Source organism: Manis pentadactyla, chromosome 15 (genome assembly GCF_030020395.1).
Source record: "Manis pentadactyla isolate mManPen7 chromosome 15, mManPen7.hap1, whole genome shotgun sequence".
Taxonomy (NCBI): Eukaryota; Metazoa; Chordata; class Mammalia; order Pholidota; family Manidae; genus Manis; species Manis pentadactyla.
The window spans coordinates 81,778,937-81,919,170 of NC_080033.1; the positions used below are offsets into that span (position 1 = coordinate 81,778,937).

General features: G+C 53.1%; 3 protein-coding genes and 1 long non-coding RNA gene across 7 annotated transcripts; 1 reads left to right on the plus strand and 3 right to left on the minus strand.

The window, feature by feature from the left end:
* Positions 1 to 5,605: 5,605 nt before the first annotated feature.
* KLHDC4 (kelch domain containing 4) lies at positions 5,606 to 72,359 on the minus strand. Of its 3 annotated transcripts, none has more exons than XM_036924200.2 (12): positions 72,187 to 72,359; positions 69,883 to 69,974; positions 68,049 to 68,127; positions 67,256 to 67,354; positions 43,741 to 43,877; positions 18,678 to 18,770; positions 14,962 to 15,121; positions 9,503 to 9,578; positions 7,959 to 8,167; positions 6,993 to 7,395; positions 6,244 to 6,339; positions 5,606 to 5,876 (listed from the first exon to the last, which is right to left on the minus strand). In XM_036924200.2, the coding sequence occupies exons 1-12, from the start codon at positions 72,283 to 72,285 to the stop codon at positions 5,701 to 5,703; spliced, it is 1,719 nt and encodes a 572-aa protein (XP_036780095.2). In that variant the 5' UTR covers positions 72,286 to 72,359; the 3' UTR covers positions 5,606 to 5,700. The 3 variants fall into 3 exon arrangements, with proteins under 3 accessions (XP_036780095.2, XP_036780096.2, XP_036780098.2); XM_036924201.2 differs by having other exon boundaries at positions 5,606 to 5,871; positions 72,187 to 72,358; XM_036924203.2 differs by lacking the exon at positions 72,187 to 72,359 and having other exon boundaries at positions 68,072 to 68,127; positions 69,883 to 69,965.
* Positions 53,444 to 54,890, plus strand: LOC130681123 (guanine nucleotide-binding protein subunit beta-4-like). The gene has a single exon (XM_057493368.1). The coding sequence runs from the start codon at positions 53,482 to 53,484 to the stop codon at positions 54,502 to 54,504; it is 1,023 nt and encodes a 340-aa protein (XP_057349351.1). The 5' UTR covers positions 53,444 to 53,481; the 3' UTR covers positions 54,505 to 54,890.
* A 13,684-nt stretch (positions 72,360 to 86,043) lies between the features above and the next one.
* Positions 86,044 to 91,676, minus strand: LOC130680951 (uncharacterized). The gene is made up of 2 exons (XR_008994021.1): positions 91,093 to 91,676; positions 86,044 to 88,700 (listed from the first exon to the last, which is right to left on the minus strand). It is a non-coding gene; the product is annotated as an uncharacterized LOC130680951 (long non-coding RNA).
* A 12,060-nt stretch (positions 91,677 to 103,736) lies between these two features.
* Positions 103,737 to 134,051, minus strand: SLC7A5 (solute carrier family 7 member 5). 2 transcript variants are annotated; one of them, XM_036924204.2, is made up of 10 exons: positions 133,425 to 134,051; positions 120,045 to 120,170; positions 112,896 to 113,001; positions 112,020 to 112,064; positions 111,473 to 111,596; positions 110,422 to 110,525; positions 109,941 to 110,037; positions 109,530 to 109,679; positions 107,366 to 107,543; positions 103,737 to 106,334 (listed from the first exon to the last, which is right to left on the minus strand). In XM_036924204.2, exons 1-10 carry the CDS (start codon positions 133,963 to 133,965, stop codon positions 106,279 to 106,281), a joined length of 1,527 nt encoding a protein of 508 aa, XP_036780099.2. In that variant the 5' UTR covers positions 133,966 to 134,051; the 3' UTR covers positions 103,737 to 106,278. The 2 variants fall into 2 exon arrangements, with proteins under 2 accessions (XP_036780099.2, XP_036780101.2); XM_036924206.2 differs by lacking the exon at positions 120,045 to 120,170.
* Between the last annotated feature and the right edge of the window lie 6,183 nt (positions 134,052 to 140,234).

A 140,234-nucleotide genomic window follows, 5' to 3' on the forward strand; every position in this document is an offset into this window, starting at 1 on the left:
CTCCTGCTCCTACAGCTTGTCTTCCAGTTTTCTGGACTTTGGTCTCAGAAACAGCACAAAGGCACCTCCTGGGCTTGTGGCATCTCTTTCCACAGCTGACCTGCTGCCCGACCCCACGGTCACTGGCCGTGCTGGTATGGCTGACGGTCACCTCTGTCCTCCAGTCCTGAGTCACGCCATGGCATTTTTCAACTTGCCTGGGACAAGGTGTGCCTCCCACACAGGCCCGAGGTTCCAGATCAGAAGGGGTGTGGCGATGCTCGGCTCTGCTGCCAAGTGCAGATGTCTTGTGGGTTTTGATCTGCTCAGGCCAGGCCAGGTGCCAGGCGATACTGTTGGCAAAGCCTGGAGCAGTGATGTGTCCCAGGTGCCAACAAGTGTCACAACCTCAGCCTTACAGGAAAAAGCACAGCTGCCTTTGTTTTACAACAAAACGAAGCTGTGTTCTTACAGTGTGTCCAGAGGCCTGGACAGTGTGAGCCATGGGGCTAGGGGAGCACGCAGCCATGGCCACTGCGGCTGTCGGGGCCAGCCCTTCCTGGGCCGGTGGGGCGGGGGGTACAGGTGGGAGCCGCTCAGAGCGCAGGCAGGCAGGTGGGAGCAGGGAGGGCGCCGGGAGCGGCTCCTGGGGAGCGGCCCCGGCCAGTGTACCTGCAGCCCACGTGTTAGGGACAAACACTGTTCTTGGAGTTTGCTTCTGCGTGAGAGCCCAACGTGAAGGCGCCTGAAATACAGAAGGGCAGCCCTTCTGCTCCAGCTCGCCCCTAAACCTCAGAGGAGCAGGCAGCTGGCCAGGGGCACGTCAGTGTGGATGCGACCAGCTGGCCCTGGCGAGTCTGGGGCACAGTGGGCCCGGGCCTGGAGGTCGTGGGGGAGGGCAGAGCAGGGCTGGGCAGGGAGCAGCAAACCGAGCATGGGCACACACCATACCCGCTCCCCTTCTCGCCCCTCTGTGCCACGCGTGGGCACAGGCCCCAGCTGCACCACACTGCTTGGTGACACGATAACAACAGAAGTCCAAGCCCATGGGGGGGGGGGGACACCCCCCAGGAATGGCCAAGAAGGGACTTGGCTAGAGCCCTGCTGCCCCCACCTTGCTGGCAGCACCCACCTAATTCTCTGCATGCCTGCTGTGAAGGACAGACAGGCGCCCAGGCTGCCTCTTTAGAGGTCAGTGCCTGACACACCAAGGCAGGTGTGGGGGTTCTGGTCCCCTAAGATCAGAGGCCTCGCCCTCCAGCTTCCCACATGCTGATCATGAACAGGTGAGGGTCTCCCTCGGGACTGCTCGGCCCCCAGCACCCCAGAACTTGTGCAGCCCCGCCTGAACAGTAGCGATTACAAACAGCAGGCACGTTGTGCAGCTGGCCCTTTGTGGGCAATGCCTGCACCCTACCCCTTGCCCACAGTGGGCTTCGGACGATGGGCCAGGTTCCAGGAGAGTGGGAAGGAGGCAGGAAAGGAAGGGACTCGGCTCTGGGAACGGCGCCCACGGCACACCTCCTCCAGGCTGCTGCATGCAGGGCCCGGGGCCCCCTGCCCTTGCCCCTGCCGACAGAGCCCTGCTGCTCAGGGGCCAGTGCCACCATCAGAGCGGGGATGCCTGGCACCAGACCCTGCCACGCGGTAGCTGGGGCACTGGCCCAGTGCCTCCATGCACCGAGCTGACAAGCCGACACCTCTCCAGCAGGACCCCGCTTGTCTGCACCACTCGCCATGTCCAAAGAGCCACCCCCAAGGCCACCTGACCGGACGTCCCTGCCGCTGTGTGCCACGGGAAAGCCCGCCCTCGCGCCAGACATGAGACCACTGGCCCGACGCAGATGCCTTTTTGTGAATAAACCGATCTCAGGTCTCAGTCTGCATTTCCGTTTCTCCATCACTTTCCTGGTACATGTGCACTGCTAACACGGTGCCACCATCCTGTGCATTGACAAAGGGAATGTTGACTATGTTGGTATTTCTTACTGATGAAGTGGCTAAAACCATTACCTCAGCCTTTTTTTCTTTTAGCTGGAAAAATAGCTTGGTTACTTATAAAATGAAAATAAAATAATTTTCTTTAATGAATGTACCTGTTTAAATCACATCATTACTATGTATTTCACTATCCGAAAGCAAGGGGCATTGTTGAAATTAAAGAACAATTTTGCTCCTTGTAGTAATAAAAGTTATTTCAGACTCGGACAACTTGCACCACCCGGTTATAGACCAGTGTTTAAGTTCCTCCCACTGCCCGCATCTCCTGATGAATAACCAGGAATTCCTAAGTACGGGATTGAGCTTATGCTCCCCGACAACGTCCTCCGGTCCCATCTGGAGGGTCTGGGGCTTTCTGAGACCCAAGAACAAGCATCTGGAACGTGCCCCCCACCTCCAGTGCCTACGATCCACTGTCTCAGGGCCCAGGTTTCCCACTGTGAACAGGGTGCCCGAGGCCACCCTGTCCCACCGGTTGTGGTGCTCTCTCCTCTGCCAGCTGCTGGAGGGCACAGGTGGCCCAGCGCTGGGCTCTGCCAGGGCCTCCCAGCATCCATTCTTCAAAGCTGACTTTCTTAGGACTTCCACACCCACATTTCTCATGGGGCGGCTCCTCGGCACCTTGCTCTCCGTGTAGCTTCCCCGCCTCGGGACCCTCCGGACACCCAGGGTCTTCCCAGGCCACAGGGGCAAGAACCCCTCCCGGGCCATCCTGGCTCACCGGCGCTCGGTCCAGCCCAGAGCCCAGCCCAGCCCCAGCCCCGCACAGGCAGCAGACCAGGCCCAGCCCTGGCTATGCCCGGTGCTCCTCGCACCCAGATGGCTCCTGCCCAGCACGAGGGTGGGGGCGGGCCAAGGGCCTGTCAGGACTGGGGCCAGGGGAACGCTGGGCTTGCGCCAGGCTCAGAGGAGGCTGGGTAACCCCAGTGCCAGCACCTGGTGGCCGCCAGCCACACAGCTTGGTGCCTCAGCCTCCTGCCGGACACCACGCTGAGACCCCGAGCGGCCGGGCCCAGCCTGGACTCGGCGCCGTCAAAGCTCTCCCGCATGACAGATGCAGACGGCCGTGGTCCATGCTCCGGTGCCAGCTGGCTGTGAGGAGGCTGGTGTCTGGGGACCAACAGCCTACAAAGCTGGCTTCCCCACTTAAAATGCCTAGGAAACAGTAACTAGAAAGTTCTTTCAGTGCTCAGAGAACTAAGCAGTAGACAGTAGGCAGATTTCATGCCCCACCCTGAGCTGACTGGACTTATCTTTGTGCTACAGAACAAGAGCCCCTCCCGGCCGGCCACTTCCCCCCCGTCGACATGCGTCATCTCCCAACACTTCCAGGCGAGAACCCCACTCGGCTCCCTGTCCTTCGCCAGAGCTCATCCCTGGCCTCACGTGGGGTGGTCCCTTCGGCTCCCTCCAACCCCACAACGGCAGCAGGCCTCCTGAGCACCTGGCCCCTCCGCGTGCTGCTGGCACCTAGCCACCGGCTTCCTGCTAGGACCAACTTGGCAAAGAGACGTCAAGCTGGAATAACCGCCACTGCACACCTTACAATACAAACTGATCCGTGTCAGACGATGACGATTTTGGAGCTGAACTGATGGCTCCCTTTTACCCAATCCGACCCCAAGAAACCCGCCCCCTCACACCAGCCTTTCGCGTTGCTTCTGCAGCCCAGCCCAGCCTGCGGGTGCCCCCCGGGAAGCAGGCAGAACGGACAGCTGTTCATACTCTGACCCCACGAAACCCCCGGGAGCTCTGGCCTGGTCCCGCGGGGGTGATGTGGCCGGCTGGCAGCACCAGAAAAAGGGGCAGAAGCCGCTAAATGGGAAAGTGGGTGAGGAGGGCTGGCTTACCAAGAGCTCAGCAAACCACGGTGCAGGCAAGACGGCCCTCCCCAGACGTGAGCACAGCCGGCTCCCAGCTGTTCTGGCTCCAGCAACGCAGGAGCAGAGGCGTCAGAACCTCACAGGGGCCAACTCGCGGCTGCGGCGGCATCAGGCGTCACGAACATCCAGTTCAGCTGGCCAGCCAGGCAGAGGCAGGTGCGGCCTGCACCCGGGGCGCCCTCCTGGCTGCACGCTGCACGCACAGCCCTCTCTGTTGTCTCGGGCACAGCAGCTGAACAGCAGCGAAGCTCCTCTCCTGGAAGCCTGTGCAAACCTCGTGCTTCTCATCAGCCTCTGCAGCTCAGCTGGACTCAGCAATGACCCCGTGCGCATGACAGCAAAACGGACATGTTTGCAACACGTTTCTTCTTCATTTTTCTTTGGAAATGGGCTTGTTATTTTTCTTTCAACTTGATGGAGTCAAGACCGTCTTCTTCCTCCAAATCTCATCTAGTTTACAGAATGAAGGAGAATGGCCTCTGCTAACAGACACCGCCCTGCAGCCACCAAGACCTTCCAGCTGCCTCCCCAAGAGTGGCAGCAAAGCCAGCAGTGGCGCCCCTGGGGCCTGCAGGGCCCCCACAGGGCGGGTGGAGCCGGCGCCCAGAACCCTTGCCCACGGGCCTTCCTGCTGGATCCTGCCCACCAGTCGGAACAAGGCTCAGGCTGCCCCAGTGCCCAAGGATAGTGCCTCCAGCCAGATGCCAGACCAGGGTGCCCGACACCCAGCCTGGCCTCTCCAGGACTGGGGGTCCCGGGGGCCCCATACCCACTGGGAGCCCCCTGCAGGCAGACGTGGCAGGCAGGCTACTGCCAAGGATCTTCCGGGTTCTGACTGGCCTGGGGCCCACGAGCCCACAGAGCAGCACACACGTCAGGCTAGAGAAGCATGACCAGTGAGGTGGTGCAGGAAGAGTTTGAGGGCCGGGCACCATGAACATAAAGGCCAGGCTGGGTGAGGGGCTGTGTCTGGGCCAAGGTGGCCCTCGTCCCCCCGTCACCGCCTTCCTGGGGCCAAGCCCTGATCTGCCCACGGTAGGCATTCCTACTCTTTTTCAAATTTGTGATAATGACTAGGATGTTTGCCCATTACTAAAACTCAAAATTCTACTACATCCTCAGTGCTGAAGATATTTAAGTTAAAAAATGAACCTAGTATAAGTTCAAAGCCTAGCTTTTGATCCCAAATGAGAAGTAGTCTCCTTCCACTAACCTTGGAGCAAGGGTCAGGCGGTGTGTCTGCGTACTGGACCCCCACCGCCAAGACCCCTGCTCCCGAGCGAGGAGCCAGATGGCAGCGCTGCGGGGGCCCTCTGCCCTCGGGTTTCCCTTCCTTCCTCCTGTCACTCGGCAAAGGACAATGTGGAGCCCACCAGTTTGCCACCTCCAGCCCTACAAGGCTTAAGGGGTGGTTCTGAGGAGCCGGGTCTGTTGCTCACAAGAGCCTGAGTGAAGCCCACAGCAGAAGGGGAGATAGTAACGCCCAGCCGGCAGGCACTTGACCTCAAGATGGGCAGGTCACCCAAGTGCCCACCGGAAGTCGAGGCTGCTGCTGGCACTTGGCGACCGCAGGGGCTCCAGCTGGTGACGTGTGGAGGACACCGGGCTCCCAGTCCGTGTTAGAGAACCCTCCACCCCAACCCAGCACAACAGGATCCGCTTCCCATTTACGGTGCCGCCCACCGTGGGCCGACCTCACCCGCAGCTGGCGCAGCCCCACAGAAGACCACCCGTGCTGCGGCCTCGGTCCAGATCCACTTTATTTTCATCGCACCCAGTGACGTGGAGGGACAGCGAGAACACCTGACTCGGGCCGACTTCCACCCTGTGTGGTGGCTCACGTCGAGTCATGGAAGAAGGCTCTGGCCGAGGCACGGGCTGTTCCCAGCACCCTCTCCTCCTCGGCGTTGGGCCTGGCATCATCCGGGCGGGCTGGCTTTACCCAGTACTGCTCGCTCCTGAGCAGGGAGTCTGCAAACTGCTCAGCAGCTGTCACCCAGGGGTGCTGCTGCTCTTCCGTGGGGGTGGAGAGGAGTAAGAAAGAGACACATTCAGCCGAGGAAGGCGGCTCGGGGCAGGCAGGGCCAGAGCCACATGCCCAGAGCCCGAGGGAGTGCACGCATGAGCACCGCACTGACACCACAGGGCCGCTCTCCCCTCCCAGGGGAGCCGTGGCACTGCTCACGCGGCCCACATGCAAATACTCTGCACACACCTGAGCCTGCCTCAAGAGCGCAGGTACAAGGCAAAGTCAGATTTCAATAAAAATTCAGTGACACATGAACGTTTCTCACTGGCAGTGACAAGGCCTTTGGGAGCGAGCCGAGGGCCCCGCCTGGGCTGCCCCCGCCCCTGGGGGGCACCAAGCCAGCACACTCACCTCTGCCCTCGTCCTCCTCGTCGCCTCCGCCCTCCGCACCCTCAGCCTCCTCGCTGTCCTCTTCCGAGTCAGTCTCCTCCAGCCACTCCTGAGTCTCTTTAGAGCAAAATGGACATTCGGGGTGTCAGTGCAGCCGGAGCCCGTGCTCCCGAGGACGCTGCCCTCCCACCACAGCAACTGCTGGGAGTGAGCCCTGGAGAGCCTGCCTGTGCCTCGGAGCACAGGGGGGTGACGGTGGGGTGAGCAGAAGCACTGGCTGCCTACGGCTGCCCCAATGCCCCGGCTCCACCTGGCTTGCTGGGAGACGGAGGAGGCCTGTGCCAGCTGCCTGGCACCTCCCCGGTGCATGCATCTTCACTTCGTACTCTCAGACCTTAGAGAGATGAGCAAGCGGTTTGTGCCAAGAGGCCCTGGGTACAGCATGCAAGTGAGGGCTGGAGGGACTTGCCATTTGGATCAGAGAGCAAATGAGGCCCGAGGGTCAACTAGAAGGTCGTGCGCAGCACAGATGGCCCAGCTGGGCGACTGTGTGCACACAGCAGGCCGCCGACCACCAGAGCCAACGCGGCTGAAATACGCTTTGCAAGAGCGCACGGCAAGCAGTGCCCAGGTGGGTCCGAGACTCCTCTGGGTGTGTCTAGGGCTCCCTCAGCCCCCAAGTAGGTGCCTAGGCAGGCCTGCCCTCACGGGAACAGCCGCAAAGCCAGAGCACACGGGACATCGGGAAGGCGCCTCCCCAGCCGGCTCACCTGGATCCGTCTCTACCAAGGCCGTCCACTCCTCCATCTTGTGGAGGTCGAGGCAGTACAAGTCGCTGAGGGTGACCTGGCGGTCGCCGGCCTCAAACATGCCTCCATAGAGGTAGAGCTGCCCGTGCTTCACGGCCAGCATGGCGTTGGAGCGGGGACTCGGCCCCACCGCAGGGCTGCCGGCTTCATCGGCGCTGTCTTCCCCGGGGGTCGGTGGCCGTGCCACCGGGCCAGGGGCCGCGAGCACCTGTTTAATTGTGACCACAGTCCCATCGTCTGCGACCACTTCTCTGACCACCTGCAGGGGTTCCTGGGCACCGGCCCCCTCACACTCCTGCTCGTCTGCACCCTCAGGCTCCGCCTTTCTGCCCCGCCTGCGCCTCCTCCTCTCCGACCTAGGTCCCTGGTGATAAGCACAAGGCAGCAGACAGGGTGTAAGCATGGGGCGCCCCAGGCACCTGAACCCAGGCAAATTAAGAAGCCGCTTGTGAACACCACCCACCAGGGGTGGGGCCCAAGAGCTGGAGGACGGCACCCCGATCCTCCTGCTGGGCTTGCCCTGAGACCCCCGGCTTCTGCCTGGCATAGTCCCTCAGAGGAAGAGGGCAGTGAGTCCAGAGAGGAGCCCAGCCAAGGTGCCGCAGCACCTGGACAGGAGCGGAGTCTGCCACCTGAGGGCACTGCCATCCTTCAGCCTGGGGCCCAGTTTCTGAAGTCACTGACCTGACCACTCATCTAGACCAGAAGCCCCTGGGGGAGCCCCCTGTGTGGACACCATCAACGATGCCACCTGTCTGGGCTGGTGCCACACAGGGCCAGGCGGGGTCCCTGCTTACGACAGCACAGATGGTGAGGCTCCAGAGCCTCGCAGACAGGGGCTGGGGTGGGGGGCCTCACCTGGAAGGAGGCGGTGGGGGCACTGACGCCAGGAGCAGGCGCGGCCCTGCCCTCCGAGCCCGACCCTACCTTCAGCTGTCCCGCAAACCAGCGGTTCTTGGCGGCGTCATAGAAGTACAGGTCGTTGAGGAAGTCGCCCTCCAAGCTCTCCTCCTCTTCCTTGTCACAGACGCCCCCGAAGAGCAGCGTCTGATGGTTTGGAGTCACAGCCACCGAAAAGCCAGAGCGTGGGGTGGGCTTGGCTCCCGAAGGGCTGATCCGAGTCCACATCCACCTGCCTGTCACAGAGCAGGATGTGGGGTGAGGGAGAGTCCCCAAGGCCACACCGGGGGTCCCCCAGCGACCAGGACACAGAGGCAGCGAGGGCCTGGGGCACAATGTGCGCCCAGCCCGCACCAAGGGGCCGGTGCTGGGGCAGGACCCCCATGGCGCTCCGCAGGCAGGGGCAGCAAGCTGTGGTGGCCTGTGGCACTGCCCTCCGGGGGACCCGTCCAGGAGCGCCGCTCCCGTGTGGGCGTGTAAGCTCGGAGCCGCAGGTGCTACCAGCCCTCCAGCAGCTGCCCCTGCCTCATGCTCCTCCTCAGCACAGGCCTCATTCATGGAACCCCGGAATGTAACCCCGTGTGAGCCATGGGGGACATCCTTCCACCATGTCCAGGAAGAAGGACTGAGACTTTTCCTTTAATGAACATTAAAAAAGCTTAATGGAAGCAGCAGACGGGAAACTCCTGAGTCACGCTGTCTCCTGGGCACACGTCAGCCCCCCCGCGAGCTTCTCACTCGTGAGGCTTTACGGGCACAGGGAGGGGGAAAGCCAGCCACCCCTGTGGTCAGGGCCAGACGCTTGCTGGCAGCTCCTGCAGCCCAGCGTTCTCCTGGGGCCAAAGGCTACAGGCTGGGATGCGGGGCTTGAGCCCTGCTGGAACGCAGGCCGGCTTCCAAGGTCAAGTTCATCGGTGTACACTGGCCAAGCTAATCCCTGGCTCCAGCTGTGGCCCCCAGAGGGAGGGCACGTGTCTGTGCCCGTCACCACAGTGCAGTGTGGCCAGCTGCCTTCGGAAGCCCTGGTTTGAGGAATTTACAAGGTGTCCTGCACGACCATCCTCTCATTTACAGTAACAGCCCCAAGTGGAGGACAAAGGGCCTGCTGCAGGTCACAAAGGAGAGCCAGGATCAGCCCAGACCCCTGGTCCCCTGCGGTCCTCTCCCCAAACTGCGGCACACGACGAACCACAGCCTTATGGTCTGAGCTCTAAACAATGCACGCTAGGAGATCAACCCCACAAGTGTCCCAAACCCCACACCTGATGGCAGTCACTTACTCCTGGGCAAGAACCAGGGAAAGGCTATGAAGCAGCATCCCTGCTCGCCCCCAAGGGGACCACCCCATCAGCACCACCCTGTCTGCAAGGCAGCTCACCCCAGCACCCCCAAGAGGAGCACCGCACAGCCCTGTGCACCCAGGGGGCTATTTACAGAGGGTCTGGCCCGGCCCACAGCTCCTGCAAACCAGCCCCACATTCACAAGGGCAGCTGGGCTTCTGTGCCCCGGCCCTGCCTGGCAGTGACACACAGACCGCCCGCGTGGCCCACCCTCCGCACAGTTCCAGTACCTTCTCGCCCCTCCTCAAACTTCAGCAGGAACATGTCTGAATGCTGGATACCTTTGTCCACATCTTTCTTGACTCTCTGCAAGGAAAGGAGAGTCCGGTGTGTGAGAACTAGTCGGGTACCATCCGGGGACCCGGCAGACCCTCAAGCCGGGCTCTACTTTCACATGGAGGTGACCTGGGAGTCTTGCCTCTAGACCAGCCTTGAAGAAAAATCTGAAATACCACAGGTCCACACGACCTCACCTGAACAGATTTAACAAATTCTGGTGTGACTTGTTAACTAAGAACAGGTTGTGGTTTCACCGCCTGCCGCTCTGACGCCCACACTCCTGCACAGCACAGTGCTCACTGGAGCGCCCCCTGGATGCCACAGCGATGCCCTTCAGGTGCAGGGGGCTCCGCCAGGGCCCTGGGGGCCTCAACAGGCCCGTGGCACAGCTCCCTCATCTCCAGTTCCTGGGTGGCCCCAACCCCATCACCTTTCAAATAATGTGACTCAGGCCAGTGCCCATTTACAAAATTTCTCTGAGCTTCTTGAACAGTAAAGCCAGGTTTCTTAACCCTGTCTTCAGCTCAAACTAGTTTAATCAGCCCGGCCAGACTGGACACTCCTCTCTCCACAGCAGGACCCTACAGTCCTCAAGACATATCTAGAAAGCTGCTCAGCAAAATGGCTTTCCTGGGTGGAGAGTTTCAGTAAATTTTAATTTTTTCTTGGTATCAGTCCTTCAAATTACCAGTTTTTAAATAAACTTTTAGCTTCAGAATAGTTTTACATTTACAGTAAAACTGAGAAGCTCACCCGCATGTCCCCAGTCCCGCTGTCACCCTCGTCCACAGGGGGGCACGTCCCTGACGACGACGGGCCAGAACTGGCACGCCAGGGTCACCCCAGCCCACAATTCACTCAGACGGCCCTGGTCTTCCAAACGCCCCTGTCCCAGGACACCACGCTATGCCTGCCATGTGTCCTTAGCGCCTCTGGGCTGTGACGGGCGCTCAGCCTCGCCTGGTCTTCGTTGCCCTCGGCAACGTGAGGGGGGCTGGGCAGGTGACTTGCTGATCACCCCTCTACTGGGATCCATCTGAGGTTTTCTCAAGACTGGACGGGGCTGTGGGTTTTGGGCGGCAGGTCCCAGAGGAAAAGCGCCTCCCTCACCCATCGCATCGGGGTGCCCGCCGCCGCCGTGCTCTGTCACGGCAGGTGCTGGCCGGGGCCGCCTGGCTGAGGTATGTGTTAGGCTTCTCCTCATTCCGCCTTTCCACACTGTCCTCTCGGAAGGCTGGCCCACCGAAGGAGAGGGGAGCCTGCTCCATCTCCCGGACGGTCAGGGTCTGCATCATCTCTGTGGAACTCTGCACAGGCATATGTCTGTCCCCGACGTACTCAATCATTTGTTTCTAATTGCATGGACTCATATGCATTTATGCTGCCCTCTGGACATAATCCAATACTACTTTACTTATCAGCTTTGGTCCCAAGGAGCAATTTCAGGCAGCTCCTGGGTCCCTCTGGCACTCCATCACCTGGGATTCTCAGAAGCACTTCCTTAGGCTTGGGCACAACCAGACGCTCTCCTTGGACACTTCCTGCCCAAGTCCTAGGATCACCAGCCCTGCTTCCTTTCCTTGGAGATGGTGTTAGAAACCAAGATTTGGGCACTACATGCACTCAGTGCTGCTGGGTGCTACTGTTCTAGGCCCTCTCAGCCAGCAGACCTGGGAAGTACACAGGCACTGTGTCTACTGCAAGGGGGAGAGAAGCGAGTTCCCTCTAAGAAAACAAAACAACCCATTGTCCATGGATTGGACAGTCTGAATGTCCTATAACCAAGGAAGTCCAACATCGGTCACCTATGGGGAGCAGATGGGCCTCCGGAAATGATAATGGGGTGTGCACCCCCTTTGTTTTCCCTCCAGAAACATTCATGCAATTCAATTGACACCCTTTCTGCATATTACAGACAGGTATTAAGACTTGGCATTCTCTTTTTCTAGCAGGTTAACACAGAAGAAATGACTCACATCCATGCCTAACCCTCTACATCAAAAGGTCCAGCACTTGCAGGAGCTGAATTCACATGCAGAGGCCCCCCCGCCCACTGAGGGGACACTGAAGGAATTCAGGGACACCTCTGTGTTGCTAGAAACTCAAGAGAACAGCTGAGCGCCAGCCACTCTGTCACAGATTCCTAGTCAACATGCACCTGCTGCAGTCCAAGGTGCCATTTTGCTGACAGCAGTGACTTGTCCTTAGAACCAACAAGCCGAGGGGGGACCCTTCACGCCGCATCACATACATACGTCCCCTCAGGGCCCTGTGAGCTGGACTCCTTTCCGAGAGCTGATCCTCTCATGCACAGAGCAGGAGGAGCCCTGGACGGCCGGGAGCTGAGGTCTCCCTGCCACCCCCACCTGGGGCAGACCAGCCAAGGGGATACACACCCGAACAGCTTCTCACTCCTCCTGTCAGATCCGTTTCTTCTCTTGCAGTGGAAGGACCTCCCCCCAAACCCAACCTCCCTTTCCTCAAAGGCAACCACAGTGAGCAGCAAGCTGCCTCTGTCACCCTTTGTTCTGGATTACCTGTTCCACAAACTCCTATCTATGCGTATCATACTGGCTTTAACCCAGTCTTCACTGATTCAACTGTGCTAGAAGAGGCAACAGCTTCTGCATGAATTTTTGGAGATGTCAACCTTCTGTCTAGGGCTGCAAAGCTCTGCAAAGGGTCTCACAGCTTTTCTCTAAGGATGAGCCCTTGAGGCTCACGAGAGCTGACATTCATGCCACACTGCGTTAACTTGGGAGCGTGCTTCAGAGAGGATTTACCTCTCCACTCATGTCTAATACAGTATTAGCGGAATCTAAAGACATTCAAGAGAAATGTAAGTGTTGTAAGGTCAGTTGAAAAACAACCCATTCTCTCTGAAAATCACAAGACTCCAGGGTCAGGCACCAGGCTGTGCACACCGCCCTCCTCGGCAGCACGGAGTCTCTCCTCACGCCCATATGGGCGCTCGGTGCTCCAGCTCCCTCAGCCTTAACACTCAGAGATGGACTCAGTCCACTGCCAGGGCATAGACAGCCCCAGCCACCCCAGACCCCCGGTTTTAGTGGCATCCAGTCCCTGAAAGGGGCAGTGACGGCTCTGAGGCGAGCCCAGACCCTGCACTGCAGCAGATTTGCCCCCCCACACACTCTCCATCTCACGTCTGCTCTCTGGGGCCTTCCCAAGTTCACCCCCAAAGGGTGGGGAAGGTTCCACACAAAGCAGCTGCAACCGGGTCAAGGTGAAAGAAAATGAAAAGGACTGAACAGGGGACTATCTTCAGGAAACCAGCTTTTCCAGGGCCACTTAGAGCAGCCTCACCAACGCATCAAAACGCGGGGCTGCTGTGCCAGGCAGGACTCCACCAGCAAGCAAGTGCTCTGTAGCTTCCAGAGAAATGCCGGGTGTGGGCAGGGGGCGGCAGGGGGACAGAGCTCCAGCAGCCCTGCTGTCCGCCACAGGTCCCCCGGCGCTCTAGTCCTGGGAGCCAAAACATGGCAACACACTGACCGCCAGAGCAGGGGGCCTGCTGGCCACACCGCAGGGGCAGTGGGGGAGGAGGTGGCTCTGCTGCGCTGTACTGTGGTCTGACAGAAACGCCTTGACCTGAGTGCGCCAGACATGCCCTCCAGACTGGCGGGGTGAGCCCCTTTAAATCACGCCTACAGTTCCTGGCTCCCGTGTCCGGAGCAGAGGAGAGGGCACGCTGCCTCCTCCCCCAGCTTGCCAACTCTGCTGACGGCTTCCAGACACCCTCAGCATCTCGGCCAGCAGGAGGTCTGTTTCATAAAGTTATCAGAATTTTGCCCTGGTTGCCCTGGATTTACATGGTGACGGCCACGATCCCCGGCTGGACCTCCTGTAAAGTACAAAAGAGGCGGTACTTCTCAGCCGGCCTGAGTTAAGGCTCTGCTCCACAGGCTGCCCCAGCCAGGTCTAAGGGCACTGCTCCTGGCCCGCCGCCCTGCAGGCCACCAGACAGCCCCTGGCAGTGGTGACGCCGGGCCCGGGAGGGCGTTCGGTTGGGGCCAAGCAAAACCATCTCTGTTACTCTGTGCCGCCTACTGAGTCTGACACTTTTCAATACCCACAGCATCCACAACTCAGCTCTTCCCCAGTTCTGGTAAGTCCCCAGTGTTCCAAACAGATAAGCTTTTCGCTGAAATTCAGACGCCAAAAGTGTTTGGACTCACTCACCCACAGGGGTTGGTGTGTCCAGCTGGAAAATAGCAGCTGTTGAGAACTAGGCAATACTTTGATTCGAGTGGCATCAGCTTAATAAGCTTTCACTGTTCACATCCCATTTGACTCAGCAAAGCATCTGCTGTGATAAAGCATTAGATCCGGGCACTCCGCACAGCCTTCGCCACACCAGCTGTTTTTCATGCCCTCCTGACTATCAGCTAGGTGAGGCCTGGGCAGTTCACAACTGCAGAAAACAAGTCGGTTCCGCCTTTCCTGGGCTGCAGGGCCTCGTGCTCCCTGGGATGGGAGGGGTGTGGAAGGAGGAGGTCGCGGGACACTTCCCAGCTACAGGGCACCTTCCCAGCCCTAGTCGTCCTGACCACACACAGGTGACCAGCTCAGCCACAGAGTCAGATGTCCTGTTTCACCCCAGGGAACTGAGAATTAAAACCACACTGAGATGCTACATATCCACTAGAGAGGCTGAAAATAAGCAGACTGACACCACCAAGTATTGGCAAGGATGTGGGACAACCACTGCTCTGGACGCTCGGTGTGACAGCTTTGGGAAGAGGCGGACAGCTCCCATGAATCGAGCTGACGACGCTCACTCTGTGACCCAGCAAGTCTGCTCCTCCATGTCTCCCCAGGAGAAATCAAAATGTGCAGCCACATAATGACCTGCACAAGAATGCTCAGAGCAGCTTATCATGACAGTCAAAACAAGGTGCCCACCAGGGACAAATGGAAGCAAACTGGCCTGTATGTTTGAGGAGTGCCTGTGCGTGCAGTGGGCACACTGCGGGGAGAAGCATGCCATAAACTTACAGGCCTCCAGGGCACATGCACCAAGGAATGCATATGCAAAACCATTCACAGCCTCAGGCCTGCACTGCATGTCGACAAAAAGAGAAAGAGTAAGCTGTGTATATTCTATACGGGAGCACTACACACTAGCTAGTATCCACTGCTTAGGAATCAAGACCCCCAGAATATGGACTTATTCACACTGCAGCATTTTCGGGGATGTGGATTAGAATATAACATGGCTGTAAAACTCTTAATATGTTCATAAAAGAGTAGATCAACACTAACTCCGTGCATTTCTAAACCAGAAGAAAGAACTGTTTATATTAAACTCACGTGCAATCTGATTTGAAAGTTCTCACTATCAGTGAGACTGGAAGGAAAGAGACAGAAGTCTAGTCCCTACTCTTCTTACCTGTTTTGAGTAGCCCCCATAGATGATGATGCTGCCCTGGGGGGTGACAGACATCTGGCAGCCCGATCTGGGTGTGGGCCCGGTCCCCGACGGGCACAGCTTGCCCCACGTGAACGTGTCCAGGTTAAAGGCATATAGGTCGTTGTAATAGATGTAATCTCTGGTCACAATGAAGTAACACAAACAGAAAGGCAATGACATTAAAAAGCGAACCTGACTTAAACTAAAGGCAAACATGCTATCATTTGTTCTGTTACTGGTTTATTTAAGGTGAAGATTCCTATGAAGGGACTGCAAACACATGAGTTTGCTTTTGAAAACTAGAAATATTGCCAGCCCGCAGAAGTATGGAGATTTGACTGGATCTGGAAGTCTTTAATCTGAGAGTTACACCATTTTGCCTTACACAGCTTACAAAATCTCAACCTTGTAAATAATTGTATCAGGTCACTACGAGTGTAATTTCAAACTTAACAATGAACCTACAAGAATACTCAGAACAGAGATATTTACAGCTTGGCAAGGGCTGTGAGGAGAAACTGGGCTGGGGGGGTGGGGGTACCCCTTAAACTGTAAGATCCCAGAGACAAATCCTCTGGGTCTCCAAGGCCAGACGACAGCCAAGAGGCCGCGGCCGAGGCGTTCCAGGGGCACAGCCTGCTTCGTGCGGCTGGGACTTGAATAGCAAAGGACTCGAGACACAGACGGGCCCTTCGGAGCGCGGCCCCAAGTGCACAGACAAGGCCATGTCCCGACGGGGTCTCTAACAGACCACTGTGGGCGAAGCCAAGGGTCGGAACTACACCCCATGAACAGAGGTTGTTAAGTCCAGGGAGAGGAAATCCTGGGGCAAAATACCTCTGAAAAATGAAATCAGTCAAAGGGAGAAATAAAGTTTAAAATCCATTTATTGCTCATAAGCTGCGGTTGAGGGCCGTCTTTCCTCTCTGCTCTGGAAGAAGCCAGTAGAAGCAAAAGCCGGCCCTCCCCCTCACGTCTCGGGTACAGATAAGCCCCACTTGCCCAGGTAATTACCCACTAATATGGAGACGAACTCTCCGCCCGAGGAATGATGCAAATGCACTAAAGCTGTACTCGTCTCCACCCTCGGGTGCCGGACGATACGCAGATACACCAAAGCAGGTGAGATACTCTGGAGATATTACAATTTCACCCACAGAGGTGCTCTCCAGGTATTCAAGTAGAGAGCTAGAACTGATTTTTTTAAAGAAGAAAACACAGAGGAGGTGAGAAGCACCATCACAAGTCTGGGCGACTTTGATCTCACACTGCATTCGGTGACCCAAGCAGGGCTCTCTACAGCACAGCCAGAAGGGTCACCTCGGAAGGGAGCTGGCGCAAGGCTAGTTCGCTCTGCTAGGCCCTAGACTGCTGGGCAAGGCAGGGCACTGTTGAGACAGAGACTGCAGACTGAGGCAGAGTAGGGTGAAGCTCTCCAGAGAAAAAGCAGAGCAAGATAATTAGTCAGGACAATGTAGCAAGGTGCGACGAAGTCCCTATCAAAACTCTGTGTTAAGCATTACACACAGTCAGAGTCACACTAATTCTCTAGGGTAAAGATACCAAACTAGGAATATAGACATCTTCAGTGGGATCAGTTAAAGCTCAAAAGGCCAGGAGCAACTTGGCCTGGAATGCTGAGTGTTCTGCAGATAAAGAGAAGTGTCTCAGCATAACCCGTGACTTCACTGGATCAATTAGATCATGACACTGTAAAATTTACCTTTGCCTGCTAAAAGGCCCAGCTTAGTTTAATCGTACCTATGTGCTGTATTTCCTTCTCTGATCCTCACCAAGTAATCTGCAACCCAGGAAAAAGACTAATTTAGTAATAAGCAAGCCCAACTATAAACGGCCCAAGAAGTTAAGAAGTAAGATTCTTAACACACTTCAGCAAACAGGCAACAACCCAGCCCACCTTGGTTGGACAGGGCAGGTGGTCTTAACTGACATACTCCCAGAGGGAAACTGCTATCCTGAGAAAGAATCAGAGTAGCAAATTTCTTCTGTTACTCATCAAAAATGAGCATTGTGGGACCACTCAACAAGTCTGCAGCCCTAGCCCTTTACCCCCATTCCTGAAAATCCTCAACCACGCATAAAACCCCTAGACGACGAGCCAACCACAGCCTTTCCTGTCCCCTCCTGGCGTGAGCCGGGAGCTCTGTTCTCTCACTTTATCTCCAAATAAAAGCCTGTGCCTTGCTCTCCTGCCTTGAGTGTTTGCTAAGCTCATTCTGCGGCTCCGTGCAGAACCCCGGCACCAGTGGGACAGGACGCGTCCCCAGCCGGAAGACAAGGGAACCACATGAATTTCAGGGCGGGGGCATTTAACACATCCTGAGGGGTACATGGGCTGGTGGTTGTTAAAAGGCTTCTCCCTGTTCTACTGTTTTTTCAGATTTCACAGTGCAGATTTTCAGCAAAAATTCCATCCTGCACATAAGATAAGCAGCAACTGTTACTCAGTGTTTTAAAGTCAAACTAATTTGTTTAATTTGCATGTTCACTACACAGGTATCTGTTCTAGTATTTTCATTTATTCTCTAAGTTTGAAATAGTTCATAAGCAATACATTTAAACATGGTAACAGGATGACAAGGGTTTTGAAAAATTCTGATTCTGAAATGGTTTCAAGTTACAACCACTATAGCAAGGAACTCATTTTATAACCTGAGTCCGGGGAGGAGGGGTTGTGTGGCTCACTCACCCACACAGTAGGTGCTGAATTAACACACTCACAAACTCACGAATCCCCATGTCTGCGAGTGAAAGTTACTTGTTTTAACAGAAAGTGTCAAGAATAAATATAAACAATGCTCCCTTAGGTATAAATCCTTACAACAGCTCAGGCTGTCCTCCCCATGGTGAGGACCACAGGGCTCAGCCTCAGGTGGGGCTGTCAAGAAACTGGGACCCATACTCCTAACTCACCCAAACCTCCTTCTTCACATTCATGCAAGACTTAGGTTCACGAGCCAGAAATTACCAGAAAAACGTGCAACTGGATCCATAATGTGATGAAAAGGCTACAGCGACTGGTGAGCTGGCAAGCAAGCTGTTTCACAGGCCCAGAGAGGCCCACGCCCAGGCTGCACCACGGTCCAGGCGCTTCACCCACAGCATGGCTGCACCACAAGGGTGACGGGCATGCTAACCTGTTCACTGTGTCTTGTTTCCCTGGACTGAGCTACAGGCATGTGGGAGGGCATCTGTGCAGGCGACAGGCTCAAAACAGAGCCACTGGCCTGGCCAGGAACACACCCTGGCTTGCAGCCACAAAGGACAACAGAGGCCCCGCTCTGACACCACGACGGAATGCAGGCTACCGCTTGCGTGCCCAACATGGAGGCGTTCTAAACTCTTTTAGCCCAGTCGCTCTCAAAGGGGGGCCCTGGCCAGTACCATCAGCACCTGCCTGCTTGCAGATAGGCAGACTCTTGGGCCGCATGCCAGGCCTGCTGAGCCGGAAACTGGAGGGTGGGGCCCAGCACCCAGACTTACCAAGCACTCCATTAAACCAGGCTCAGGGTGCTACTGAGCCAAGGCCCGTGCAGCTGCCCAAGCTGCACGCCCGTCACCTGGCCGTGGTTTTCAGGGGTGGGCAGCATTTCCACACATACTTAGAACAGGTCTCCCCATAAAACGCCCACTCCTTTCTGCTCCAGAAAGAAAGATCGTGCTTTTGTACCGACCTTGTGCTCTCATGGAAGCCGCCAAAGAGGACCAGCTGTCTCTTCCAGGCTACCATCCGATGCCCACTCCGACCTGAAGGACCTCCTGTTGATCTAAAATGGGAAAAAAGAAAGAAAAGACCACTTCTTACACAAGATCTGTTTCACAGTACCGCGCACCATCCGACCTGACCGTAAGCTACCCCAACCTCCCCGAGCCCAGCTGGCCGCGGGAAGCACCCAGGATGAGCAGGAACCTCAGGGACATAGGATTTCTCAGGCTGAACATCACTAACGGGCCTCCAGCAAAATAAAAACAGTGGCTCTTCAAAATACACCAGAAAACATAAAGTGGCAAATGACAGACTTGGACAAATATTTTTGCAAAGTATCTGACATATTTGTATGTGACAAATGCCTGACATCTAGAACATATATAGAATTCTTACTAAGCTACTATTAATAAGATAAACACCCCAATAAAATTATAGGCCAAAGATCTGAGCAGAAAGTTCACAAAAGAGATAATGGGAAAAAAACACAAAAATGGCCTATAAAATCATGCAAAGATGCTCAACATCATTTGTTGTCAGTTTTTTAGTTAAATCCAACCCACGATGCACTCCAACCATACACCAGCACAGTGCCCCAAACACAAAACAGGACCAAGTGTCAAGGTAGCCAGGCAGCACCTGGTGTGCGCTCACCCCCGGTGCACTGGGGAGGGCCTGACACAGAGCAACTGTGGTAACAATTTCTTACAACATGAAACACAGACTTCACATACACCCCAGCAACATGACATCAGATATTTACTGCGATGTGAAAACACATGTGCGTACAAAGTCCCCCCTCACCCGCACATTGAGAGAAGCCTTATTCGGAACTGAACAAACTGGAGGAACCGTCTGTGCCCACACTACAGTATGGACAGGCCTCCGGCCTTGACTCAGCGGCTGCAGGAAGACGCTGTGCTGTGTGACTCCACTTCTATGAGATTCCCAAAAACTCCAGTTAATCTACGGTGACAACAGCTGCCTGGAGTCAGAGGTTAGGAGAAGCGGACGGCACGGGTACTGCAGCAGGCAGGGAACTTTCTGCGGTGGAAGCGTCTGGCTAGAGTACGGTGGTGGATATCTACCAGCTGACACTCATCTACCTGTACACCTAAAAGGTACAGATTTTATTAAATATAATTATGTCTTAATAAAACTGATACACACAGCAATAAAAAACCATAAGAGGGACTTCCAATTTCTGGTTCAGCACACAAAGAGCTTTGAAGTCACCAACCTGTTCTAACAAGTAAAAGACTGAACAGACTGAAAATCCAACAACTCTCTGTGGACCCACAAGAGAGCGCAGGACACAGGTCAAACTGCTGCCCTGCAAATCAGAAACAGACGGGGGAACAAGGATCACAGTTCCGCAGCAGAGACTCACCAGCAGAAACTGCCAGGGGAACCAGTGCCAGGCGGAAGGCACAGAACTGTGGGTTAACTGCTAGATCCCATGAGGACAAGGCAGTGAGAAAGTCCAGGGTGCCCCTCAATGCTGTGAGATTCACCTCCAGGAGATGGCCAGATTCCCACAGCAAACACCAAAAAGAAGCCCCACCTGCTTCCAGCAGCGGGAGAGGACCAGGGGCCATTCAGAAACACCCCAGAGCACTCTGCTCTCAACAAAGCTGCCCCCCAGGGAAACCAGTTACCAGAGCCTGACCCCCACAGGGAAGAGGAATGCCTGCGGCCAGCTGGCTCCAGCCATCCAGTCCCTCAGGGGAGGAAAGGACTGAGAAGCCCTCGTGAAGATCACAGTGGAGAGGCACAGGCTTCCCGAGGACGGGCACTCACCTCGGGACTGCGGACTGCCTCCCTCCGCCGCCCCACCTCCTCCCCTCCCTCTAGGGGCCAGTTCACCACAGCTCCTCTGAATGGGTACATCATGCCCTGCTACTGGGAAAAAACTACAAGGCATACTGAAGGGCAAAAACACGATTTGAAGAGAGAGAGCAAGCCCCAAACCCAGACACGCAAGGATGCTGGGACTATCAGACCAGGAATTCAGAACTGTTACTAACATCTGCTGAGGGCTCTAATGGATCAAGTGTACACCACACGAGAACACACGACAATGTGACCAGACGGAGACTCTACTGACGAACCCGAGGAAAACACGAGAGATTAAGGACACTGGAACAGAAGTGAAGAACGCCTCGGAGGGGCTCACTAGCACACTAGACAGGCTGTGGGAAAAAGCTCTGAGCACAGGACGTCTCAAAGACCAACACCAAGGAGAACGAACACTGGGAGAAAGAACCTTCAAGGTCTGTAAGACAAGTACAGACAGTGTCCCTGCACATGGTGGGGACGCCAGGAGAAGAAAGAGAAAGAACAGGAGAAACACCTGAGCCATTAAAGACTGAGGACTTCCCCCAGATGGACACCAAGCTACAGAGGAAGGAAGCTCAGAGAACACCAAGCAGGACGCGTGCCAAGAAAGCTCCCTGCAGACGCACCATTTCCAAACTCCTGAGAATCACAGACATGGAGAGGCCTTGAGAGGGGCCGCGGGGCACCTGGGACCTGTGCAGGGGGAGAGGTCAGGCTCACACCTGAGCTCCCCAGGGCCGCACAAGAAGAGAACAGAGGGAAACTGTTAAGGGAGACACCACCAGCCTAGAATTCTGTCCTCTGCAAAAGCATCCTCCCAAAGCGAGGGCAGAGCACTGTCTCAGACAAACAAAAATCACGGAATTTGTTGCCAGGAGACCTGCCTTAAAAGAAAGGTCAAAAATTCTTTAGACAAAATAAAAATAATGAAGGTCAGGAACTTGGATCTACATAAAGAAAGGAAGCACATGGAAGAAGGAATAGAACTTTTCTTCTTAATTGATCTAACAGACAATAGTTCATTCAAAATAATTGCAACAATGTATTAGATAATGTGTGTTTTAAACACACACAGTTATGTACATTTATATATAAGTGAAATGAATGAAGGCAATGCTACAAAGAAATTAGGATTATTTTGCTATTGTAAGAACATTACTAATTAAGTGGCATAGCATTATTTGAAAGTGGGCTTGGATTAGTTGTAAATGTATATTGCAAACTGTAGGCAACCACCTAAAAAAGTAAAAACTGTAAGTATAATTGATATGCTAAGAAAGGAGAGAAAATGGAATCATATAAATGCTCAATTAAAGCCACAAAAGAAAAAAAAAAGAGTGAAAGATAAACACAGAAACAAACAACAAGAGCAAAGATAAATATAAGAACAAAGAACAAGAGCAACGCTAAGAACAAGTGCTGACACTAATCAAAGCAAGAACAGAAAAATTAACCTCGGACAAATCAGACTTCAAAACAAGGAACGTTATCAGGGATTAAAAAGGGCATTACAAAATTAAATCATAAAGGGGTCAATTATCTAAAAAGACATAATTCTTAACATGTATGCACCTAAGAACAGAGTGTCAAAGTAGGTGAGGCAAAAACTACTAACACTGGAAGGAGAGATAGATGAATCGATTATCATACAGCGAACCCTTGACAACACGGGTTTGGACTGCAAGGATCCACTTAGACATAGATCTTTTTTTTCAATAAATATATTGGAAAACTTTTGGAGATTTGTGACAATTTGAAAAACATTTTTCCTGTAACTTATTAAAGAATATAGCATATAATATGTATAGCATATAGAATATGTGTTAATTAGCTGTTTCATCAGTAAGGCTTCTGGCCAACAGTAAGCTATTAGTGGTTAGCCAAGTTATAAATGGGATCTTTGATTGCAGGAGGGGTTGGCACCTCTAACTCCTGCATTTTGCAAGGATCAACTGTAGGTGGAGAATTCAGTGGCCCCTCTCAAAAACGGACAGACAGAGCAAGCAGAAATCAGTAAGGATATAGCTGAACTCAACACCACCAGTCAACCGATATAACTGACATCCACAGACCCTTCATCCAGCAGGAACAGAATGCACATTCTCTTCCAGCTCACATAGAACATTTACCAAGATAGAGCACATGCTGGGCAGATCACACACCATAACAAATTTAAAGGAACAAAAATGAGTACCAGAAAGAGAACTGGAAACCCCCCCAATATGTGGAGATTAAAGAACACACTTATAAATAACACATGGTCAAAGAAGAAATATCAAGAGGAATTTTAAAATATTTTGAACTAAATGAAAATGAAAACACAACTTATCAGATTTGTGGGATTCAGCAAAAGCAGTGCTCAGAGGGAGATTTATAGGACTTAATGCACATACTAGAAAAAAGATCTAAAATTAGTAATCTAGGTTTCCAACTCAGGAAGCTGGAGAAAGAGGAGGAAATTAAACTCAAAGTAAGTAGAAGAAAGAAATAAGAATTAGAGCAGAAATTAATGAAACTGAAAACAGGAAATCGATAGAGAAAATCAATAAAACCAAAAGCTGATTCTTTGAAAAGGTGTATAAAGCCAACAAGCCTCTAGCCAAGCTAACAAAGAAGAGGACACAAATAGCTACTACCAGAAATGAGGGAGGGCTATCACTACAGATCCCATGGAAATCAAAAGGATAGTAAAGGACTGCCCACAGACTGGATAACCTAGATGAAATGGACCAATTCCTTGAGAGACAATTTGCCAACACACGTAGGAGAAGAAATAAAACAATCTGAACAGACCTCTATCTATTAAGGAAATTGACTCAATATTTAATTACCTTCCAAAACAGAAAGCACAAGGCCCAGATGGGCTCAATGGTGAATTCTACCAAACACTTAAGGAAGAAATTACACTGCCACACTCTCTTTCAGAGGATAGAAGCAGAGGGAACACTTCCTAACTCATCCTAAGGGGCCAGTATCACCTTAATACCAAAACCAGACAAAAACACCACAAGAAGACTAAAGACCAATCTCTCATGAAGATAGATGCAAAAATCCTCAAGAGAATCTTAATAAATTGAATCCCCAAAAAAGGATAAATGAATCATACACTATGGGATGAAGTGGGATTCATCCCAGGATTTGCAAGGCTGGTCCAACATTTGAAAACCAATTAATATAACCCATCACATCAACCAACTAAAAAAGAAAAACTACATGATCATATCAACAGATGCAGAAAAAGCATCTGACAAAATCTAATACCCATTCATGATAAAAACTCTCCATAAACTAGGAATAGAGGGGAACTTTTTGAACTTGATAAAGACTATAAAAACCTTACAGCTAATATAATTAATAATAAGAAACTTGGGGGGGGCGGAAGATGGCGGCGTGAGTAGAGCAGCGGAAATCTCCTCCCAAAACAACATATATCTATGAAAATATAACAAAGACAACCCTTCCTAGAATAAAGACCAGAGGACACAGGACAATATCCAGACCACATCCGCACCTGAGAGAACCCAGCGCCTCGCGAAGGGGGTAAGATACAAGCCCCGGCCCCGCGGGAGCCGAGCGCCCCTCCCCCCAGCTCCCGGCGGGAGAAGAGCAGGCAGAGCGGGAGGGAGACGGAGCCCAGGGCTGCCGAACACCCAGCCCCAGCCATCCGGGCCAGAGTGCAGGGCCCTCGATACTGGGAAAACAGGGCAGCAAGAACAGTGAGCAGGCACTGGAGGCTGGGCGACAGAGGACATAAGAAAAGCGCGCGACCATTTTTTTTTTTTTGCTTTTTTGCTGCTTTGTTTTGGCGAGCGCTGTTTGGAAGTCTTAAAGGGACAGGGACCCCAATATTAGGGAAACAGGGCAGAAAGACCGGTGAGCAGAGGCCTGAGGCTGGCACCGGAGAATAAAGAAAAACGAACGACCACCTTTTTTTTTTTTTTTTTAATAAAAATTTTTTTTTTTTAATTAAAAAAATTTTTTTTTTCTTGTTTTTTTTTGTGGTCGTTGTTTTGTTTTGGCGGGTGCTTTTTGGAAGTCTTAAAGGGGCAGGGCGGGCCACTTAATCCAGAGGTAGGGAATCCGGGACCTCTGGGCACCCTAACCCCTGGGCTGCAGGGAGCAGGGAGGCCCCTTACGGAGATAAATAGCCTCCCAGCAGCTCCTGCTCCAACGCGACTCCACCATTTTGGAGTAGCTGCCCGAGCCAGGCCACGCCCACAGCAACAGCGGAGATTAACTCCATAGCAGCCGGGCAGGAAGCAGAAACCCTGTCTGCGCGCAGCTGCGCAGCACAAGCCACTAGAGGCCGCTGTTCTCCCAGGAGAGGAGGGCCACAAACCAACAAGAAAGGAAGTCCTTCCAGCCGTCACTCGTCCCAGTTCTGCAGACTATTCCTATCACCATGAAAAGGCAAAGCTACAGGCAGACAAAGATCACAGAGACAACACCAGAGAAGGAGACAGACCTAACCAGTCTTCCTGACAAAGAATTCAAAATAAGAATCATAAACATGCTGACAGAGATGCAGAGAAATACGCAAGAAAAATGGGATGAAGTCCGGAAAGAGATCACAGATGCCAGAAAGGAGATCGCAGAAATGAAACAAACTCTGGAAGGGTTTATAAGCAGAATGGATAGAATGCAAGAGGCCATTGATGGAATTGAAATCAGAGAACAGGAACGCATGGAAGCTGACATAGAGAGAGACAAAAGGATCTCCAGGAATGAAACAATATTAAGAGAACTGTGTGACCAATCTAAAAGGAGCAATATCCGTATTATAGGGGTCCCAGAAGAAGAAGAGAGAGGCAAAGAGATGGAAAGTATCTTAGAAGAAATAATTGCTGAAAACTTCCCCACACTGGGGGAGGAAGTAATCAAACAGACCACGGAAATACACAGAACCCCCAACAGAAAGGATCCAAGAAGGGCAACACCAAGACACATAATAATTAAAATGGCAAAGATCAAGGACAAGGAAAGAGTGTTAAAGGCAGCTAGAGAGAAAAAGGTCACCTATAAAGGGAAACCCATCAGGCTAACGTCAGATTTCTCAACAGAAACCCTACAGGCCAGAAGAGAATGGCATGATATATTTAATACAATGAAACAGAAGGGCCTTGAACCAAGGATACTGTATCCAGCACGACTATCATTCAAATATGACGGTGGGATTAAACAATTCCCAGACAAACAAAAGCTGAGGGAATTTGCTTTCCACAAACCACCTCTACAGAACATCTTACAGGGACTGCTCTAGATGGGAGCACTCCTAGAAAGAGCACAGCACAAAACACCCAACATATGAAGAATCGAGGAGGAGGAACAAGAAGGGAGAGAAGAAAAGAATCTCCAGACAGTGTATATAACAGCTCAATAAGCGAGCTAAGTTAGGCAGTAAGATACTAAAGAGGCTAACCTTGAACCTTTGGTAACCACGAATTTAAAGCCTGCAATGGCAATAAGTACATATCTTTCAATAGCCACCCTAAATGTTAATGGGTTGAATGCACCAATCAAAAGACACAGAGTAACAGAATGGATAAAAAAGCAAGACCCATCTATATGCTGCTTACAAGAAACTCACCTCAAACCCAAAGACACGTACAGACTAAAAGTCAAGGGATGGAAAAACATATTTCAAGCAAACAACAGTGAGAAGAAAGCAGGGGTTGCAGTACTAATATCAGACAAAATAGACTTCAAAACAAAGAAAGTAACAAAAGATAAAGAAGGACACTACATAATGATAAAGGGCTCAGTCAAACAAGAGGATATAACCATTCTAAATATATATGCACCCAACACAGGAGCACCAGCATATGTGAAACAAATACTAACAGAACTAAAGGGGGATATAGACTGCAATGCATTCATTCTAGGAGACTTCAACACACCACTCACCCCAAAGGATAGATCCACTGGGCAGAAAATAAGTAAGGACACGGAAGCACTGAACAACACAGTAGAGCAGATGGACCTAATAGACATCTATAGAACTCTACATCCAAAAGCAGCGGGATATACATTCTTCTCAAGTGCACATGGAACATTCTCCAGAATAGACCACATACTAGGCCACAAAAAGAGCCTCAGAAAATTCCAAAAGATTGAAATCCTACCAACCAACTTTTCAGACCACAAAGGCATAAAACTAGAAATAAACTGTACAAAGAAAGCAAAGAGGCTCACGAACACATGGAGGCTTAACAACATGCTCCTAAATAATCAATGGATCAATGACCAAATCAAAATGGAGATCCAGCAATATATGGAAACAAATGACAACAACAACACTAAGCCCCAACTTCTGTGGGACACAGCAAAAGCAGTCTTAAGAGGAAAGTATATAGCAATCCAAGCATATTTAAAAAAGGAAGAGCAATCCCAAATGAATGGTCTAATGTCACAATTATCGAAATTGGAAAAAGAAGAACAGATGAGGCCTAAGGTCAGCAGAAGGAGGGACATAATAAAGATCAGAGAAGAAATAAATAAAATTGAGAAGAATAAAACAATAGCAAAAATCAATGAAACCAAGAGCTGGTTCTTCGAGAAAATAAACAAAATAGATAAGCCTCTAGCCAGACTTATTAAGAAGAAAAGAGAGTCAACACAAATCAACAGTATCAGAAACGAGAAAGGAAAAATCACGACGGACCCCACGGAAATGCAAAGAATTATTGGAGAATACTATGAAAACCTATATGCTAACAAGCTGGGAAACCTAGGAGAAATGGACAACTTCCTAGAAAAATATAACCTTCCAAGATTGACCCAGGAAGAAACAGAAAATCTAAACAGACCAATTACCAGCAATGAAATTGAAGAGGTAATCAAAAAACTACCAAAGAACAAAACCCCCGGGCCAGATGGATTTACCTCGGAATTTTATCAGACATACAGGGAAGACATAATACCCATTCTCCTTAAAGTCTTCCAAAAAATAGAGGAGGAGGGGATACTCCCAAACTCATTCTATGAAGCTAACATCACCCTAATACCAAAACCAGGCAAAGACCCCACCAAAAAAGAAAACTACAGACCAATATCCCTGATGAACGTAGATGCAAAAATACTCAACAAAATATTAGCAAACCGAATTCAAAAATACATCAAAAGGATCATACACCATGACCAAGTGGGATTCATCCCAGGGATGCAAGGATGGTACAACATTCGAAAGTCCATCAACATCATCCACCACATCAACAAAAAGAAAGACAAAAACCACATGATCATCTCCATAGATGCTGAAAAAGCATTTGACAAAGTTCAACATCCATTCATGTTAAAAACTCTCAGCAAAATGGGAATAGAGGGCAAGTACCTCAACATAATAAAGGCCATCTATGATAAACCCACAGCCAACATTATATTGAACAGCGAGAAGCTGAAAGCATTTCCTCTGAGATCGGGAACTAGACAGGGATGCCCACTCTCCCCACTGTTATTTAACATAGTTCTGGAGGTCCTAGCCACGGCAATCAGACAAAATAAAGAAATACAAGGAATCCAGATTGGTAAAGAAGAAGTTAAACTGTCACTATTTGCAGATGACATGATACTGTACATAAAAAACCCTAAAGACTCCACCCCAAAACTACTAGAACTGATATCGGAATACAGCAAAGTTGCAGGATACAAAATCAACACACAGAAATCTGTGGCTTTCCTATATACTAACAATGAACCAACAGAGAGAGAAATCAGGAAAACAACTCCATTCACAATTGCATCAAAAAAAATAAAATACCTAGGAATAAACCTAACCAAAGAAGTGAAAGACTTATACTCTGAAAACTACAAGTCACTCTTAAGAGAAATTAAAGGGGACACTAACAGATGGAAACTCATCCCATGCTCGTGGCTAGGAAGAATTAATATCGTCAAAATGGCCATCCTGCCCAAAGCAATATACAGATTTGATGCAATCCCTATGAGACTACCAGCAACATTCTTCAATGAACTGGAACAAATAATTCAAAAATTCATATGGAAACACCAAAGACCCCGAATAGCCAAAGCAATCCTGAGAAAGAAGAATAAAGTAGGGGGGATCTCACTCCCCAACTTCAAGCTCTACTATAAAGCCATAGTAATCAAGACAATTTGGTACTGGCACAAGAGCAGAGCCACAGACCAATGGAACAGACTAGAGAATCCAGACATTAACCCAGACATATATGGTCAATTAATATTTGATAAAGGAGCCATGGACATACAATGGCGAAATGACAGTCTCTTCAACAGGTGGTGCTGGCAAAACTGGACAGCTACATGTAGGAGAATGAAACTGGACAATTGTCTGACCCCATATACAAAAGTAAACTCAAAATGGATCAAAGACCTGAATGTAAGCCATGAAACCATTAAACTCCTGGAAGAAAACATAGGCGAAAACCTCTTAGACATAAACATGAGTGACCTCTTCTTGAACATATCTCCCCGGGCAAGGAAAACAACAGCAAAAATGAGTAAGTGGGACTATATTAAGCTGAAAAGCTTCTGTACAGCAAAAGACACCATCAATAGAACAAGAAGGATCCCTACAGTATGGGAGAATATATTTGAAAATGACACATCCGATAAAGGCTTGACGTCCAGAATATATAAGGAGCTCTCACGCCTCAACAAACAAAAAACAAATAACCCAATTAAAAAATGGGCAGAGGAACTGAACAGACAGTTCTCCAAAAGAGAAATACAGATGGCCAACAGACACATGAAAAGATGCTCCACATCGCTAATTATCAGAGAAATGCAAATTAAAACTACAATGAGGTATCACCTCACACCAGTAAGGATGGCTGCCATCCAAAAGACAAACAACAACAAATGTTGGCGAGGCTGTGGAGAAAGGGGAACCCTCCTACACTGCTGGTGGGAATGTAAGTTAGTTCAACCATTGTGGAAAGCAGTATGGAGGTACATCAAAATGCTCAAAACAGACTTACCATTTGACCCAGGAATTGCACTCCTAGGAATTTACCCTAAGAATGCAGCAATCAAGTTTGAGAAAGACAGATGCACCCCTATGTTTATTGCAGCACTATTTACAATAGCCAAGAATTGGAAGCAACCTAAATGTCCATCAATAGATGAATGGATAAAGAAGATGTGGTACATATACACAATGGAATACTACTCAGCTATAAGAAAAGGGCAAATCCAATCATTTGCAGCAACATGGATGGAGCTGGAGGGTATTATGCTCAGTGAAACAAGCCAAGCGGAGAAAGAGAAATACCAAATGATTTCACTTATCTGTGGAATATAAGAACAAAGGAAAAACTGAAGGAACAAAACAGCAGCAGAATCACAGAACTCAAGAATGGACTAACAGGTACCAAAGGGAAAGGGACTGGGGAAGATGGGTGGGTAGGGAGGGATAAGGGGGGGAGAAGTAGGGGGGTATTAAGATTAACATGCATGGGGGGGTAGGAGAAAAGGGAGGGCTGTACAACACAGAGAAGGCAAGTAGTGATTCTACAACATTTTGCTATGCTGATGGACAGTGACTGTAAAGGGGTTTATAGGGGAGACCTGGTATAGGGGAGAGCCTAGTAAACATAATATTCGTCATGTAAGTGTAGATTAGTGATAGCAAAAAAAAAAAAAAAAAAAGGGCAGTTCCTGTGTGGTAACCTCCAACGAGTTCTACACAAGGGTATAAAGGGCATATAAAAGTGTAGGCAAAGGGTCTGTTTGTGTTTATACAGAGGATCAAAGCCTAATTGGGCTACCCCGAAAATGAACTAAGATATGATATGAAAAAGAACTTCCAACATCTGCACCCTCTGGAAGACTCATGCCAGAAGATGATCATCAAAAAACCCCAACAAAGATCCACGCACTGCTACAGCTGTGGATGCACTCGTCCCACCGGTTCCTGGACCTGCCATGGGAATGAGGACGGAGATATCTAAGCTGGCCTGTGCATACAGTAAAACAACAAAATTGGACTGGATCTATACTGTTGGAACTCAACCAAGAATTTGGAGAAGTGCAAATTGTAGCGCTCCAAAGTCTTACAACTACAAACTATTTATTGTTAAAAGAACATATGGCATGTGAACAGTCCCCAGGAATGGGTTGTTTTAATTTGTCTGATTTCTCTCAGACTGTTCAAGTTCATTTGGACAATATCCACCATATCATAGATAAGTTTTCACAAATGCCTAAGGTGCCTAACTGGTTTTCTTGGTTTCACTGCAGATGGCTGGTAATTACAGATATGCTTTGGTTATGTAACTATACTCCTATTATGTTAATGTGTGTGTGCAATTTAAGTAGTAGCTTAAAACCTATACATGCTGAAGTTACTCTACAAGAAGATATATCAAAGAAATAATCAATCTTCCCATGTTTTCTTCCGCCTGCTACTTCTATAGCTTTTCTTCTTCCTTCCTAATTACAACCCTTAAATAGAATTCGTGCCTCATATCAAATTTACCGAGTATCATAATTCTTCCAAGTGGTAAAGATACCTCAAGACAAATGCTGGGCATAGAAGCCACAGGGCATAAATATGCAAAGAACTAAAAAGCTAACTTTTTCAAACAATAAGGCTTCTCTCTCACTTACCAACTTCACATTTCCCTGTATGGCCCCGGAAGATGACTGGTTAGCCAGAGACGGGTAAGATTCCTCAAGGGAGGAACAACCTAAGACAGGCACAGTCGCAGGGGGGCCATCAGGTGAGAAATTGGGGATCAACAGAGGTGAGGCTTAGAACCTCACCCCCCCGTTCTGAGAGAAATCTTCTGCATACGTGGATGTTTTATTGCCCTGGTCTAGCTTGGATTAACACATAGTCTACAGGCACACACCTGATCATCTACATGTGCTCTCTTACAACACTAAACTATGTTTTCTACCTTTATCTTGTATCTACCTACCACTTCAGCATTTTATTAAAAATAATAATAATAAAGAGAGAAATGTGGTATCCACATATAAATCAAGTATAAAAACCAAATGAGTATTCATATTTGAACTGACTGTTTATAGTTCATAATGCATGAGCAAAACCGAAAGTTTCTGTGATGACTGCCCTTGTACTGTTCACTATGTAACTTATTCATTATGTAAGAATTTGTTCTACATGTAAAAACTTGTTTGTTATGCCTCAGAAGATTGGAGACTGACAAAAATTAGGCTTGGGGTGGAATAATGATTGTGCATTGAGCATTGACTCCCCTATACAGAATTTTATTGTCGTTAACAACCATTTGATCAATAAATATGAGAGATGCCCTCACAAAAAAAAAAAAAAAAAAAGGACAGACTTCCAATGGTAAAATAAATTAGTAACCGGGATGTAATGTATAGCATAAGGAATATAGTCAAGATATTGTAACAGCCTGGTAGGGTGATAGCTGGAACCTAGAATTATGTATATAAATGTTCTACCACTGTGTTGTACACTTGAAACTCATGTAATGTAATACTGTGTGTCAACTACCCTTCAATAAAAAATAATTATTAATAAAAAAAAAAAAAAAAAAAAAAAAAAGAAACTTGAAGCTTTCCCACTAAAATAAGATGCAGGACAAGGATGTCCCTTCTCACCATTCCTTTTCAACACTGTACTGAAAGTCCTTGTTAGTGTAATTAGGCAAGAAAAGGAAATGAAAGGTATACATATTGGTAAGGAAGATATAAAGCTGTCTTTGTTGCAAATGACATGACTACCTATGCAGAAACTCTGAAAGAACTGACAAGAAAACTGGAATTAATAAGCAATTATAGCAAAGTTGTAGGCAACAAGGTCAACACACAAAAGCCAATTGTTTCCCTACATGCCAACAATGACCAAATTTACATTTAGCACCTCAAATATGAAATACTTACATATAATCCAACAAAACATGCACAAGATCTATATGGGGAAAACTACAAAACTCTGATGAATAAATAAAACGGAGGGACATTCCAATGTTCATGGATAGAAACAGTATTGTCAAGTTGTCAATTATTTCCAACTTGATTTACAGATTCAGTGCAATCCCAATCACAATCCCAGAAAGTTATTTTATGGATCTAAACATAGTGATTCTAAAGTCTATATGGAGAGTCAGAAGACCCAGAGTAACCAACACAATAATGAAGGAGAAGAACAAAGTCAGAGGACTGATGCTACCTGACTTACTGTAAGGCTGGGGTGATCAAGAGAGTAGTGCTAGCAAAGAATAAGTAGGGAGCCCAGAAACAGACCCCCACAAATACAGGCAACCCCCCTTTGACAAAGAAGCAAAGGTAACACAAGGGAGCAAAGGCAGTCTCCTCAACAAACGGTGCTGAAACAGCAGGGTGTCCACATGCAAAAGAATGATCCCCAACAGACCTCATACTCCTATAAAAATTAACTCAAAATGGATCAAAGACCTACTGCAAAGTAACTGATAAAACTAGACTTTATTAAAATCTAAAACTTCTGCTCTGCAAAAAACATTTTCAAGAGAATTAGAAGAGAAGCCATAGCATGGGAGAAAATATTTGCAGAAGACATATCTGATGAAGACTGTTATCCAAAATAAAAAACCTTTTAAAAATCAACAATATGAACACAAACAACCTGATTAAAAAAGGTCACCCGGGCACATTCCCTAGATTCTCAAGGATTACAAGCCCCAACTGCTATGCAGGCATCAGATCGCCCCAGGCACCTCTGCTCACTGCATTTTGTGCTGGTCGCTCTCTGGGCCTGGCTCTCCTACCTGCAGAATCCAATCATCAAGTCCAGCTTCCCCAAAAAGACCTCAGCAATTCCAGGCTGCAAAAGATGGTCATAACCTGCACCGCATAGTCCAGCACCTACTTGTATAACGTATTATTCTCCATTTATTTTTGTGCGTTCTGTACAGCTTCCCCCAAAGCCCTAAAAGATGCATCAATACACAGAACCTCAAGTGAGCAGGAAGCTCAAGTTGCCCAACCCAAATGCCTCCCCGTTAGCAAATTTCAGATGGGCAGCTCATCACAGGTCACTAGGAGGATCCCCAGGATCGTCCCTTATTCCAATCCTGAACGAATTCCGTTCCTCTCACCTTTCTTCTTCATCACACCAGTCTCCCTCTCCTAATGCCCTCATTAGGCGCATTAACAGACACAAAAGCTGGGCATCTCTGCCTCCACACTGGATTCGTCTCCTTTGCTGCTGTGCCCTTTGGGCCAGAAATAAAGAGCTTCTGCTCATCCCCGCACATAGGCTTGTTAATCATCAAAAGGAATTGCTCATAGGTCTCAAGATTAAACATGAAAACAGCCCCTTAACCTAAACTCACATGCCACAAAGAGATAAGGAAGTATGTGCGAAAATAACACTGTCCTGCCAAAGATTTATAGGAACACTGTGACCAAACTTATGTCCACCAGTCAACTAACCAAGGTCAAGGAATTTCACAACTTTCCTTGGACCCTCACTGGCTCCCAGATGTCGGCAGTTGTCTGTCACCTCCTAGCCTCAGCCCCCTTCTGTTCCCCTTTCCCAGCAAAAAAGCAGTTTGAAATCAACCCTGAGTTAAGATGGTTCTTTAGGACATCAGTCCACCACCTTGTCAGTCGGCCAGCTTTCCAAATAAAGTCACCTTCCTTGCCCCAACACTTGTCTCTCAACTTACTGGCTTGTCAAGCAGTGAGTGTATGAGCTCGGACTTGGTTACAAGTTTATTAATGTCCCTTTTAACGTGTCACTCAAAGTGACCACTGTATTCGCCCACAGTAAGTCAACCAAAAAGAACAGCACCTCTCCTCACGTGCCATGCCCTGTCAGTCCGGCTGTTCAGCGCTGACCATGGGGAGCCTCATCACATGCAGATGCCTACCACAATGAAAAATTCCTAAATCCCTCTTTCCTCCTGGCAAGGGAGCCTTGTAGCCATCTCTCTTAATCCTGCATTTATATGCAACCTCCAAGGAAAACTTAGCCCACTCCACTTTGGTTTGGTCCACGGAGATAACTGTGGACACTGACTTTGTTAACCAACTTGCTCTCCCTCCTACAAATTTAGCGAACAGTTTCTTATCCAAGTTCAAGATAAAAATACCAACTGTACAAGGCTCAGAAGGAGGGTCTGGACATGCCCTGACCCCACTACCTGCGGGCCCGCACAGTCAGCGGATAAGGACCTCACCGGCCCTCTGCACAGTGGGGCAGTGCCCTCCTCGGAGCCACCTCTGCTCCGCAGAGGGCAGCACAGGGCCCGACACCCCTACGGCCTGTGCTGGGGTGGGCGCCACGCCGCACACCGCAGCTCAGCGCAGCTCATGGGGAAGGAAACATCCTGCCTGCTGGGCAAGGGGAAAACTCCCCTTTGGAGAGATTTTCTGACAGAATACCAAAAGCACAACCCGAGGAACAGGTTTCCATTCTACACCGAGCTAGCACGGTCACTTCCAATTCTACTATAAAGAAGTTACTCAGGAAAACCCGAAACCCGCTACCAATGTCAGTCCAGAGTCCATGAATCCTAAGGGCCTGTGACCTACAGCACACTTTAAACAACTCCCCACAACCAAGATGCACGTGGTTGAGGGCCTCCCGTTGGCTCCCCGCCCACAAACCTTCCGATGTTTTGTTCTCCGGTGAGCCAGGCACAAAGGACTCAATTCACTTTTTGTGGCAGCAGAAAAGTACCACTGTGTTTTGTAACCAAAAAGGAAGAAGTTTTCCATAAAAAGACTCTACATAGCTCCTTAGAAAAATAAAGCCATCAAAAAAAGCCTGTTTATATTTGAATCTCCAAAAGGTACTTTCCAACTGCCATCACTCCTAAATATGGAGTCTTAAAAAATTAACATGTCCTACTCAGCCTGCTCTATATGTGGCACAAAGACGCATGTGTAAGGTTGTGGGAGTGAGAGCTGTTAGTGCATCCGAGCCGTGCACCCACCAGCCTCCGACAGGGCAAGCTCTGCTCAGGCCGACAGAAAACGCACATGTGCCCACTACCACCAGGGCCTTAGGGCACAGTGTTACACATTCGGTGCACAAATGCTTCCCTGAGTTATTTTAAAGTTCACACCTTACAAAATGATACACTACAGTGCCAGGCCATGCCAGGCAGCCCCAAGACACTCACTGGCACAAGAACCCTCTCATAATCCCTGACATTCAAGGTCACACAGGCTGACCTGACAGGGAATTTAGTCTAACAGCTTTTTCTCAGAAAAAGCCCCTCTTCTTCCAGAATGGTGACAACATGACCGAAGCAGGGAACGTGTGCAAGAGCATCTCCCTTCACAAGTCAGGACATCTTTGGAATCCAGCCCCCTTTCAAAGGATCAAATCAACCAACAAAGTCTAGGCTTAGTTACAAGGCACAAGATCACACTGACGGGGATGATTGGGAGCAGTCTCTGGAATCCAGGCCACCTATCAAACTGAGTCCCTGCTTTATTTGTATTTGAACTATTACTATTAATAATAGAGCAACCACTTGTGAGGTGTTTGTTCTAAGCTATTATTTTGTGTGCGTTTATTTCTCATGGCAACCACATGTGCAAATACTATCTTCGATCCCATTTTACAGATGAGAAAATCTAGACTTAGGAGTTCAGAACCACACTAAGCTGGCTGACAGGCAGAGCCAGAATTTAACCCAAGGCAGTCTGGCCCCAGAACACACACACACACACCCAGTTAACAACTGAACTATACCAAATGAAGCCCAAGTCTCAGGCCTAAGGAAACCTATGGATCACTTAGCCTAATGCCAGGTTCCACATTCACACCTCCTTGGCTTCACCCCTTAGTTTTTCTAAAAGTCAGTCACCCTCTCTGAGAGTAGTCCTCCTGCTCCACTATGCACACACACACCAAGAGTGACTGCCGACCCACAGTGAGCGAGCAGGGCCTGCGCACTGCTGTGTGGCTGCCAATCATCTAGCCTTGCCGCGGAGTCCTGATAGTCCTCAGCACGTTCGCCCAGAGCTCACTGTCGAGGCCGGGCAGCAGTTCTACACACACGCATCACACGTACTCATATATTTATGTGTGTATTTCTCCTTCGGCCACTTTTTGCCAGTCATCTAAGTGCTTCAGTGCATGCACAAATGTGCTAGCTATGCACGGATGTTCACAGCAGCATCAGTCAGAAGAGTAGAGAGGTGGGAGCCACCCCGTGCTCATCACGGATGAAGGGACGAACAAAATGTGCTCTAGCCACACAAGGCAGTATTGTTTGGCCATAAAAAGGGATTAAATACTGGCCATGCTGCAGAATGGGTGAGCCCTGAGACGCCAAGGGCCAGGCACAGGGGAGCAGACACTGCAGGATTCCAGGTAGATGAAGTGCCCAGAACAAACAAGTCCACAGGACAGAGCACAGCAGAAGCCACAGGGGCTGGGGAAGGGGATGCGGGGGAGGGGGTGCAGGAGCGGTGTTTCTTTTTGGGGTGATGGAAATGCTCTAAACTGAGACACCAGAGTTGGTTACATGACTCTGACTATGCTAAGAACCACTGAATTACCACTCTGAAAGGTTGATGTTACGGCACATGAGCAACATCTGGAAAAAGCTGAATTCTGTAAGTGACTGTCTCCCTCTGGTTTGTAGTCACAGGTGATGAGCTGAGCTGGCACCAGATTCAGGAATAAGGGAAGGAAGAAGAGACTCTAAAATCTTTCTCTCCTTGCCCGGCTGCATCTCCTCCAGCAGTCAGGGAGCAAAGTGGGGTCTGACTTCAGAAATGCTGGCTTTGAAGTGAGGCAGGCTGACGTCACCGAGCTTTAACAGGCCAGCTGCACTGGCTGGGCGGGCGGGCGGGCTGAGGTGGAGGAGATAAAGGCACCTCGGCACAGTCCTGTCACACATGCAGTTCCCGTCCCAGGGGCCCCCAGCTCTCTGCTCGTTGTCACAGAGAGGTGCCACCAGAGTGAGAAGTACCAGTGAGGGAGAGGTGGTGTGGGCAAGAGGAGGGAGCCCTTGCCTTGGCCCCTGCTCAGGAGCTGGGCATTTCCTCCAACTGCAGAGGCCCCTGGCTGGCAGCCTAGCCCTGGCGTGGGGCCGCTCACTGTGTGGGAGTCCCTGCTTGTGCCCCTGGCTTGGGGTTCTCCACCACAGGTGTGATCAGGTTCCTTCATGTTTGCCCGATACACTGATCTCTGTCAAAGGAAAGAACTTTGCAAACACCAGATGCTCGCTGCTATGGGCTGAATGTTTGGGTCCCCCGAATTCCTATGCTGAAGCCCTAACCTCCAAGGTGGTGGGATTTGGAGGTGCCGCCTTTGGAGGGGATTGGGTTAGATGACGTCACTGGGACCACTGTCCTTATAAGAGGAGACAGAGAGAACTCCTCTGTGAGCCACTTCAGGACACAGCCAGAGGCAGCCCTCCCCAGAAACCAAATCTGGCAGCACCCTGACCTTGTACTTCCAGCCTCCAAGCTGTGAGAAGCAATGCTGCTCAGGAGCCGTGGTCTGCGGGGCTCTGCCACAGCCGCCGAGGGGACAGCACACTAGCCTTCCCGGGGCCTCTGCTTCCCGTTGGCTTTCGCGGGTCATCACAGACACACCTTTACTTCTAGCCCCTGCATGTCACGGTGGGGGAAAAGGAGATTCCTTTGACCCCCTTCCTCTTCCCAGCCCCTCCTCTGGTAAACGCCCTGCAGCCGCTGCGCCATGAGCGATGAGCAGGCAGCACACGCCGCCTGTGGGGTCTCACTTCCCGCAAACTCACAGAGGGTGCATACACTTAGAACAAATGCCCACTTTCCACCCAAGCCCTGGAGGAGAGGTGGCTGGCCAGGGGTGGGGGGTGGGGGTTACCGACAGAGTGGGCAGCAGGTACTGTGTGGGAAAGAGTTGAGGGCTTCTAAGGGAGCTTTGGGAAGGCAGCTGCTCACCTGCCGGCCCACTCAGGGGGTCACCCAGCAGCGCGTGGTCAGAAAGCTGCCCGGTTAAGGACCACAAACCGCAGCAAGGCACTCTCCCCAGCTCAGGCACACGTACACCAAACCTGACTTCAAGCAGCCCTAAGCCTCATTACACGCTCAGCATCTCACGTCCAAGCATGGAAGTTCATGACTCTAATGAGGACAGATTGGATCGTGGGAAGGAGCACGTGCAATGGGGGAACCAGGGATGCGAGAGTGGGAGGGTGGACAGGCGTGACTGGGAAGGTATGGCGGTCCGTGCCCCGTTACAGGGGCCAAAGTGCGAGAGGCCTGCTCCCGGCTGCCTTGCTCCCCTGGTCTATCTGGGGCCGTATCCACCTGCCCACGAACTGCTGCTGCTCACTGCGACCTCCTGCCCCATCTCACCCGCCACGGTGGCGTGGGAGAATCATGTCCACCACCAACAGAATGGAGGGCCGGGGTCAGCCTCTGCCTGTGGAGTGAAACACTGCTAGGACACAGAATCTAAGTTGCCAAACCAGGCCTCCTTTACAATCAGGACAGTTTCGCAAGCATCCCCACCACAGAGACTGGAGGAAGCCTCGGGTATCTGGGGGAGCCGCCTGTGCACACCTAGCCTGGGATGGGGGGGCCCGATGCCGAAGTTTTGCTTCCGTTTCAGTCTCCTTGGCTGCAGTAACCCTACTATCATCCCCATTCTCCCACTGCTATGATGTCTGTCGCTAGAAGGGAGCATGTGCCTAAGTGAGCACAGTAACAGACTGCGCATGGTCTATTTGTTGACTGCCCCCAAAACACCACCAGAGTGGCCGGTGTGCAGGTGAGAACACGCAGCACTGGTCCAGAGGGCACAGCAGGACGCCCCACAGCACGCATGTGGAAAAGTGCCCGCCAGTGTCTGCCACAGCTGAGTGTAGCCACTAATGACCCCATCGGCTTATTCGACTCTCAGACTCCACTTAATGGAGATACGTGTGTACATGTACTGTAAGGTGTGTCCAAGGTGGACGGCAGCCCCTGAAACTGGTTAGAGCAGCAGTTAGATAGACATGAGCAGGAGGGCAGAAAGGAGGGCAGTGGACCACCCTGTCTCCCTCAGACCAGCCTCTTTTGTGGTTCAGCACAAACTGGCAGTGAAAGACCTCCCCAACTTTGTAGCAGCAGCCATTACAATGTCATTACAGTATCACCTACATTGCAGTTTGGGCCCACCCTCAATTTCACCTTGGCACTCAGGGGAAAAACTAGGAACACCGACTTGCACAAAGAGGCTGAAGGGGGAAACCAAGGTGGACCCGAAGATGATGTAAGAAGGACAAATGGGGGGAGGAAACCAAATAGGCCTCCATAAAAGACAGCCGGGGTCAGCCTGCTGTTCTGTATTTGAAGCATACTTTCCTTTCACTTCGCTAAATGAAAAACCCTTCGTGGTTTTAACTCTCTATCGGGTCTCATGTCTGAATTCTTTCCTTCGAGAAGACAAGAACTGAGGCACTGCGGACACCACCGCCCGGCAGCAGTAACCTTCCTGCGCCCACTGGTATCACGGCACCGTGGCACACCGCTGCAGCCCAGTGTCACACAGCACCGAACAGCACCAATCACACACGGCTCAGGTAATTGGCACACAGTGACGCGCAGCGAACAAAGCCACACGAGCTGTCCAGGTGATGCCCCAGCCAAGCCAACCTACTCTGTGCTTGGGGGCGGGTGCTGCAGAGGGACGCCGGGGCTCCTGGGGGACGAGATCATCTTTTCTGGACCTAGCGCACAGATGTTCACTCTTGTCAAGTTCACAAAGCTGTATATGACTATGTAAATTTGTTTTTTTTTTTAATTTTATTAACGTTTGCTTTTTAAAAAAGCACTTCTCCAAAAACCAAATCGGCATCTGATCCCTTTGGGCCATCAGCACCCCCTGAAGAGGCCTGGGCGCCAGCTTATGGCTGCACTAGGTCCCTGTCGCACCCACACACGGGGGGGGACCGTGGCGAACTGCTTCAGTCACTGGCCTCCTGTGGCAGGACAAGGTGTGTGGCTGATGTGACTCCAAGCCTGCGCCCTTTGCCCACACTGAGCCCCTGGCCCAGCACTGGCTCCAGCAGGGACACCGGATGCCAGTCTTGAGCAGCCTGACCTCAGCGCAGCGCTTCTCACCCAAGTGCTCTGGGGAGGCCAGCCTGTGGCTGATGACTTCAAATCTCACACCAGCCCATGCAAGAATGGGCAGGACGCATTTGTTCTATCAGAGACCTAACCTAACTCAGAACCTTGGCATCAAAAATACTATCATATAAATGAGAAGTGTCCAACTGGTGAGAGGGAGTCTCTCTTAAGCTAGCCTGCCCAGAGGTGGCCTCACTGCATAATCTTCCCACGAGGTCTCCCCACCAGGAAACTGCCCTTGGGGTAAGGAACATACTAATAAAGGAATGCAGGGTGCTGGGCCGAATCCCAGTAAGAGGTGAAGTCAGCTCGTAGTAGCCTTGCTTGTACTTTTCAAGAGATGCGCGCACAGCACAGGGCCTCTCCCCCAGCAACGGTAAAATGGGTGGCCCTCCTCCCTTTCCTGCTGGAGCAGAAAGGCTCTCGGGAGATAAGCCACCGCGGCGGTCCTCTGACGGGGCCACAGGTCAGCGCGGTGATGAGCACGTCCGATTCCGAGCAGCAGCAGCTCTAACTGCCCCCTGTTGTAGCCTCGCCCAAGGACTCCACAGACAGCCTCTCACACTCAGTGTGGCTGCACCTTCCGCTGTCATACTGGGCCACGGGTGAACGCTTTCACTGTGGGACACACAGCCCAGCACAAAAGCACTACCTACACCATTTTAATTGTTAAAGATCTAAGAGGCATCTGACATGAGCTTTCCTTCTTCCTAAAGGGCAGCAGACATTTTCACATCAGTGATCAACACTGAGAGTGAGCCTGAGACCCCAAGTAATCGGGGCCCCTGGCTGGGGGTCACCGTCAGGGTGGAGAGGGGCTGACATAACAGGCAGATTCCTGGGCCCCATGTAAAACTGCCCTGAATCAGACCTGATGTTTGCCTGGGGTGAGGAGGGCAGGAATGTGCATTTTAAAAGCTCCTTCGGTGCTCCCTGGGGCACCCATGTCTAAGACCCACTAGCTGACACCTCAAACGTAAGGCACCTCGTAACCATGAGCAGTACAGCGGCCCCTGAGCCCTGCTGAGCAGGAGAGACACAAACATCAGGCCGGGCACTGGAAACCTGGCAGACAAAGTAAGAGGCAAGGCAGGGCACAGGCGCTCCACCTCCGGACTTCCAGATCTGCATGCAAAAGGCTGCACCGGTCCCCTCGGACGGACACCCCCGCACGGCCCTCACGTGCTCCGCTGAAACACACCCACTGCCCCGGCCGCCAAAGGAACATGACAGCAACATTCTGTCGGTCTCTGCTCATCCTCCCAGGGAAGAGCCAGGGATCATCACCCACAAGGAAGGCGTGGAAAATGGCAATTAAGATAAAAAGACAAAAAACGAAGCACAGAAGCCTCCTCCTGCCCCACCACCCCATCTAGACTGAAATAGAAGGTTAAGGACGCCAACTGCACTTCCGCTCTGCAGCTTCACGTTGATTCCCATGGGCTCTCAGACACGGAGCTCCCAGCGAGGAGCCCTGGGCCGGGCGGCGTGCTGGGAGGGCTGGGTCAGCAGGGCCGACAGCACCGGGCACTGCGAGACAGTGGCCACAGCAAGCCCCTCAAAGGCACTTCCCCAAGTGACCGAGCAGCAAGGGAGCCACCTTGCCTCCTTGGCACAAACACCCACGTTACCGAACCAGGAAAGTCGGGAGGCCCCGAGAAAGCAGACGGTGTCACAAAATAGCTCGAACGTCACTGTAGGAAGACACCTCAGAAGCGCGACTGTGGACGCCGGGCCCCGCCCAACAGCTAAGAGACCGCAGCAGCATTCGCTCACGGAGCCCATAAATTACAGTCACAACATTATGGAAACTGATAGGAATGCTATGAAAATACCAGGAATAAATTTGCCAAAAATGAACAAGCAAATAAACATCAGTTGGTTTTTGAAAAGAAGAACTAAAGCACAGCAAGGACAACAGAGATCACGTGCTCTGGGCCCAAAGACGAACTCGCGGGGGAACTGAGGACGTTTCAACAGGTGCTTAACAAAACCAACTTTTAATAAAAACAGTTTCTTCACTACTGTGCCTACTAAGAATGAACCGTCCCCAAAGCAAGCAGAGGAAATGAGCCGGTAACTGGCAACGCACAGCTAGGCTTCCCGGTCCCAATCTTACTGAGACTGCCACTGAGTCGCCTAGCAGGCTGGCTGAGCCTGGGGAGCCCACTTACACTTTCCATGTGCACAACAGACTCTGCTTTGTCAACTGAACACTCCGGGCTTAAGCCCACAGAGAGGCCTGGACAGCCCTGCCTTAGCCTAAAAGGTGCACCACTCACCTGAGCACATCCTGAGGGGAGCTCTGCTTCCTGCCCGTGACAGTCCTAAGGCTGACGGCCGCCTGCACCACTACTGAACCTCGCCGACGAGGAAACTTTGGCTGCTTTAAGGGCAGAGGTGGCCCTGCGATGGCGGTGTGCACAGCCCCAGCTGGGGGTCACACGCACCCCAGGAGAACAAAACCAGCCAGCTCTGCTTCCACTCTGTGCTCCACTGGGTTTCTGCCCACAAACAGCCTCTGTGCAGACGTGCGTCTGTCTGCAGCCAGGGGCGCGGCTCCGACCGCTGTGACACCAGTGGTGGATGTTCTGCGGGGAATGTGCCCACCACAGCACCACTGTCACCTCTCGCTGCAGAAATCGAGCACTGACGCAGCTGAGCCTGTTCACTGAAGGGCCAAGGATGGCTTCCCCGTGCTTCCCCGTCCCGGCTCCACTGTGTCCCCATGGGCTGCAGGGCGGGAGGGCGCTCCCCGCTAGGAGCCACCTCAGGCTCGGTCCCCACAAGCTGAAACCCAGGGCCGCCTCCCAGGGTAAACAGACAGCCGGGGAGGAGAGCAGAGTCGCAACGTGGTGAACGGCGATGCTGACGAGGGAAGGAGGGGGAAACGAGCCCAGAGGCGGCACTGCTCCCGCGATCCTGGCGGCACCTTCCAGAACCCAGAGCCGGCAGCCGTCGCCAGGCTGGCTTCCCTGTGAGGGGTCCCGAGAACACGTGAGCCCTTACGCCAGGTCAGCAAGGCTGGTCCCTCAGGGCTCTGCAGGCCGTGTTCCTTGGGGCCCTGGAAGGCTTTGGGATTTGACTGTGTCACTGCGAACTCAGAATGCTGGCGGGGCACAGGAGCAGGGCGCAGGGGGCAGACTTGCCACCCCGCATCTCACCTGATCTGCTCCCAGGTCCTCGTGGCCAGGTGCAGGACCCAGAGGTCCCTGTAGTGGTAGAACTGCTCTCCGTCGGGAGAGGCGAACTCTCCTCCAAAGACCCACAGCTGTCCGCCGCCCTGAGGCACCACCACCGCCTGTTAAAAGGAAGGTGACGGTCAGGATGCAGCCACACAGCTCTCGGCCAGCTCCAAGGGCGCAGGACCCCTGTGGGCTGGGCGGGAACTAGCAACTGCACTGGGTGCCAGACCACTGCACACAGGCTCAGCCAGCGCACACACCCAGCGATCGTCTACTCCTGCCTTTGACGGGAAAATCCCTGAAAAATCCCTCAAAGGGTAATTTCTCCTAAGTCAAAAATCTAATGAACTTGGATGCATTCCTGGATTGCAAAATAAACATCCACTTGTATTCATACAACCCCACATCCTATTAAAACGGGCACAATTATGTCGAAAGTTAACATCAGTTGTAACACAAACTAAGGATACTTTCTTGTTATTAAACATCTATTTTTTCTTATTTTTTTTATTTTTATTAAACATCTATTATAAAGCTGTTTGCTGCCCTCACTGATCCCTTTCCCAGCTATTCAGCACGGGATACCTAAAGCTACCCTAATAGATAGAACTGACTGCAACAGGTCCCATCTACACAACCTTACTAGTTCTTCATTTTAAAAGGTTTAAGCAGGGGGCGGAAGATGGCGGCGTGAGTAGAGCAGCGGAAATCTCCTCCCAAAACAACATATATCTATGAAAATATAACAAAGACAACCCTTCCTAGAATAAAGACCAGAGGACACAGGACAATATCCAGACCACATCCACACCTGAGAGAACCCAGCGCCTCGCGAAGGGGGTAAGATACAAGCCCCGGCCCCGCGGGAGCCGGGCGCCCCTCCCCCCAGCTCCCGGCGGGAGAAGAGCAGGCAGAGCGGGAGGGAGACGGAGCCCAGGACTGCCGAACACCCAGCCCCAGCCATCCGGGCCAGAGTGTAGGGCCTTCGATACTGGGAAAACAGGGCAGCAAGAACAGTGAGCAGGCACTGGAGGCTGGGCGACAGAGGACATAAGAAAAGCGCGCGACCATTTTTTTTTTTTTTTTTTTTTTGCTTTTTTGCTGCTTTGTTTTGGCGAGCGCTTTTTGGAAGTCTTAAAGGGACAGGGACCCCAATATTAGGGAAACAGGGCAGAAAGACCGGTGAGCAGAGGCCTGAGGCTGGCACCGGAGAATAAAGAAAAACGAACGACCACCTTTTCTTTTTTTAATTAAAAAAAATTTTTTTTTTTTTAATTAAAAAAATTTTTTTTTCTTGTTTTTTTTTGTGGTCGTTGTTTTGTTTTGGCGGGTGCTTTTTGGAAGTCTTAAAGGGGCAGGGCGGGTCACTTAATCCAGAGGTAGGGAATCCGGGATCGCTGGGCACCCTAACCCCTGGGCTGCAGGGAGCAGGGAGGCCCCTCACGGAGATAAATAGCCTCCCAGCCGCTCCCCCTCCAACGCGACTCCACCATCTTGGAGTAGCTGCCCGAGCCAGGCCACGCCCACAGCAACAGCGGAGATTAACTCCATAGCAGCCGGGCAGGAAGCAGAAGCCCTGTCTGCGCGCAGCTGCGCAGCACAAGCCACTAGAGGCCGCTGTTCTCCCAGGAGAGGAGGGCCACAAACCAACAAGAAGGGAAGTCCTTCCAGCCGTCACTCGTCCCAGCTCTGCAGACTATTTCTATCACCATGAAAAGGCAAAGCTACAGGCAGACAAAGATCACAGAGACAACACCAGAGAAGGAGACAGACCTAACCAGTCTTCCTGACAAGGAATTCAAAATAAGAATCATAAACATGCTGACAGAGATGCAGAGAAATACGCAAGAAAAATGGGATGAAGTCCGGAAAGAGATCACAGATGCCAGAAAGGAGATCGCAGAAATGAAACAAACTCTGGAAGGGTTTATAAGCAGAATGGATAGAATGCAAGAGGCCATTGATGGAATTGAAATCAGAGAACAGGAACGCATGGAAGCTGACATAGAGAGAGACAAAAGGATCTCCAGGAATGAAACAATATTAAGAGAACTGTGTGACCAATCTAAAAGGAGCAATATCCGTATTATAGGGGTCCCAGAAGAAGAAGAGAGAGGCAAAGAGATGGAAAGTATCTTAGAAGAAATAATTGCTGAAAACTTCCCCACACTGGGGGAGGAAGTAATCAAACAGACCACGGAAATACACAGAACCCCCAACAGAAAGGATCCAAGAAGGGCAACACCAAGACACATAATAATTAAAATGGCAAAGATCAAGGACAAGGAAAGAGTGTTAAAGGCAGCTAGAGAGAAAAAGGTCACCTATAAAGGGAAACCCATCAGGCTAACGTCAGATTTCTCAACAGAAACCCTACAGGCCAGAAGAGAATGGCATGATATATTTAATACAATGAAACAGAAGGGCCTTGAACCAAGGATACTGTATCCAGCACGACTATCATTCAAATATGACGGTGGGATTAAACAATTCCCAGACAAACAAAAGCTGAGGGAATTTGCTTTCCACAAACCACCTCTACAGAACATCTTACAGGGACTGCTCTAGATGGGAGCACTCCTAGAAAGAGCACAGCACAAAACACCCAACATATGAAGAATCGAGGAGGAGGAACAAGAAGGGAGAGAAGAAAAGAATCTCCAGACAGTGTATATAACAGCTCAATAAGCGAGCTAAGTTAGGCAGTAAGATACTAAAGAGGCTAACCTTGAACCTTTGGTAACCACGAATTTAAAGCCTGCAATGGCAATAAGTACATATCTTTCAATAGTCACCCTAAATGTTAATGGGTTGAATGCACCAATCAAAAGACACAGAGTAACAGAATGGATAAAAAAGCAAGACCCATCTATATGCTGCTTACAAGAAACTCACCTCAAACCCAAAGACATGTACAGACTAAAAGTCAAGGGATGGAAAAACATATTTCAAGCAAACAACAGTGAGAAGAAAGCAGGGGTTGCAGTACTAATATCAGACAAAATAGACTTCAAAACAAAGAAAGTAACAAGAGATAAAGAAGGACACTACATAATGATAAAGGGCTCAGTCAAACAAGAGGATATAACCATTCTAAATATATATGCACCCAACACAGGAGCACCAGCATATGTGAAACAAATACTAACAGAACTAAAGGGGGATATAGACTGCAATGCATTCATTCTAGGAGACTTCAACACACCACTCACCCCAAAGGATAGATCCACTGGGCAGAAAATAAGTAAGGACACGGAAGCACTGAACAACACAGTAGAGCAGATGGACCTAATAGACATCTATAGAACTCTACATCCAAAAGCAGCGGGATATACATTCTTCTCAAGTGCACATGGAACATTCTCCAGAATAGACCACATACTAGGCCACAAAAAGAGCCTCAGAAAATTCCAAAAGATTGAAATCCTACCAACCAACTTTTCAGACCACAAAGGCATAAAACTAGAAATAAACTGTACAAAGAAAGCAAAGAGGCTCACGAACACATGGAGGCTTAACAACACGCTCCTAAATAATCAATGGATCAATGACCAAATCAAAATGGAGATCCAGCAATATATGGAAACAAATGACAACAACAACACTAAGCCCCAACTTCTGTGGGACACAGCAAAAGCAGTCTTAAGAGGAAAGTATATAGCAATCCAAGCATATTTAAAAAAGGAAGAGCAATCCCAAATGAATGGTCTAATGTCACAATTATCGAAATTGGAAAAAGAAGAACAGATGAGGCCTAAGGTCAGCAGAAGGAGGGACATAATAAAGATCAGAGAAGAAATAAATAAAATTGAGAAGAATAAAACAATAGCAAAAATCAATGAAACCAAGAGCTGGTTCTTCGAGAAAATAAACAAAATAGATAAGCCTCTAGCCAGACTTATTAAGAAGAAAAGAGAGTCAACACAAATCAACAGTATCAGAAACGAGAAAGGAAAAATCACGACGGACCCCACGGAAATGCAAAGAATTATTGGAGAATACTATGAAAACCTATATGCTAACAAGCTGGGAAACCTAGGAGAAATGGACAACTTCCTAGAAAAATATAACCTTCCAAGATTGACCCAGGAAGAAACAGAAAATCTAAACAGACCAATTACCAGCAACGAAATTGAAGAGGTAATCAAAAAACTACCAAAGAACAAAACCCCCGGGCCAGATGGATTTACCTCGGAATTTTATCAGACATACAGGGAAGACATAATACCCATTCTCCTTAAAGTTTTCCAAAAAATAGAGGAGGAGGGGATACTCCCAAACTCATTCTATGAAGCTAACATCACCCTAATACCAAAACCAGGCAAAGACCCCACCAAAAAAGAAAACTACAGACCAATATCCCTGATGAACGTAGATGCAAAAATACTCAACAAAATATTAGCAAACCGAATTCAAAAATACATCAAAAGGATCATACACCATGACCAAGTGGGATTCATTCCAGGGATGCAAGGATGGTACAACATTCGAAAGTCCATCAACATCATCCACCACATCAACAAAAAGAAAGACAAAAACCACATGATCATCTCAATAGATGCTGAAAAAGCATTTGACAAAGTTCAACATCCATTCATGTTAAAAACTCTCAGCAAAATGGGAATAGAGGGCAAGTACCTCAACATAATAAAGGCCATCTATGATAAACCCACAGCCAACATTATATTGAACAGCGAGAAGCTGAAAGCATTTCCTCTGAGATCGGGAACTAGACAGGGATGCCCACTCTCCCCACTGTTATTTAACATAGTTCTGGAGGTCCTAGCCACGGCAATCAGACAAAATAAAGAAATACAAGGAATCCAGATTGGTAAAGAAGAAGTTAAACTGTCACTATTTGCAGATGACATGATACTGTACATAAAAAACCCTAAAGACTCCACCCCAAAACTACTAGAACTGATATCGGAATACAGCAAAGTTGCAGGATACAAAATCAACACACAGAAATCTGTGGCTTTCCTATATACTAACAATGAACCAACAGAGAGAGAAATCAGGAAAACAACTCCATTCACAATTGCATCAAAAAAAATAAAATACCTAGGAATAAACCTAACCAAAGAAGTGAAAGACTTATACTCTGAAAACTACAAGTCACTCTTAAGAGAAATTAAAGGGGACACTAACAGATGGAAACTCATCCCATGCTCGTGGCTAGGAAGAATTAATATCGTTAAAATGGCCATCCTGCCCAAAGCAATATACAGATTTGATGCAATCCCTATGAGACTACCAGCAACATTCTTCAATGAACTGGAACAAATAATTCAAAAATTCATATGGAAACACCAAAGACCCCGAATAGCCAAAGCAATCCTGAGAAAGAAGAATAAAGTAGGGGGGATCTCACTCCCCAACTTCAAGCTCTACTATAAAGCCATAGTAATCAAGACAATTTGGTACTGGCACAAGAGCAGAGCCACAGACCAATGGAACAGACTAGAGAATCCAGACATTAACCCAGACATATATGGTCAATTAATATTTGATAAAGGAGCCATGGACATACAATGGCGAAATGACAGTCTCTTCAACAGGTGGTGCTGGCAAAACTGGACAGCTACATGTAGGAGAATGAAACTGGACCATTGTCTAACCCCATATACAAAAGTAAACTCAAAATGGATCAAAGACCTGAATGTAAGTCATGAAACCATTAAACTCCTGGAAGAAAACATAGGCGAAAACCTCTTAGACATAAACATGAGTGACCTCTTCTTGAACATATCTCCCCGGGCAAGGAAAACAACAGCAAAAATGAGTAAGTGGGACTATATTAAGCTGAAAAGCTTCTGTACAGCAAAAGACACCATCAATAGAACAAGAAGGATCCCTACAGTATGGGAGAATATATTTGAAAATGACACATCCGATAAAGGCTTGACGTCCAGAATATATAAGGAGCTCTCACGCCTCAACAAACAAAAAACAAATAACCCAATTAAAAAATGGGCAGAGGAACTGAACAGACAGTTCTCCAAAAAAGAAATACAGATGGCCAACAGACACATGAAAAGATGCTCCACATCGCTAATTATCAGAGAAATGCAAATTAAAACTACAATGAGGTATCACCTCACACCAGTAAGGATGGCTGCCATCCAAAAGACAAACAACAACAAATGTTGGCGAGGCTGTGGAGAAAGGGGAACCCTCCTACACTGCTGGTGGGAATGTAAGTTAGTTCAACCATTGTGGAAAGCAGTATGGAGGTACATCAAAATGCTCAAAACAGACTTACCATTTGACCCAGGAATTGCACTCCTAGGAATTTACCCTAAGAATGCAGCAATCAAGTTTGAGAAAGACAGATGCACCCCTATGTTTATTGCAGCACTATTTACAATAGCCAAGAATTGGAAGCAACCTAAATGTCCATCAATAGATGAATGGATAAAGAAGATGTGGTACATATACACAATGGAATACTACTCAGCTATAAGAAAAGGGCAAATCCAATCATTTGCAGCAACATGGATGGAGCTGGAGGGTATTATGCTCAGTGAAACAAGCCAAGCGGAGAAAGAGAAATACCAAATGATTTCACTTATCTGTGGAATATAAGAACAAAGGAAAAACTGAAGGAACAAAACAGCAGCAGAATCACAGAACTCAAGAATGGACTAACAGGTACCAAAGGGAAAGGGACTGGGGAGGATGGGTGGGTAGGGAGGGATAAGGGGGGGAGAAGTAGGGGGGTATTAAGATTAACATGCATGGGGGGTAGGAGAAAAGGGAGGGCTGTACAACACAGAGAAGGCAAGTAGTGATTCTACAACATTTTGCTATGCTGATGGACAGTGACTGTAAAGGGGTTTATAGGGGAGACCTGGTATAGGGGAGAGTTATTCGTCATGTAAGTGTAGATTAGTGATAGCAAAAAAATAAAAATAAAAATAAAAAAGGGCAGTTCCTGTGTGGTAACCTCCAACGAGTTCTACACAAGGGTATAAAGGGCATATAAAAGTGTAGGCAAAGGGTCTGTTTGTGTTTATACAGAGGATCAAAGCCTAATTGGGCTACCCCGAAAATGAACTAAGATATGATATGAAAAAGAACTTCCAACATCTGCACCCTCTGGAAGACTCATGCCAGAAGATGATCATCAAAAAACCCCAACAAAGATCCACGCACTGCTACAGCTGTGGATGCACTCGTCCCACCGGTTCCTGGACCTGCCATGGGAATGAGGACGGAGATATCTAAGCTGGCCTGTGCATACAGTAAAACAACAAAATTGGACTGGATCTATACTGTTGGAACTCAACCAAGAATTTGGAGAAGTGCAAATTGTAGCGCTCCAAAGTCTTACAACTACAAACTATTTATTGTTAAAAGAACATATGGCATGTGAACAGTCCCCAGGAATGGGTTGTTTTAATTTGTCTGATTTCTCTCAGACTGTTCAAGTTCATTTGAACAATATCCACCATATCATAGATAAGTTTTCACAAATGCCTAAGGTGCCTAACTGGTTTTCTTGGTTTCACTGCAGATGGCTGGTAATTACAGATATGCTTTGGTTATGTAACTATACTCCTATTATGTTAATGTGTGTGTGCAATTTAAGTAGTAGCTTAAAACCTATACATGCTGAAGTTACTCTACAAGAAGATATGTCAAAGAAATAATCAATCTTCCCATGTTTTCTTCCGCCTGCTACTTCTATAGCTTTTCTTCTTCCTTCCTAATTACAACCCTTAAATAGAATTCGTGCCTCATATCAAATTTACCGAGTATCATAATTCTTCCAAGTGGTAAAGATACCTCAAGACAAATGCTGGGCATAGAAGCCACAGGGCATAAATATGCAAAGAAGTAAAAAGCTAACTTTTTCAAACAATAAGGCTTCTCTCTCACTTACCAACTTCACATTTCCCTGTATGGCCCCGGAAGATGACTGGTTAGCCAGAGACGGGTAAGATTCCTCAAGGGAGGAACAACCTAAGACAGGCACAGTCGCAGGGGGGCCATCAGGTGAGAAATTGGGGATCAACAGAGGTGAGGCTTAGAACCTCACCCCCCCGTTCTGAGAGAAATCTTCTGCATACGTGGATGTTTTATTGCCCTGGTCTAGCTTGGATTAACACATAGTCTACAGGCACACACCTGATCATCTACATGTGCTCTCTTACAACACTAAACTAGTTTTTCTACCTTTATCTTGTATCTACCTACCACTTCAGCATTTTATTAAAAATAATAATAATAAAGAGAGAAATGTGGTATCCACATATAAATCAAGTATAAAAACCAAATTAGTATTCATATTTGAACTGACTGTTTATAGTTCATAATGCATGAGCAAAACCGAAAGTTTCTGTGATGACTGCCCTTGTACTGTTCACTATGTAACTTATTCATTATGTAAGAATTTGTTCTACATGTAAAAACTTGTTTGTTATGCCTCAGAAGATTGGAGACTGACAAAAATTAGGCTTGGGGTGGAATAATGATTGTGCATTGAGCATTGACTCCCCTATACAGAATTTTATTGTCGTTAACAACCATTTGATCAATAAATATGAGAGATGCCCTCACAAAAAACAAAAAACAAACAAACAAAAAAAAAGGACAGACTTCCAATGGTAAAATAAATTAGTAACCGGGATGTAAGGTATAGCATAAGGAATATAGTCAAGATATTGTAACAGCCTGGTAGGGTGATAGCTGGAACCTAGAATTATGTATATAAATGTTCTACCACTGTGTTGTACACTTGAAACTCATGTAATGTAATACTGTGTGTCAACTACCCTTCAATAAAAAATTATTATTATAAAAAAAAAAAAAAAGGTTTAAGCAAAACGGAAAGGCAGACGGAGCAGCGACCACGATGCCGCGGGGCCGCGCCCCAAAGGACGCTCTGACCCAGCCACCCCGGAGGGGAGGCGGCCACATGGCCACACTAGCCGGGCTCTGGGCCACGCAGGGCTCTCTGGGCTTACACGGGCGTGTTTCAAAGCACTACTGGTTTGAGGAGAATATTAAGGCCGAACTATGGTCCGTGAGCACAGCCCATGAACCAGCGTGGCGATCTGACAGGGCAGGCGGCTGAGGACAGGAGCGCCAGGGCTCACGTCCCGGGGCAGACGTCCACCTCACACTCCCACGGCTACTCCCGACATCAGCACAGATGAAGCAAGAGCACCGAGGACCCCAGACCCTGCATCAGCAGAAGTGTGAGGATGAAAGTGCCCGACTCTGCCCAAGCCGCCCTCTGCTCCCACGGCGGCCACACGGCTGGGTGTCCGTCACCCCGAAGGCCCCATCTCCACGAAGTGAAGGAAAAGGTCCAGGACCAAGACTGGGGGTCACCACTCCGGAGCCTCCGCGAGAGGGGAGGAGGGCACATCAAAACATGTGGTTAAAAAGGCACTTCCACTCCGCACACGGGCTCCGCGCGCGAGCGGCAGCTTCGTGCCCCACGGACCCAGGCTGCGCCCGGTCGGCACGGGCCAGAGCTCCCTCCAGGAACTATTTATTAAACATCTGTTCTGAGCAGGGGTGATGCTGTACATTATTTTACTTATATCTCACATCAACTTGGCAAAGGAGCCGTTATCCAGTTCTACAGATGGAGTGTATGAAACAGAAGATGACTCCCAGGTTTTTGGCTTTAACAATTGGAAGGATGGAATTTCCATTAACAAGTTGCTTTCCCTAGTTAATTTCTTTGGTAAACAAAATTAAAGGATGAGTGAACTGGAACAGTTGAGGCAGGAAGCTGAACAACTGCGGAATCAGATCCAGGATGCTAGGAAAGCGTGTAATGATGCGACACTTATTCAGATCACATCAAATATGGATTCCGTGGGTCGAATACAAATGCGAACAAGACGTACACTGAGAGGTCACCTAGCTAAAATCTATGCTATGCACTGGGGATATGATTCAAGGCTACTTGTCAGTGCTTCCCAAGATGGAAAATTAATTATTTGGGATAGCTATACAACAAATAAGATGCATGCTATTCCTTTGAGGTCCTCCTGGGTGATGACCTGTGCTTATGCTCCGTCTGGTAATTATGTTGCTTGTGGAGGACTGGACAATATCTGCTCTATATATAACTTAAAAACCAGAGAGGGAAACGTGAGAGTGAGCAGAGAGTTACCGGGTCACACGGGCTACTTGTCCTGCTGTCGTTTCTTAGATGACAGCCAAATTGTTACAAGTTCGGGAGATACAACTTGTGCATTATGGGACATTGAGACTGCTCAGCAGACCACCACATTCACCGGGCATTCTGGAGATGTGATGAGTCTTTCTCTGAGTCCTGACATGAGGACTTTTGTTTCTGGTGCTTGTGATGCCTCTTCCAAATTATGGGATATTCGAGATGGAATGTGTAGACAGTCTTTCACTGGACATGTGTCAGATATTAATGCTGTCAGTTTTTTCCCTAATGGATATGCCTTTGCCACTGGCTCTGATGACGCCACTTGCCGGCTCTTTGACCTTCGTGCAGACCAAGAATTGTTACTGTATTCTCATGACAATATCATCTGTGGAATCACTTCCGTAGCCTTCTCAAAAAGTGGGCGCCTCCTGTTAGCTGGTTATGATGACTTTAATTGTAATGTATGGGAAACGCTAAAAGGAGATCGTGCAGGTGTTCTTGCTGGTCATGACAACCGTGTCAGCTGTTTAGGTGTAACCGATGATGGAATGGCTTTGGCAACAGGCTCTTGGGACAGTTTTCTTAGAATCTGGAATTAACACTGCATACACATTTTCTGTTCTCCATTGATATCTGGAGAAATCAGTGTTACAGCCTAGAGCTGTGAAAAAAGTTCTACCTTATATTTGCAGGTGAGGATTTTTCTATTGAGATTATTATATACAAAAAAGATGCTTTCAGTAAACTATAAAACAAAAAAAAGGTGAACAACACAAGGCAAAGGTGCTTGCTGAGATTAAAGGACCAGTGGATTCAACTGAGGAGCTGAGCTAATTTAACCTTGCTAAATTTTTGCTTCTACTCAGTCTAATTATTCTTTGTGTAGAACAGACTGGATGCATTATAACAACCTATCATGTTTGTGTTTGTATTTTTTAAGAACTACATTTTTAACTTCATATATAATAGGCAATGTCACATTTTTAAATTTTGTAATAGAGGAGTTAGGTGATACTGTATGTGTATGCACTTATGTTTGAAGAAAATCTCCTTGAATCCTGACCGTCCTTTTTAATCTAAAAGAGATCCTGGTTGCTTAATGTCTAAGAATGCTGGCAGGCCTGGGTGTCTCTGAGAAGAGCCTTTTTGAGTATCATTAGTTTCTGGTGCATCCTTTGCTATGCTATCAAGTAAGAGGTCATTTTCAGTCTTTTGAGGAGGAGATATCTTAAGACTATTATTTCTGCTCTTCAGATTTCACTCTGAAATTTTAGACATCCATAAGAAACTTGTATGTTAACAATAGGTAGACAGCAGTAATCACATATAAATGATTCTTTGCATTTAAAAAAAGAGCTGGTTATGGTCCAGTCACACTTTGGGAAGTCTAAATAGTTGGACTTCCTACTGATTTCATCAGTAGGGTGCACTCATTATTTCAGAAGGTTGATGAACATTTGAATTGTCCTTGTATCTGAAGGATCCTAATGTTCTCCATCAACATGCATCTATATAGGAAATAGGTGATGGTATGTTTCTGAAAAAAGTGTAAAATCTAACCAATCACTAGACCTGATTAATTATAACAGGTAGCTTTATGAATTTATGTTCACATAAAAACGGAATTGATGTAAGCCGTGCCTTTAAAATTTTTTAAACATTCAAGCTTTTTGCTCTATTTCTTCTTTTAGCTCAAAATATTGGTTTCTAAGTGGTTTTGCTTCAAAGAATGCCTTATCCAAGTGACCCCACTTTAAAGCCAAAAGAAAAATTCCAAGAGCAATTCTTGAAGGAGTCAGATAAAATACTAAGCAATCCCTCTGCTTGCCAATGATATAATAATGTGTCTATTATTAGAATGGGCCCCTCTGAATTTAAACAAAGATAATTTTCCCCATGGATTTTCTCCCACAAATAAATCTAAATGATTGACAATAGAAGGTTAGTCTTGCTTTATAGAGAAGTCATGGGTTATTCTGACATACAAAAGTGCATTGTGTTTTGTAATTTAGTGAACTGTGTCAGTTACTGTGGAGCTAGGTCTCTGTTAACTTTTGGCCACCTGTAATGCTAACCTAATATTCCTAAAGTTCACTTGTAAATTTTCATTTTTATATTGTGAATGTGCTGGTAAGTGTTATCAACTATAACATAGTACCAGTTTTTTAAGATCAGTTGATACTAAAAAGAGAATAAAATGGATAAAGGAGGATTGAGATATAGGACCAAAAAAAACCCAGACTATTGTAGATGGCAGTTACGAATGTATATTTGTACACACATGGTAAGACTTTTATGAATTTTTTGCTATTAATGTTTGTAAATGTAAGTAGTCACTTCATAAAGAGCAGCTCTTTGAGCTAAGGCAAGAAATTTAAAGGAACGTATTCATTTCTAAAAAGGGAAGGGAGTGGTTTGCTGTGTAGTTCAGTTAATTCACTGCAAAATCCTATTCAAGAAAGTATTTCTGCCATGTGCAAAAATAGCCTTAAAAGGGGGAGTCTCTCTTCTCCTCAACTTTAAAAGTTATTCTAGTAACAGGATACTTTAGTCTGCTACACAGACTACACAATTCCATGGTCTTAAACATGTTGGAATAAGTGATTTAATGTATTAAAGTTTTAATATAGCTTAAAAGCAATTCCCATAATAAAATATGTACTAAGCAACTGAAAAGTAAACCACTATTGTGGGTAATTATACATATATAAATGGTGACCTCCTTACAATATTGATATACATAAACCTTTGCTTTCTAGTGATATGGGTTCCAATTGCTAACTACATTTGCAGTTCAGCTGATGTATTGTTCTCAGCTGATTGTCTATTTAAATCTGCTGTACATAAGACTTCCTGAAAGCATTAAGTATACGATTTGTAGAAGCACCATATAACTTGAGTCTTAGTTTTTTAAGGCTTAAAAATCTGGCCAAGTGTAGTTTTAAGAAATTTGCATGATCAAGAATATCATAGTTATCTGGTGCCTAAATTTTTTTACTTTATAAGTATTAAAACTAGAATAGTAGTTGACATATGGCAGGCATATTTTAAAGGCACATACTCTTTTCTAAAACCAAGTAATAGTGATTTCCATGTGGCCTGGTGAGTCATCCCCAAACCTTACTACCAGCAAGGACATCTCCTCTACTTTTAATGGCCAGGCCTTATTTTTGGCAGCTATAATTATTAGAGGCTAAGAATAAATATCCAAAGTCCCTCCCTAGCTCAAATTTTTACAGTTATGATTCCATGGTTATACATGCCATACTGTGTTCCGTTTTTATAAAAGCAAAGATTTGGGCTTAGTACTTCAACTGCAATATGGAGCCTACGAGGCAGTTTTCCATCATTTCGGCTTAGTCAACTGAACTAATACTGCAGGATGATAGTGAACTGGTCTCCTAAAGGTGCTTCTGAACTATGTTAAGCAATTTTACAATTAATCTATTAAAAAAGAAATGCATCTTGACTTCTCCAAGTCACAAATTAAATAATCATTGCTAAAAAATACTGTGCCAATATTATAACTCACCTTCTCTAACACCTTTGGTATATTAGATTTTAAAACAAGACTGTTTTAAAAGTGAAAACAATGAAATTTATGTTTTTATTACTGTTAAATGTCTCACATTTTAAATTAGAACTGAATGCTTATGGCTTATTTGTTGATGTGTTTAAACTTACGGAAACCAATTAAACAATCTCCCAAATGGGCCTATAATTTTAATAATGAGTATGTTCTTTCTAGAATCTTTGGAGGGTGGGGTCAGGTCAGGATTAAAATTAAAAAATAAATTAAGTACTATGTTCACCTTCTAATTTCCCTTTTGCCATTGCAGAAAGCAAAATTTTAAGCTATTTCTTACTTCTGTTAGAATTTTTAAAATACAAGTCAGACCATCTTGGGAGAAAAGATAGCACAATGGCTAAAACTTATTTTGAATTAGGTTCAGCAGAATGTGAAGTCCACTTCATATTTACTAGTTTTTCTCCCATTGTTCATTTTGAGTTGCCTGAAATTCAGTGCTATGCTTAAAAATACTGGTTACAATAGGTACTCATTAAAATGTTTATAATTTAATGTCTGAGTTAGCATTGTTTTAAAAAGTAATTTATTAATCAGATGGTACACCTTGTATTTAGAAAATGTTTGCATGTTGATAAAATTTCCTAGAGGTCTTTTTTCTTTAATCCAATTACTGATCCTATAAAAGTTAGAATGCAGCATTATGGAACAACTGCTTGTGTTTTTCAACTGGTGTTAAATGTGCCTGACAAAATCTTGTATCATAAACAGTATTTATTTTTTAATTACTAGTACTTCAGTGATATACTGGGTAAATATTTCAAGACTTGTCTTTTACACAATGGTGCTCTATCCTATTGTTTTCTCTTTTCAAAGAAGCATCTGAACACTTCTATTTGCATATTCTTATCCAAAGGAATCCACATGTAAGTGGGTTAAGTTGATTAAAATGTTTTTTCATATAGAATGGTTTCTACCCACTTGTGGCCAGCTGACTGTCAGTAGTATGACTATGGGAAAAATGAATTTACTGGATTAAAGCTGTTACAAAAGCTTTAAACCAAACTGGACTTTTACAATGATTTAACAGTATTCTTGGATTTTTCTTGCACAGTGATTCATTCCTTTATTTGTACTGTAGCTCTGTGAAATAATGTGGCTGTGAATTGATATTGTAATCAATAAAATGCTTTTAACCAAAAAAAAAAAAAAAAAAGGCACTTCCAGAAAAGGAAAAACACCATCCATGTAAGTAGTGAATTTCAGCCAAAATTAGAGTGAGTGCTTATTTCACGTAAATAATCTCTACAGATGTAAACACAAGAAACACAGATTTAGAGTTTTAAAGGCAATTTACAGATTATCTGATCCAGGGCTATTTGTCAAAGCAGTGGAACTCTTTCTTCAAACAAAAGCTTAAGTGAAGCCTGAAAGGTAACAAAACTGGGGGTACCACCACCCATTCCACCCCCGCTGCCCCCGCACCCCAAGCACACTCAGTCTGGAAGGTGTGCCCTGTCCACTCTCCTTCTCGGGGCCTGTCCTCTCTCATTCTGAGGTGCCTGGCCTCAGAGGCCATGCTGGAACCACCCACGACCACCTGGCCCCACCATAGACACAGGACCACGGGCCAGCCAGTGCCTGACATGGCCCTCTTCCTCGAGAACTCACTCAATAATATGCCACCTGCGGACGGCACTGTTTCAAAGACAGTCCTCATCTGCCTGGTTCTACTGTCAGCTGACCTGTACTGTGTGTCTGAAGGGCAGACTTCACAGTGATGACTTCTGCCGGCAGCCCACAAACCTGGGGCATGACGCTCGCTCAGTCAGCACCTGGCACAGGGTAGGCAGCAGGCTGGCCTGCTCAGGGAGTCACCAGCCATGGGGTCAGGCAGCAAAGCAGACAGCAGGCCAGTGCTTCTCACCACAGGGGTGCAGGAAACAGCCAGAGGATCTTCTTGCCAGGTAAGCGGAGGCCACAGCAGCAGGGGCAGTGAGGCCAGGGGACAACTGGGCCAGGTGCAGCTGGGCATCAGGACGCTCCTGAGCACTCTGCATGCATGCCTACCTCCCCAAGAAGGTGCACAATGGGCGGGTCAGACGGTGGTTGTGTGGAGGCTGCATCCCAGGCCCCCGATGGCTTCCACTGCACTGGGGCCCCTCTGCCCTGTTGGCACTTGGGGACACTGCAGAGCTGAGCCTGTCTCAGATGCTGCTCCTGCCCTGGACTAACTGGAGGTCCTGGGGGCACACCGAAGGGGGACATGGCCTCCCCACTCCCACTTCCAGGCAGTTCTGTATGCATCATCTCAGCACAGACAACTAACCTGAAGGCACAGGCCAGTTTCCTATCGCTCTAAAATCCCAGGGGTCTACCAATCACTTCAGATCTTTAGAAGATTTGTGATTAGCTCAGGCTCAAACCTAACACAGTTTCTGAGCTTCACGAGGTTGGGTTGTCCACATGTACTACACGGTACAACGGTGTTTTGAAATGCCGCATCACAGAAGGTTGATTAAAGCCACAGCGTACTACCACAGTAAGGAACGGTACAGAGAGGAACGTACAATGCACTTATGTACACAACTAATGTGAAATAGACATGCACAGAAATAGGAATTATATGGGCAGAGAAAAAACACAAATACAAATCAGCTGCTGTGAAGAATGGACAATGGGCTTACCTTCCTTTTGTTTGTTTTCTTACAATGAATATTTGTTACTTACATACTCAGTTTTAAAAACCATCCTTCAAAAATAAAGTCAAACTCCAGGCAAGAAAAAAAGGAGACTGTGCAGCAGAGCTATCTCCACCTCCCAATCCACTCAGTCAAGGACCAGGCTGCCCCACTGAGGCCTCCCGAGACCTGCAGACGTGTGCCGACGGCCAGGATCGGAGGGCTTCGCATCGGCCTACTCGGAGGCAGCGAACACCAAGGAAAGGGTTAATGCACCATTCGGGAGAAGAGGAAGGCTCCCACTTCTGACCAGATGGAGCAACTGTCCCACACGAACCCTCCCACTGTGAACAGGGACAAAATGGGACAAAATCTGTGACGCAACTGTGACCAGACAGCAGGAAGTGCAACCGTGACCCGCGACGCGGCAGCAGAGTACAGTGAACTCTGACCCTGAAGGTGATCTCTGCGCCCTGGGGCAGCGAACGGAGCCCAGCAGAGAGGGGGTACCTTGCTGTGCAGGAGACAAAGGTGCGAGCTCAGGGGCGCTGAGGAAGCTGGAACTTGCAGAGCAGAGTAGTGGAGAGCACAGAGGGGTCCCCTGCAGCCTTTGCACGCTAAGCTGCACGTCTGCAGGGTGAGCTCACAGGAGGCTGGGCGAAGAGCCTGCACTGTGGGGCTGACAGCTTAAAAATGACTTGAACTTACACAGGCTGAGAGTCAGGCAAGTTCCAAGCAGACAGAGTGAAAAGTGTCACTGAGCACACAGCATTCAGCAGAGTCCCCAGAAAGGCCATACACTAGGGCCAAGCCATCCCTAAAGAAAGCCTCAAAAGGATTGTAATGACCTGCAAGTGACGAGACCACTAGCCAGGACAGAGCTCAGCATTCACTGGTAGGTGAGACAGAAGTCTAGTCGCCAGGCAGCGTTCACTAAGTGCAGCATCTAAGCAGGCAGTTCTACAGGGAACGTGACCCGTAGTGAGGAGAAAGGGCAGGCAACAGAGATCCAGGAATGACAACATGAGAGAAAGACCAGAGGACCTGAAAACAGCAATAAATGTTCAAAAATTTAAAGGAAAACATGAACATAACAAATATGGAAACAATAATCAAGAAGCACACAACTTCTAGAGCTGAAAAATACCGTATGTAAAATGAAAAATTCTGAAGTTCACAGCACATCTATATTGACTCAGAAGGGCAATAAAAAACAAAATGAAGCTACAGAGAAAATCAACTGGGGGGAAAAGACTCACTGCCCTGTTGGACACTATTAAACAGTGTAACATACATGTAACTGGACTCCCAGAAAATCACGGAGGTACAACAAAATCAAACTGCTAAGAAAACAAAGATAAAACCTTTTAAGTAGCCTTAGATGGAGGGAAATAGATCCACTAAATACAGGAGAATTAAGAATGACCACTGACCTTTCATTAGAACAATATAAGCCAGAAAACAGACCATCTTTCAAGTGCTAAAATAGCTGTTAACCTAGAATTCTATATCTAAACAAAAACATCCTGTAAAATGAAGACATTTTGACTTAGGAAAAAAGCTGAAAAGAATGTGTTGCCAACAGACACCTGCCCTTCAAGAAATAGTAAATGAATAGGCTGCAGGAAAACACAGATCTACACAAAGGAACAAACTGTGCAGGGACTGGTAAATTTAGAAATCAATGAAGGTTTTCTCTTTCTCATTTTAAAATTTATTTAAATCATTAAAAGTAAAAACAATTAACACTGTATTGTGGGACTTCTATATATGGAAATAACCTACATGACAACAGCAGCACGAAGGACGGGAGAAAATGTGGGCATTCCACTAAGGTTCTTGCAGTCCACAGAAGTGGCGGAACATCTCTGAACACAGACATCAGTGAGCTGGCGATGCATACCGCCAACCCGAGCACGACCCCGGAAACAGACAAGAGTGACGGATTGCCAGTAAACCACAGAGAAAACAAAACGGGGATATTAAATACATTCAACCCAAAAGAGTGCAGAGAGAAACAGAAAAAGGAATACAGAACTGGGGCAAATAGAAAAATCAAAAACATTGACAGTCATATCAATAATCACATTAAATGTACCCAATTAAATGCACCAATTAAAAAGCAGACTGTCAACATGGATAAAGAGACAAGACCCTCTTCACAAGAAATATGCTTTAAATGTAAAACACAGTGGGTTAAGAGTAAAAGGATGGAAAAAGATAAACCATATAAACAAAAATCCTAAGAAATTGGTGGCTGTGCTAGTAATAAAGTGAACTTCAGAAGATTATCAAGGGGAAGTCAATGAGGATATGGAGATGTGAACACTGCCAACCCACCTGACCTCGTGAGGACACTAGCCAACACCCAGAGATGGTACAGTCTTCTCCAACATACACAGAACATGTACCAAGATAGCTCATATGTTAGGCCACAGTATAAGTCTCAAAAAATTCAGAAGGACTGAAATTATACAAAGTGCTCTCTGACTACAACAGAATTAGAAATGAGTAACAAAAAGATATCTGGGAAATACCCAAATGTTTGTAAATATATTTGTAAACAACACACTTCAAAGTAACCCATGGGTCAAAGAAGACATCTACAAATTAGATCATTTTGGTCTGAATGATCATGAAACAAACAGAATCTGTGGGAAGCAGTACAATGGCGTTTTGAAACATCAGAGAGACCAGAGAGAAATGCGTACCTTTAATGCTTATATTGCAAAAGATGATTTAAAATAAAGACCTGTTTCTACCATAAGAAGCCAGAAAAGGAAAATTAACCCAAAGTAGAAGGAGACCGTAAAGAAAAAATAAAGAAGAAATTATTGAAAAGTGTATAAATAATAGAGTGGGGGAAAAAAGTCAATGACCTGAATATCAAGAAAATGGGAAAACCTCGACAGAAACACCTGACTGAAACATTTCTGTTTGAGATTTAATACTGAGACTTCTAAGTCACCTGAAACTTTTTCTACCTTCTTTCAAGAACAATTTCAAAATTGCTGCATGAAAGGCACTAGACAACTATTTCCTGACAAATTTACACTGGAACCATCTTCTAAGATTAAAATGTAGGAGGCACCTTAATCACCCAATACAACCCCAATATCTGATACAATGAAGAAGTACAAGGCAAAGAAACCAAGCAAACAGCCGGTCACCAGTGTACGGGTCACCCTCATATGGGTTATGCAGCAAGGCCAGACTACACCCAAGGGCCCATACTTCCAGGTCACATCAATACAAAACAATACCCCAAAAGGAGTCCTTAAAATGTACCAGTTAAAGATAAATCATGATAAAATACATTTGTACTTCCTGCTGTTATTTCTTTTTAGTTTTTAAGGAAATATATAATAAAGACGTGCCACCCCTAAAGACAAAGAAAACAGATTTTAGGGTAAAATCAATTAATCTGTTCTCTTCCTTTCTTCAAAAAAAAAAAGCATGTGTATTGCACATCTGGTTGGCACTGTTTTCTAGAGTTACTGATGATACTTAAACATCTTTACTAGCATTTTCTATGGAAAACTAGTTTGCATGAATGTGTCAAAATAGCACAGAAGTCACTATTGTAAAAGCACACAGTTCACTTTCAATAAGATGTTTCAAAATTCTAGTTATTTCAAGTAATCGGCCCCATTTAAATATTTTTAACCAACTACTTGAGTAAAAACAAACAGCTCTATGTTACAACAAAATAAGAAAAAATGAAGAAAGAAAAACTTGGGTTAAGAAAAGAAAAATGAATGAAATGGCTTATCTGGGAACTAGCAATAGGATATTATAATTCAAACTCAAAGGTTTCAATCTCATCCAAGTTAAATGTTATTTCAGAATTATCTGTATTTTATAGCTGTTAAACAAATGAAATGGAATATCATCTAAGAAGGGGATCTATTTAGATCACTGACCAGCGCTAAATTTCTCCAAGAACTTATTTTTATCAAGGTCACTGTGAGTTAAAACTGATCTTATAATAACAAGAAGACTCTAAAATGTCCAGTAGAAGAAAAAAATCATTTGTAGAAAGCCACAAAATGCAAATTCACCTCAAAATGTAACACAAAAACAATAGGTTCAGGGCTTGTAAGGATGTCTTTTTAAAGAGTTTACTTTAAAGGAGGTCAAAGCACTTTTTTTTTATTAAGTATCACTGATATACACACTTACAAAAACACTCACATGAGAAACACTGTGGTTACTATATTCACCCGTATTATCAAGTCCCCCCCACGCCCCAATGCAGTCACTGTCCATCAGGGTAGTAAGATGCCAGAGTCACTACTTGTCTTCTCTGTGCTACACTGCAGAAGTCAAAGCACTTTAACAAAATTACTTTCAATAATCCTTCTCCTTCTAAGGTAAGGATTCTTATTCCCACAGGGGAGAAATCCAACCTTGAGCTGGACTATTACATGGCTCTTCAGAGGACACCTGGCAGAACTCAAGAGAGAAATGAAGTCACTGGCTGAAAAGAGCCAGAAGCAGTCTTTTTTTCCTACACCCTGCTTGCTCGCTGTGCATTGTCAAGCTAACTGAGAGAGTTGACACCCCCAGGCAATCTTATGGGGGTTTATGAATTTTGGAGATGAAGTGATAAAAAGAAAACACCTTAAATACTTATATTCATGCACGCACACACATAGTGGTTTTGCAGTAACTGTTCAAGCTCATTGACAATCAACGTCCTCTGTCTGGATCTGACAAGAGCACGGTAGTGCAGGGACCAGCTGAGCAGAGCTCTGGGCTCACCGGCCGCCTCACTGGCATCCGCGCTCCCACTTGGCCCAGGAGGCTCTATGCTTCCCAGGCATCTGGGTTTGTTTGTTGAAGTCTCAACTGTAATAAAATCCTGCCTAGAAAACCTGAAGTTCACAACTCTCCCACCAAATGCAGAAAAAAAAGCCCAATGGAGTCCAAACTAAACACACAGACTCTGTGAATGGATTCTGACACTGGCCGCACGCTTCAACTTGGTGAAAGTTGAGTCCTAAACACGTATGACAGCCTCAGCACCAAAGAAGACGTAAAATAGGGGGCATGGGGAATGGCGATCAGAACATTCTGGCGCCATGTCCCAGCCTCAGACCGCGCCTCGGTGCCTCACCTTTAAGAGGTGCTCAGCATGTCCTGCCTGAATGACCCAGGACTCCTGCAATGACACGACTGCCCAGCTGTGGCTCGGGGATGCTCACCCTTTCTGCAGCTCAGACGGACACTGCCAGGGAATTCGGCTCACTTCATGAGGAAGCCTTTGATACGCAGGAACTCTTCTCCATGAACTACTTACTGCTCACTAACACACTAAGGCTGATAAAATACAGATGATATTTCTTAAACCTTATGGAACTCTTCTATTTTATGAGAATGCATTTTGTTTCAAGTGGGTCTCAGTTACTACTTAGGGAGAAACAACCACATGAATAACCGCGAGCTCATGATCTTCACCTCCCCTTCCTCACCCACCCGCACATCCCAGACAGCTCGTCCCGCCCCCCTCACCCCATCCCACCCCACCCCGTCCGTCCTCAACAGTCCAGGCAGAAGAGCGCCAACATCCCTTCTCCCCGGGGAACTGGTGTGCAGGGAGAGCAGGCAGCTGAAGCCTGTCAGGCCATGGGGCCACACGTCCAGCAGATGTTAGGACCTTTCACTTCCTCCCCTGCACTGTACTCATTTTAGAAAGGGCCATTTAAACTCTCAAAAAACACTAAAATAAACCTCACCCCCCAAAATTCCAGGATCGAGGGGAAAAGAGTAAAGTGCATAAAGTTTCTCTTTCTACTGCTTTTGCTCCCGATTAAAGAGAAGATAAAGAACAGGACTTTTCACATAAGACACACTAAACTAGTCCATAATGAGCAGGCTTTTATGTCTCAGAATTTAATGTATATTTGAACCATAGTGACCTTTAGGCATTAGACTTTATAACCAACTTTCTGCTCCCCGTCACTCTGATTCATCGTGAAACCCCAAGTAAAGAGCGAGCCGACTGCAGGGCATCACTAGTAAGGCGCACGTGCAACGGAGCTCCCGGGCAACGCAGCTGGGTCGTGCATCTCAGAGACTTTCACGGCCCTGATCCTGCAAGAACAATCAATGACTAGTAACTCATGCTTGCGTGAGGCACCCCCAAGCCTGCGATCCTGCATTCCATGGGCATCAGGACAGCAGCATTCTTGGGCTCAGGAACCTAACAAGGCATCAGCACAGGGCTGGGGGCTTGGCATGGTCCCAGGTCCTGGTCCCGGTTCTCAGCCTGCAGGCCTAGGCGGGCAGAAAAGACTGAACTTAAGACCCACCTACTTATCAGAACCCAAGCTCACTAAGATCTGATATTTTAAACTGAGAGCAAGGACATCCTTCTCGTCCAGATGATGAACTGGTTAGTCCAAATGCCTGCAAGCCTTCTGCGCGAGGCATCGGTACAGCCCTTAAGTTCAGCTATGAGCCCGGAATCAGGAAAAGAAAAGCACGTCCTGTGGAGGGAGTTTCCCTCGTGCCATGGTCAGCCCACACGTAGCAGCTCCACACCAGAAGTACCACTCCCTCAGCTTACCCTTGGTGCCACGGCTTGTTCCCGGTACTGGGTTATAATCATGAACAAGGAAGACAAGCGCCTGCCCTCCCGGACGTTCCAGACCCTGAGCCCAGGACACCACCCAGCAGGAATGGCAGCTCTGCCCAGGCTCCCCTGGGCTGGGCAGGAACAGCCAGGAGTGTGCTGGCCTCAGCACCTAGGGCCGCCCGTCAAGACGTGCCTTGCTCCACAGCCATCACCTCCTTCCACACCTCACCCCCCACCACTGGACATCTCGGTTCCTCCTTTCCTCTCAAGGCAAAGGGCCTCCAGGAGCCTCTCACTCAGATGGACAAGGAGCCTCCTATGCGGCTGCAACACTCCAGCACCACACTAGGTATGCTGCCTGGATGGTCCCCGTGACCTCAGGGCCCAGGGAGGGGAAGGCGCTCGTCTCCCTGTCTTACAGGGACACTGAAGAGCCAGGCGGCCCAATGACGAGTCCAAGTCAGGCAGCAGCAGAGTGAGGCCCCTCCTCACCCTCAACGCCCTGACACAGCCCTCCCGGAAAAGCATGTGCAAAGATGTGGGCAGACCTTCAGCTGACATACCTGGTGTGCACAGCGCCTCGGAGGTGGATTGGGGATCTCAACCTTTGTCCAGGTGTCCTTCCTGATGTTGTACATATAGAGCTCATTATACAAAAAAGTCTGCAGAAAGGAAGAGAAACTTTGGTGTTACGAATGATGTTTTCATGCAAGCACCAGTAGGGGGAAAAAAAGAACTTCAATCAGCAGCCTCCCCTAGGAAACATGTGTCCTAGAGCAACAAAGTCACACCGATGCACGGCGGTGTGCGGCTGGTCCCTTGGTCCTAAGATGGTGGTACAAAGAAGGTTGCCTGTCCCGGGCCCAAGAGCATTCAGGGCACTGGGCTCACTGCTCAGTGAGACCCCCATCTTCCAATTCAGGCCTGGCGTGAGAGCGTGCCACGGCAGCGGACCGGTCGGTTCGGACATGCAGCAGCCCCAGCACACAGAGGGGACATGAACTCACACCTCTGTAGCTGCTTCACATAGAACTCTCAAAATGAAAATGAGCTCTGAGGGTGTCTGCGCTTCCCCTGTTCTAAACAGCTTGGGAACCACCACAAGGAAGACCAGCAGAATGAATCTACACACATGGCCGGTGTGCTAGTCAGCCTCAGGCAGGTGGGGAGAGGAGGGGCCCTAAAGGTCACTAAAGCCACCAAGGACAACGTCACCTGCCAGTCCTGACAGCTCAGGAGGCAGGACAGGACGACAGTTAAAGGACCAATGCATATTTGATATCACTGCTTTAATTTTACTCCAAATGGGACCCATGGGGAGAATCTGGGGAGAAAAGAAAAAAATATATACTTTACTTTTTGGCCATTGAAATATTCACCTCCGAACAGGATTAATTCGTCTTTCTCAGGATGGGCAGAGAGCGAGGCATTTAACCTGCATGAGACAAAAGCAACTCAGCCGGAACTGAAGGCTTTAAAGGCCAGCGCAGCTCCCCTTCCAGGCCAGGCCTTCCCCCGGGGCCTGACACGGGCGCTCAGGCAGCGCTGTAGGGGTGGCCTCCCCGCCACTACCCCAAGGGCAGGCTCACGCTCCCAGAGCGCCTGGCCCGGCTACTCGCAGCACCTGCTAACATCATCAGGCAGTGGGAAGGCGAGGTGCGCCTACACATGTGCCAGATTTCCCACAACTGACTTGTCTTAAAGGTCTATCCTCTTAAATCACCACCAAAATTACTCTAAAACAACCAATACTTAAGCATTTCAATATGCATCCCAGATACTTCCAACTAGAAAATGCAAAAAACTTTGTACTTCCTTAATACATGAAGACAAAAGAATAGCTATAAGGAAATTATAAACACGTCCTAAGAGTTTCAGTAGAAAGCAGAGAAGCATGTAGTGACTGGGAGGGTCAAGCCCAGAAAAATGACCTTCTTTCACAATCCCCTATGGTGGTATCCCTCCAGGGGTGTCCCAAAAGGCGCTTTTCAAAGGAAGAAAAGGTTTCAAGGTCAAAAAAGTTTGAGAAATCTGATAACTCTATTTTTCTCTTGGGAATTTACTGTACACAGAAACATTTTACAGGCTGAGAAATTTTGCAGTTAAAAACCAGGGTTAAAACAGTACAGCCACTGTGGAAAACTGTCTCACAGCTCCCCAAAAAGTTAAACACAGAATCACCATGTGACCCAGCAATTCCTCTCCTAGGTACAGAGCCCAGGACAATGGAAATAGTCTCAGATCCCCGTGCAGCAATGTTCATTTCGGCATTATTAACCCAGCAATTCCTCTCCTAGGTACAGATCCCAGGACAATGGAAACAGACTCAGATCCTGTGCAGCGATGCTCATTGTGGCATTATTCACAGCAACCAGAAGCTGGGACCAACCCAAGTGTACAGCAGCAAACAGATAAATAAAACAGGGCCTATCCAGCTGTGGAATGTGATTTGATCTTAAAGGGCACGAAGTTTGGATTCATGCTACAACATGGGCGAACCCTGAGGACATCATGCGCAGAAGCCAGTCACGGAGGACAGATAATGTCTCCACTTACATGAAATATCTAGACTAGCTATGTGACAGGGACACACAGAGGGTGGCAGGCACCAGGGTCTAGGAGGTAGGGGCCTTGGGAGAGGCTGCTTAATGGATACAGAGTTCCTCTCTGGGGTGACGAAAAATTTTGGAAATAGATGGTTGCACAGCATTATAAGTAATTCCACTGAATTGTACAGTTTAAAATGGCTAAAATGGGAAATTCTGTGTAATGTATATTTTACCACAACTAAAAAAAATTTTTAAGAGGAAACTAGCAATCCCCAAACTTCTGTGACCCCGAACCTTTTTCTCACTTAACACCTATTCAATTTTCTGTGGAAAAGTAACAACACAACCTGGCCAACCAACATCCAAACTGGGCCCAGGGCACCCAAGTGTCGTTGCTGCCCACACCCAACCCACCCTGGGAGCCCTCATTTGCATGTTTCTGCATGACAACAGCCTGACTCCTGTTACTCAGAGGTGAAAAAACGTCCTGAGGGAGCTGGTCTGGTGCAGGAATGAGTTTTAATGACGAAAATGTGCCAAGTGTCCAGTTATTTATGAAAACCCGGTGCCAATTTAAAGCAGCTGTTCAATTTATGAAAGAAAACTCTGAGAAGGTATAAGGCAGAGTCCTTGTCACTTACCTTGGAGAGGGCGGGGAGCACGGTGTTTCCACAATCTGCGTCTTCCTGGCATCTAGTGTCTGGAAATGGGCTATAAGGGCTTCAAGGTCTTCCTAAAGGCAGATAAGTAGTCACACCTGAGACATCCACGCAAAGTCTACCGCGCAGGCAAAACCTAGCTCAGCCTGCCCCGTCCATGAACCTGACCAGGGTCCAGTCTCATCCACGAATTAGAACAGCTTCCTCCTATTTCAAAGACATAGAGTCTGACACACGCAGAAGTACTCGGAGCTTGCCTTACAGGCAGTTTTCCTGGACGTGTGCAAAGAAGCACAAGCACTACATGTGACACCATTCCAAAACCTCACACCCCCCAACCAAGGGCCTTCCACTTAGCCAGCCCACCCTGTGCATGAAGGCCGGCACCTTCAACCACCTCTCGGAGACTGAGACCGAGAGGCCTCGGCCACCCACCAGCCTGCGTTGCAGTAAGAGAAAGCAGCAGAGTAAGTCAGATGAACACAAAGGCCTGCTCACTCCGGCTCACTCCACAAGTGTTTGAAATCCTACAAAAGACTTCAGAGTTCTTCATATAATTTATAGATTCATTTAAAATAGCTGATATACACAATTTGTTTAATAATCACATTTGTCACATGAGAATTTAATGTGACATCAGACATGTCCGGGAAAACGGCATAGCAGTGTCTGATATTCCTCTGGCCCATTTATTTATTTTCTGTCTCCACATCCCTCCCACACAAATAACAAAATATAAGCTCCAACCAAGGAAGAATTGTCAGTCTGCTAGAACAGTGCCTATATGCTGGGGGCTCAGCAACTATCAGCTGCAGCCAATCTGGAAGATTTGTTTTTATAAGAGCAGAAACAGATTTAGAAGTTAAGGTGCTAACATACCTGCACAGTTCGGAGGCACTGGAACCCGGTCTTCCCACCTCCAGCCCACAGCCCATTTCCCTAAATTTACTAGTAGCCCCACCCCACCCCTGTGTCTTGGGGAACGTCCCTTCTGTCCTTATTCTCCTCCTGAAAGCTCACTCCCCTCACCTGCACACGCTGACACCAGAGCTGTACCTCCCCCTTCTCTCCCCATCCCCTTCCCTCTGACTCCCCCCCCACCTACACACACACGCGCCCACGTGCCCCGATTCTACATTCTGCACTTTAGGTAGATGTCCTTCCTGCACCTACAGACACTTTGAGACCATTCAGCTGACCTCATTTCCCACCCCACCTCTTCACTCTAAACTGCACTGGCCTGTCAGTTCCTCTGATTGGACCCCCATATTCTGTCGGCCTGAAACGCCACCTGCACCCCTGTGTGTACCCCATTCACCTCCCGGAAGCAGCCACTATCTGGAATTAGAAACTCGTTTTTGTCTCAAGCGTTTCATACTTTTACTCCACCTAATATGTTCCTAAGCATATGTATTGCTGTCTTTTTCCTTTGCCCCTTTTCATTCATGTCTCCATTTTCCCATTTGTCAAATAATGGGGTTGGGCTTTCCTTCCACGTCTGGGCTCTTAGCATTCTGAGGTTCTGAACTGTTGAGTGCACGAGTTTTGCAGCCACTCTCTGGGTTGAATCTCGCTCTGAACAGCTAGCCGAACGATTTCAGAGGAGCATGTTCTCGTGTGAAACGGGAGTGGTGACTGGTTGCGGCACAGGAAGCAGGTTATGTGTGTGTGGAGTCTGTAGAACAGGAATGTGCTCATGAACGCTACATCGAGGGCGTCAGGGCAAGTTTCAGATCCATGCCACTTCTCAGCCGTGTGACCCTGGGCTGGGCAACCTCTCAGCTTCTCATTCCCTAAGTGTCAGATGGGGCCGCCGCCGCTACCTAGCCCACTTGGTTGTGAGGATTCACGCCCAGACAGCGCGGTCTGTGGCACACAGCGCACACTCATCGACGATCATGAGCCGCCCAGGCTGGGGAGCCCATAAGCAACAGTCAGGGGAGAGCAACAGAACGACCGCTCGGCGCTAAGTTCGGCACTGACCCATTTGCAAACCCAGCTAGGAGAAAACAAGGGCCGCGGAGAGACGGCGGGACAGGGAAGGCGGGAGAGGGGGCTGGCGGGGCGGCGCGCCCGTGGTGGAATGGCCAGGTCACTGCCTCCTGACGCTCCCCGCAGGCGGCCTGAGGGCCGTCCACCCCCGTGTCGAAGAGACGGCTTGAGGCCCGGGGGTGCGGCCCCGGCTCGCAGGGCACAGCCGTCGCCGAGGGCTCCTCGCTCCTCCCGGCCGGGGAGCCACAGCGCCCGGGGCACGGCGCTCAGGTCGCGAGGCCCTGGCCGGCTCACCTCCTCCTTCCGCGAGCGCTTGGACACCTTCCTCTCCATCTTGGCGGCCGTCTTCTCCGCCCCGCGGCCCTTCTTCTCCTTCTTGCCCTTCTTGCCCATCGTATCCGGCTGAGGCGACGGCCAAGCTCCCGGGGAAACGGGCAGCGGCGCCGGGCCCACCGGAAGTGCGCGTCGCGGGGGCGGGGCCGGCGAGCGTAAACACGCCACTTCCTGTCCGTCCCGCCGGCGCTTCCGGACGGCTCCGGGATGCCTCGGGGCTCAGACTTTGCGGGCGGGCGCGGGAGTTTTGGGCTTTGGGCTCTGGGTGGCGACCGCGTCCCCGTCCGTTCCCAGGGGCCCGCTGCGAGCCACCGGGCTGCCCTGGGACGCCGGGCTCGGGGCTTACTGTGTGGGGCATTTGCTTAGCCCTGTGTAGAGTGACCCACCCAACTGGAGACTCGGTAAATGAGCCCATTTTTAATACCTTTGACCCTCTTGCAAATGAAATGATTGCTGCGACCTCATTCCCCAGGAAAACGTTCACACCCTTCCAAGGATTTGCAGACCCTAAGTGAAGACAATCCCTTCTCCCACGTAAAGGGTGCCGCGCACTGTTAGGTGCTCAGGCCCCTGGGCTAAACAAGGAAAACAGCCCCGCATCCCGCTCTCCACGCGACTTTCCTCAGTGTCCTGCATAGAGGACTCGTTTCTTCATGGACAGAGGTTAACCATACCCCGCTCCCAAGAGCAACAGGCTTACCAAGCCTGAGAAACTAGGAAAATCGTACGCTAGGAGTTGACTCAAGTAACGTTATAAATGGGAAAACCATTTGTAGGACATGGGATGGTATAGTTTGGACGGGGCAGAGGGAAGATGCCTATCCTTACTTAGAAGATGTTATCTTTAGGCTTTTCATCAAGAAAATAGAACAATTAAGGACAGGGCAAGCAAACATTTGGCAGAGGGAAAGCATAAATCAGGAAACAGTCTAGTTTCTTACTTTGTGGGTGAATCACCACAAGGCTCAGTCCTAAAGAAATTACTCTGGATCCAGTCAGGTACTAACCACTGAGCAGCCCAGGAGGAGTCCTTTTCCAACCAACTCCAAGCCTTGTCCATAAACCTAGTTCTTTAAGAAGAAAATTTAAATTGGAGGAAACTATAGGAAGAAAAGGCAGAATAGGATTCAGGCTGCCATTGTCTCCAGCACTGCCTGTAGGAGACTAGAGCGTGTGTGATAGAAAAAAAGAACCAGGTAGAAGTTGGTCGAAAGGTAGCTGCAGCATTTCACATCATCCTGGCTCCTGAACCTCCAGACATAATCATCTTCAGCAGTCAGCTACAAAAGGCCATGTCCTCCCTATTGCCTTACGGAAACTGCCACTTTCCTACTAGCACCATATGACCTAAAAATGTACCTAATCCTTTTATACCTTTCTAAGAATATTGGTAACCTTGAGACAATACACGACAAGCAAAACAGCCATACAGTTGCAGTGCAGCCGTCTGTAGTGCATTACAGTGGACCCCTCTTAAGGGCTGTGAGTAGGGGGAGCAATTCCCTAGTGAAGATTTAGAAGGATCTGGTAGGCACAAGGTTTAATACTTTTATATTATCCAAAAGAATCTTGAAGCTAAATTGGAAAGCTCTTGGATTATGTGTCATGGTGATTAATGTGAGATTGAAATTCTCATTACCCAGAAAGAAACAGAATAGGACACTTAAAATGAGATCAGAATCCTAAAACAGTGAAAAGATTAAGGAGAGGGTTCTATTTTAGTGAAATTCACATTTTTGAAACTTTAATGGATGATCTTAAACCTAATACATCATTAACTTTTAGAGTGTATCTTTTGTGTGGTCAGGCGCCCTCTGCTGATTTCAAGTTGAAATCCAAAGAGAAAAAAATGGCAATGGACCAGACTAAGCACAAATAGTATAATTGGAAAGTTCTCCCAAACGTGGTATAGATAAGGTGGTTCACTGCCATCTGAAAAGTGAGAAAATTAAATCTGCCCACGCACTACGGAGAATTTTTTGAAAAACCAAGTGAAATGGCAAAAAAATTAAGAAAGCTTAGCAAAATACAAATTTAAGAGATTCTGTGTGCTGTGAAGTGAGGTCATGATTTTGAACTGGCCGACCATCACTTCATTTAACAGCTTTAAGTGGCTACTACAATGCGTGAACATTGTACTAGAACACAAGATATAAAACAGAAGATCCAACCCAGAGACGGGTAAGATTCCTCAAGGGAGGAACAACCTAAGACAGGCACAGTCGCAGGGGGGTCATCAGGTGAGAAACTGGGGATCAACAGAGGTGAGGCTTAGAACCTCACCCCCCCTGTTCTGAGAGAAATCTACTGCATCCGTGGATGTTTTATTGCCCTTGTCTAGCTTGGATTAACACATAGTCTACAGGCACACACCTGATCATCTACATTTGCTCCCTTACAACACTAAACTATGTTTTCTACCTTTATCTTGTATCCACCTACCACTTCAGCATTTTATTAAAAATAATAATAATAAAGAGAGAAATGTGGTATCCACATATAAATCAAGTATAAAAATCAAATGAGTATTCATATTTGAACTGTTTATAGTTCATAATGCATGAGCAAAACCAAAAGTTTCTGTGATGACTGCCCCTGTATTGTTCACCATGTAACTTATTCACTAGGTAAGAATTCGTTCTCCACGTAAGAACTTGTTCGTTGTGCTTCAGAAGATTGGAGACTGACGAAAATTAGGCTTGGGGTGGATTAATGATTGTGCATTGAGCATTGACTACCCTATACAGAATTTTATTGTTGTTAACAACCATTTGATCAATAAATATGAGAGATGCCCTCACAAAAAAAAAAAAAAAAGTACACACTTCCAATTGTAAAATAAATAAGTAACCGGGATGTAATGTATAGCATAAGGAATATAGTCAAAATATTGTAACAACTTGGTATGGTGATAGCTGGAACCTAGAATTATCATGTATATAAATGTTGAATCACTGTGTTGTACACCTGAAACTAATGTAATGTAATACTGGGTGTCAACTACCCTTCAATAAAAAATAATTATCTACAAAAAAAAAAAAAAAAAACAAGACCCAGCCACCAGCTCCTGGGAGGTTTTGCTTTAATGAAACAGGCGACCATAGGATGACATTCCTCAGATGCTTTGTGAAATGAAGCAGGGAAGGAGGGAGGCAGAGGGAAAGGGGCGGAAGGGGAAGAGAAGTGAAAGCAAACCACTGTACCATATATTTTGTCCAGTTTTCCAGTTGTCGGAAGGGAAAGGGTAAACAATCTCATTGCTCCACTGGGACTGAAAGCAGAATTCTCTCCTCTTTGGGGTTGAAGTATCCGAATATTTGGGAAACTTTTTGTTGTTTATTTCTAATTTAATTCATCGACTGAGATCTCTAAGAGTTTGGGGCTCTCAATTCCCCTTCAAATACAGCTTCTGCTGCATCCTGCGAATTTTAATATGTTGTATTTTGATATTCACTCAGTTCCAGATACTTCCTAATCTCCCTTACGATTTCTTCCTACACCCTTGGGTTACTTAGAAGTATGTTACTTAGTTTCCAGATATTTGGAGTGTTTCCAATAATCTTTCTGGAAGGTAATTTTTTTTCCGGCAACTGCTTTAATTATCTTACCTCTTTTTAATTATCCTGCACTTTCTCTAAGATATATTTAGATATTAATTTCTTATTATTATCCTGCTTGGGATGTACTGGTCTTCATGACCCTGTGGATGGCAGCTTTATCATGTCCTCGAATTTCTTACATGTTCTCTCCGGAGAACACCGCTGCTCCCCACTTGTTCCTCTCCTGCGGGAGGCGTGCCGTCCCTTCTTACTTCTCTGGGTCTCTTACCCTCTCTTCTCCATTCTCCTTCTGTCTCCCTGTGCTGTATTCTGGATAATTCTTTGTGGTTGACCTGCTAGTTCGTGGATTCTTTGCCAGCCCCATCAAATCTGCCTCAGCCATCCACATAATTTTTAATTGGGATAAGTATATTTTCAAAGGTTCTGTGTCTTTTCTCAGTTCTGCCAGGTCACTTTTATAGCTTCATGCTGCCTGCAGGTGCCATCTAGCTTTTCTTTTGTTTCCTTAAATAGAATAAGTACATTGATCAGCTTGCACTGCCCGGGTGCTGCTCGTCATCCTTAGAGAGCTGCTTGTGAATGTCCTCTGAGAGATTCCATCGAAATCATCTTTTTCCAAAGCAAATTGCTTTTGCTTCAGCCAGACAACTGTGGCACCGCCAGCTCTTGACATCCACCAGATTCACGGTGTTAGGAACACCGGTTTCAGGTGTTAGGAACAACCTGGGTGATGCAGACTGAGGCTGAAGTCCAGGAAAGGGCTGGGATGTGGTCACCGTCTCAGGGATCTTGCCCCCCTCCCCTGCCCGGTCCTGGGGTGCCTCCTTGCGGTTCCCAAAGTATAGGGAGCAGGATTACCTCTGTTTCAACCTCCTCCTCCTCCAGGTACAGCTCTGAGGATCGCAGCTTAATCTGCAGAGGATCTCCCCTTAGATCCCACCTGCGACCACCTTGAGATCGGAGGCGATACGGCCCCGAGGCCATCAAGGCCAAAGTCAAAGGCGGCCACGCTGGCTTGTGCTGGAAGCAAAATCTTCCAGTCACTACCCCCATTTCTTTTTGTTTCTACTTTCCACCTGATCTGCTTTGGCGATTCTTTATCGCTTGTTAGCTTTCTGATACCTTTAAGAAGATGTGTTTCAACATGTATCCAGTATTCTTCAGCTGTTTAGAACGGGGAGGACTGGAAAGACCTGGGTCACCATATGACAGCACCGCCTCATTTTTTAAACGGTATCTTTCAGTGTGTAATTAATATATACTTACTTTTTAAATTTGGAAAATACAAACAAGTCTAAGAAAGAAACCTCAACGTCACCCACAGGCTTTGCTCCCACACACAACCACTCAGCATTCGGGGGAATTTCCTGCAGACCGGTCCTCGGCCTGGCCCGGGGCGATGCCGCGGGATCGCTGCCCCGCTTCGCTCACGTGCGCCGCGCCGCCTCCGCTCCTGCCCTTCCGTGTCTGCTTTCACTGGATCTCAGAGGCATCACGTGGTGATCGTGGGAATCTTGTAAGTCGTCAGATGCAAAAACTGAGGAAAAGGAAACACCAAACCCGAGATGACAGCGCAGAAAAGGGTACGGAAGTCAGACGAGTCAGACGCCCGGCTGGACGTGCTCAGTGCACCCGAGGAAGCACCCTTTAATGTCACGTGGACAGCGAGTCGGTGAGCAGACTGCAAGGAAGCCACGGGCCTTGCACGCCACCTGTGCGCCCCTGCTGGCTCAGGCCTGTTTCCCAGCAAGTGTGTCCCCTACACCTGCGCGGACACGGCCCCCACTCACTGTCCCTCCCTCAGCTATCAGAGGCACCAGACTGAAGAAAATACAGTTTTGTCAAACAGGCCAGATCGGTCCCTAATGCTAACACTGTTTGTAAGAAGGTAAAAACTCCTTGACCAAATAATCGCAGATTATTTGTAAAATCCCTAGAGCATCACAGTTTTGAGCATCTGCCTCTCTGATCCCAGCTGATCCAGGTACCAGCTCCGTTTTCAGCCCAGTGACTCACAGTCAACCACTAGGGCTTATTAGTTTCAGGGAGGCAGCCCCTTAAATTCCAGCTGCCTGGCAATGCAAACAGATCCCACAGCTGAAACCTCCTAATCCTCAAGGTGGGCTTTCCTCTCACTGTTCCTCCATGAGGCTCTAACCTCAGCACCTGGGGGAGGCCAGGTGTTAACCCTTCATGGAAGCTCAGCTCCGAAACCGACATTACGGATGCAGCGCTAACCACATCCTCCTATTCTTGGTCACACCAGTGAATGATGCAATTAACATAAAATATGTGAAATACAACAAAGACTTTTACATCAGATTCTGAGGGTTGTTATGTAGTAAGAGGCACTCAGAAACTGGGCTGGAGTATTAAGTCGTTGCCCAGTTTTTCAAAGCCATTCCAGGAATAACATTCAGGTTATCTGATTTCCAAGTAAACCAAGATTTTCACATTAGTCCATTTCCTTGAATGGTCGTGGCAATGTGCTAGAAACTTATTATGTTATAATTATCCACATGCTGTAAACCTCTTCCCCTAGATTTTAATCTACCCAGACCTTGTTTATTCACTTATTATATATTCAGAACAAAAATATCGCATTATTTGTTAAACGTTAACAAATTATGAATAAACAGTGAATGAATAAAGTCCCCAAATGACTCACCATGGGATACAGAGAATGTTTGTCCCGCATGGTCAGAGGAAGTGAGTATTTCAGTTGGGCAAATACTTTAATATAATATGCTATATCCAGATGATTAATTTCCAAAGACTTAGAGCCACACACTTTTGAAATTGAAACTCAAGTGCAATGAAAATGAAGATTTAGAAAAGGTAATGCAAGACCACTGGATACATTCACAGTTGCTAGAAGGAGAAATCAGCCAGGTCTGAGGCGTTCCCAAACAGGTGCAAGTCCGGTCTTACCCATAAATGGGCCTTGGTGGCGGGAGGCTTAAGTCTCCTTGTAGACTGGTAACTGATCCCTCATGTCCCGGGGAATGAACTGGGTGTCAGCTCCCACACGGACCCGCTTCTCCCATTTGCCTGCCTTCCTCCCTCCTTTTTATTTTTTGCTCTAGCTTGAAGAAGAAGGCCTCCAGTGGGGAGAACGGAATTCTGCAACAATGGATGGCCCTGGAAACACCGTCAGAGCCGAGAGCAAAAACACAGCATAGGTCCTTCCAGGGGATGGGTGGCGGCTGGTCTGAGACAAGGCGGAGACCCTGTGTAACTAGGTGGCCAGGAGGACCTCATGCTCCCTCTGGTACCTGGACCGTCCCCCGTGGGCCTCACTCGGGCCCAGAGCAGCCGCTCGGAGCGTCTCTGTGTCGCTTTCCCTCAGATACCCTCTCACCCCGAACAGCCCACCGATGACTCTGTAGGATATGTAGGCCGCTCCACACCGGGTGCCACCAGGGAAAGGCAAAGTAAAACACGAGACGACACTACCATGCACCCCGGAACGGCCCAAATCCAGGACACAGACAACGTGGTGGCGGTGAGGGAGCACCTCCTCACGCGACGCGTGCATCTACCGTCACCCTCGATTCATCCCCAGGGAGCAGCACACTGCGAGGACAGGGCTGTGAGGTCGGGACACGGCGCGTGGGGTGCCGGAAGCCAGCGCGCACCCCCAAGAAAGGAGGGCTGGGGGTCCCTCCCCGGGACACACGCGTGACCCCGCAGGCTCACACGGGTCCCATCACAGCCTGCGCCCCGACTGAGCGCTGTCCACGCGTCCTTGGGGGTTGCCCCGGCTTCCTCCACGGCCGGGAGCGTCCCACCTGTGTCGCCACGCTGCGGCCGGGCAGCAGGGGGCGACAGGCGCAAGGGAAAGGGGCTTCGCCCACAGGCGCACGTGGACCCGTTCCCATTCATAACTACATTTTAAGGAGAAGGAAAAAAAGGGAAAAACGTAACCATATTTAAAAATTACCATTCCTGCGAACTGGGCATCATCCCCCTGCCCCGGCCCCTCCTCATTTCTGACCCTTTACTGGGACGAGGACTTGGGCAAAAAGGATCAAACGACGGGAAGTCAGCGCAGACCCGGGCCTGGGGTCAGCAACAACCGCAGCGCGTCCTTAGAGCGGCGCTGCGGTCCCGGTGGGCCACCAGCTCCCCGTCGGGGCCGGGCGCAGGGCTACGGGGCGGCGGGCCCAGGCCGCTCGGCAGGAAAAGGGGGCCTCGGGTGCGTCCCACCCCCGCCCACTGCCCCACGGCCCAGCGGCCAGCCGGGGCCCCGCGCGTGTCGGGGAGCAGGGCGCCCGACCCCAGGCCGTAGCCCGCGGGGCCAGATTCCTCGGCCCCCCTTGGCTGATGCAACACCGCCGGGAAGTTGGCTGGAGCGGTGCCCTGCGCCGCCGGCCGCGGCCGCCAGGGGGCGGGCTCGGCTTCCCCCCCACGTGGTGCGGTCTTGCGTCATCCGGGCGCGGCGCCCGGGCGGAGGCACCTGCGCCTGGACGCGGCCGACCCACCCGGGGCCGCTGGTCCGCCGACAGCTGCCGGGCCTCCCCTGCGGGCCGGGGCCAGGGGTCCGGGACAGGAGGTGGCTGGGGAAAGTGGCTGTTGGAACTCACCCCTGCCTCCTAGAAGAAGAGTGCGTCAGAAGCTGCATTTGTTCTTTGCTTTTTAGGAGGGGCAGCCACACAGATTCAGCCGCGGGTTTACAGGGTTCATCGAGGGAGGGTGTAGGGCCCCCAGCACTTGGCACGCAGAGAGGGCACGGAAGGGAGATGGTGGAGTCTGGGACCCCCGTGCAGGCTTCTGTAATCCAGGAAGGTGACAAGCCCCTGGCGTCACCATCGCCCCGTGTCTCAGGTGTCTATGGAAACCCATAGGTTACTGTTTGCTCAATTGTTCTGAAAACAAATGGTGCAGAAAGAAGCCTCCCTCCTGCCTGCCAGGTGGGGAAAGCGATTGTTCAGGGCGGGGGGTAAAGGCCTACATTTGCGGTCTTCCAGTCATAATGGAAACCTTCAGCATTATCACCCCACCATCTAGGCAAAGCACAGGGAAGGGCCGGGGCTTGCCAACCCCTGTACTTCTGCAGACAGACTCAGCTCCTTCCGCGTCAGCCTCGCCTGCTGGCCTAGGGCCTGCTCAGCCATCTGAGCTGCACACTCTCCAGCCTCCAGCGTGTGCACCTGAGGCTTGGTCTGCGTTTTTTAAATCAGATTCATTTTTCTGTCTTGGAATGATTTTAAATGTGCAGAAACGTTGCAAAGATAGTTCCAGGAGTTCTCACGTGTTCATCTTTCCCAACCGTGGTAAGTCGGTCAAAATGGAGAGAGCAACTTTGGACATGGCTGGTAACTAAACTCCAGACAGAGTTTATTTGGAATTGCCTGTTATTTCCACTGATGTCCTTTGTCAGGCCCCATTCTGGGTCCCATGGAGGACCTGCCATCACTTTCAGATGCAGCTCGCTTCTCAGGGTGTGGATCCCAAACCATACCCGTGTGACGCCAGGCCCTGGGGGGCTCCACCTGCTGCTCTCGGAGGAACATACCCATGAGGGGTAATTCCCCGTCTACTAAATGCTCTTGGGCTACAGACGAAGATGCCCAGGAGCATTCATTTGACGTCCCCTCCACGCTGACACTGGCCTCCCTCCATCCCTGTTGGGTGCTCACTGGCCTCCTTATCTCTCTGGGTGCCCTGCTATCATGATTCTAAGTACCAGCCATTCACTACTTGGTATGAACACGGGCCTTGCTGCCATGCTGCACAGTGCTGAGACGTGGACATGCGGAGGGCCCTGAGGTGGGAATCACCTAGAACCTTGCGTGGTAGTGGGGAGTAAAGGTTTTTGAGAGTCCCATTCCTCAGAGAGTGCCCCTCACTCCTTATGTGACTGCGGCCCCTGTGGGCCCCTGGGCTGCCTAAAATAGCGGCCTCAAGTGCCTACCCACAGAACCTTCATGCCAGGTATGTTCCCGCAGCACCTGCCCTCCAGATTCTTCAAACCACAGCTGAAGTGCTGGCACAGGAAGTCTGAGACCCACTTCCATGTGGCATCTAGAGGCTGGCAAGGTGAGTTCATTACTCTAGAAAATGGAAGAGAATTTCTCTGTAAGGAAATCTTACTGAGGCCAGGCCTTCTTTAAGGTTTGTCCCCCAGCAACCCCGATGCCTTTGTCAACTGCCCCAGGTTCCACTCAAAAAGTCAAAACAAATCCATTCAGAACTCGAGGTGTCTCCCACTGAGGCATCAAAGGGGATGTTCATCTGCTGCTTAGGAGCCACTGGATATACAGGAGCCAGATTCACAGGGCAGTTTTCTTCGCTGTACTTCTTTGTGATCGGAAAACAAGGCCGAAGCTCTGGACTCAGAGGTGTGACCTTCACAGCATTGCTTCTCTGAATCAGTGACCGCGGTGAAAACCGGAATGACCTTCCAAGGCCATGAGAAGGGCCTAACGCCGACCCAGAGTCGCCCGCCCTTCAGGCGTGAGTTGGAGAAACAAGACATCCTCCCAACCTGCGTCCCAGTTCCTCTGCCTGGGCCTGCACCTTGGGCCAGGAAAGCAGGCGATCCTTGCATACCACGAGGCTGCTGCGCCTTCAGATTTGCAAGCAGAGCCCAGGGGGGTGGGGGTTGGCAGGGCGAGGTTTCAGGGCAGGGCCTGGCTCGGAGGGATCACTCAGAAGGTGAGCCCTCCAGGCTCCGGAGGTGTGCCCAGCGCTGTGGGAGTGCCTTGTCTTTGTAGTGGCCCCACGGCCATGCCCTCTCCCTGCCCTTCCCCAGTCTCTGCAGTTATACAGTGAATTCCAGGATCCCAATCCTTTAGTCTTGGCTGGCATTATTCCTCCTTTCTCCTGGACATGCTGGGTTTGCCTAATACCTCTGGCTTTATTTTGCAAATGAGGGAGTGGAGCACAAAGAAATTAAGCCTCTGGCTTTCTTTGCTGCTGGGCCTCCAAAGCCAGGGTCTGCAGCCCAGGAGGACTGAGGCACAGGTACAGCCACAGACCTTCACCGGCTCCAGCCCTCCGTTCTTCTGCTTGGCTGTCAGGTGGCTCAGTGACACCCTTTCTCCTAGGCCCCTGTGTCCCCCACCACCACATCCATTCCCACTTTCAACGACTCTGGATTCAGACGCCAGAACAACTCCTACCAGGCAGCTGCGGTGCTGGAGTTTAGCACCCAACACAGAGACAGTGAACTTGCTCTAAAAGCCTGTGGCTGCGGATGGCGTGGGGGGCCCCGTCGGGGTAGGCTCTTGACTGCAACGGTCCACCATCACTCCAAGCCCTGGGGTGTTTTTTTGCGGGGGGTGGGAAGTGGTATTTTAAGACTGCAGTCTGGGCTCTGGGGGTACACAGTGTTCCTGGCGGGTTTCTTTGACTTTCTCTGTGCTGCATCTTTGTCTTGGTTTCCCCATAACCAGAATCCTGGGACGAAAGAACTAGAATCTCTCCCAGCCACCTGTCAGCTGTGTCCCATGTCCCACATACAATAGCCTCAGGACAGGGACATCCATGCCACTGAAACAGGGACCATGGGGTGAGGACTTCCGGAAAAAAGCAAAGCAGATTAATCACAGTCAGAGCAACGTAACAACGTGCAAAGAAACCACTACCAAAACTCCATGCTAAACATTAAGCAAAGTCAGAATCACGTTAATAAAGGTTTGCTTCAGTGAGACCAGTTAAAGCTTAAAAAGCCAGGAGCAACTTGGCCTGGAATGTTTGACTATTCCCCAGATAAGGAAAGTATCTCAGCATAGCCCATGTCTTTATTGTGTTAATTAAATCATGTCATTGTAAGATTCACTTTAGCCTGCTAAAAGGCCCAGCTTATTTTTTTTTTTAACTTAACCCATTGCTGTTTTTCCTCCTCCATCCCCTAATCAAGTAATTTGCAACTCGGACAATTAATTTAGTGAGTAAGCCGAGCCATAAACAACATAGTAAAAGCAGAAAGGATTCCATCTTAAAGCTAAGATTGCATTTTAAAACCCAGGAAGTTAAGAAGATTAATTTACTCTTTAGCCAAACAGACATAACTCCGCCCACCTTGGGGGCAGGGCAGGTGGTCTTGATTGATATGCTCCCAGAGGGGAGCTGCTATCCCAGGAAGGAATCAGAGCAGTAAATTCCTTGTGTTAAGTTAACTTTGCAAAATTACCTGGAATAGAAAAGACTTAATGTCGCAGCAAAGATGAACATTCGGGGACCACTTAACAAGTCTGCACCCCTGGCCCTTTATCACGTTCCTGGAAATCCTCAACCTCCCATAAAACACCTGGACTACGGGCTCTCTTGTCTCGTCCTGGTGTGCACCAGGAGCTCTGTCCTCTCACTTTACCTCTAAATAAAAGCCTCTCCCTTGCTTTCCTACCCTGAGTGTTTGCAAAGTTCATTCTTTGACTCCATGAACAAGAACCCCAGCATCACCATGACCAGTGACTGCTGAGTTACAACTTGCTGCAGGTAGTACCCCCACTCCCCTATTTTTATTTCCATTGTGTACTCCAGTGCCCACCTCTTCAGAACAGTGGATAGTCAGTGCTCCCCAGCAGGCCCGTACTGACATCTCTGTGGTCATTTGGGTAAGTTGTCTGAAGCCCAGCATCTAGTAGGCACCTCCAAAGGGCTTGTGGGAACCCTGGGGTTCTTGCACATGGGTGGCATTTTGACCCTGCCCTTCATACCTAAAGGTCAGTTCTGCAGGATGAGGAACCTTTGGCTCAAGTTTTCTATCCCTGAGCACCTTTAGCATGTTACTCCCTTTACTTCTCCCATAAAGTGCTGCTACTGTAAAGACAGGATAATCTTTATTATGGTCTCTTATAAGTCAGGGCTCTTTTTACCAAGAGGCCCAAAGGATTTTTTTCTTTTTCTTTGAACACCAGTAATTTCACTGAATAACATTGTAGGTAAAATTGTAATATTTCCAGAATATCTTGCCTGGCTTTAGTGCATCCTCAGGGATGGAGAGAAGTATGGCTTTAGTGCATCTGCCTATCAGTAGGTGTTCCTCAGGGGTGGAGAGATTCATCTGCATATCAATGGGTAATTACCTGGGCAACCGAGGGCTCATCTGAACCTGAGAGGGGAAGGGGAGTGCTGAGTGGGAGAGAGAGACGGCCCTGGACTGCAGTTTGTAAGCAATAAAAGGATTTTAAACTTTATTTCTCCCTTTGACTGATTTCAGTTTTAGAGGTATTTTGCCCTGGGATTTCCTCTCCCCGGACTTACAGACCTCCTGGCATTGGTTGTTCTGGGTTGATTTCCCAGGTCCACAGTGGGCTCTCTCCATTCGTGCTGTCAAACGACTGTGTTTCAGGAAAGGTTTCTTGAATATAGTGTCGTATTTCTTCTGTTGCCTTGTTTTGGCTTTTTTATCCCCCTCCAAGACTCCTGTTATCTGTATGTTGGATCTTTCTTGCCTGTCCTCAAAAGTTCTCCGTTTCAAATCCTTTAAGTTGTGTTGTTTCCTTTCGATTGTTGAAGTGTTTCCCCTTTTCACCCTCCCCTTGTCTCCTTGTGCTTATTTGCTCTGTGCTCTTCCTCAGGTCATGTGTTTATGAAATGACTTTTTTCTTTTCTTTTGAATTATTTCCTTGAGCCTGTCACTTCATTTCTGAGTTTTAGAACTTGAGGTATGGTGACAATGTTTTTTCACTTGTATCTTTTTCTTAAACATTTTTAGCTTATTTTGAAACAGCACGTTAGAGTTTTATTCTCTCTTTTTTTTTGAGCATCTCCTTCTGAAGTGCTTTTGTTCTCTGTAAGGAATACCGTTCTGCTGCTTAGTCTCGTTTTTCTTGTAGAAACTTTGTATGGGATTTGACCTTGACACTTTTCGGTTGCTTTTTATGTGAATTTAGTGTTCATGAGCATTTAGCAGGAGGCCTGATGCAAAGGAGGTTTTCCTACATCATAGACACCCCTCACCTATAGCTCCTTGTGAAGCTGACACCCACACTGGCCAGCCTTTGGGACTGCTGGCTCGGGGCCCTGGCCCACTTTACCCATACCTCCCCTTTACTTGTCTCTACTGTCTCTGCCCCGCCCCATCCCCCTTCCATTCCAGCAGTCTCCCTTCTGCACGGGGCTCTGTCCTGGCAGGGGGCCCTGGCTGGTCGCTGTGGGAAGCTCACAGGGCCTGGAATGGTTCAGACATGACCAGGTCGCCCTGTATCCTCCCACTCTCATGACAGCAACCCCTTTGTTCGGAGGGCGCTGCATATTGTCCCTTGGTTCTTGTCCCCACCACAACAAAGAAAGGGCAGAGACACGGTAGTGAAGCAGCATAAAAGTTTTATTTAAAATTACTTACTTAAAGAGAGAAAATGTGCAGGCAACCTCAGAGAGGAGAGGTGCCTTGAAAGGCTTGAGTTTTATTTAAAGAGAGAAAGTGTACACTCAGAGAAAGGGGAGTGTGGGCTACTTCAGGGAGCAGCACACTGAAAGGTTGGGGAAAAGTTAAAGTTGCACACTTAGGCAGTGCAGGTGACCTCAGAGAGAGGTGCGTACTGAAAGGTTGGGGGTTCCCCATTTTAAGGGTTTTTTTTTTTTTTTCAGGAATGTGACAAAGGGGTAGGGGTGTGCATGTGTTAAGTGGTCTCAAGATGTTTATCTCTGATGAGACATTAAGTCTTTTCTTATCAGTCTTCCAGGTAGTTCTGCAAAATTAACATAAGAAATGTGCTGTTCTGGTCCCATCCCAGGATAGCAGCTTCCTGGTCTGGGAGCATATCAATCAGGACTGCCTGCCCTGCCCCCAAGGTGGGCTGAGTTATTGTCTGTTTGCTAAAGAGTATGTTAAGTTACCTCTTAACCTCTTGGGTTTTTAACTGCAATATTAGCTTTAAGGTGGAATCTTCCTGTCTTTTATTGTGCTGTTTGTAGCTGGGCCTTTTAGCAGGCAGGCTAAAGTAAATCTTACAATGGCGTGACTTAATTGACACAACGAAGACATGGGCTGTGCTCAGATACTTTTCTGTATCTGGGGAATATTCAAACATTCCAGGCCAAGTTGCTCCTGGCCTTTTGAGCATCAACTGATTAACCCATTAACTCTGAGTCTTTTCTGGGTTTCTAGTTTTAACTGGTTAACTTTTTGAGTCCCTTCTAGTGGGCTTAACTGGCCTTATTCTCTTCCCACCCTGCTCCTACCTATTTTCTTGCCTAACACCTTCATCAGCTTCACCCGCTGGTCACAGACTGGCCTGCTGCCGTGCTGTCCAGCCGTGCCTGCGTGCTCCAGGGCCCCTGCGCTCAGGCCCGTTACTCCCCACATGCACCCAGCACCCCCAGATTTGTGCCTGGCAGTGGCTTGACCCCACCCACTGCAAGGTCGGGCTGTGTGGGAACACCTCAGGTCCTGGTTTTGTTGGTGGTGGTGTCCATGGATATCTTTTATTTTAAAGATGTATTGATTAATTCATTTAAGATAGCAATGATAATCCTATGGTGTGTTAACATAAACAACCTATTTTTTAATGAAAAGTAACTATATTTCTTTTTAACAAAAAGTAACACATTTAGTGAGAAGACTGGCATTGTTCTGTGTTTTCGCAAATGTCTTAATGTCTGGCTGAATAGAGGGCAGATTATTCTACCTGCTTGTGCATTTAACCTGTTGGCATGTACCATGTCCTGTGGCCTCTGGGTAACTCCTCTGTACCCTCATGAGAGTCCCTTGGGATTTTTATTTTCTAAGTCATTGTATCTGTTTTTAAGTGGGGATTTTTCAATAGCCAAAAACTATGGTGCCCCTGCCATCTTCCCAGAATCCTTCATAAGCTTCTTGGTGAGGGGAAGGGGTGAGAAATAGGTGAAGCTGTCAGGCTTCTCTCACTGCATCCATTTAACATGGCACAGGAGGGCATAGCCAGTGCGAAAAGGCAGAAAAAGGGGGAAAAACGCATAATGTTCAGGAAAGGAGAAACTAAACTATGATTATTCAGACACAACATAATGTAGAAAACCCAGAGGAATTTACTAATAATCATTTTGAAACAGCAGGTAAGTTTAGCTAGGTTGCTGGATATAAGATCAATGTACAAAAATCAGTTGTTTTTCTATTTATCATCAATAAAAACAAATAGAAAACAAAGACCCCAGTGGGCTTTCTGCGGGCACATATATTCATGTCTGTGCAAGCTGACAGGCTGACCCTGAAATCTGAATGGAAATGCGAAGGCCTGAGCATGACCAGGACAATATGGAGAAAAAAAGAAGCCATAGGGCACTCGGCTCTCCAGAGGTCAAGGAAGGAAGGGGTGACACAGGCAGAGTAGCGCACACACAAGAGGTTGGATGTGCTGTGATCTCACAGGAAGCCCACATGTTCCTTTAGTCCCAGATGAAATGGCTCCACGGTGCATTTCCACATTTACACCAAGGGAACTGAAAGTGAGGAGGAGACCAGAGTGTGGCCGACGCACTGTCCCTGAGACGCCACCCTGGCCCCACAGTAAACTAGAACAAACAGCTCCGGTTCCTAAGGTCCCCATCTCCCCCCAGTCCACTGGCTCCCCGGGAGTCTCCACAGTTCTTTAGTAGGATTTTGCCCAGTTGCCAGGAGGCCTCAATTTCTAAAGGCAGAGCCCGACCAGCTACTGTTTGTCATTTTCATGGCAAAGTGGTGACTCTCACCCCAGAGTGCGGTGCCAGGCACTGGCAGTACCCTTTGCTCAGGGCACGTGCCACTGAAGAGGCCCGCAAGCCCGCCTTGGGCACTCTCCTTTATTTCTGACCCAAGACGCACACGCTGCCTGAAATCTTTGGCCACCTATTGAAAAATGACCGGAGGACCAAAGACCAGGAGGAAAGCGGCTTGTCAGAGCGCATCCGCCATGCTGGGGAGGCCATTCATCTGCTGGAGTAACAGCCCAGTGGTTCCTGGGTCCCTCCGGCTGTTTCATTCCTTGGGAATGAGCACACACGATCCTGCAGGTTTTAACAGAGACACGGAGGAGTGGCACGGGATGCGCCCTGGGCACCACGGCCCCCGTTCCCGGGACGGAGGCCAGGCTGCTGCTCCGTGCACAGGCACGGGGAGTCCCCTGGGGGGCTCCTCTGCCCGCAAGATGGTCGGAGTTGGTTTCACAGTCCATTGCCGGGTATACACACAGGCTTAATTAACAAGGATGCAGAAATTTGTTTTTACAAAATGTGACTCAGCGCAGCTGCTATGGGGGTGGTGGTGAGGAGAGGTTTGATGCCACCCCCACGGCAGCCTCCACCCCTCAGCTCTGCAGAGGCTCTGTGTGGCCCCGACTCTGTGGACCCTTTCCAGGAGAAGGCAAGTCTCCTCCCCTCCTTCTGTGCACTCGGGTCTCCAGGGTCTCTGGAGGGCCCCTCCCTGGGAAAGCAGACAAGACCAAACTCACATCGGGCTTTCCATCTAATTACACCACAAAAGTCTCTTGCTTCACTGGCCTTCCATCTACTCGGCTAATGGCCGCATCTTTCCTGCCCTGAGCAAAGTCATGCAACTTGAATCCTGCAGATATAATTGTAGATCTCACTGTAATTAACAACCATGCCAGAACGGGTGAAGGTCTCTGCAACTCATGGCAGGGACGTGAATGTTCTGGGACTTGACCGTGTGTCTTGCTCCCCCGGGCTCAGCTGCCATTACTGCTGAGTGCCACCATCTTCCAGGCCCCCCGGGCTCCTCCACCCAGAGGAAGCAAGCCGTGTCCTGCTGCCAAGACGTGGGGCATCATTTATCTCCTGGTTACATAGCTTGGCCAAGCTGGGCACCCTGCCAATGGGCAGTATTCTCTGCTGTCAAGAGCCAAGGCCAAACGTGGGTCTGGAAGTGGCGGGTCAAGTAAGCAAGATCCCAGATCCTGGGCAAAGACCCAGCAGAGGAGCACGACTCCTCGAGTCGCGGTGCCGTTTCCTCACTGTCAGAGGGACTTCATCAGTCCAAGTGGCACAATGGCCGTCCAGGGGATGGAGACTCGAGTGTCTGCACAGCACACTGTCCCCTCTGTTCTCCCCCAGCTAAGGCCAAGAGCCCTTTGTGTGTCTGAATAACTGCCTGGGAACCGGACGGCACCGCCGTGCCAAGAAACAGACGATGGGGCCGCCCTAACTCATGAGCCTCTGCAGAATTCCTCGTTCATCTTACAAACATTTGGGGAGCACCTGCAGCCGCTCTGTCTCCTGGAGCCGCTGCTGTCATGGGCGCACCGTTTGTCTATGGAGGGAGCAGGTGAATAGACACATAGGCAGTTCTGCGTGGTAATAAACGTGTGAGTAAGTTAACAGGGCAACGTGGTGGGGAGGCCAGGGGCTCCTTTGGGTTCCGGCCAGAACAGATGAAGGAGTGAGCGGTGCTGCGGCGGCCACAGCCTGAGGGGGCAAGTGCAGGGTGGGTGCAGGGCAGGCCACCCCCACAGGGCTGTCAGCGAGTGGGGGGCTGTGGCTTTGTCCCGAGCTCTGCTCTGAGCTGCTGGAGGGTGGCAGGCAGGGCAGGGCAGTGACAGAAAGGGATGTACCCCCTAAGAAAGAGCACCGTGGCTGCTATGGGATGAAGGGTGGGCAAGGCAGCCTGGTCCCTGCCCCAAGGGAACCTGTGCGCACGTGACCCCGCCTGGCAGCAAAGGATCTTTGCAAATGGGATTGAGTGAAGGTGAGGGTTAATCCTGGAGTGTCCGGGTGACCCCAGGGCTGCTGCAAGGGGTCACGCACCACCCACTGAGGATGGGAAAGGCAAAGGGACAGAGCCCCCCACGAGACTCCAGGGGGAGTCTGCCCTGCCCACACCTTGATTTTAGTCCCACGAGACCCGTTTTGGACAACTGACCTCCAGAACTGGAAGATACTGAATTCGTGGTAATTACAACAAAAGGAAACCAGTACAGATGGCAAGAGGCCATTGGCACGGTCCAGGTGAGGCAGGCATGTGTGCCCAGGTGCACAGAGGTTCTGACATGTTTTGCTTCACAGCCCACAGAGAGAAAGGCTGGAGCTGAGGGCCCCGCGGGCGGGTAGGCCCTGTGATCGCGAGTGGGCAGACCCAGGACAGGAGGGGCGGGTCTCTGCTCATCCATCCGCGGGGTCCCTGCACTGGGGGGCACGGCGGCCCTGGGCCGGGGTCAGTGCTGGGGTGGGGGTGCGAGGCCCTGTGAGCGAGAGGACAGGCTGACAGCAGAGGCCCCCAGGCTTGTGACGTGACAGTCTCTGGGCTCTTGGCTCTTTCTTTTTACCTTCCCCTCACTGCCCTGTCACCCTCTGTCCTCTGCTTGCCCGGAGGTGCTTCTGTCCATGTACATAAATAATTAGAAAAGATAATTCTAGTTCTTTCAGTCAAAAAGTCAGAACTTACCTAGTGGTTGCATTTCATGGTAAATCCAAGATACAGACAAAGGGCAGGAAAAATGCAGAACATCAAGGCTGTTGTGGGGCTTTGATGCAGCGGGAATGTGTCAGACGTGGAGCCGGGGGCGCGGCGTGTCATGGGCCTGCTCCGCAAACTGGCACAGCCGGGGGCTTGAAACAGCAGAAGCTGATTACCTCAGAGTCCGAGGCCAGAAGTCCAGGATCAAGGCGCTGGTGGGGCCGAGCTGCCTCTGAAGGCCGCAGGCAGGGGCCTTTCCTGGCCACCCGGTTTCTGCTGGCGGCCAGCAGGCCTCGGTCCTCCTTGGCTGGGAGCTGCGTCCTTCCAGTGTCTACTTTTGCCTCTGTATCTTCACGTGACTTATAAGGACACAGTCGCTGAATTTAGGGCCTGTCCTCATCCAGTGTGACGTAGTGGACTGCATGGTATCCCCCCAAAAGATACGCCCAAGCCCAACCCCTGGTACCTGTGAATGTGACCTTATTTAGAACAGGGTTTTTGCAATGTAATTAGGCTAAAAAACAAAATGATCGGAGTCCTTATAAGAGACAGGAGAGGGAGATCTGAGAGACAGCGACACACCGCACACAGGCGCAGAGGTGGAGGGATGCGGCCGCAGCCAAGGGCGCCGGAGAGGGCAGGGGCTGCGTGTGTCGGCTTGACTGGGCCACGGGCCTCCGGGAGTGGGAGGGCAGCCACTCCCGCTGTTTTGGGCTGTGCCATTCGTGGCTGCGGCGGGGGCACCAACGGGTCGCCAACGGGTCGCCGTCGTTGGCCTCCCTGGCACGGGCCTGCCTGCCCCCTGGCTTCGGCCTCCTACTTCCCTGCTTTGGACGGCGTCGGCCCTCGCCACCCCGCGGCCCCTGCCCCTCTGCCCCGCCTTCTCCGCCGGCCCCTGCTGCCTCGTGTTTGTTGAGTTCCGCTGGTTCCCCAAGGCTCCTGCCCACCTGTGCCCTGCAGCCCCCTCCCCAACCTCGGACAGCACTTCCCCAGCCACACCCTCGGCACCTGGCAAGCTGAGGGGTTCGGTCCATTCCAGCTGACCACAGACCCCAGAGGCCTGAAGACCACACAGACCCTCCTTGAATCTCCCCAGCCCCACTGCCATCCCCACCCCAACACCACGGCCACCAGCACCAGCACAGGGCACCTTGTCCTGCCTCCTGGGCACGATCCGTGTCGCTAAGGTAAGGCTGGAGACTCTTGGAGAGCAGGAGTGGGATTTTATTCATTTTGGGGTCCCTCTCGTCCCTAGTGCCAGGTCTTCTGTCTGGCTGTCACCTAGTCCACATGGCACAGTGGTGGGTTAAAGGTGACCGTACAAGTCCTTGGGCCCCCCTTGCATCAAGAGGTGGGATCTAGAACCCCACTCCTTGAGTTGAGGGGGACTCTGCAGCTGCTGGGCCAGTAGAATCCAGAAGCGACACCACGTCAGTTCCAGGCCAGGACTTAGGGGGCTACAGCCCCCCACTTCTTGTCTCTTGGACTAGTCAGTCCTGGGGCCCAGAATCTCCATGTGAGGAGTTGGACCACAGTGAGACTGCCAGGCTAGGGGGGGCCCTAAGCAGGCCCCTGGAAAGGCTGCGTGTAGAGATGCCCAGCCAGCCCCCTGTACAGCCACGCTGTGGTCAGAGAAGCCATGAGGTGAGTCTAGACCCAGCCGTCATCCGATTGCCGCTGTGCGAGGCCCTAGGCAAGAACCAGCCCCCTGAGCCCCGCCGCCCTGAGCCATCAGCTCTCACAGTGCACTGTCTTCCTCCATTAGCTTTTAGGCTGATGTGTTGCAGAGCAATAGCTGGAGCAGGTGGCTGGGTGAGAACTGAAAATGTCTGCCCTGCTGGGGAGACCTGTCCCTCTGGCAGGCACAGTCCCACAGGTGCTTGGCTAGAGGTCAGCATCTCTGTGCAAAGAAGCAGATGCCCTGTCCTTGAGCTGGAGGAGACGCCAGCCAGGATGCACACACAGGAGGCGTGAGGAGCACGGGCCATGCCAGGTGCCTCTGTGCAGTGTACAGACTGTGCAGCCATATGTGGCAGCATGGAGGCCTCACTGCTGACACAGGAGGGGGGCAGGCTCTGTTCGGACAGGTGCTCCATCCCTGCCCCCCACCTCATCTCCACCTCCGACTGTCACTCACGCCATCACGGGGCCCCTTCCCCGTGCCAGCCTTTTCGGGCTGCTGAGGAGCTCAGCCAAGCAGGGACTTGGAGAGACACTCTCACAGAGGCAGGTCCAGATGCCAGGGGAGTGGGGCAGGTTGCCAGCAAAGCTCTGGGCGCACACATCCTGACCCCACCCCTGGGCTCAGGGCTGCAGTCCCTGCTTGCCCAAGCCTTGCTCAGCCCAACGTGAGCAGCTCTGAAACTCGTGGCTGGGGATGATGACTAAGAGTGCTGACCCCGAGCCGGCACCCCCTCGGCCCTCTGACCCCTGGCTGCCTCCCCCTGCTCCTTTCCCCGCTGACCCTGGCCCGCCTGGAGCCCCTTGGCCTCACAATCAATGTGCTCTGCCCAGACCTGAAAGAACCTTGGTCTGCTGTCTCCCGGGACCCCCGCAGACCCTCCCTCTGCACTCCCTCCTTGCCCTGGGCCCGGGGAGCGGCCCTCACGGGCTGGTCCCCTCTGCTCTCACCCGCTGGCTTCCCGCTGGGCTTGCAGGCGCCTTGGAGACCCAGGCGGAAGGAGAGCGAGGCCAGGGAAAGACCCTTCCTGGCTCCTTCCTGCAGGGGAGGGGGCCACGCTCCTCCCAGTGGGCCGGTCAGGCAGCCGCTCCCAGCCGCAGGAGTCCCTGGGGGTCCTCGACCCTGGCTGCTCTGAGCTGGGCTCTTGCAGCCGCCAGGGCCCTCGTGTCAGTGAGTAGCCTCCACTACCCTCCTGGGGGCTCCCTGTTCAAGGGATTCAAGGGAATTCAAGGGAAACCGTCATGGCTTTGTCAGCGGCTGAGCCCCGGCCTCCCTCGGACTCTCGGAAAGACCCAGGAAGCTGCCAGGTCAGGAGCCTCAGGAGGGCCCTGCCCCAAAGAGGTCCGTCCACTTTACTGCACATCCTAGGGTCTGATGGGGGCAGGGGAACCGTGTCCCCGGAACGCGGGAGAGACCTGGAAGGAGAGGCCTGGCCCCTTGTCCCCGCCCCATCAGAGGTGACGTGTCACGGTAACACACGTGGGCCCCACGCGGCTGCGCCGGCCCCACACACTGGGGGCTCTGCACGGGCGAGCAGGCCCCCCCGAGCCCCATTTCCTCCTGCGCAGTGACAGCACAGAACGGCAGCATGAGCCCACCGCGCCCTTTCCCGGGCTGCAGGCAGGCTCCTCTGCACCTTCTCGTCCAGCCGGCCTCCTTCGGCGTTGTCCTAAAAACCCAAGTTTGCCGAGAATCCTGCGAAAGCAGCTTAGCCAGAAGCCCCGCAGTTAACTCTGGATGCCTCAGTATCGACGGGGTTTCTCGTGCCCCACTGTCCCCCGGTGGCGTCTGGTCACCTGGCCTGTGCTCAGCCAGAACCCTGTAGGTCTGTTTAAGGAGTCTCCCTCCCCTGAGGTTTCTGCCTGGTAATTTCCCGTCCACCGACCCCCGCCTCCACCGTACACCCCTTTCCGCGCCGCCCTGGGAGCTGAGCCCCGTCTCTGTCCCCTCCTGCCGAAGCCCACTGCAGGGGGCCCTGCGCCCACCGCAGCAGCCCCGGACAAGGTCTGCTCCCATCCCCGGCAAGCACAAGGAACAGTTTCCTCTTTTAACAGCTGTGTTTCACTCCGGTTGAATGAAGTGGAAGCCGACGCAAGCCCCCCGGCACGGCCCGTCCCCGCCCGCGCGCCTCTGGCAGGGTCTGTCTGGGGAGATGCCGGCTGCTCACTCCTGTTTGTCCTTTCTGCCTTCTGTGCCCACCTTTGTAAGGGCTGCGGAAGGAGGAGGGCCCTGCTTCCGTGGGTCTCTTTCAAGTTCCCCTACCCAGAGCTCCCTCTGCCTCCCTCTGCCGAGCCTCCTCTGGCAGCCGGATCGGGGACAGCCGCCCTCAGCCTGCCGCCAGCGAGCGGACAGCCTGCGGCCACAGGGTTTGCACCAGCTTCCCGTGTGAATTGCAGTTCAGGGCAGAGCAATCCTGCTCCTTCTTGCATCAGCCGCCACCCTCTGGTGTGGGTGGGGTGGGGTGGGTGGGGACAGATCGGTGGTTAGAGCCTCCACCTGGCTCTGGGGCTCACTGATGCGCAGGAACACATGTGTCCCCAGGGGCCTCTTGCTCCACAGAACATGCTCTACCTTTTACCCCCAGGCTGGCACTTGTACAAATGGAGAGGAAGTTGTTGTAACTGGGCCAGAAGCTCCTTGGAGCTGCTCTGACACATGCCCATCCTCACTTGGGCCTGTGAGTCACCGCTCCTGCCAGGAAGGGCAGAGAGGGCAGAGAGCAAAGGCACTGGGAGCCAGTATAGCCACCTGCATGGAGACAGGATGTGCCCGAGGCCCTGGGAGGGTCATAGCTAGCGCGCAGACATGCCACCTGGACACGGCACCTGTCGGGGACAGTCTGGACGCCCCACCGGGGCCAGCACTGATCAGCTGGCGTGAGCTGCCTAGGCCCCCCTACATGGCACCTGGGCTTAGTTTGAGCCGAGGGAGGCTTGACAGTGTCTGGACACATTTCTGGCCACCACCATGGGGGTGGAGGGTGCTCCTGGCATCCAGTGGGCCTGAGTCAGGAGAGCTGCTCAACACCCCACGGCACACAGGGCGGCCCCCGCACACCCATGGGGGATGATCTGGCCCCAAATGCCCGTGACAAAGACTGGGAACCCTGACTTACAGAGGAATGCAGTAATCCGTTGCTTATGTCTGCCATGGCACAAAGGGGGTCCAAGGTGACGCCCCCTGTCGGTTAGTCGCCACTCCAGGCCCAACTGGCAAACCGTCCTGAACGAAAGCTGCTGATCCACACTTCTTCTCCCTGTTTTTCTTGGGGACCTTTACACCCACCCTCTTTGTGCTCCAAACTCCAGAAGGGCCCCAGGGTCTGAGGAGAGGTGTTTGGACCCGGGCCACACTTGGCACAACTCCCAGGGTTCCACCACGTGGTGGCCTTATCGGATGGCTGTTTTCTTTGGGATGGTTTTTATATGGGCCAGGGGCTGAGTTCTGGAACGCCTCCAGGGCCAGCCCGGAGGAGAGCGGAGCTGAGTGGGCAGGGGAAGCAGTGCTCAAAGGCCCAGCCGCGGAGGAGCCGGCTTGGTGGCTCCAGCCACTCACGGCCTGGGGACTAAGAGCCTTAAACTGCTAGAGCTTTGATTTTGTTTTCTGATTTGTTTGTCATTTTTAAAGAAAAAGTTACACATTTATTTTCAATGTGAAATTTTTCAAATTTTAAATATTAATGCAAATTATTTTAAAAGAGCCTGTGGGTCCACATCAGCTCTCAGCCATCCCCCTGCAGCCCGTGCTCCTTGTCCCAAGTTGCTGTGGCTGCACCTGCTCAAACACTGTCCCCCACGAACTCCAGTGCAACGGATGGTGATAGATGACACCCCCCACCTGCTGGAGGCGTGCACGGAGGGGGAAAAGACCCCGGATCCTGACCCCAGATCAGCACCTCCAGCTGGCTTCCCCACAGCAGCCTTCTGGGAACCCCTTAAACTGAGACCCCAGGCTTGCCCAAGACTTGCCAAACCAGACCCAGGCAGGTCGGACCTGGAATCTGTTGTTCAAAAGGCTTTTCAGTGATGCGCTGTATCTTTGTGGAGGGTTGCGTTCCCAAGTGTACACGTTTGTCCAGATTCGTGGAGTGACGCGTGGAAGATAGCACACTTCATAGTGGTGATCTCACGAAAAGAAGAAAGGAGGGGAAGACAGACACAGCACACCCCACCCCACGTGAGCACAGGAACCCGAGCCTCCTGCTTCCAGCACCGGCGTGACTGGCTTCCTGGGGGCTTCCCAAACCCGAGTCACCCCGTGACGCCATCAACCCTCTTACCCTCTCCCTGACCACTGTTCCTCGGCCTCACTTACTGTTTTTCTGTGCGTGTCTATTCCCTTTATTACTTAGAGGGAAAGTCAGCTATAAATAGAAGGGAAATGTGAAATCAAATGCAATGGAACAAAATGCCCCATCAGAGCCCAGCGGGCTTTGGCTGTTTACCAAGGGATGGGAGCTCTACATCTGCTGAAAAGGAGAGTCACAGGCACTGAGGGGTGCTGGACACTGGCAGCTCACCGGGACCAACAGGCAGCGGGCTCCAGCGGCACGAGTCAGGGATCTCACACGGGGCCCTCTGTCCCCCGAGTCACCTCTGACGGTCGCCTCGGGGCCCTGATCCATATTTTGGGGAGGATGCTCAGCTGGCTGGTAAAGAGTGGGAAGGAGGCCGTCTTGCTCCCCAAGCCGGGCACGAGGCGGTCTCAAGGAGGCAGCTGGGTAAGTTGGCACTGAATGCGGCCGAAAGTCAGGTGACCCAGCGATTCCACCCCCAGGTGTGCACCCCAAAGAAATGAACGGGTGTTCAAATTGGTGGAGGCCACACTGGCCAGAAGTGGAAGCAACTAGATGTCCACCCACTGCTGACAGATAACAGAATCCTTGCATCCACACACCGGACTATTACTCGCCACGAACAGGAGTGATGCGTTGACATGCTACAGTGGGGGTGGACCTCAAAAACGTGTTGCTCAGCAGAGGAAGTCAGACACAAAGGCCGCACGTGTGTGATTCCTGTATGTGAAATGTTCTAGAACAGGCAAATTCATGGAGACAGAAAGCAGATCAGGGGTTGCCTGGGGTTGGGGGAGGGGGCGGGGAGTAAGTATGGGTGGTCTGGGGTCACCTTTTGTAGGAGGGAATGTTCCGGGATGAGAGAGAGGCGGTGGTCGCACACTGTGAACCTGCTGAGTGCCTCTGAGCTGTGCGCTTCAAAGCCTGGACGCCGGCAGGGCTCTGCAGGGTTCCCGGGGGGCAGCCAGGAACGCCCGTGCCAGGTGCACCAGGCGCTGGTCACGAATGTGAGTCGTCAGCCCCCTGTTGTGGGTGGCACAGCGGCTCCCCCAAAATTCACCTCCACCCAGAAACTTAGATGTGACCTTGTTTGGAAACAGGGTCTTTGCAAATGTAATTACTGGGGTTCAGCTGAGGTCACTGTGGGTGAAGGCGGCCCTCATCCAGTGACGGGTGTCCTGGAATTCGAGACAAAGCCGTGGGGGGAGGCCGTGATGGTGGAGGCAGAGGTTGGGGGGACACCTGGAATCCCCAGGAGCTGGAAAGGCAGGAAGGCTTCTCCCCCAGAGCCTCCAGAGGGGGTGCAGCCCTGTCTGCACCCTGATTTCAGACTGTGGCCTCCAGAACAGTGGGAGGGAACTCCTGTTGCTCTAAGCCCTCCAGCGTGTGGCCGACCGTTGCGGCCACCCCATGACACTATTGTAGGCCTCCACCCCGGCCTCGTGGCTGTGTGACCAGGGCCCGGTGTCCCGTGATGCAGAGACCTGCCCGCCCTAGGGCTCCAGCACCGGCTGTCACATCTGCACAGGAGCAGCGGTGCTGCCCGCACCCCCACCGTGGTGGCCGCGGCCCAGCACCCACATGGTTTCCTCTCAGTGGAAGGCAGCCTCCTCCTCCTCTTCGCACCTCAGAGGCAGCTGGAGCTCGCCCACCGCACAGCTGGGGTGGGGGCTGCCGTTGCTCAGGATAGCAGAGGGCACATCTGCTCTCGGCGCCTCATGGGACACCCAGGCGCACGTGCCTGCCTGGAGCAGGTAGACGGTGGCCAGGGGTCAGGGACGGGGGCCGCCTGGGAGGCTCACTCCAACCCACAGGGCTGCGGGGGAGGGGAGCCAGTGACCACTACTGTGCCGCGTCCTGGGCTGGTAACCGAGCACCACCGATAGGGGGCTGAACAAGAGAAGGAGCCGAGGGGGACCCGGGTGGGCAAACACAGCCACGGGTTTCCACCCTCTGAAGGGAAGGGGGTGCACACCCCCTCATGCCAACCTCCCAGTGGAGCTGGAATAAGCCAACCCCTGCCTCCAGCACCGGTCCCCAAGGGAGTGGTGACGGCGTGGACCCCTCTGTGGTCTGGCTGCCTGGAGGGACCCGGGACAGGCCTTCTTCTCCAAGTTCTATGCAGGACTTACATTCGTGCACTCTCCCCCTTTATAAAAAACAGTGGTGTCCACGTGCCCTGTTGCACACCTCCCATTTGCCATAACACACCCCGTGCCGAGGCAGGGTGTCCTCCTGTCTTTGGTAGCAGCCTTACTGAGACATGTTTACATACTGTACCACTCGCCCATGCAAAGCGTACAATTCGGAGGTCTCTTGCTTATTTGTCAGTGGCTGATTTTAGCACATTCGCATCGCCGTGCTCTATCTTTACAGCTGTGTTGTATTCCATTGTGTGGTTGTGTTAGGCAGGAAAATAGATATGAACGGGGTGGAGAGAGAATTAAAGCCAGTAAAGCCCACTACAGGGGACTCAGAGTTAACCAGTTAAAACTAGAGAGCCGGAAAAGACTCAGAGCTAATGAATTAATCAGTTAAAGCTCAAAAGGCCAGGGGCAACTTAGCCTGGAATATTTGAATATTCCCCAGATACAGAAAATATCTGAGCACAGCCCGTCTTCATTGTGTCAACTAGATCATGCCATTGTGAGATTTACTGTAGCCCACTAAAAGGCCCAGCTACAAACAGCATAATAAAGATAGGAAAAATTTCATCTTAAAGCTAAAATTGCATTTTAAAACCCAAAAAGTTAAGAAGATTCTTAACATACTCTAACAAACAGACAATAGCTCAGCCCACCTTGGGGGCAGGGCAGGCAGTCTTGATTGACATGCTCCTAGACCAGGAAGCTGCTATCCTGGGACGGGACCAGAACAGTGCATTTGTTGTGTTAATTTTGCAAAACTACCTGGAAGGCTGATAATAAGAGACTTAATGTCTCATCAAAGATAAACATCCTGAGACCACTTAACACATCCACACCCCTACCCCTTTGTCCCATTCCTGAAAAACCCTTAAAAGGGGGAACCCCCAATCTTTCAGTGCGCACCTCTCCCTGAGGTTGCCCGCACTTTCTAAGTGTGTAGCCTTAAACCTTTTCTCAACCTTTAGGGGCGCCTCTCCTCCCTGAGGTCGCCTGCACTTTTTCTCTCTTTAAGTAATTTTAAATAAAACTTTTACTCTGCTTCCCTACTGTGTCTCTGCCCTTCGATTCTTTGTCGTGGTGGGGACAAGAACCGAGGAAAATAAACAACGCCCCCCTAACAGCTGGACCACAGTGTCCTTAACCAGCTTCCTACAGATCTGCCGGAGTTTGTAAGACCCCAAAAGACGCCCCCCTGGCGGGGGTGTGCCTGACTTCAACCCTGAGCGCTCACCGCAGGGGTGCGGGGTCATTGCATGAGGGTCTGTCTCCCCAACTGGGCGGAAAGCTCCAGGGGAAGCGGATGGCCCCTGTTCAGCTCACGGTGACCTCAGGGTCTGTGGGCAGCAGGTGCGCATGGTGAACAGGGGGCAAGACCAGGACCGCTGTGTCTACAGCCCCATGGAAGGTGTGGGCAGCAGGGGCCAGTGGGAGAGGCTGAGGTGCAGCAGGCCCAGGTGTGGACCAAAACCACCCGACCTCATTTAGACAGGGCTGAACCCCCTTTCCCCACACAAGGAGGGGACATGCGTGATGTCCCCATTTCTGTGACAGGTGGACACCGACCCTCGCCTTCCCTCTGCCTCGGCTGCGACGAGCGGACGAGCGGACCTGCTCATGCCCACCCACCCATCAGACCAAAACGCTCGTCACAGCCGGGCTCTGGTTCAGCTTTTCTGCTTCCCCAGACCCTGAACCTGAGCCCTCCGCCCGAGCAGGCAGACAGGCTGGCCCCAGGGAGCACTCTCTGCCCGCTGCCCCACCCAGCCGCCCTCGCCCCGCAGCCACCCTGCCTCTTTGCAGCCTGTCCTCTCCTCCCACAGAACCTGCGCTGCCGGCACCCCTCACTGCAGGAACACAGCCCCCCTGGTGAGAGCCCCTCTGGGGCAATCCTGCCGAGGAAGTCCCTCTTACACAGTCCACATGTGGTGTTCATTGGACATTCCCTCCCTGCGCAAATCACAGCCCGACGACGCAGGGGATGGCGCCAAGCCCAGAAAGGAAATGGGAGCAGCTTGAATGGAGGAAGTTGGGACTCAGCCCCCCACGGCTCTAAGACCAGCAGGGCTGCCCCACAGGGGCGTCAGACGCCTGGAGAAATGACCAGTCGCGGGGGGGGGGGGTTGGGCAGCATTCATATCTGATGCCCTCATGCTGCCATGGTGGTCCAGGATAAGGCGACCCTTTGGAGATGCTGGGGACGTGGTCACTACTGGGAGATCAGCTTCCCGGGCTGTGCAACAAAGTGGATACACCAGGCCTCTTGTCAAGATGAAGATTTTGGTCCAAGACTGGCCTGGACTTGTCCACACGCTCTTTCCAGCCTCGAGTCAGGAGCTGTCAACTGGGTGAAGGAGGCCCCGCAGGGGACTGGTGGGGCTGGAGGGGCTGGCCGGGGGTCTGGTGAGGGGCCCTCGCCTCTCAGAGTTTGGAGGGCTGGGGCCATGTGGGCAGGGCCAGGGTGCTGTCAAAGCTAAGAGCCCGCCTGGGGGCACGTGCCGCTCTCCAGCCAGTGGGCAGAGGTCAGCGAGGGAGGGGGAGCCCCTGGAGTCTGCAGCGTCCTCTGGGACCCAGACGGGGTTTGTTCTCCAGGAAGGCGGGTGGAGACTAGTTTTGCGAGCTGCCAGTTCTCAACACCAGGGCAATGTGTGAACATTTGACTTTAATCACCCAGTTGAGTTCCTACTTGCAGGATTAAGTCACCCTTTGGCTGGAAGAGAAAGATCTGGGTCTTGCCTGAACTGGACCCCTGCAAGTAAAGCGGTGCGTGGCCTGTTCGGATAGTGGCTGAGTGCACGCGAGGCATTTGGGAGCAGTTTCTGGCAGGAGGATGAAGGGTGCCGGGGCCCCAGGAGATCCCCTCTAGGCTCAGTGCGTCCGAGTGCAGACAGCATCTTGCGGGTGAGGGCCTGCTTGCCCTGGGCACCGGGTGCCTTGGGCTCAGGACTCGGGTCCTGCCCACCTGCACCGTCTCTAGAGGCTGCTGCAAGGACGTCAAGGACCCGCAGCCTCTCTGGGGGACAGAGAAATGTCATGGGTTCAGGATGCGTGAAAGGGTGCTGCCGAGAGCAGGGTCAGGAACAGAAGGGCTCTCTGGGGTCCTGGCGTCAGCTGAGGTTTCCGAGCTCTCCCACTGGCCACGTCACCCCCAGCAGTCCCATCCCACAGCGGCGGAAACCATGCCCGCACGGTGGTTCTGGCAACTTCCAGGGGCAAAGGTGGCTTTGTCATGTCCCTGCCTTGCGGTGACTGGCCTGATCCCAGCTGTCAGTGGTTCCACACACGTGGCCCATCTGGTGACTCTGGTGGAATTCTCTAAGGACCTGGGGATCGGAAGCAGTCTCGTCCTGCTGCGGCTGGCACCCCAGTCCTCCCGCCTCGGCCTTCTCCACCAGACACCCCCCGCCACCTCCCCATGCAGGGCGGCTGAGCGGCTGCGGCCGGTCTTGAGCATGCCCGCTCCCCAGCCCCTCTTGAGAACTGTCCTTTCAAGTGTCAAGAACCTTTCCCCTCGGTGACAGTGGTAGGACAGCGGCCCGTCACGTTACCCCACCTCTGTGCAATGACAGGGTTTTCAAGTGCTTCTCACTGCAACCTTCACGTCTTGCACGCTGCCCGTTGGGTAGCAGAGCTCCAGCGGTGATACGCTGCCTGGGTGGCTGGGCTGGGAGAGCTGTGGTGGGCACCTGATCTGCTGGGGGCGGCACAGACCGGTGCCCACCGGACAGCCCCCTGCCCACTCAGGCTTTGCAATCCCGTCTCCCACATGCTCATTTCACGGCCTCTGTGGTCCAGGATGTGGGGGCGCCCTGTGTGATCAGGACATTATAAACTACACCTATCCTAGGCGGCAGCTACCAGGCTGGGACCTGCACTCAGTGTGCCCCCTGCACGCTGCCGTGGCTCCTGGAGGCACTCCTTGCCCTGAGCCGGCATGGGGACCCCGCTGCCTTTGGGGTGGACTGGAAGCCTTCAGGGGACATGCAAAGCTGTGGCCCCAGCCTTCTGTGCCCTTGCACCCCTGGCTGGGGCTCACTCGGTTGCTGTAGAGCCCTCTGGCCCTCATTGTGGTTCTGGCTGCGGTTGCCCTGCAATGCCCCTCCCATCCGGGCACAGCCCCAGCCGCCCTCCAGGCCCCAGTCAAACACCAGCGCTCAGAATGGAGTTTGCCCAAACTATGTGAACGCCGTCCTGGAAGGGCCAGTGTGGCGCTCTGCCCCGCTCCCCCTGGGCCGTGAGGAGACGCTCCGAGGATGTCTTAGGAATGAGCAGCAGGCCCAGGACAGTCCTCACTCACCTCCTGGTGTCCATGTCAGTGCTCCTCCCGAGAGGCAGATCCGAGTTCTCACTCTGCCTGCGTCACCCATCGGCCCATTGAGGGACCATCCCTGGGCGGCAGGGCTGCAGGCCTCGAGGCGGCTGCCCCAGTGCACGGGGCGGACCCTCCAGGGCAAGGGCCCCCGGGAGCATGCCCGCCCCAGAACTTGGCGCTGAAGAAAAGGACACAGAGGGCCACCAGCAGTACTTTTAATTCTGTTGTTTCTTTAAAAACCGAGAAGCCCCCATGAAAAAAACAGAATTCCCCACCCCAAACCAACCAAGTGTGACGGGTTAGCCACAACAGAATACAGAGAGACGGTGAGGCCACAGATGCCATCCTGCGGCAGGGGCGTCGGGCCCCGGCCGGAACACAGTGGCGACGCAGGACAGCCAGAACGCCACGGTGCAGCAAGGGTGAGCGGCCACCCTACAAATGACTCACTGAGGTGCCGATCAGTGACGTCAGGACACAGCAACCAGAGGAACCATGGGGCTGAGGCTTGCTGTGCCAGGGTTTGGTTTAAAGAGATCAAACCTCATGGATGCCAACGCTCAGGACACTTGTCAGTACAGTGGTCATAAAGAGCTAAGTCTGTTCCCCAGGCTGTGTGAACAGAGCCCAGGGACCCTACGGCCCACTGTGGGGCCTTAAGGCGCCGGTCTGCAGGCTGCAGGAACAGGCCACATGGGAAGGCCACCACATTCTGGTCCGGAGAGGGCCAAATGGCTCCCCACATTGCCAGGGCTGTATCCACTCTCCCCAAACTGACAGTTTGACCCAAGATGGTATCCCATGCGCAGCCCTTGAGGAAGGAGGGTTGGCATCCTGCTCAGGTGCTGCTGGACGTCTGTGGACAGGCAGGTGGGCTGTGTGCCCACCTGTCCGGTCTCTGGAGGTGCCCACACAACCATGCAGGGACACGCCAGCTACTGCCCTGCTTGTGGATGAGAGAACTGGAGCCCGGGGCAGGGGTTCTGTCCGACGCGGAAAACCAGGTCCTCTGGTGGCTTTCTGCCTTCAGGAATCACACTGGACCCCTAGGTGAGAGGACCACGGCCCCAGAGACACTGAGCTCACGAGAGATGTCCGTGGAGGTCGGTCCTTATGCATCACGAGCCGCAGGTGGCATGGTCCTGTGCAGAGCAGGTGAGATGAATGTCCAGCCAACTGCTTTTCAGCTGCGTGCCCAGCTCAGGCGCCCAAGCTGCCTGTCAGGTCTCTGTTCTGCTGGACCCACGTGGGGGCCCAGCTGGGCAGCAGCAGGCTAGACTGGACGTTTGCACATTAGGCTCCAGGGAGCCTACATCGGGCCTCCCGCGAGGTCTGCTCCGAGACTCGGCTCCAGCTCCCAGAGGGAAGGGCCGGTAGTGGGAGCTGCAGGCGCCTGGAACGGCCCAGAGGGAGGCAGGCTGGCCTTCCATGGCGCTGCTCCCCAGGCCGGCTCAGGGGCACGGTGACTGCTTAGGACGTACTGGCTGGCCTGCAGCCGCCTCCCCAGGGGAAAATGCCATGGAGCCACGAAAACAAAGCCTGCTTGTGCGGCCTCTTTGGACAGATCCGTCAGGGGAGCCAGATCCCGAGGGCCAGGGCAGCCCCTGTGGCAGGTGCCAAGCCAGAGCGCTGGGAGGGTTTGGCTCCACTCCCCGGCAGGGAAGCCATCAGGGGTGGTGCATCTGCTTTTCTCGTCTATTTGCAGATTTCAAGCATGGGGCTTTGTCTGAAAACACTAGACCTCGGCTTCAGAGCAGGCCGAGGGCAGCATCACAGGCCAGGCCTGCCGCACTGTCCCCGGCCCACCCGCCTGCCCAGGGGAGACGTCCACGTCCTCCTGTGGCTGTGATCTGCCCCAGGGCAGGAAGTACACAGTCGGGAGCCCAAGGGCATGCTGAGTGACGCGGGCCTGTTCTAAGTCCCAGGCAGCGCACGCAGAGCTCGGTCCCACTGGGCGAGCTGCTCGGAGGCACCCATGCGCAGATGCCAGAACCAGGACTGGTCCCTCTGCTGAGCTGGGGCCTGCGTCATTTTGTTCTATAAACTTCTCTGAAGGTGGCTGTTGCGTTGAGCTTTCCTCTCTTCTGGAGGTCGGGGAGGGATCTGCCCTGGGTCTTTAAGGCAGGGACATAAGCCCTGGTGTTAGTTTTTGCTACTGAGCATGTACAGACTCACTACGTCCATGACAACCGAGCACAGGTGCACTGTCCATGCCAGCCTGTGGCATGCGCGTGGCCCTGCCGGCTCTCAGGATCCCTGCTGCTGGGACACTGCTGGCCCCTGGAGTCCTGCCTGGGGACAGGACCTGCCCCTCCGGGCCACATTATGCTGTGGGTTGGGGGGGGAGGCGGTGGCACAGGAAAGCTCTTCTCCCACCTTCCCCCTGCCCATCTCTCTAAAAAAGTCATCTTGGTGGCATCAACCTGATCCAAAATTTAAGTTGCAGAAATAATACAAATAAACAAAGGTGGGAAGGGAAGGGCCCCGAGTGGCAGAAGTCCACGGTGGGTCAGTTCTGGTTGCTTCTCAGCTCAACACGAGGAGGTATTGACGGGAGCGCGACTTCGGTCCAAACTCGTACCAGTTTTCACAGTGGCCCTTGGCGCCTGGCCTAGCGGCGGGACAGTGCAGGGCACCCAGCTGAGCTGCCTGGAGGTGGGGCCTGGAGTCGCTTTTGAGGGGCTGAGTTGTTTCCACATGACCTTTGTGAACTTTCTTTCTACAGCTTCCTGGCACGTCTTGCTTATGTCTCCTGGGGGACGACCTTCATGAGCTTCTGGCAAAGGACGGTCGTGGAAACTGAGGGAGAGACAGCGAGTCAGCCGTGTGTCACCGCGCCTTCCCACGTTGTCCGAGCAACCGGAAACCCAGAACTCTATGTGAGGCCTCGCCACGTGGGCACGTGCACGCAGGCCTGCGCGTCACCACCCTGCCCTCCTGGTTAGAAGCAGAGATGCACCGCACGTCTGCCCTGACTGGAAGCCACTGGGGGTGTGGCTGAGGGACACAGCAATGGGCAGCAGCTGGCTCCGACCCTCACCCTATTTCAGACCCCAGCATGTTCAGGAGTCCCACTGCTGGAGGACTGGGACAGGCCTTTCCTGAGGGTCCACCCTGAGCCTCTGGCTGGTGGGCGAACGGGACTGGCCGCAAGCACACCCCCCCCACCCGCCCCAGTAACAGTGCACGCCTGCGGCCCTGCAGACAGGCCGTAGCAGCGGGCCAGGGGACACCTGTCACCCTGGACTCCAAGCACCTGCTCTGGGGGTCTGGCTTCCGGACACAGGGGCGTGTGCAGAGATAATAAAAGGGGCCCGTGGTCGGGGACGCAGGCACGACTCTCTGACAAGTGACGGCATCTTGTCACCAGGCAGCTGCTGATCAGAACCTGAGGATGGTCATCAGGGTGCAGGCCACGGCCACCAGGGACTTTCTCCGTCGACCACAGTCCCTGCACAGGGTCCCAGACTCTGCGTCTACGTCAGCCCTGTGACCGTGGAGCAGAGATGCTGCTCCTCTGCCTGTCTAGGCCAAACGGCTGTGTTTAAGCTGGTGACAGACGGTGGGATTTTGTTACTTGGCAAAAGCAGCCTCGTTTTCTGGAATCCCTTGTTCTGAGATTAGCTGGTGCCAAGCTGAGCACCTTACGCCTACAATACGTGGCTGGACGACACTGCCAGACACGCAATGCCCAGGCCCTCGGTCGGTGCCGTCAGTGCCTGCTGCCCAGCTCGCCCACTGCTGGCCCCTCAGCCGGCGCCTGACGCTGCCCTCCCGGCCGCTCCCAGCCACCTGCTGCGGGGCAAGGACAGGCTGCGGGGGACACTCACAGATGCCCCGGAGGAGCCACTTGGGCTTGTTTTTCCAGCAGACCCCCGAGAAGTAGACCGGCAGGCCGCTGAGGATTATGAGGAAGCCGATGCCACACTCGATGGGGGTCTTCCAGAAGGAGACGGCGATCAGGAACAGGCAGGCCAGCACGAAGAACACCGGGAGGGCCAGGTTCACCTGGGGACAGGGGCGGAGCGGTGCGTGTCGCCCGAGCTGGCGCCAGCTGCCGGTCACGTGGCACCCCTGCCCTGCCTCCTGCCCACGGCCCAGCCGTGAAACCAGCTCCATGCCCACTCCCCCTCCCTGCCCGGGGCTGTCTAGTGTGTACAGGGCGGACCTAAGCCGCTTTTCTCTGCATCTGGGGCTTGACGGTTGAGACCCCCACCCCCGCCCGGTTCTCTGTGAACCCTTCACTCTGCACGCAGTGCTGGGCGATAATCACCCCAGGTGCAGAAGCCGAGGGGTGGACAGAAATAACCAGGTTGTTCCCTCCAGGCTTCCCAAGGTCAGGGAAAATTTGCCTCACTGGGTCCTACATCACGGTGGAAACCCGGGCCTGGCACCCCACCCGTGGTCACCCAGAGGAGTGGGCCTGGTGCTTCTGGGAGGACCGGGGCTGACCACTAATAATGCAGGGGGGCACCATGTTCTGAGAGCCCTTTGTGGACAGGCTGAACCACAGTCTGCACGGCCATTTGGCAGACAGGCCCCCCCGCAGGGCTCAGGGCAGAGGAGCCAGAAAGGCGCCCACAGCCCGGCCCAGCTCCAGCAGTGCCTTCCAGCCTCTGCACGCACTGGGCCTTCGGCAAGGCAGGCTTGCCTGTACACGGGGTCTGCTGCCTACACACTGGCAAGACAGCCCAGGAGATGAAAGGCAAGCTTGGTCCCACCAGGTCAAACCAGACTGCATGCCCTCCTCCCGCCCAGCCCCACAGGGACACAGCATGCCATGGGCCCAGGCTGACAGGGGACAGAGCACCCATGGGCCCAGGCTGATGGGGGACAGAGCGCCCACGGGCCCAGGCTGACAGGGCACAGACTGCCCACAGGCCCAGGCTGACGGGGCACAGAGCACCCACGGGCCCAGGCTGACGGGGCACAGAGCACCCACGGGCCCAGGCTGACGGGGCACAGAGCACCCACGGGCCCAGGCTGATGGGGGACAGAGCGCCCACGGGCCCAGGCTGATGGGGGACAGAGCGCCCACGGGCCCAGGCTGACAGGGCACAGAGCACCCACGGGCCCAGGCTGATGGGGGACAGAGCGCCCACGGGCCCAGGCTGATGGGGGACAGAGCGCCCACGGGCCCAGGCTGATAGGGGACAGAGCACCCACGGGCAGGAGTAAGGTGTTCCATAGCACTGAGGTCTCCCTCCCAGGCAGGGCAGCGGGGCCCTGATGGCCTCTGTGGGACTGCCGGATGGGGGCTGGAGGAGGCCTGTGAATAGGTATAGACATGCCACCAGGAACTGGATGGGGACAAGCTGCTGGCCAGCAGCCACCCTGAGCTCTGCCCTGTGATGTGCCAGGGCCTCACCAGCAGGAGAGTGGCCTCCATCAGTGCCCCCCTTGGAGAGAGGAAGTCACCCCTAGGCAGCTGTCCCCACTACTGAGTTGATGGGGTCAGAGAGTGTACCTGTAGGCCAGGGTCAGCAGCACCCCCACTTCTTCCGGAGCTGCTGAGGCCAGGGTGGGTGTAGCGGGCAGCTGAGCCTGGTGATGCCTCACCAGTCAGGAAGCACCAGTCCCAGCTATGCCCTGCCCAGAGGGCACGTGGCCCCTTGCCTGCGCTCACATGCCTCCGCCAGTCAGGCCCTCCCCTGCCTGCCCTGGGGTCCGCAGGCTTCCCGAGCGCCGACCCGCCCCTTGCCGGATTACGTGCCCGAGGAGGGCAGGGATATGGGGCCTGCTGGGTCTGGTGGGGAGCCCCGGTACCTGGAGCGTGCGCTTGGCCCTCAAGACGTTCCCAGCGTCATCTACTGGCTTCGTGACCCCCCAGGTCTGGTTCAGAGGCACAGTCACAGGCCTACGCTGTCAGCCATGACCAGACCTCTGGAGAAGGTGCCCCGGCCCTGGGTTACCAGGGGGATGGAGTCTGGGCAGGGTGGCTGGCCGGGCATGGGCCAGCAGGCAGGGCCAGAGCAGCGCGGGCGCCGGCCTCACCTTGATGGGCCGCGGCAGCTCCGGCCTCCTGTAGCGCAGCCACAGCATCCCCACGATGGCCAGGGCCACGCACAGCCAGTTGAAGAAGCTGAAGAAGTTGATGACGGAGAAAACGTCCCTCGAGAAGGCGTAGAGCAGGGTCATGCCGCACTGCGAGCAGAGGCGGGCGGGTGAGAGCCGGGGGCCGCGGCGCTGACGGCTCCCGAGCCTGAGCGGCGCGCGAGGGATCCGGGAACATAGGCAGCGCGAGCGGGGAAGCGGCAAAGGTGCCCGAGGGCGGAGAGGCGGCTGCAGGGCCCAACGCAGCGCCTCCTGCTGGGAGCCCGGGACAACCCCCAGGGACTGTCCCAGTTCAGCCAGCCGGCAGACCCTCCTGGGGGCGGAGGGCGGCGGACAGCGCTGCTGACTTACCGTGAACACCAGGGAGGGCATGGGTGTCAGGAGCTGTGGGTGGATCATGGAGAGGATGGAGGGCAGGTGGCCCTCCCTGGCCCCAACAAAGAACAGCCTGTGGACAGAGCAGCAGGCTGTGGGCTCTGCCCTATGCCCCCGGGCAGGGCCGGGGCGAGAGGGCCTGCGCCTGAGGGTACGGCTCCCCCGTGGCCTCTCATCCCTTATCAACCGAGCCGGCGAGAAACTCAGGGCCCGTGGCACCCCAGGCACCTGGGCAGGGCGTGGGGACCCAGCAGGGGGTCTGGGGGGCCGAAAGAGCGTTCCTGTCCTTTTCTCCTGTGACCTGATGTTTTCACAGCTGCAAGTGACTCAACTTGACAAAAAACAGGCTTTTGAAGCACACACGAGAGAGTGGTGTGCACAGCAGCTACGCAGCCGGCCCGCTCGGCCTCCCCCCTCCCAGGGTCTGCGTGGCGGGGCGGCCCGGGTGGGGGCCCACCTGGAGGCCGTGAAGAGGGACCCGTTGACAGAGCCGAAGCAGGAGAGGCCCACGAAGACAGGGATGATCCAGGACATGACGCCCAGGTGACGCGTCCCGAAGTCCTAGACAGACACAGAGTGTGGGTCCCCGTGCCCACAGCACCTGGCGGCAGGCTGTGCCCCGAGGCCCCAGCCGTCCTCTCGGCCCGGCCTGACCTCACAGCCTCTGCCCGCTTCTGTCTGCATGGCCCTCCTGCATGCGGAGGGCCTCTCGGGGTCTGGACTGCGGGGGCGTGCCCGGGACAGGACCTTCTTTGGAACAGAAGGGTGCCTGCACTTCGTGCCCTGCCCCCACTCTCTGGCATGCCCCCTGCACAGCGCCAGGCTAATTGGGGGCCTGGGCCTTGTCCCTGCCAGTGTGTCTGCCCACGAGGGAAAGCTGCTGTCACTGGCTGGGTCTCCCACACTGGGCCCAGAGTGGGGCCCAGTGAGCAGGTACTCGGAAGGCGGAGTGGGCGGATGCTGGGTCCCCACAGGCTCTACTTGGGGTCCCACCCTGCTTGGTGTAGGAGGCTGCCAAGGCACGCTCCTGGCTATCACCAGGGGCCCCGAGACACGGCTCCTCCTCTGAACCCCGTGTCCAGAATGCCCAGCAAAGGGGGCTCAGGATGTATCCGGTCAGTGGGTGGGGCAGGCTGCCCAGCCCCATGTCCTGCGCTCTGGGCTGAGGACCTGTTTGCCTGGGCTGGGGCCTTCCAAGCCACTGCAGTCCACAATGGACCCAACACTGCCATGTTCAGCTTCCAAAGCCACCAAGGCCAGCACCACCGCACTTACGAATTCAAGGCCATTGAGGGCATGGCCTGGGCACCAACACTTTCGAAGACCCCAGGGAAACCCATGTGTAGCCAGGCTTGGGAACCGGGCCCTGGTTTAGCAGAGCTCAGCTCAGCCCCCTGGGGTGGGAACACGGTCCGCAGACGAGGGGCCCAGCCTGCTCTGTGTCACAGGCTCAGAGGTGGCAGGGCAGGCTTCTCAGGGACCTGGCCAGGGTTGGCAGCCAGTCTCACCACGGCCACGGCCTCCGACGCCAACATCTGCTCAGTGGACAGCGTGGTGAAGTAGGCCAGGTTCGTGAGCACGTACACCAGCGTGACAATGGGCATCGAGATGATGATGGCCAGGGGCAGGTTCCTGGGAGGATGGGGCAGGGGCATGAGGGTTGGCCAGACCTGCAGCCAGGAGCCATCCCAACACACGGTGGTGGGTCCTGAGGTCCCTGCATGGTGAGCGGCGAGACCTGCACTGGCCTGGCCACCAGTACTGGCAGGTGGCCGGAAGCCAGCACCTGGCTTGGGCAGTTGTGGGGACGTGGCCTAGTGACAGCCCTGCCAGCCCCAGTGCCCGCCTGCCTAACGGCACCCTGTCCACCCCACTCGGGGTCTTGTTCAAGGTCACAGGCGACCTGGCCGCCAGTCTGAGGCCAGAAACCAGCCCCCCCCACCACCTGGCATGACCCTAAAGCAAGGCCCTTCTGTCTGAGGCTGGGCTGGGCCTATGGGGGGGCCCCCGGGACTGGGCTGCCCCCTGCTTTCCTGTCTCTGCTGACATACGCACCTGTAGGGGTTGATCATCTCTTCGGTGACAAAATTCAAGTAATTCCTAGAATTTAGAGTGCAGAGGTTAATTGTACATCCCTTCCACTGTCACGGGGGAAAAGAACAGACTTTGGGGTGCCCCTCCTGGCGGCTCTGGGTGGTAGAGAGCAGGTCCCCTGTCCATGGCCCTGCTTGGTGAGCAGCTCGAGGGCATGTGGACACCTACTGGGTCCTGCCTCCGATGGAAAACTGGTAGACCCCCGCCTCATGCCAAGCAGGCCCAACACCCTTGGCCCACTGTCCTCTCCTGGGCAACCAGCACGTCTCCGAGGCGGACGCAGAGCTCAGCCCGAGGGCTCTCGTCACTCGTGTGCCTCTGCAGGCACAGACCTGCTTTGTGCAGCTCCTAATGTCCACTCTGAGCACTAAAGGTCAGGGTCAGGCACGGGGCAGCCCTTATGGGACACGTGCCCACACTGAGGGGGCCACCCTGCCAAGTGTGCTCCAGGGCATCCTTGCCGACCACATGGCCCATGTTCCCTGCCCGCCCTGCAGCAGCCATTCTTGCAGCCAGCTCGGCCTGGGCTGAGAGCAGATCCCCAGCTGGGGGCCCAATTCTGGAAAGAACAGGTGGAGAGCAGTGGGCAGGGGCCCCTCACCCGCAGGGAGAGGCCCAAGTGCCTTCTGCCTTGAGCAAAGGGCCGTCTTCTCAGGGGCCAACAGGAGCTGAGAAAACGCTGAGGGCCGAGCTTTTCTGGGCTGGGTGGGCTCAGAGCAGCTCCGAGAGGCAGCTGCCCTCTGTTGCTCTCTACGACTGCCCGTGGGCGGCCGAGAGGCTCAGGCTTCCAGGCGCGTCGGGGCCCCTGGCCTGGGACCCAGACATTCTGGAACCTACCATCCCCCGTAGGCAAAGAGGCCGCTGTACAACGCCAACACTATGTTCCCCACGTCCACCTCGGTGCCTTCAAATGAGGACTTGGGATCTAGATTGGGCACATCACCTGGAAAAGGCCAATGGGACAGAAAGGAATGCCAGGTTAGAGGTCGCCACACGGGGGTCCCACAAGTTCCAAAATGTTCCTGGAGCAAAATACATGGTACCCAAGGAAAACGTGGTGCTGAAACCTTCTCACTGCTACAAATGAAACACCCGTGCTGAGCCAGCTGACCCCCCCCACCCGCCCCCATTCTCCAGGCTGCGCAAGGCCAGCGGTAAGGCAGGAGTGAGTGTGCGAGCCTGAGAGAGGAACACGGCCTGCGAGAGGCCCCTGGCCACCGGAGGGGGGAGAAGGCAGCTCTGCAGTCCCTCGTCCACGTTCTGAGCACAGGTGCTCATCCACACACTGAAAAGCAGATGCCCAGAAGGCGGGTGCAGGTCAGGATGGGTGCTGATGGAGCCTCAGGTCAGGGGCCTGGGCATGAGTCCTCACCCTTCCCCGGAGGCTGGCAGAATCCAGATCCGTCCCTGCTATCACCTGCGGCCGAGGGGACCACAGTGCCCGCTGTGCCATGACACTGGAGATGCCTCCTCCACCCGGACAGTGAGTTACTGCCTCCTGGACAGGACCCCGGGGGCATCTGAGCCTGGGCCCTCCACCTGGACCCCTGGACACAGGTGTGGGGGCCGGGGTCTGCCAAGCTGAGCCCACGTCTCTCCCCACCGAGCATTTCCCCCTGGAATGGTCCCGGGTGACCCCGGCTTGTGGCCACATGGCCTCCTCTGGCGTGGGCTGCTTGTTAGTTTGGGGACCATTTCTCAGCCCTTCTGGCTCTAGATAATAGGGTCTGTGCCTCTGTCCTGCTAAGAAGCTTGGCTCAGATCCCACAGGGCCAGGCTGGGATGTGACCCTGGGGCTCTACACAGGTCAGTCACCCACCCAAAACCAGCAGGTCTGCAGGTTCCTCTGGGGAGGGGGGATGGAGGACCCCATGGGAACCTGAGGTCCTCAAGGGAGTCCATGCCACTCAGCAGGGTGACTGTCTCAGTCACCCCAGGAACATGACAGGAGGGGCGCAGAGAGGACCCGGGTGAGGCAGGGTCCCAAACCCTGCCATCGTACCGGACCAAAGCCTGCACTTCAAAGGCAGCACCGGGTCTCCCACAGCAAACACGGAGGTGAGGTGGGGTGGGGAGGGACCCCCGGTTGCTGTCTCTGGGCTCTGCCCTGGCCCCACTGGGCTGCTTAGTAGGTTTCTGGTCTCCATCAGGCTGGGAGGTGGACGTGAGCCCCACGCAGCCCCCACTCCCAGATGAGGCCACGGTCTCATGACCGGAATAGGTTCCATGGCAGCCGGCCCTCCCCCCAACCTGCTCCCTGCATGTGATCCCTGAGGCCCAGGTCCCAGGACTGCCCGGTCACGCGGGCAGTGGACAGGGCCGGCCCAGGACAGCACACCTTCCACAGCGCCTCGGCAGAGTGCCCAGGGCCCCTCTGCACTCTCTCCAGCAGACCCCCACCCCCATGGAACGTTCTGGAAGTCGCATTCCTCTACACCTACAGCGCTCTGCTGTCCCCCAGCGCCTTGCCCAGAACTTCTGCTGCGGGGAGCTGCCAGGCACGCAGTGGACACCTGGGATCGCGAGGGGCGGACGGGTCTCACCTCTGGGAACTGCGCGCGAGCCCCTGTCCACCCCACCCAGGCCTGCTCTGGAGCGGGTGCTCCTAAGGGTCTGGCGAGCCTGCACCCTGCCCTCCGCCCCTGGCTGCTCCAAGTTCCCCTGGGCTGTCCCGACCCTGTCCCCTCCCTGCCGCCTGCCTCCCACAGACACGGCGAACCCCACTGTGAACCAGGACAGAGGGAGGGGTTCAGGAGTGGGGGGCAGAGCTCCCGGGCTCGGCCTCAGATTGTGCAGGACGCCAGCGCAGGTCGGAGACCTGCATCCCCAGTGGACACCCACCAACGCTGGCCAAGCACACCAGCCTTACTCATTGGGGGCAGTGGAGCGGGCGCCAGGCCTGCTGGCTGGGTGCGGCACTGGGCCCCCTGGGGCTGGCATGCCTGAAGGAGACGGGTGATTGCTCAGGGACTGCGCTCTGCCTACCCTCGCATCCTGGTGTCTAGCCAGGGCAAGAGCCCTAAGAACAGGTGGGAGTTAAGGTGGTTTGGGGAGCTGCTGGGAGGGCTGCCTGCCTCTGGCCGTGGAGTGAGGCTGCCCTGCTCCATTTGATGATGTGTAGCAGCAGCTGCTCGGGCTGATGGCCCATGGCCACCACGGGGCGGGAGCAGGAGGGGTGCCCCACTGCCAGCAGGGTGGGGGTGGGAGGATAGGAGGCGGCGCCTTCCCGGAGCACAGGCTCCGGACTCCACGTGGTGCTCTCACCCCCCCACCTGCCCCAGTGGCCAGGGGGCATTCAGCTCCACCCGCAGACAGGGCTGCCATGCTGGGGGTGTCTGCTGGCGGGTGGAGGCCGGGTGCTGCTCAACACCGTGCAGTAGGCGGGACAGCCCCGCGGCAGATGGCTCCAGATGGCAGGAGGGCCGCAAGGCGATGATGGACGCCTGGCCCACGTGCTGCCACTCCCACAGCCAGGCCTGGCTCGCCAGCGGCTCCCGGCCTCTCTCCCACAAACCCCAAACCGGGGCATCATATCCTTGTTTCAGCAGAGCTCTGGGGCCCAGACAGACGCAGATGAATGACTGCGACAGCCCGACAGAGGAGCTTGGGCTCCCGGCCCTGTGCAGTCCACACAGCCCCCAGGCCCTGGGACGGCAGGCAGGAAGCTGTCATGACGGACAGATGGAGGAAGTGGGGGTCCTCCCCCCAGCAGCGGCACTGGGGTGTGGACATCCTGGGACCCCAGTTTACACGGCCCTGGGCCACCACCCCTTCTCTGGGCCTTTTCTGCAAAGCCCACGGCAGCATCTAACCTGCTGCCTAAACAGCAGGCGGCCTGCACCCTGGTGGGCCCAGAAGCCCATCACCTGCAGGTCTGCCCTAAAACACAGCCGCCAACAGGCCCTCCCCAGGGGCCTGCAGGTATATGAGAGCACGGCAGTCTTGGGAGCCAGGCACAGACTGCCCCTCACCCCCAGAACCAGGGTGATTGGGGCAGGAACATTCGGAAGGCCCCAGGGAGTTGATTTCAGGGAAAGCCAGCCACGATCCCTGAGTCACATGGCTGTGCCGTGGGAACCACTGACCGGGTGAAGGGTACACTCCCGCCCTTGGAGAAGCCTCCTGGCCAGCAGGAGCCTGGCGAGGAGCCTGGCGGGGTGCCCAGCGGTGGCGTGTAAACGGGGCCAGCACCAGGCCGGGGATGCGTCAGCCCACGGACTCCTCGATCAGAGGACAAGTGCTCCCCGGGCCCTGCATCCCGAGGCCTCACCCAGCCTCTGCGTCGGGGGGAAGGCCCGCTCGACTGCTCACCAGGGCTTCGTGGGTCCAGGCTCGGCCTGCGGGCTCAGGCGGTGCCCACCATGCTGGAACCTTCCGCCTCCAGCCGCACTGTAACCCTGGGTGACGGCCCTCTGCGTCACCAAGTGCACCCAACAGGGGCCCTGCCAACATCACGCCCACACCAAGCCTCAGGAGGCCATGTGAGGATGCAGGCAGGGGCCAGAGGCAGGAAGGCTCCCTCCTGCTCTGGCCCTGCCCCAGGCTGCATGCCTGGTATCCAGGAACAGCGACGGGGCAGGAATCCGGGCTTGGGGAGACTCAGAGGCGTGGTGCTCACCCACCACCACGGCGTCTGTCCGTGCCGTCACCTGTCTTTTAAAGCCTGCAGGAGGCAGCCCCTTGGCCTCAGATGGGCTCCGAGCTCGAGTCCCGGTTGGGAAGGCCCCGCTCTCCACTGCTCAGGCCGCCAGGACTCCTGGGAACTAACTGCCCAGCACAGGGCTCTGTGGCTGCCCACCCCAGGGCGGCAGCGGGAGGGAGCCCAACTCTCAGGCCTTGGATTTCACGTGAGGGCGGCCCAGGCAAAACACGTGACCCCAGATCTGTGGGGGCTCTGGACACAGACTGAGCTCCAAGCCGGGCAGGCCCGACTCCATGAGGACCACCAAAGGGCGCCCACAGGAAGGGACAGCCCGCCCCACTGGGGGTCCCGGGTCTGCCCTGTGGCCAGCCGCACTGGGTGCTCAGTGAGGAGCAGACCAGCCTGGGGGCACCAACCACCGGCAATGGCCCTGTCCCTGCCTCCCAGGGCAGAAGGCCAGTGCAGAGCACCAGGCAGCCCCCGTGAGACCTGCCCCGAGGTCCTCCCGACGGGGAGAACAGGCCTGGGGGCACGCGACATGCCCACCTTGCCGCGAGGGACGCCGTTGCTTCCTCCAGCTGGAGGGGGTCTCCCTGGACCCCGGATCCCCCAGTCACTGTGGGACAGTGTCAGGACACAGGAGACAGCCCACAGGGCCCAAGAGCCTCTGCTCACAGTACAAACCACGCCTAGGTCTCCTGGCGGGGGGGCCAACATCCCAGCGGCAGGGTGAGCCTGTGTGAGCTGGGGGCACGGGGGAGACTTCTCCGCCCACGACCTTCCCCCGGGGGAGGCACCCGGCTCCCGCACAACGCGGGAGGAAGGCTTTCCGCTGGACCTCTTTATCTGGGCTCTGTAACTGCTCAAGGGGACGTGAGCCCCTCCCGCACTGATGCCGCAGCCTGCGCAAAACCTCAAGGCTCCCGGTGTGTGTGCCCCCTGGGAGGGACCTGGGCACAAGGGATGGGCCTTCCACACCCCACTTCCACCGTCCAGTCTTGGAAATGCCCACCAGTGTGAGGACTTTGAGGGCAGGGCCGTGGGGCCGTGGCCCCTGTACGTCATAGGTGAGGGGCCAACAGATAAAAGAAGGACAGAGGAAGGGGGGGGACGGCCCACAGGTACATCCTGAGCCACCACGCCTGCCTGCTTCTCTCTTGAGGCCCCCCTGGCCATGCTGCCCCCCACCCCCACACACTGTGACCACTCGCATTCAGTGCCCCCTCTGAAGATGCCAGGGGCAAAAACACGCCCTGTGTGGGCCGGACCCCACACGCCCACCTCCGGGACCACAGGGCAGCCGGGGCTCCCGCCACACCTAAGACCATGGCCCCAGATCCTTGTGTCACATTGCCTGCCCGCACCCAGGCCTGCCCTTCTGGGGCCTCCTGACGTGGCTGCAGCCCCATCTGTGATTCCCGTTCACAGGTCGTTGCTGCCTGGTGTCCCGAGCACAGTGCGAGCTCTGGACGGCAGAGCCGTGCCCAGGGACTTGACCAGCTCTGGTGAAGGGCAACGGGGAGAGTGGGGGTTGGGCTGCTTGGGGCCTGGCAGCAAGAAATTGAGGCTGGCAGCCCCGGGCCACCGGTGCCGGATGAGCCAAGGAGGAAACTGGCTTCAGGGCTGGGTGGTTGGGGCAGCCAGGGCAGAGGAGAGACAGGCAAGGACCAGTCTGTGAGGTGGCGGGCCACGCTCTCCAGTGGCCAAGCAGAGCACCTGTGAGCTGAGCTGCTGCCTGAAGGGCCTGGGCCTTCCCGCCGCCACCATCAGTGGGGTCTGTGGGGTCCGGGTCCCTGCCCCACTGGGAGGTGGGGTCACACCACTGACTCCCTCATGAGAGAAAGAGGTCAACGTTCTCAACAATGCATCCTGTAGGGGAGAAGCCATTCATCTGGGAATCAAATAAATCTTTGAAGAAAAGCAAGAGACAGGAATTTTGCAGACACTGTACTGTTATCCCCAGTTCAGAAATGAACCGCTTCAGGGGGAGGATGTTTGACAGCAACAGAATTGTAAGCATATTGTGTATGCAGGCTGAACAAAAGCTCTTTGCTATCCCTACTAGAGTTCGTTTTTACAAAAGTCAAGCCCCCCACATTCCTCGTCCATCTGTATCTGATCATCCCAGCCGAGCACATACCTTCACAAGCCCGCCTCCTCTCAATGACCGACTTCCCGGCCAGACAAAGTCTGGTGGGCACAAGATGGCTTTTTCCTGCTACCACGGGTCCTGCCTGGCGGAGCTCTCCATGAGGCTGGGGGCCACTAGGCCCTGGCCAGGGCCCCCAAGCAGGAAGGGAGGAAACAGGTCTTGTCTTCCAGAAGAGGCAGGACCCAAAGCCTCAGAAGGGCTCTCGGTGTGGTGGCCGCGTGGGGAGCAGCAGGGCACTGACCAAGGGCACACCCTGGCCCTGCCTGTAGGCCACCCGCCGGCGCTGTTTCAAGGACTTTCCGCGGAACCTGACGCCAGTGAGGCCCTGAGTCCCACCTGCCCTCCCACCCCCGCCCAGCACACACAGGGCTGTCGGGGGCTGGCTGTGTCCTCATGGCCACCTCCTCTGAAGGGGCTCAGGGCCCTGTCCGGCCCCCGTGGGATCGCTGATCTGGGGAAGCCGTGCAGATGCCCACTCTGGGCCACTGTCCCCCCCCCCGGGGAAACTGTACTGTTCACCCAGAAGCACCTATGAGAATGCTCCTGACAGCATTCCCCTGGTGGCCAGAAACAGGGGACGACCCCACCCACTCCCACCCACAGAATGACGAGCCACAGCACATTCACGAGGAGCGAGCCCAGCACCGGGAGGGAGCATCCCCTGAGCGCCACGGTGTGGGCGTCCCCCATGGTGGGACAGAGGGGCCGGTCCCAGTGGGAGAGGTCAGCACAGTGGGTGCTGGCAGGGCAGGCTTACCCATGGCCAATCAGACCTGCTGGGCGCTGGGGGTTCCACATCCCCCTGTGGGGTGGCCACAATCCATCCATTGGGCACTTGGTGTGCTTGTGAGCCAGATCTACGGCCGTAACGGGCAAGAGGAGCCCGACTCCTCACCCCCCGGGATGCCGGGAACAGTGCGAAGCTTGCCCCGCAAGCCCCTCGTCACCATGTGTGGACAGGAGCACGGGGCTCCGGGCCACGGACGGATCCATCTCACACGCCACTCTAGGACCAATTCAATTTGTTGGGTGACATTCAGTCTAACAATGTGTCGGTGCCTCTCCTGGGATGGAGTGACCGGCTGACGTGCACCAGTTCAAAGGAAACCCTACGTGCTAGCACAGCAGGGCGGGGGGCATTCAGGTGGGGGGACCCAACTGGCCGCGCAGCAGGCCCGGAGGCCGCACTCACCCTTTCCGATCTGGATGAAGCCGAGCAGGATGATCAAGGCCAGCGCCAGGAGCTTGGCGGCAGCAAAGGCGTCCTGGACCCGCGTGGCGGCCTTCACGCTGTAGCAGTTCACAGCCGTCAGCAGCACTGTGGGGACGGGGCGGAGAGTGAGCCCGCGGTCCGCCCAGCCCGCCGGTGGGCCCTCGTCTGCCGGGCCCTGCCTGACGGATCTGACGGACCTCCAGGCCCAGGCCAAAGGCCGAGCGCCACGCATCCCTGACTCTCAGAAGGGCCACAATCCCAGGTGCCCCCTGGGCTGCATGGCAGATTTTCTTCTAGAGGAATGAACGTGAACCTCCTAGGTACTATCACAACGGCCCACCTTCCTCCAGGCTCCGTTCTGGGGCCTGCCACTTGGAGCATGAGCCAGTTGTTCACCTGTTTGCACCCAACTCAACGTTCTGGCATAATTCATTGGATTCCCGCACAGCCTACCAGACTGCCTGAAGGTAGAAAGCCCCTTTGCAGAGAATATTCTAGAAGTCCACAGAGGAAACAGGCAAATGAGGGAGTCTGTGAGCATTAACCCATGTGACAAGCCAAGTAGGGCCACGGAGCAATGTTGGTGCCTGGAACGGGGGCTGAAGGTGAGGCCCCAGCTCGAGGGAGTCAACAGGCAGGTACCGCTCAGGCATATCTGACACAAAATCACACCAGTCACTGGTAGCTTCCCCTGACCTGGAAGGGAGTGGAGGTGGGGGACACAGGCCGGCAGCTAAGCCAGGCTCAACGAACTTGTATGCCTGGGCTCCGGGGTAAGACCCCCAGCCCCTAGCCGAGGGCATCTGTTGAGATGCTCAGGGGCGTGGGAGTTAAGTGCCCAGGGACCACGGTGATATAGCCACCCTGGTCAGCTGAGTAGTTCCATCGAGACGGAGGCAGCACCGCAGGCCGGCGGCTGTCACCATCCAAACTCTCTGGGCGGCTGCTGCCGAGTCAGCACGTGGCTCTGCACTCGGCGTCCTCGTGGTGCTGAAGTCGGCGCCCAGGAGCACCTACGCCAGGAGAAAGCCGGCCAGGGCCTTTTCCTGGAAGCCTGCTGGTTAAACCTAGACCAGCGTGGCCTGGGCCTGCGCGAGTGCCTCCCTCCACAAACCAGCTCTCGCCCACTGCCCCTCCGCTCCTCTGCAGGGGAAAGGCCCCCTGCTCACCCTTTCTCTTTTCTGGAAAGAACCAGTGGAGGCCTGGCAGACCCCAGGTGGCTTCCTTCCCCAGCTACGTTAATTAAATGCAACTTCAAATTTGAGGACTATGCCCCAGTGAAATAAATCCACTCATTAACTGGATGTAGCCACCAGCTCAGGTAGAAGGCAGACGGGAGCCCTGGGTGGGATCGACGGCCTCAGGCAGGCCTGCCTGTCACTAGTCCCTCCCAGAAATTAGCTGACACTTCCCAGCATCCTCCTCCCTCATTCTTACTTTACGCTCCTAAATCTGGCTGATGCAACAATGCAACACGGCTGACCTGGGCTGTGTCCTCTGCATTAAGGAAGGTTCAGGTGGAAAATGGTTTTTAAAGTAGTGGCTTTTAGCCGCCATTCCTAACCTGAAATGCTCAGGAGTTCCCTGCACCACGTGACAGCAAACGGCTGTGACACGATCTGGTGTGGCCCTCACTTGTGGGGACCCTGCCTGAGTCCCCAGGGCTCCTAAGCTGTGGTTTCTGCACCTCAAAGCTTGCAGTAAAAATAGGTGTCAGGGGCGGTGGGGTTAAACGAGGCCATGAGAATGTGGGGCTCGTGATGCACGTCACGTTCCTGAAGCCACCTCGCCCAGCAGGGGCTGAGCCTGGGCTGGGAAAGGCCCAGACAAGGGGGTGATGTGTGCACAGGGCAAACAGCAGTGACCTTTGCTCTGTGGCTCTGGGTGGGCACAGGCTCGGCCCAGGCCCTCAGGTCTGATAGGGACAAGCCACTCCTGGCACAGAAGAGGCAGAGACTCAGAGGCCACCTGTCCAAGGTGCCAGGGCTGAGCCCCAGGTCCCGGGCCGTCTGACAACCCACCGCAGGACCACAGGGAAGGGAGGGAAGAGGGTAAGTAGCAGAGCCCCTTTTCTTGGGTTTCCTGGGACAAGCTTTCAGGGTGGTGCTCTGGGGCCCCCCTGCCTCGGAGCTGTGCCTTCCTCCCACGGGGTCCCAGGAGCCTTGGCCCAGCGAGAGGGAGGGTCCAGGGGCTTTTCCATGACAGCCTCTCATTTCCATGAGGGTGAGTGTGGTGATGACAGAGCCAGTGCCAGTCCCCCCTCCCCGTAGGCGCTGCCCACCTCCTCCACGAAGCCTGAGGGAGGGAGGCGGTGCGGGGGTGGGGTGGGGTGGGGGCGCGCGCGCACCTGGAGGCGGCCTCGCAGGCTGGTCCTCTCGGCACGGCACGGGGCCCACTATCACGGGCTCGCAACCCACAGCTGTGCAGTCAGCACCGAGCACTGCAGCCTGTCTCCCCTTCACAGAGGAGGGCCCCAAGGCTCCAGGAAGGGGAGGCGGCCGCCCCAGAGCCGTCATGGGCTGCCCTGCGGTGGTGGTCTTGGTGGCACTGGGGCGGGACAGGGATCAGGGCCCTCCCTCGGGGACAAAGGGCCCACAGCTGCCCTGGCCAGCATCAACCCAGCTGTCCCCAGCCACAAGTCCTGAGCCCGGCCCAGCAGGTGTCCAAAGGCCTCAACAGACAGGTGTGGCCAGGTGAGGGGCCCGAAGGTGGAGGCCGGGGCAGGTGGCTGGGATTGCAGGACAAAGGAAACTTAATAGTTGATAAAAAGAACTGAAACCTAAGTGAAAATTTAATGTCCACTGACCCTGGCCAACGAGTGAACAAATGTTGTTATTCTCCACGACGATTCTTTCCTTAAAAGCATCAAATGAAACACGATCTTAAGTAGACAAATGAACTCATCAGGACCCAGTGTCCCTGAGCCTGAGCAAGAGCAGCCCTGGGGTGGCCTTCAAGCTCCACACCCAGAGGGAGGCCAGGTCCTGTCCAGTTTTATACCTGCAACTAGGGTGGCGGCGCCTGGAGGGGCGGGGGAGTATGGGGGTGAGGACTGAACAAGTGGCTGCTGCCCCGCCGCTGCTCCGCAAGGGCCAGGGCAGAGCAGGGCACAGGGGCGCACTGGGTGTGGGCTGGCTGGTGGGGGAGGGTGCTGTTGGAGGGCACCCCTGCTGGATGCTGGCCCTCATGGGGCCCCCTCATCTGCACCCCTACAAAAGCATGGCTGCGCTCACGCTCACTGACAGCTGGGCTAGAAGATAAAGCCCAGCCCAGGGGAGAGGAGCCTGGACTGGGCTGTGAGGACAGCCAGGAGTAGGCTGGGGACACATGTGTACCACGACCCCCCGTCACTCAGCCCCTTCTGTACCACGGCCCACCTTCCTGGCTGGCAGCGGTGCCCAGCTCAGCCTCAGGCAAGGAGCCGGGTCCCAGGGGCTGCACGGGAGGCCCCCTGGCCCCTGCAAAGCTGCTGTCCCCTGTGGGGGCTCATGCTCCCTCCACCCACGGACACCTGCACTCCTGTTCCCAAGCCCAGGTGCACCTCCATGGCAGGAGGGCTGCCCAGTGAAAGAAGACCCACCCCCCTGGGCCTTGGGGGACACCTGGTGCAGTCAGTCTGGCCATCAGCTCTAGCTCCGGGCCGACGGACCAGGCACCCCAATTCCAATCTCCCATCTGCAACCAAAGGGTGGCACACCCCAGAGGCCCACGTGGGTCCAGGGTAGTGGTGGGCCCACCTGCTGGTGACACAGCAGCACCCCCCCCAGCCCTGAGCCCACCAGTGATTCGGGACTCCCCTCACTCTGCCTCCCCAGCCTGGGCGGGCGCCCCCATGGTGCTAACGTCACAGCGGCACAGGGGTGGTGACAGCGGGAACGTGCTCACAGCTAACACACGCCACCAGCCTGGCCTGAGGGAGGGTGGTTATCTGAGCAGCACCCAAAGGCCCCCTGCAGCCTCCCCTTCTCTCTGGGAGGGACCCGCCCCACCCTCTCCTCCTGGGCCTGGCACCAAGTATCTCAATCTCCAGGCCCCACGTCCACTCCTGATAATGTCCGGGGCCACAGCTGTTGGGGCTCTGCCCCAGCCCCGACCCCTCTGGCCCCAGCCCTGGCTCACACCGTTTTCTGCTTTTATTTACAGCTCTTGGTAAATGGAATGCTGACCCTGCTGGCAGCTGCACTCAGCAGGGACGGCCCATTTTCATTTAAAAACATCAAAACAAACAAAACCACACCAAAGTCCCTTCTCTGTATTGAGGGTAAGACCCTGATGGTTCATAAGGCCTGGCAACCAGGGCTCTGCTCCCACAGGGTTCTGTGGGTGCTGATAACAAACTGAGCTACAAGCCAGACGAGAGTGGCATGGGCACCCGCCGCCCGCCTGGACCCCTCTACCAGTCTGTGCCCGGCCCAACCCCAGCCCCTCGCTGACCTGAGGTCACACTCCAGAGAAGGCTGCGGGCAAGTCCACCAGAACCAATCGGGAACGTGGCCTCCAGGCCCTGGCTGGTAATGCCCATCAAAAAATCAGCGCACCATCCCCACGTCTCCAGTGAGCAGAGGCCCAGGGGGCTGCAGTGGTGGACCCCACTGTGTCCCAGCCTGAGGCTCTGCAGGGGCGATGCCCCAGGACAGAAGAAGGGAAGAGGGGTGGGTGACCCTGGGTTGTACGCAGGGTCCCCGGGTCAGAGCCCCAGAGCCTAGAATCTCACTACTCGGCAACTCCTTTAGAGAAGCCACTGCTGATCTCTGAGGGAGATGCTCATTACATGTGCTTTGGGGGCCCTCAATAATTAGGGCCGATACTTGGGGCAAAGGCGGACTGCGGTCCACGAGTAACACTGCCTCACACAGGCGGGGCCTGGCTGTCATAAACTGGCTGGTGGGGGGCTGAGACGCCAGGCGAACGGGTGTCATTTTCCCAGAGCTTTGCCACCAGACCCCTGAGACAGAAGAGGAAGTGACCATCGGGCTGTGCCAGTTCCTGGGAGCTCGGCCAGCCTGGCGTCTCAGGTGCACCCGGGCCAGAGAGTAGCTGACCACGGTGACAGAGGTGGCCCAAGACTGGGCAGCCTGCCAGCCCACTGCCTGGGAGCCTGGCCTCCACCGGGCAAACATCACGGTGCTCTCTCAGCATCAGGAGCCCTGGCTGCAGGTGGGCAGGACCTAGGATGGCAGCGAGTGACCATGGGCTCGCTCAGGCATTGTGAGCGTGGGCCAGCAAGGGCAGGTGATCAGGAGAGCAGCCACCAACGGGCTGAGCACCAGGGGGCACCCCACCGCTCTGGGGGCGCTCATCCAAATCCACCCCACCTGCACGCTGACCCAGGGCTGAGCAGGCGCTCAGTGGGTGTGGGCACCTCCCCTCTGGCTCTGGGAAGTCCAGGCGTCCCCTGGCTGGGAGTGAGCCCTGTCCATGCAGCCAGCCCCCCTGCCCCCCCAGCATATTCTCATTTCTTGCCCTGATTCATCCCTCCTAATGATTTCTTGCTTAATGACTCACCTCTGGGGTCTATCAGAGGCCCTGGGGGCCCGGTCCACAGAGGGCAGGGCCCATCCCACAGCTCCTGACTAGCAGGCCTGGTGGCCGAGAATCTGCATTTCTAACTCCCTCCCAGGGATGCTGACGCTGCAGGACGGCGACCCCACCTGGAGAACCGGGGCGACTTGACAACACATAATTCACCTTCACCGGGCGCACGACCCACCACCAGCCCAGGCCACCCGAGGAGGCCAACCTGCCTTCCGGAGCTGCCTTCTGGCGCGAGCCAGGTGCTGAGCCCGCTCGGGTGGCCAGCCCGGCCCCAGACCCCCCCACAGCCCCACAGTTGGCCGCCAACCAAGAACAGAACCCCCAGATGACCTGGAAAACTGAGGAAAATGGGGCAGCCCCCCAGGCAGAGGCCCGAGGCTCTGGGGACATAGGGGCCCCCATCCGCTCCACTGCTGCCTCCCAGTCCCGGCGGGGCCACCGGCCTCAGGCCCCCACTCATGCTGATTCATTATCTCCTGCAAAAAGAAATTGTTTTTTTCAATTTTTCTTTCTTTTAAGAAGTAGGCCGGCGGCACAGTTCCACCACCCACCCCAGCCCAGCCCAGCCCGCCAGCCCTGGAACACGCCTCCCATCTCTCTCCAGTTTTAACCCGGGACTGGGTGATGCCCGAGCACACGGAGTTCCCCCAGCCCGTGGGTGGGGGTGCGGGCGAGCCTCCAGAAAGGGGCCACACATTTGTTTACAAACAGGCCAGGACTGGGCAGTCAGCTCTGACATCTGCCAGTACCCCGAGTCTGGTACAGCAGGAGACCTCGCAAAGCAGATTCCTCCCTGCACGGGGCATCCCCCAAGCAATACGGGGGGGCGGCTCCCCGAGGGCCCTAAGCACAGCCAGGGCCACAGGCAGGATGGCGGCCCTCGTGAGGCTGAAACTGGAGATTTCTGACTCACTGCGCGCTAATGGAGTGCGGATGGATGTGCGGACAAGCTGCTGCACCCCAGCAGGGATCACCAGGGACTGACCATCACTGCAGAGTGCGGGGGACTCTGGCCAGGACTCTCCATAGCTAGCTACACGCAGGGACACACCTGCACATCTGCGGCCTGGAACCCCCACCCCTGCAGCCTCTGACCCTCCAGGAGTCAGGCTGGTGAAGGGAGAGACCCCCTGGCGGTCACAGTGCCTGAGGGTGAGGGACACACTAGCCTGCAACACTCCCCCTCCCATTTGACGGTTGGGGTAAACGGAGCCCAGAGGGGTTGTCTGGCTTGCCAGACGTCACACAGCAGTCCCCAGGAGGGTGGGGAGAGGATGCCCAGGTCTCCCAAGTCCCACCCCTGTGCGCTGGCCACTTCGCTGGGGTCCTCGAGCCTGGCTGCCCAAGAGGTGCCACCCGAGCTTCCCAGATCACACCACGCCTCCACCTTGCAGGCTGGGGGTCCCAGTGCCCCGGACCAGGCTGACACCCACTGACAGGGGCAAATCCCACAGGGCCCCACCTACCACGAGCACACTAGTGCAAGTCCACTGGGCACCTCGAGGACAGGGGTCACTCCCACGCTGGCTGGGACCTGAGTTTGAAGCGGGCGATGGCTCTGACGTGGGGTGAAGAGCTATTGGCCGTGGTGTCTGGTGTGGACGAGCAGGCACTGTGGCCCTCAGCGCTGCCCAGAGCATCGGGGGGTGGCCCACCCCTTGTGCCTATCCGGCAATGGGGCCTGACCCGGGCCACATGGGGCACTCATGGGTCTCCCTCCTGCCAGGTGACGCTGGCCGGGACAGGACCGTACTCCATCCTGCGGCCCCCAGCCAACATCCCGGCCTTCACACGGACCTGACAGCGTCCACCCCGCTGACCCTGGAGCAGTGGGGGCTGGGAGCCCAGCCTGGACCTGGCTTGCGGCCAAGACCCCCTTCCCTGTACGAGGAGGGAACGCGCACAATGCCTGCTTCCGTGACAGGGCGGACAGACCCTCAAAGTCCCTCTGGGGCAGCTATCAGGAGCTGACCTGCTCGTCCCCACCCACCCACTGGAACAAAACGCTCACTAGCCAAACAGTCACTCCCCAGACCCTGAACCTGACCCCCCAGCCTGAGCCAGCAGACAGCCCCTGGGACAGGCCGGCCCCGGGGACCTTCTCTACCCACTGCCCTGCCCGGCCGCCCTCACCCCACAGCCCCCCGGTCTGTTCCTCAGCTCTGAGGGTCTGAAATGCTGGCAGGAAGAACAGGGGTACTGCTATGCGGGCCCCAACCAGGCCCCAGCTGTGCCACTGCAGCCCCCGCCTCCTGGCCTCATTCCCAGGCACACCGGCTGTCCTGCATGACCACTGGGCTCCCTCCTGCACTGACCCCTGCCCCAGTTACACGACCACCTCAGTACCATCTGCAGGCACGCGCTGCCCACCCTGCCCTGCTCCAGGCTCTGAGACACAGGCCCAGAGCAGCCAAGCTTCTGGCCCCGGGTCACACAGCCTGGGTACCTCACACCTCACACCTCAGGCCTTCTGCGGTGGCCCTGGGCCTCCCAGATGACTCAGGCTGACAGGGTCCCCGGGATGGGAGCCGAGGGAGACGCAGCCCCAGCACCTGGATCTGGGCTGAGGGCTGAATCGCCTGCTGGCCATGGGCAGCTCACCTAGAGACAAAGTGCTGGGCTGGCCCCAGGGCCACAGAGGGCTGCAGGCCCACGTCCCATGCAGTGGCCTCAGCTCTGTACTGGTCGCACTTTAAGTGACTCACAGATGATAGACTGGGTCCCAGCAGTGACAGAAGTCAGCCAGCAGCCAAGGTCAGGATGACTCTGAGCACAGATCGGGCTCCTCCATGTATTATGCTCCAGGCACCCGAATGGGAATTCAGGGCCAATTCCTCCACAGCAGGCAAATCCCCTCAGGGACGGGTGGGCGCAGCCCCAAGGGACACCACTGGCTGGAGGCAGGTCTGGTGGACAGTCAGGGGGGCAAAGCCACCTCCCACACTCCCTCGGGCGCTGATGGGCCACCTGGGACAGCCCATCCCCCAAGTCAGAAGAGCCTTAGGGTGTTGCCAGGATAAAGGAATGAATGTAATTGGGACCCCAGCCGTCAGAGCCACGAGATGCTGGACCGACGGGACAGCACAAAGCCTGGGGGTGGGGACAGGTGGGCTCTGGGCAGCTCCCCGGCCAACAGTCCAAACTAGGGTCTGGGAAGGTCATGCCCAGCCCCCTGGGCCCTGGCACCTGCTGTGAGTCACGGGAACTGGAAGCCAGCATGGGCCCAAGGCGGGGTGCGTGGGGAAGGGCAGCTAGCGCCCCGGCCCTGGAAGCTCCTTTGCAAAGTGAAGATTTCTATAGAAAGAAGAAAGGCTTCCCTTCCCGTGCAGCTCCAGGAGTCCAATGCCCTGCAGCAAGGGGGTCGCACTCCCCAAGGACACAGGCGAGCCTCCCATCCCCATGCGTCCTTCCCTGGGCACCTAGACGTGGTGACCAACCCCACCCCAGAACCCGGGCACCCGCCACCCCGCCAGAGACGCGGCTGTGTGTTCCCACACACCCGATGACAAAAAGTGCCCAGCATGGGAGAGGGTGGCACGGCCCTGGGCTCAAGACCGCCTCTGCCTCATTTTCCGCAGGTGGCAACACGGGGATTTCAGAGGCAGCAGAGGATGTGAGGGGCGGTGAGTGAGCCAAGTGACCAGTGAGAAAAGGTCCCCCTCTTCTGCATGGTGGGGGCACCACTCGGGGGGCAGGGGAGCCTCCCATCCTGGGCCAGGGCCTCGGGGTGTGAGAGCCCCGTAAGGGGCATGGTGTGGAGTGAATGCGCCTGGTACACACCTCTGGGCAGTCTGCATATCCCACCGGACTGTCAAGGGGTCCAAAATGCAGGGAGAAAAGGGTCGGAAATGCTCACCAGCCCCTCCCACCGCCCTCGGGGTCCGCGCTTCTGTGAGGGACCAGCGGGCCCCAGCCCACCCCGGGACTCGGCGTGACTTGCTCCAGCGGCCTGGGCACTTTCCTGTCTGGCCAGAAGAGGTGGGTTTCAGCGCCAAGGTCAGGACTGTCGCCTGCACTTGGCTCACAGCTCGCCACTCTGGGGCCACCATCCCTGTGGGAACACCCAGGGCTGGACACACGCCTTGCTGGGACAGGCCTGGTTTGAGGTGGGGACCCAAGGGTGGTCATGTTGTGTAGGGGCGCCACACCCTCGGGAGTGGGGTCCTGGCCCAGCACTCATGGAAGACCCAGGTGGTCCTCCCGGGCCCCCCCACCTCCTCTCATTACCAACTTACCCTCGGGTCAGCTGGCACCCACACCCTTCACCTATGTGGGAGCAGGTCTCCTGCACCCCTGCCCAGGAGCTGGGAGTGGAGCCGCACACCTTCTCCCCCACACCCCCGAGGCAGGGCCGGCTGGGGCCAGCGCCTGTGCAGCGGGACGCTCTCAGCAGACCCCAGCTGCTGTGGGGGACGCCAGCATGCCCCTCCTCCTCTCCCTCCTTCCTCCTGTTTGCTGAACCAGAGAGCCGCTCTAGGGCAGCTCAAGGTGCTAAAGGTGAGCACCCGACGGAGGCCAGTGTTGGGGATCGGTCGCAGGTGCCAAGTGACCGGGGTCCCCAAGCTGCATGCCCGTGCCACGCCACTGCCTAGCGTCCTCACACACACCCAGGCGGGGCTGTGCGGAATCCCCGTCCCACAGAGAGGAACCTGAGGCTCAGAGGTCCCAGTGGGTTCCTTGAAACACAGCCCAGGTGCCTGAATGTCTGTGGTCCAGCTCGCTGCCTGACACCAGCTGGAAAGTATCACGGTCCACAGGAACAACAGCTGAGGAACCCCTCCCCACCTGGGTCTGCCCGGGCAAGGGTGATGGGGGGACTAACCTGCTCTAGGGGAGTCTTGGTAACCCATCTCCCACGAGAATGCAGAAAGTGCTTTCCAGACCCCAGAAGGCCACCACCCCGGACGGGGACCCAGAGTCCCAGAGCTCTGTTCTCAGCCCCCCGAGTCCTGGAAGTAACTGTGAGTCCGGGTCTGTGTAGCCGTCCCAGCAGGCATGGTCCCAACCTCCACCCAACGGAGAGAGAGAGCAGGGTCCACAGCCACTTCCCGAATACCTTCGGATCGTGGGTAAGGTTCCCCCTTTCTTCTAGGAGCACCTCTCTCCAGAGGAACACCCCGTTGGGTCAGAGCTGGGTGCCCCAGCTCCGGCCTCTCCGGATACCACTGTCCCACTGTACAGAGGCTGCCCTGGGAGACTGGATAAACCTCCGAATCAGATCTGGGCCCAGCTGGAATCTCAACTCCAGTCTGACTTCTGCCTGGAACAGAAAACCTTGCACCCTCAGGATTTCAAGCAAATGCTACCGGTTTTTGTTAGGCAATCAACCCAGGCACGCCCAGCCTCACACCAAAGGCCACCAGGCTGGAGCTCCTCGCCTTCACGACTCACTAGAAAGACAAAAACACCAGAGCTACACGGTGGAAGGGCTCCAGCTTGTCATTTCTATGTCAGATCTACGAGGAAAGGGGTGCTCCTCCACTCACACTGGCAGCGGGATCCTTCCAGGTAACGAGGCCAATGGGGTTCACAGCACAACTTTTAACGAGCAGAAGGGAAAAGTGGGGCGCGCCAGGGGACTACAGAGATCAACCAGCAACCAGGAGCCCCCTGTTCCCAGACTCACAGGCTGGCAGGAGGGCTGCAAACGGGGAGGTGCGCTCAAGTAAGTGCGGGTGCATGGTGTCCTGTCCCCTCCGGGGAAATTCTAGAACCCAGCTCTTGGGGGGTAACTGGAGAACACTTGGAAACCCTCTGTGGCTTTTTGCTGCCTTCTCTGATGCCTCTACTAGGGTGGCCCCTTCCTGACGTTCACAACCCTTCTCTGGGCCCACGTGTGGCAGCTGCCAGTCCCCAAGAAGCCCGGGTCCCCCTGGCAGGCGAGTCGGGTTCTGGGTGAGCGCTCACTCTTGCGGAGAACACATCCCTTTCTGCTGCTGAAAATCCTCTTTCCATCAGAAAAAGCCACATACACATACGTGTATGTAACACACGTACATAATACACTCACGTGGATGGTTCAGGAAAAAGGGCAGCGAAGGTGACCAATACCTGGAAACGGTCTCCTTGCGCACCCTGACGGGGTGCTGTCACCTCCACCCCGCCTGAGCGACTGGAGGGCTGCAGGTGTGCCCACTGCAGACCTCTGGAATCTATCCTGCCCATTTACCTCCTTACCCCTAAGAGTTTAAAAAAAGTAAGGGATCCTTTTTTAAAGACAAAAAATGGGGCCTTTAAGGATAGTATCTTTTTCATTCCATACTGGGTACAAAAATTAAATCGTATCTAACCACAAGGAAAAGTAGACAATTACAGACCTCCTAACGACAAAGGAGCCCACAAAGCCCGCCTGCCTTTGGAGGGACCTTCCCTTACTCTGCTGGACACATCACCTGCTAAGCCCTCAGCTCAGAGCCCCACCGGAAGCCACAGGGGGTCCTGGCTCGAGGCAGACGGTTACCGTGACTACTGCCAGATTTGGACCCAACTTTTTTAAAGCAGAGATCCACATAACTGAGACTCACCAAAAAAGCAAACAATGGCCCTTCACCTGGCGCGGCTGCTCTGTTCGGGTCTCAGGACAGCACGCAGCCTCAGGGATCCGCCAGTTTACAGGGGAACATGCCTCAAGAACTCTGGAACACCCCCTCCACTCTACACAGCATGGCTTCTGCAGGAAACTCAGCCCACATGCTCTAAAGACCAAAAGCACGGGCACATGCATTGCCCATCAGAAACCACCCCCAGGGTGCCCAGGGTAGGACCCCAAATCATCGGGTAGCCCTGATAGTTCTGTACCTCTATGCACTCTCTATTTTCGGGCAAATCCTCAAACCAGGAGGCAGCTCCTGAAAGCAGGGCCCTTCCATCTCCGAAGCCTCCTTGGAGGTTGGCCTATAGAGGCGTAAAAACTGCCAACAACCAAGAAATAAAAGAAAACTGCATGGCATGGGATACAAATGAGTTTTTTCTGAAATCCCGTGAGAACACTGAGCGTGATTCCCTCTGGCCTGGTTGCTCACAGATGCAGGCCCCGCAGGGGCCATGACTGCCCAACACCAGGACTGTGGTTAACGGCTGTTTTTCAGCACAACTTGGGAAACCTACCCTCCACCCCAACACACACATTTAATCTGCAGCCAAGCACCCCTCTCTCATGCTCACTAGGAAATCTTCTGGGGATTGGACGCTGCTGCCTGTGTGAACAACTCACAACTTTGTTACTATTGTTTTCCGTGAGCCAGCCTCTGCACATTCCTGAGAAGCTGGAGAGCAGAAATGAATGAGTTTGTTAACCAGTTTCTGTCTGTACAGTCAACATTAGGGAGCTCAAACAGGAAATCTGCTTTCCAGACACTCCATGCCTTCCAGAGGCAGGGTTATCAGCTCCACCGGTGATGTAAGGCTTGGGTGGGCTTGACCGGATCGGAATGGACTAGGTGGGGAAGTGGAATGCCCGCCAGAGGCTGGGGAAAGGGACACCCCGCTGACTCACTGCAGAATCCCCTAGGTGATGTGTAAATGAATGAGACCCACGTGGGTTCTGGAACCAGAGACTTTAGACTACAAGTGCAGGATGGCGTCCGGATATGGGGATGGTCCAGGGATGCAGGGATGACCCTGGGGCGCAGGGATGTTGGGACGGCCCAGGGATAGTCGGGGTAGTCCGGGGATGGCGCAGGGATGTGGGGCGATCCTGGGGCGCGGGAATGCGGGCTGGCCCGGATATTCTGGGGATGCAGGGCGGCCCGGGGCCGCGGGGACTGTCCGTGCGCGCTGCGACCACGGCATGCCCACCCCGTGGGGATCCCGGCCGGTACTCACGCACGCAGAGACAGGCCACGAGCTTGGCGGCCTCCTCGGGCACAGGGCAAGTGGGGAAGAGCGGCTTGAGCAGGTAGGTGGCGAAGACGAGGGCCACGATGTACTGCGAGGAGGGCCGGATGATGAGCAGCTCGATCCAGAGCTTGAGGAAGGCGGGCAGCGAGCCGTAGACCTCGAGCATGTAGGCGTAGTCGCCGCCGGACTTGGAGATGGTGGTGCCCAGCTCCGCGTAGCAGAGCGCGCCCACGATGGAGAAGACGCCGCACACGGCCCACACCACCAGCGCCAGCCCCGGCGAGCCCGCCTCTTTGAGCACACCCGTGGGCGTCACGAAGATGCCCGAGCCGATGATGGTACCCACGATGATGGCCACGCCGTTGAGCAGCGTGATGTTGCGCTGCAGGGTCACACCCTCCGAGCCTTCCTTGCCCTGCGCGCCAACCGCACGCTGCGCGCCCAGCATCCGTTCCCGCGCCTGCCGCTCCTCCTCGGCCGCCGCGGGGGCCGCCGCCGCCCGCCGCTGGGCCCCCGAAACAGTCATGCCGCCGCCGCCGCCGCCGCCGCCGGCCGGAATCCGAGCGCGCCAACCGTCAGGAAACCCAGACTCCCAACGTGCGGCCACCAGCCGCTGCGTCCACCAGCGCCGTGCGCCGCCTTTTATAGGCCGCTTCAGGCCCCGCCCTCGGCAGCCGTCCCGCCCCGCCCCTTCGCGCAGACGCGCGTGCCCGCGCCCCGCCCATGGCCCCGGTCCCGCCCCCAGCTCTCCCAACAGCCGGGCCCCGCGCACGTGGAGCCTAAGGTCTGGGCCCCGCTTGGTCCCGGGGACCCCGGCTCGGCTCTGCGCACGTGCAACGCCAGAGCCCGCGAGCTCCTCGCCGGCCCCGGGGGTGGTCCCTCGCGCGCACCCGGGGGCCCGCCGCGTGCCGGCGCCCCTCCAGGCCGGGAGCCCCAGCGCAGGAAGGGTGGGGTGCGGCGTGCGGGGCGTGCGGCTCAAAGGCCTGCCTGCCCTCTGGAGGGCGCCCAGGCCCGGCGGGGCTGGGGCGATGGGGCCCACCCAGTTTCCAGCTCCCAGGATGGGGGAGGGAGGAAGATGCCCGGAACCGCCCCCACCCCGGGGAAGGTGGGCCAGGCTGGGCCTGAGGTACTGGTGGAGTGACTGGCAGGGATGACCTGTCACCAGAGCAGGAAAGAAAAGAAGTGCTTGTTGATGAAACTGGCACGTCAACAGGGAAAAGCTCAGAACCACCTCGGGACACTGGCCCAGGTGTCACTTTGGTTCCCCACCCCCATGGGAACCCCTAGCATGCCAGCCATTTATCTGCCCTATTAGAACGGATTGAAATCTGGGCAGCCAGAGGGTCACAAGGCACAAATACTAACTCATAAGATGTTGTCTAAGTTGGGGGCTTAGGGGAATAAAGCAGTCTTTCTCCAGAGGTCGCCATGTCCTTTCAGAGGCTGCCGCTTGGCAGGGGCCCCGAGCAGTGGCGGGGCAAACCCTGCAGGCGCCCGGCACTGTGCAAATTCTTACTCAATGGCGAGGTGCCCTCACTAGAGCTGTTTGGTGCAGGGGGAAACAGGCCTGGCAGTTATGTAACTTGTCCGGCCAGTGCGTGAGCTGGAACCCCAACCTCAGACGCCCCGAACCTATGTGTTAGGCACCCTGCCACCCTTCTCCTGACTTAGGTTTCTTTCGGTCATTCATAGCAGCTAAGACTTGATAATCTCCAGAGGGATTTTGTTTTCTCAAGGACGCTAATGGGGCAAAGCTCTAAGGTGGGTCCGGAGCACCTCCTGGATTCACTCAGCAGACACCTGCAGGGCGTGTGTCCCGTGTGGGTCACAGCACTGGCTCCAGGCACACGGTCGTACTGAGACAGGGACCATCGGCTTAGACAGAATAGGGTGAGGGCCTCCGGAAAAGGCAAGGCAGGATATTTACAGTTAGGGCAATGTAACTCCACGCAAGGAAACCCACTACCAAAGCTCTGTGTTAAACATTAAGCTCTAGAGTCATTCTTCAGCGAGATCAGATCACCGGTTTTTATTATGCTAACCATTTGTAATCCTAAGATTCACTTTAGTGTGCTACAAGGCCCAGGCCTATGTGCTGTCTTTCCTCCTTCAGACCTGAGAAGGTGATTTTACGAACTAGGCAACTAATTTAGCATGCAGACCCAGCCGTAGGCGGCAGAGTAAAAGGCAGGAAGGATTCCACCTCGAAGATGATTGCATTTTAACACCCAGGAACCAGGAAGTTAAAACGTAAGATTCTTGACTTAACTCTCTAGCAAACAATACCTCAGCCCACCTTGGGGGCTGGGCAGGTGGCCTTGTTTGATAAGCCCCCAGACCAAGACGCTGGTATCTCAGGAGAAATCATCAGAGCAGGAAGTTGCTTTTGTTAAGTTAATTTTAAATATTCAGGGACCACTTAACAGGTCCACACCCCTAAGCCTTTACTCGGTTCCCAAAAATTCTCAATTGCATATAAAACCCCTGGACAACGCACCACTACGGGCTCTCTTGTCCCCTCCTGGCGTGGTTCAGGGGCTCTGTCCTCTCACTGTATCTCTCAATAAAAGCCTCTGTCCTGACCCTCCTACCTTGGGTGTTTGCTAAATTCATTCCTGGACTCTGCAAACAAGAACCCCGACATCAGTACCTCCTCCAGCGACGGAGAGGGGTGACCAGCAGTCCCCAGGGCAGTAGAAGTTACAGCCGGGCTAGGCCCAGGGCCCAAAAAGGGCCCAGAGAGCCGGCGGAAAGGAGCCAGGCGGTCCTCGCCGTCTTCCTCCCTGTGAGAGCCGGCACGGGAGGTGGAGGGAGCCAAGGGCGGGGGGATGGCCGGCACCTCGGTGCAGGGCTCTGCGCAGGGCTCCTGAGAAGCTGTGAGGGACCTTAAAAGCTGGAAGGGTGACCATATCCCAGGAGCGTGTTGAAGGTCCCATTCTCACACCACCGTGGTCCATTGGTTTTCAGACGCTAATATCCCAGCTTTCCTTTTTCCTCCGGCAAATTTGCTTTGCTGTGGGTCTCAGACTGCTCCAAGTTGGAGTCTGAAAACGCTCTACTGGAAATCCAAGACTCTAAAATCTTAGCAAATGGTGCCATCTACTGGTGACATCTTTAAGGCGCTTTTTTTCTACAGATTCAAATCAACCGCTTACTCAGCAGTGGTCTTTTCAGTGTTAGCCAGTAAATTATTAAAAGGAATGCTATTTATTCTTAGGAGGGCTGGAGGGGAGGATGCTTTGAACATTTCTGTAAGGGAAGTTTGGGAGTTTCCATAAAAAGCCTTAAAACCATGTGTCCCCTCTGACCCAGTAATTCCACATCTAGGAATTTATCTAAGAAAATAAGGAGTGAGCCATAGTGTGGTTACATAACTTTATTATAACTTTAAAGCATAATAGCCCATACTGTAAATGAACAAAACGTCCAACAGATTTGCTTTGCTAAACATTGCTGAATCCACACGGTGGATTACAGGGCAACCATTAAAAACCAGGATGTAAAACTCTTTACTGGCACAATCTGTTCTTGCTTTGTGAGGAGTGAAGCAGTGAGATGTAACATTCAGAGGCCCCACGGTGGACGCTGGCTAAGCTGGGACCCCCCCTCCTTGTCATGTTTTGTCAAGCTGCTGGTGTGGAGAAGCAGCACCGCCTGTTTCTTAGGTGTGGGGTGCAATGTGGCCTCAAGGCTGCTGCCTCTTCTGGGAGGAAGGCTTCCTAGGGCCTCTTAGAACAGGATCGGCCTTGGAGTTGCTGAACTGCCCCGGAGCAAGGTGTACACTGGCAGGCGCTTTAGTAGGGGTTGAAGACGAGAACCCCTGTCAGGAGGTTTGTCCCGTGTGGGGTCTCAGAGGCTCTGGAGCCAGTCTCAGAGGAGAACAGACCCTCCAGCTGCTGGAAGGTAGGCTAGACGCTGGCCCAGTAGGGTGGCCGCTCTGCAAGCCTTGTCTGCCGGCCTTCTGAACCCTCTTATGGTATCTCCAAAGCTGCAGTGGTCTTCAGGTTCTGCATGGCAACGTGTGGGCTGCGGAAAAGGGGGTTGAGGGGCGGGGAAATGGGTGAAGCTGGTCAAAAGGTGTAAACTCCCAGTTGTGAGATAAGACATGAGCCAAAATGCACAGCATGGTGACCACAGCCAACAATACTGAGTCGTACATTTGAAAGCCGCTGAGAGTGGATCTAAAAGCTCTCATGACAAGAAAAAAAACTGCGGTGATGGGTTGACTAGACTTACTGTGGCGATCATTCTGGGATATAGACATTTACCACATTAGAATGTTGTGCACCTAAAACAAATGAGATATGTCAATCGTACGTCAGTGAAACTGGTGGGCGGAGGAAGTGGGGAGCGGGATCTCACGGCAGCAGCGTCCACCACGGGCTTCAGAGCCAAGCGTGCTGCGTTCCCACCGGGGCCCCGCGTAAACCAGCTGGAGGAACCGGGCAAATCCGGCCCCTCTCTGGGCGAAAAAGGAAACACCGCCGTCTACTGCAGGTGGGCTGTCAAGGAAAGCACTCGGAACGGTGTCTCTCACAAAAAAGCCACTCGATAAATAGCAGCCACTAGCAGCAGTGTCTCTAGAATGGCTGCAAATTTGGTGAAACTTGCACCAAAATGGTGGCAGCAGCCATCTCTGGGTGTGTATGTGGGGGGATAAGATATGACTCTTTCTTCTTTACAGTTCCCTGTTTTTTCTAAACTTTCTATTATGAGCATATCCTTTTTCCACATTGCACATCTTCTTAAAAGTCCCGTTTCACGGGTCTCCAGAGTTGGAAGACGATTTAGCCACGGGCACACGAGGAGCCTCCCTTTTCAGACCAGCTGCATGTTGCTCTCCTAACTCTGGTTTGTGGCTCTTCCTTGCAAAAAATTAGGCGTCTGTGTACAGCCTCCCTCCTGTTCACCTGGCTCGGTCTTTGCCATTTGTAGGGAGGGGCAAACTCCCATATTTTTGGCCTTGGCAAAGAAAAAGTTTGCGCCCCTCACGCAGGGAGGGTTGAATGGCCTTAAAAATCTTTAATCAGCAGAAATGGACTCAGTGTCTTTTACAAATATTCCAAATGAAAGCTATGACCAGGTGTGTTACTCTTAAAGCAGGCCATTGTTTCTGCAGGTACGTACAACTTACCAAACATACACTCCGAGTGATTTTCCGCCTTGCAGACTGACCCCCTGCTCTGGCAGGCAGTGGCTCCCTTCGTCTTACAGGGTTTGAGGTGCTTGTCTCTCACCTGGGTCGGACTCACTGGTGTCCCTGCTTTTACAGCCGACCCAGAACTGCTTGTCCTCAGATGCCATGGACTGGCCAGTGGCCCTGCTTTGGAAGGAAGCTCTAGCCGTGTGCCTGACTGTGGGTCAGCAGGGCCTCAGCTCCCGCATCTGGGAGGCAGGGCAAGTGAAAGGGCTTGCGTGGGGCTTGCATGAGACAAGCCATGTCTACCTGTCACAGAGAGCAGGGAAGGACCCTAGCAGCTTGCTGCCTCCAAAGAGGCTGACCTGCAGTATTGTTGACTCCTTTGAAGCAGCTCCAACAGAGCAGCGAGGTGGTGGAAGGTTGGAAAGGGGAGGAAACAGGCGATTCTTTGCTTGCTACAGCAGCGGGGGCCTGCTCGTGTCAGGAGGCTGCAGCCTCAGTCAGCGCAAACCCAAGGCTGAGCCAGCGCATTTACACTCCTTTGGCTGCCAGCTCCTCTTTTGAACTCATTCTCTTCCCCAGGAAGAAACCCACCCGACAAGCCCTCCGGGACGTGGTGGCACACCCCCTCGGGAAGCTGCCCTGCTGTTTGTTCTCCGTCGCTTTGGAGAAATGTCTGTGTTCTTCTCACATAGCGAGTCTCCTTTCTTCTTCTGGAAATTTGTTTTTGAAAGCCACGTTTTTCTTGTGCTCAGCTGTTCGTTTTTCCTGTCTGCACACTTGGGAAGGGGTGGCCGCCCTTCGCAATGTCCGAATTAAGCTCTGTTTCCATGTAGATGTCTATATCGGGCCACCACACATGAAGCATGCAGCCCAGGCCAGGGCTTATTTTATGTCATTTGATCCCTGCAACAATTGTAGTTAGACCCTATTCGTGTCTGGAGAAGTAAGGCAGTTTAGGAGGTGTAGGAGCGGCTTCAGACCCAGAATGGCCTGAAGTGGCCACACTTGGCGCGCCTGTTCTGCAGGCAGCGTGCCACCTGCCCTCTGGAGACTGACAAGTGTGGATTCCTCTAGTTGTAAGAGAGCTGCTCTGGGGCTCCCGGCAGCTCTGTTGCCCTTCTGTGGAAGCGCCCCCATTCCTGCGGAGGCAAGAGCCCCTGCTTTCCTTCACAGGATCTTTTCAGCTTCATTCACGTGCTCAGCAAGGTCCCCGACTGTCTGAAGTTCATGTGAGTGGAGACCCTCCATGTGTTGAGTCCAGAGCCCCGGGGCTCCTGAGGGTGGATAGAAGCAGAGCCAGAGGCCACAGGGCCAGGTCTTTCCCTTCGGGCCCAGCTAAGCCCAGAAACAGAGTTTCGTGTGTTTCAGTCACTGGGCTAAGGACTGGCCACCGTGAGGGCCACGCCCTGCTGCTCCGCGTTGACTCAAAGTTTGTGCTCATCGATGAGCTCGGAAAGGGTGCTCTGCGTGGGGACAATCCCGGAGGAGGCCACCGTGGGAAACAGGGATCAAGAGCTCAGGCCTGCCCACTGCCCACGGGTCACTGCCCAGGTGCAGTCACAGTCCAGGTGCAGTCACAGTCCAGGTGCAGTTACTGTCCAGCTGTGGTCATTGTCCAGGTGCAGTCACAGTCCAGGTGCGGTCACTGTCCA

Bases quoted from the DNA above. Each gene is read 5' to 3' on its own strand.
- LOC130681123 (XM_057493368.1), top strand. From the start codon at position 53,482: ATGAGTGAACTGGAACAGTTGAGGCAGGAAGCTGAACAACTGCGGAAT.
- KLHDC4 (XM_036924200.2), bottom strand. From the start codon at position 72,285: ATGGGCAAGAAGGGCAAGAAGGAGAAGAAGGGCCGCGGGGCGGAGAAG. The intron at 9,579-14,961 runs GTAAGAAGAGTA...CTTTCCTTGCAG, and splicing joins ATGGGGGCTACTCAAAACAG to AGAGTCAAGAAAGATGTGGA. The intron at 8,168-9,502 runs GTACTGGAACTG...GCTCTGTGACAG, and splicing joins GTTTGAGGAGGGGCGAGAAG to GCAGGTGGATGTGGACTCGG.
- SLC7A5 (XM_036924204.2), bottom strand. From the start codon at position 133,965: ATGACTGTTTCGGGGGCCCAGCGGCGGGCGGCGGCGGCCCCCGCGGCG. The intron at 109,680-109,940 runs GTAAGTCAGCAG...CTCTGCTCGCAG, and splicing joins TGCCCTCCCTGGTGTTCACG to TGCGGCATGACCCTGCTCTA. The intron at 107,544-109,529 runs GTGAGGCCGGCG...CCCTGTCCCCAG, and splicing joins AGCTGCCGCGGCCCATCAAG to GTGAACCTGGCCCTCCCGGT.